General features: G+C 43.0%; 1 protein-coding gene across 3 annotated transcripts; it reads right to left on the reverse strand.

Annotated features, from left to right (window-relative positions):
• Positions 1-16,432: 16,432 nt before the first annotated feature.
• On the reverse strand, positions 16,433-82,808 carry ripk2 (receptor-interacting serine-threonine kinase 2). 3 transcript variants are annotated; one of them, XM_072570285.1, is made up of 11 exons: positions 82,108-82,808; positions 46,340-46,493; positions 44,855-45,010; positions 39,437-39,594; positions 36,329-36,378; positions 33,936-34,097; positions 30,015-30,100; positions 28,413-28,493; positions 26,323-26,470; positions 22,475-22,678; positions 16,433-19,002 (listed from the first exon to the last, which is right to left on the reverse strand). In XM_072570285.1, exons 1-11 carry the CDS (start codon positions 82,296-82,298, stop codon positions 18,644-18,646), a joined length of 1,749 nt encoding a protein of 582 aa, XP_072426386.1. In that variant the 5' UTR covers positions 82,299-82,808; the 3' UTR covers positions 16,433-18,643. The 3 variants fall into 3 exon arrangements, with proteins under 3 accessions (XP_072426386.1, XP_072426387.1, XP_072426389.1); XM_072570286.1 differs by having other exon boundaries at positions 82,119-82,258; XM_072570288.1 differs by lacking the exon at positions 82,108-82,808 and adding an exon at positions 72,739-72,757.
• Positions 82,809-144,179: the final 61,371 nt, after the last annotated feature.

Genomic DNA, 144,179 nt, shown 5'->3' on the forward strand with positions numbered 1-144,179 from the left:
GTCCACATTGATGCCATAGGGTTGAAGGATCACGAGGCCGAAGATGAGGTGTTCTTCCTCCAGGCATCGGATGGTAAGGGAATGGTGATGGAGGAAGCCCAGGACCTGCATGTCCTCGGCAGAGTGGGAGGGAGAGTGGGGTTTATTGGTGTGGGTGTCCCAGAGATGTTCTCTGAACCACTCTGCGAGTAGATGTCCAATCTCCCCAATGTAGAGGAGACCACATTGGGTGCAATAGATAAAGTAAATGACGTGTGGAAGTGCAGGTGAAACTTTGATGGAGGTGGAAGGCTCCTTTACGCTCTTGGATGGAGGTGAGGGTGGAGGTGTGGGCACAGGTTTTGCAATCCCTGCGGTGGCAGGGGAAGGTACCAGAAGGGGAGGGTGGGTTGCTAGGGAGCGTGGACCTGACTAGGTAGTCACAGAGGGAATGGTCTTTACAGAAAGTGGATGGGGAAGGGGTGGTGGGGTCCGATTGTAGGTGGCAGAAATGGCGGAGGATGATGCGATGTATGCGGAGGTTGGTGGGGTGGAAGGTGAGGGCCGGGGTGAGGTTCTGCCCTTGTTGCGGTTGGAAGGATGGGGTTCGAGGGCAGAGGTGCTGGAAGTGGATGAGATGCGCTGGAGGGTATCTTCAATCACGTGGCGGGGAAATTGCAGTTTTTAAAGGATATACAAATTAAAAAGCACACAACACCAGGTTATAGTCCAACAGGTTTATATGGAAGCACTAGCTTTCAGAGCTCTGCTCCTTCATCAGGTGATCGTGGAGATTATAAGACACAGAATTTAGAGCAAAAGTTTACAGTGTGATGTAACTGAAATTATATATTGAAAATGACCTGGTTTGTTTGATAAGTCTCTCACCTTTTAGAATTATCATGTTGGTTTCAGTTCTTTCATACGTAAACCACAAGACTTTTTTTTAAAAGTTACATTCTCAAGTGGACTTTAACAATTGGTGTCATGTCAGCCCAGATAAGGTATTGAAGGTGTTAGCTCCGTTTTCTTGATTAGAATTAGTCTGACCATTGTGGCATAGGCAGCCTCACAGGGTACACACACCCACACGCACACACTGTCATGCACATTCAATCTTTTGTTCCAACATACACACACATATAAGTTTAAGGGGTGAATTTGTTTTTGCAGAATTACATTTTATTTTGCTCAAAAACTGTATAAATCCATTAGATTAGATTAGATTACTCACAACGTGGAAACAGGCCCTTCAGCCCAACAAGTCCACACAGACCCTCCAAAGAGCAACCCACCCAGACCCATTCCCCTATATTTACCCCTTCACCTAATACTATGGGCAATTTAGCATGGCCAATTCACCTAACCTCACATTTTTGGACTGTGGGAGGAAACCAGAGCACCTGGAGGAAACCCACACAGACACGGGGAGAATGTGCAAACTCCACACAGACAGTTGCCTGAGGCGGGAATTGAATCCAGGTCTCTGGCGCTGTGAGGCAGCAGTGCTAACCACTGTGCCACTGTGCCACCATATAAAACTATACAGAGGTTTGTCAATCTGACATAGCATTGGGATACAGACGGACTTCACACGTACTGTTAAAAACTTGAGAATGTAATTGAAAAGAAGTTCAGGGATTTACGTCAAAGAACGGAAACCAGCATATGCCATTGTACACAGAATGCACACAATGCTATTAGGAATTTCTAGAATTGACACTGAAGAAACAGTGATATATTTCCAAGTCTTGATGGTGAACGGTTTGGAGGGTAAACTTATAGGTGGTGATTTTCTCTCTGCAGCCTTTGACCTTCTAGACGATATTGGTTCTGTGTCTAGAAAGTGCTAAGTATCTTTGTTGAATTTCTCAAGTGCATTTTGTAGATGGTACATACTGCTGCTACTGTGAGTCGGTGGTGGAGGAACTGAATGTTTGTGGTTGTGCTGCCAAATAAGTGGGCTGCTTTGCTCTGGATAGTGTCAAATTTCTTGAGTGTTGTAGGAGGTGCACTCATCAGGCAAATACAGGGTACTGGCACATCACACTGATTTGTATATTGTTGATGATGGATAGGCTTTGGCGAGTCAGGAGGTGAGATACTTGCTTAAGATTCCTAGCTCTGACCAAGTCTTCGAGCCACAACATCTAGACAACAATCCATTTCAGTTTCTGGTCAATGGTAATTCCCAGGATGTGGGTAGTAGGTGATTCAATGATGGCAATGCATTGAACGTCAAAGGGCAATGGTTAGATCCACTTTTGTTGGAGATGGTTAATGCTTGGCAATTCTGTTGTGCAAATATTACTTTCCAATTGTCAGCGCAAGTCTGGATAATAACCAGGTCTTACTGCACTAGAGCATGGAGTGTTTCAGTACCTGAGAAATCATGAATGGTGCTGAATATTGTGCAGTCATCAGCAAACATCCCCACTTCTCACCTTACGATGAAGGGAAGGTCACTGGAGAAGCAACTGAAGTTGGTTGGTTCCACCATATAGTCATTCTTGGGATATGGACATTATTAACCTGCCCAACACACTGAATGCCCATCCCTGGCTGCCATAATGATTTACTACAATTACATGGTTTGCAAGCTGATGTCAGAAGTCAACCTCATTGGTCTGGAACTACAGTCACATATGAGGCAAAGATGGAAGGCTCCCTTCTCTAACAGTCATTGATTAATCAACTATATTTTTGCAACAATCCCATAGCTTCATGCTCACATTTATGGATAGCCTCCTTCTACACTGCAGCAATTCTCTAATTCTGGATTTCTATGACATGAATATCCATTAACTGACGAAATCACTGTTCCAATACCATTCCCAGTATCATATACTCATTTAGAATGGTAAGGTAATATATTTTATTTTAAAAGTTTATAAGAAAACACACTGAGTGTAATTGTTTAATAGCTCTTTAAAGAAAGATGTTGTGAAACTTGAAAGGGTTCAGAAAAGATTTACAAGGATGTTGCCAGGATTGGAGGATTTGAGCTATAGGGAGATGCTGAACAGGCTGGGGCTGTTTTCCCTGGAGCATTGGAGGCTGAGGGGTAACCTTATGGAGGTTTACAAAATCATGAGGGACATGGATAGGATAAATAGACAAAGTCTTTTCCCTGGGGTCGGGGAGTCCAGAACTAGAGGGCATAGGTTTAGAGTGAGAGAGGAAAGAGATAAAAGAGACCTAAGGGGCAACGTTTTCACGCAGAGGGTGGTATGTGTATGGAATGAGCTGCCAGAGGAAGTGGTGGAGGCTGGTACAATTGTAACATTTAAGAGGCATTTGGATGGGTATATGAATAGGAAGGGTTTGGAGGGATATGGGCCGGGTGCTGGTAGGTGGGACTAGGTTGGGTTGGGATATCTGGTCGGCATGGACGGGTTGGACCGAAGGGTCTGTTTCCATGCTATACATCTCTATGACTCTATAATTTACGAATGCTCAATTTATTACTGGAAACAATCCTGTCATGTGATTACTTTACAGTGAAAGTTTCAACATGTGGCGTCTTAATGTTCTTGTATGTGTGTGTGTGCTTTAATTCACTTGGAATAACCATTAACCTCTTTCAAAAGGCTTTTGACAAGTTCGCCCCCACCACCCCGCCACCCACCCACCTTCCCGCCCCCCCACACACACACACACACACACACACACACACACACACACACAAGAGATTAGTAAACAACATTGAAGGTATTCATGGTATTGAAGGTAATGTATTAACACAGATAGAGAACTAGTTGGAAGACAGGTTGCTATTCAGAGTGGCAGGAGGTGTCGAGTGGTGTGCCTCAGTGTGAAAGTTCACTCAGAAAATTGTGAACCTGTGGAATTCTCTTCCACAAAAAGTTTTGCAGCCGGTTTGCTCAATGTATTCAAGACGGAGCTGGATGTGGCCCTCATGACTAAAGGGATCAAGGGATATATGGAGGGAAAGTGGGAGTGGGATAGTGAATGATTCCTGATGAAGGGCTTATGCCCATAATCTCAATTTTCCTGTTCATCAGATGCTGCCTGACCTGCTGTGCTTTTCCACAACCACACTCTCGACTTTGTTCCATGACACTCAAGTGTTAAACTTTTCAAGATGCTGTGGAAGTCAGGTTTTTTTGCATGTGCTAAATATTGCTGAATTTTATACTTCACTTCACATCCTGGTTTCACTTCCTTTGGCTCACCAAACTGATCTTTAGCATAGTAAGCAGACCCACTGAAATAAGGTACATTTGTGCACACCCTGCATATAGCTTTACCTTTAATCTTCCTTCATACTACATTGAAGAAGATAATTCTGCACTGGTTTCCTAACAGAATTTCCCAAACTAAATAAATTAGTGAAGGGTATTTATTCATTTATTTATTTCAAGGATAACAGGTACACCAAAATATCAGTATTTTCAAGTTCTCCTCCTGTTTGCCAAGCGGTAGACTCATTCAAAGCTACAGGAATTGCATTGGAAGTTTACAAGATACCAAACCTTCACAAATTCTTTAGGGAAAAGGCTAACGAGACACTTATAGGGCAGTATGTTTCATGATAGCAGTAGGGAAATACTCAAATCCATCAGCAGCTAGGTTAAACAGTTTTGGTAAACAGTTTGGTTGAGAGAGTACTAACAGTGACCGCAGTAAGAGGACGATGGCAATATGTTGTTTCACATGCAATAGATAGAAGATAGAACATAGAACATTACAGCGCAGTACAGGCACTTCAGCCTTCAATGTTGTGCCAACCTATGGAACCAATCTGAAGCCCATCTAACCTACACTATTCCATTCTTGTTCATATGCCTATCCAATGACCATTTAAATGCCCTTAAAGTTGGCGATTCTGGATTAGTGGTGCTGGAAGAGCACAGCTGTTCAGGCAGCATCCAACGAGCAGCGAAATCGATGTTTCAGGCAAAAGCCCTTCATCAGGAATAAAGGCAGTGAGCCTGAAGCGTGGAGAGATAAGCTAGAGGAGGGTTGGGGGTGGGGAGAAAGTAGCATAGAGTACAATGGGTGAGTGGGGGAGGGGATGAAGGTGATAGGTCAGGGAGTAGAGGGTGGAGTGGTTAGGTGGAAAAGGAGATAGGCAGGTAGGACAAGTCCGGACAAGTCATGGGGACAGTGCTGAGCTGGAAGTTTGGAACTAGGGTGAGGTGGGAGAAGGGGAAATGAAGAAACTGTTGAAATCCACATTGATGCCCTGGGGTTGAAATGTTCCAAGGTGGAAAATGAGGCATTCTTCCTCCAGGCGTCTGGTGGTGTTGGGAGCGGCGGTGAAGGAGGCCCAGGACTTCCATGTCCTCGGCAGAGTGGGAGGGGGAGTTGAAATGTTGGGCCATGGGGCGGTGTGGTTGATTGGTGCGGGTGTCCTGGAGATGTTCCCTAAAGCGCTCTGCTAGGAGGCGCCCAGTCTCCCCAATGTAGAGGAGACCGCATCGGGAGCAACGGATACAATAAATGATATTAGTGGATGTGCAAGTAAAACTTTGATGGAGGTGGAAGGCACCTTTAGGACCTTGGATAGAGGTGAGGGAGGAGGTGTGGGCGCAGGTTTTACAGTTCCTGCAGTGGCAGGGGAAAGTGCCAGGATGGGAGGGTGGGTTGTAGGGGGGTTTGGACCTGACCAGGTAGTCACAGAGGGAATGGTCTTTGCAGAAGGCGGAAAGGGGTGGGGAGGGAAATATATCCCTGGTGGTGGGGTCTTTTTGGAGGTGGCAGAAATGTCGGCGGATGATTTGGTTTATGCGAAGGTTGGTAGAGTGGAAGGTGAGCACCAGGGGCGTTCTGTCCTTGTTACGGTTGGAGGGGTGAGGTCTGAGGGCGGAGGTGTGGAATGTGGACGAGATGCGTTGGAGGGCATCTTTAACCACGTGGGAAGGGAAATTGCGGTCTCTAAAGAAGGAGGTCATCTGGTGTGTTCTGTGGTGGAACTGCTTCTCCTGAGAGCAGATACGGCGGAGGCGGAGGAATTGGGAATACGGGGTGGCATGTTTGCAGGAGGTAGGGTGGGAAGAGGTGTAATCCAGGTAGCTGTGGGAGTCGGTGGGTGTGTAAAAAATGTCAGTGTCAAGTTGGTCGTCATTACTGGAGATGGAGAGGTACAGGAAGGGGAGGGAGGTGTCAGAGAGGGTCCAGGTAAATTTAAGGTCAGGGTGGAATGTGTTGGTGAAGTTGATGAATTGCTCAACCTCCTCGTGGGAGCACGAGGTGGCGCCAATGCAGTCATCAATATAGCAGAGGAAGAAGTGGGGAGTGGTGTCGGTGTAATTACGGAAGATCAACTGCTCTACGTAGCCAACAAAGAGACAGGCATGGCTGGGGCCCATACGTGTGCCCATGGTCTGGAGGAAGTGGGAGGATTCGAAGGAGAAATTGTTAAGGGTGAGGACCAATTCGGCCAAATGAAAGAGAGTGTCGGTGGAAGGGTACTGTTGGGAACATCTGGAGACGAAAAAACGGAGGGCTTGGAGGCCCTGGTCATGGCAGATGGAGGTGTAGAGGGATTGGATATCCATGGTGAAGATGAGGTGTTGGGGCCATCTCCGGGACACCCGCACCAATCAACCACACCGCCCCATGGCCCAACATTTCAACTCCCCCTCCCACTCTGCCAAGGACATGGAGGTCCTGGGCCTCCTTCACTGCCGCTCCCTCACCACCAGATGCCTGGAGGAAGAACGCCTCATCTTCTACCTCGGAACACTTCAACCCCAGGGCATCAATGTGGACTTCAACAGTTTCCTCATTTCCCCTTCCCCCACCTCACCCTAATTCCAAACTTCCAGCTCAGCACTGTCCCCATGACTTGTCCGGACTTGTCCTACCTGCCTATCTCCTTTTCCACCTAACCACTCCACCCTCTCCTCTCTGACCTATCACCTTCATCCCCTTCCCCACTCACCCATTGTACTCTATGCTACTTTCTCCCCACCCCCAACCCTCCTCTAGCTTATCTCTCCACACTTCAGGCTCACTGCCTTTATTCCTGATGAAGGGCTTTTGCCCGAAACGTCGATTTCGCTGCTCCTTGGATGCTGCCTGAACTGCTGTGCTCATCCAGCACCACTAATCCAGAATCTGGTTTCCAGCATCTGCCGTCATTGTTTTTACCTCATTAAAGTTGGCGAGTGTACTACTGTTGCAGGCAATGCGTTCCATGCCCCTACTACTCTCTGAGGAAAGAAACTACCTCTGACATCTGTCCTATATCTATCACCCCACAATTTAAAGCTATGTCCCCTCATGCTAGCCATCGCCATCCAAGGAAAAAGGCTCTCACTGTCCACCCTATCTAACCTGCTGATTATCTTATGTCTCAATTAAGTCATTTCTCAACCTTCGTCTCTTTAATGAAAACAGCCTCAAGTCCCTCAGCCTTTCCTCATAAGACCTTCCCTCAATACCAGGCAACATCCTACTAAATCTCCTCTGAACTCTTTCCAAAGCTTTCACATCCTTCCTATAATGCAGTGACCAGAACTGTACGCAATATTCCAAATGTGGCCACACCAGAGTTTTGTTCAGCTGCAGCATGATCTCATCATTCCAAAACTCAATCCCTCTAAAAGCTAACATGCTGTATGCCGTCTTAACAACCCTATCAACCTGGCTGGCACCTTTCAGAGATCTATGTAACTGGCCATCTCTGTTCATCTACACTACCAAGAATCTTACTATTAGCCCAGTACTCTGCATTCCTGTTACTCCTTCCAAAGTGAATCACCTCACGCTTTTCCACATTAACCTCTATTTGCCACCTCTCAGTCCAGCTCTGTGGCTTATCTATGTCTGTCTGTAACCTATAACATTCTTTGTCACTATCAACAACTCTACCGATCTTAGTGTCATCCGCAAATTTACTAACCCACCCTTCTATGCCCTCATCCAGGTCATTCATAAAAATGACAAACAGCAGTGGACCCAAAACAGATCCTTGAAGTACCGCACTAATAACTGAACTCCAGAATAAAGATTTCCCATCAATCACCACCCTCTGTCTTCTTTCAGCTAGCCAATTTCTGATCCAAACCCCTAAATCAAACTCAATACTATGCCTCCATATTTTGTGCAATAGCCTACCATGGGGAACCTTATCAAACGCCTTACTGAAATCCATATACACCACATCATCCACCTCAATAAGGTTTGTGAGGCACGACCTATCCTTCACAAAACCGTGTTGACTATCCCTAATCAACTTGTTCCTTTCTAGATCATTATAAATCCTATCTCTTACAATCCTTTCCAACACTTTACCCACAACTGAAGTAAGGCTCACAGGGCTATAATTTCCAGGGTTGTCTCTACTCCCCTTCTTGAAGAAGGGAACAACATTTGCCATCCTTCGGTCTTCTGGCACTATTCCTGTGGACACTGACAACAGAAAGACCAAAGACAAAGGCTCAGCAATCTCCTCCCTGGCTTCCCAGAGAATCCTAGGATAAATCCCATCTAGCCCAGGGGACTTATCTATTTTTACACTTTCCACAATTGCTAACACCTCCTCCTTATGAATTTCAATCTAGTCTAATAGCCTGTATCTCAGTATTCTCCTTGACCACATTGTCTTTTTCTTGTGTGAATACTGACGAAAAGTATTAATTTAGCACTTCCCCATTGCCTCTGATTCCACGCATAACTTCCCACTACTATGTTTGATCGGCTCTAATCGTACTCTGGGTATACCAGGAATAAAAGAATGACTACACTAAGCCTTAGGGTTTTTCTTGATCCTATCCACCAATGACTTGTCATGTCCCTTTCTGGCTCTCCTTAGCTCTCTCTTTAGGTCTTTCCTGGCTAATTTGTAACTCTCAAGCACCCTAACTGAGCCATCACATCTCACCCTAACATAAGCCTTTTTCTTCCTCTTGACAAGAGATTCAACTTCCTTAGTAAGCCACAGCTCCCGCGTTCAACCACTTCCTCCCTGCCTGACCAGGACCCACATTAGCTGGTCTTTGAATAAGCATCACATTTCAACTATGCCCATCCCCTGCAGATTCCTTCCCAATCCTATGCATCCTAAATCTTTCCTAATTGCATCGTAATTGCCTTTCCCCCAGCTATAACTTCTGCCCTGCGGTATATACCTATCCCTTTCCATCGCTGAAGTGACCATCGAATTATGGTCACTATGGCCAGGAGATGTGATCTCCTTGGTCACTTTTCTGAAATCTCGATCAGGATCACCTTCTCTGATCAGCCAGACAAAAGACAGCAATACTTCTAATGCAGCTTTCTACTCTTTGTGCTTGTGGAAGCTGGTATAGCAGATTCGGCAGGGAGCTTTCAAATCTTCATGCTGTCTCAGCAACAGCCACAAACCATCTTCTCAGAAAACAGAGATCAAGAAATCAACTTCAATTCTGGTTTCATTCTGATAGACTAACAATCTTTTCCAGAGGCTTAAACTACCACTCAATAACTGCCAGCTGCTTGAACATAGGGTCTCTTCCAGACTCACCACAACTAATTTCTTGATATCAGCAAACACCTGCTTTCTGTTTAAACAAAATGCTCTTACTGGGGTCATTGTGTCTGTTAGAAATCCTTTAACCAAGATTTAGCCTGCAATTAGCCTTCAGGCCTGACCTCACAAACAAAGAAAGCTTGCTTGGCCTGTTCTTTTGTAAGGCAGGTAAAAACAATGACTGCAGATGCTGGAAACCAGATTCTGGATTAGAGTGGTGCTGGAAAAGCACAGCAGTTCAGGCAGCATCTGAGGATCAGGAAAATCGACGTTTCAGGCAAAAGTCCTTCAGTTGTTCGTGGAAGGTCACCATGCCTCTAGCAAGGAGAGAGGTTGAGACAGTAAAACCTCCATAGTGACCTCAGCCAGTATGGAAGTAAATCTGTGCTTTTGTCAATACTCTGCCTCACCAGCCTACTTTCCACTCAATTGAGCTAACTGAACAACTAATTTCTACTTTGATATCCTCCAATCCACAAATTGAGTATCTGATCCAAAAAACTTGAACTTTAAATTCAAAGGTTTAAAAAATATATTACGCATTGTTCTAATGTTACAACAAAAAACAATTTTCCATATACCCTGTATACAGTTAAATTCTTCTTCCTGTAGTCTCTTGACATGAGGAGCACACTTGCTACAAATTACAGCCTGTGGCAAGAACCTATGCACGGAGTTTCCTTAACTTGTGCACTGGCCAGAATTGAGTGGTGGCTACAGTCAGAAAACTCTCCCACTCTTTCTGTCTATCACAATTGCGCCCCACCTCCATCTATCTATCGCATCCCCAGCTACCAGGTGTGTTGGAATGATTTAAACACAGTGTGACAATGTCATGAAGACAGCTTTTATGACTACCTGGTGCTGGAATGGGACATCAACCCAGCTTTTCTGAATCTCCATTATGTTTGAATGAACTGTAATAAAACAGGATACATGTTACTATGCATCAGTTGGTCATTCTTTTCTGTGGCAGTAGTATAGAGTTCAGACTTCCCTCTGAACATCAAAAATTCCCTATTGCACAATGGTCTATAATGAAAATTGTTTTCTCATGTGTCATGTCTAATGTTTTCTAGCAATTGAATTTGTTGAAATGAAACATTGGATAGGTTAGTTCAGAAATTGTTCTCAATCCCTTATTTCACAGCTGTCAATTTTAAGGACAGTAGTTAAAAACAGAATTTAAAACCAATTTGGAAATTCTGAGTCAAAAAGTGTGGTGCTGGAAAAGCACAGCTGGTCAGACAGCACCCTAGGAGCAGGAGAGTTGAAGTTTCTAGCATAAGCCCTTCATCAGGAATGTGGGGGAGGTCCAAGGCCTGAGAGAGAATTTGGAGAGGGGTGGGGTTGGGGGGGTAGGTATCTGGGAATGCGATAGATAGATGGAGGTGGGGCGCGATTGTGATAGGATGGATGGAGGGTGGAGCAGATAGGTGGGAAAGAAGATGGACAGGTAGGACAGATCAAGAGGGCAGTGCTGAGTTGGAGGCTTGGATCTGGGATAAGGTGGGGGGAAGGGGAGGGAAGGAAACTGGTGAAATCAACATTGGTCCTGTGCGGTTGGAGGTTCCCAAGGTGGAAGATGAGGCATTCTTCTTCCAGGTGTTGGGTCACCAGAATCTGGCAGTGGAGGAGGCCCAGGACTTGCATTTTCTTGGCAGAGTGGGAGGAGGAGTTGAAGTGTTCAGTCACAGGGCGATGGGGTTGTTTGGTGCTTGTGTCCCAGAGATGTTCTCTGAAATGTTCCACAAGTTGGCATCCTGTCTCCCCAATGTAAAGGAGACTACATCGTGACCAACAGACACAGTAGGTGAAGTATGTGGAGGTGCATGAAAATCTCTGCTGGATGTGGAAGAATGCTTTGTTGCCTTGGATGGAGGGTAGGGGGGGCAAAGTGTGGGCGCAGGGTTGGCACTTCCTGCAGTGGCAAAGGAAGGTGCCGGGAGTGAAGGGTGAGTTGGTTGGGGGCATGGACCCAACAAGGGAGACGCAGAAGGAATGATCTCTACGGAACGCAGATAGGGGTGGGGAGGAAAAATATATCTCTGGTGGTGGGGCCTGTTTGTCGCTAGCGGAAATGCTTCTCTCGTAGTGGGGTCTCACCAATCTGCGGACTGGTCCTCACCCTCCACCCCATTAACCTCCGGATACAACGCATCATTCTCTGCCATTTCCACCACCTACAAACAGACACCATCACCCTTACCTGCATTCCGCAGATACCACTCCCTCCGCAACTTCCTTCTTAGGTCCACACTTCCCGTGCCCCCCCCCCACCCCGCCCCCCCGCCCCACCAACCTACCCTGCACTCCTGGCACCTTCCTTTGCCACTGCAAGAGGTGTAAAACCTACGCCCACATCCCCCTCCCCCCCCACCCCCTCCCATCCAAGGCCCCAAAGTATCCTTCCACACCCGACAGAGATTTTCCTGCACATACACACACATCATCTACTGTGTCCATTGCTCTTGACGTGGTCTCCTCTACATTGGGGAGACAGGACGCCAACTTGCAGAACATTTAAGAGAACATCGCTAGGACACACAGATAAACAACCCTACCGGCCTGTAGCCGAACACTTCAACTCCTTCTCCCATTCCACCAAGGATATTCCACTCCTGGGCCTCCTCCATCGCCAGATTCTAGCCACCCAACGCCTGGAGGAAGACCGCCTTATCTTCCACCTTGGGACCCTCCAACCACACGGGATCAATGTTGATTTCACCAGTTTCCTCATGTCCACTCCCCCCCCCCCCCACCTTATCCCAGATCCAACCCTTCAACTGAGCACCACCCTCTTGAACTGTCCATCTTTCTTCCCATCTATCCACTCCACCCTCCACTCTGACCAATCATAATGTCACTCCACCACCACCTATCACATGCCCAGCTACCTTCCCCTCAGCCCCACCCTCCCCTCCTATTTACCTCTCAGCCCCCTGGGCCTCCCCCATATTCCTGAAGAGCTTATGCTGGAAATGTCAACTCTCCTGCTCCTCAGAAGCTGCCTGACCTACAGTGCTTTTCCAGTGCCACACCTTTTGACTCTGATCTCCAGCATTTGCAATCCTCACTTTCTCCTAGTTCAATTTGGAAAATGAAGGTATGAGAACTGGTCAAATTGAGGCAGCCAAGTTGGCAATTATTCCCATTTATTTTACTTTAATACCCAGTGGGAACAAATAAAGCTTTCGTAAAAGGCATGCTTGAATACAAATTGCAGAGGGCTCACTTGCAAGTTAGATATTTAGAAGATTGCATTGAATGTTCCATAAATCGTATTGATCAGTAATTTTGGTGAAGGGTCCTAATTTGCTTTAATATCAAAATATTCTTCTCCATCAATTGCTGACAGACCCATTGTGAACTTACAGACATTGAAAGCCAACAATTCAGTATTTATCTTTCAGGTGCCAAACAGTTTTCCAACATTCCTGTAGAGTTAGCATAAAGCATATTGTAAGCAAGAAATGTGCTGCCTGCTATATGGTAGGAAACCAAAAAAACGAGGTAAGCCATGCTTCTTGCACTTAGGAAAATGAGGCTTTCAGGCAGCCTAATCTTCTTCAGAATACCTTGCTGTTTTACACAACCAAGGCTAAGTTTTTAAAATATACTGAGCGGAATATGTAACTACAAGCCTCCTTATCAAAAGGGTGTGAATCTCTGCCCATCTCCTGATCCCTCCAGCCACCAATTAATTATCTTGACTCCTGTTATATGTTGACCTGATCACAGTCCTCCAGTCTTTTCTCGTAACTCTGCTAGCATCACAATAGCTGCAACTTAAGATATGTATTGCTGGGAAAGTTTACTGTCTACAGATAATGCACTCAAGAACCCTCAATGGTCTGCAACACACCACCAGAGGTGCCATGGGCCTCACCATTCTGGTGGATGAGTCTCTGTTCTGTACCCATCATGTGCCAAATGTCCTGGTCATTCTGTTTTGCTTGATAAATTATTTTGCTTTTGGAATCAATTGGAAGTACAGCAGCTTCACAAATGTCAAGAGAGTTGAGGAGAAGAAGAGTAAGGAATTAAGTTTCTCAATAACGTTTTATTGTACCATTAAATTTAGATAATGCTTTGAAGCTTTTAAAAAAAGTAATTACATATGAAATACTTATTTTTTTAAATTAAAATTATTACAACAGCACTTACCCTCAGAGTATTGTTGATATCAAAGTCAGAAAATCTAAGATTTTTTTGGGTGATTCTTGTGTGTGAATCAAACAGAATGAGATCCTTAAAAGAAGTCCAACTATCCTCTCTCTGTAATGTGATTTATTAGTAAGTCTTTCTTTACTGATATTACAGCAGTTTGCAGATCATGCCAGCATGGATTAACTAACTAATAATTACACCACCATGAAATAAAAGGTCAAACAAACAATTTATGGAATTCATGTTCTAGGTTTATGTGAATCAGTAGAACCAAGATGTGGACAAGTGTAAAATTAAATATCTGACAGTTTTTTAAAAAACAAATTCCAAAGCAGAAAGGAACATAGTTTATAAAATCATAAAAACCGGCTATGACAAAGAGGGCATTCAAATCACGGGGCTTGAGATGGTACATCAAATCAAAACTGGATGTCTGTTCGGTGGCTACAGTTAACACAGTTTACAATGCAAAATTCCAGAGAATCAATACAGCTTTGTAATATTGTTTGTTTTTAGCTTGGTTGAATTGCCTTCCTAGATTAGAGCAACCCAAGAGATTAGAACAGAAACTTTGGTGATAAGAACTGTATAAAAAAGCCATCTGTTCAGAAATTCTTAGCTTAGGGACAAGAAATCTGTCCCACCTATAGTGAGGAACCCCACTCTAATCCTTCGTTTAATAAAAACAGTGTAGCATATTGAGCTATAATTCTCTTAAAGCATCACCCTTTTAATTACTTTACTAAATTAATAAATAAAATGTAATCTACAAGCATTTTTAAACAGTGTAAACTACAAATCTCTTTCAGATTCATGAAGGGAATAGCAGCTCTCGACCCTACAGAAAAACATTGAAATAAATTTCACACCATAATACAAACTCTTCAGGACTTAATTAAGAGATGAGTCCAGTGTCAATCATGAAGCTGCTCAACCTCCAGCCAAAAGGAAGCTGAATGGAGGAAGATACTTAAATGTAGCCAAATGAATACTTATAGTTGACTGATTTTCTGTACTTTACTAATCAAGTTTCAACTACCTTCTCCTCTCTACAAGATTACATTTTTACAGGGTTATTAAGTGTCTAATTAGCATGTGTTCTAAGTTTTTTTTAGTCCCAGCACAATTAATATTGCACTTTCCAATTAGAATTGCCTTGTGATGGGGCTTGGAGAAAAGATAGATACTAAGTTTTAAAAGAGATGGTTTGTTCCCATCTAAAGCTGAAAATGTGTTGCTGGAAAAGCGCAGCAGGTCAGGCAGCATCCAAGGAGCAGGAGAATCGACGTTTCTGGCATGACCCTTTCTTCAGGAATCCTGAACAAGGGCTCATGCCCGAAACGTCAATTCTCCTGTTCCTTGGATGCTGCCAGACCTGCTGTGCTTTTCCAGCAACACATTTTCAGCTCTGATCTCCAGCATCTGCAGTCCTCACTTTCTCCTTTGTTCCCATTTACCCACCCAATTCTGCAAGCAGCATCTTACTCTGACAGGTCATTAATGTAGGTGGCGATCTTGGGATCTGGAACCATGGATCCAACGTCACCACTAAGTTACATTAATGCCGGTGTAACATAACGTAGGATACTTTTGGCGGAACACCCAATGACAAAAACAAACTCTTTCTCTGCTCTCTTGCAGATAGGTTTGCATCACTATGCTTAGGATGCAGGAAGTTAAAATGGAATTATACATAGAAACAAAAACAAGACAAAATATCAGTTCCACTTGAACTAAATGAAACATCCTTCATAAATAGAGGTTTATTAGAAGTGTCAACCTGCCAGTTTTGCTACATTCCATGAGAAGCATTTCTGTTATTGTCTGAGATTGTCGACAGTCAATATTAATTAATGTTGAACAAAAACAGAAATAGGTTTTTTAAATTAATTAATTAATGATTGTTGTTTATTCTAATGAAAATAATGCATTGTCAGACCACAGATCTATACGTGAATACGAGTTTCCAAATCTGACTGATAACTGTGTTTGAGGATTCAAACAGGTGAATAGGATCATTGATTGTCTGAAGTCTTCTGGGTCAAACAGTCAAGGAGAATCGTCACGTCTTACAGAACTACAATCTGGTTACAGTAGTGAACGGGTGCCAAGGGTAGAGTGAGGCTTCACAGAATATCCACCCTGGGCTACGACACTGTGCAAAATTTAAACATTTTGAAACATTAAACACCCCTCTACCCCAACCCTATTGTAGTTCCTCTTGCACCATGTCCATCTGTTCCGCATCATGTCCTGTAACCATACCTGGCCATTCAGGGTCTCCATGTCAATCTATGACTCCCTTCCCTACTTCCATATCCCTCATGTCAACGTACGATCTTGCACCCACTCCATAATCCCTTATAACCTTCATGTCAACCAACTCCCTGGCCTCACCCATTATGCCCACTATTCCAATTTACTGCCAACTCATGACTTCACATGCCCCTCACTCACTAGATTTTAATCATATATCTGTACCAACTCCCCCTTGAGCCATCATGGGCACAGCTCAGGATCTATATACAGATAAGATAAAATAATAATTAATGAAATTAAAATTTGTGAGAAGATTTGTAGCTCGGGTGCTCGTTGTGGTTCTGTTCGCCGAGCTGGGAATTTGTGTTGTAGAGGTTTCGTCCCCTGTCTAGGTGACATCCTCAGTGCTTGGGAGCCTCCTGTGAAGCGCTTCTGTGATGTTTCCACCGGCATTTATAGTGGTTTGAATCTGCCACTTCTGGAAGCTGGAACTGACAACCGGAAGCGGCAGATTCAAACCACTATAAATGCCGGAGGAAACATCACAGAAGTGCTTCACAGGAGGCTCTCAAGCACCGAGGATGTCACCTAGACAGGGGACGAAACGTCTGCAACACAAATTCCCAGCTCGGTGAACAGAACCACAACATTAATGAAATTAATTTAAGTATTTATTGCAGACTTTACACTATATTTAAATCATAAAAACTCATTCGCTGCATTTACCTTCCTTCAATGATAAGATACGTTACAATTGCACTCAACTGCTCTATCTCTTAAAACAAGCTTTGGAATTCATAGTCCCATTTCAAATCATCTAGAATAACTTGCAGTGGTCAAACTGTGAAATAGCACGTGATATTGTGATAATGAACAGTTGTGAAATCAATCATGCTGATTAATCCAGTAATAGATGTTCTCAGGTGTTTGGCACCAAATGTGAAACAGAATAATGAGTTTTTTTTAAAACAGTGCATACTTTTCTTCAAATATATGAAAGGTAGCGCTTTTAAATGCCAAACAGCTCCCTTTGACAGTTGTTTCCGATAGGTCCTAACAAGACCTCCAAATATGCCTTAAGAGTTTTGATCAATGACTTTGACAAGTTTTCTGATAGTTCCTGAGTTTATGCACTTTATACACATATTTAAAGCCTGTTTTGGTTGATTAGAGAGGGCAGCCAAAAACTATGTTATTTCCCCAAAAGGTGCCTGGGGACCATATCAGTGCAGGTCAACAAAGGGACACCATGGCTACTCAAAGAAATGCACAAGGTCTTACAGATCTACTGCGAACACTTCATGCTTTACAATCCTGGGCTCCAGAAGCTGACTCAAGTTCCTCTGGGAACTATGACCATGAAGATAGGCAGGACTGGGAATTTTCAGCCCATCTGCCATTTCTACCATGATAGACATTTTGTTGGCAAAAATCCGAGGACTGCAGTCTGTTTGTGAGATTGAGCAGTGAGTCTTTATCAGAGATTGTTCTAATATAGTAGACTAATGCTATGGCACAATCCAGTCACAGGATGCCATGTTTTGAGCAGGCAGTTTGGTATAGCTGGTCACACTTGTAACAACATGCCCAACTATTTGTGCCATCTCTACCAAACCACCATGGGGATGTGTCTTCATTATGTGCAAGATTAGAATGCCAAATGTAGAGCAGGTGCCATTTGACAGAAGGACATGTGCAACAACCATTCAGGGCTGAACTGACAAATTGGAATATGTTCAAGTTCTTGAAGGGCATTCTACAACACTGATGTGAATGGCACCATGAGGTAACAAAGACGACTATCCCATCTCACCACTGTCACTTCAGCAACCAAGTTGGAGGTCGAGTACCCAGCAAAACCTCTCATCTGCAAACTCCCCTTCCATTTTGTTTTCCTCCCTTCAGTTTGTCTCTCCTCTTCTGACTCCCCTTTATCCTCGACAAACATTTTTAAAAGGATTAACTTGGCAATTAAGTCTTGCTGAAAGCCTTCTGACTGCTACGGTTTTATATATGCCCATTCCATCTTAATGCATGCACAGGCAATTTTTCCCCTCAAACCGCTACAGTGTTCTCCCAGTTAACCCAAATTTATAAGTTTCTGTACAAGTGATAATAAGGATCTAACTTTTGGAAACACATATAAAGCAGCATGTTCCTGCCAGAGACCATCTAAAATCTATTTCTAAACATTCAGGTGTAAGGTAACATATTCATTCATCAAGGTTGTGGGGTCATCTTATTGGGATCGCCATTAAATCAATGGAGTTCAGTGAGGAAATAATAAGAATAAAAGCCTCTATTCCCTTTAAGATGAGATATTCTATATTGTGGTAACATTCAATGGAACAGTTTGGTAAAAGTACATTAACAAACTCAAAAAGAAGAAGTCTAGACAATCATAAGCATAGACAACAATGAGGAGCAGTCACGTGACTACATGAATGCTGTTATGAACTCTTGGGTCAAAGGAAAACCATACCAACTTCTACAACATCGTACTTTCAATTGGTACAGCTTCAGTACAGTACAAGTACACTGATGATAAATCCACATTGCTTAAATGACCCAGAACAAAAAAAAATTGAGGAAAAAAACCTGAATAACACTCTCAGAGAATACTGAACAGCGGTCATTGACCTGAAAACATTAGGTGGGATCTACGTACACAGTTAATCTGCTGAATATTTCCAGCATTCTCCTTTTTATTTCAGATTTCCAGGATCTGCAGCATTTTGCTTTGTCTGAATAACATCATTTGATTTTGAGTTGAGTTGACATCAGGCTCAAGTAAGAGGATGGACTAGATATTGAAGACAGTTCTGGATAAGGTTGAAGCCCCATCTGTTTATTGTCTTTTAACTTCTGAACAATAACTCTGGAAAAGTCTTCTCCATGGTTGTCACTAGTGTCCAAAAGTTGTCGGACTTTTGCTGTTCTTGTGGGTTTGGTGCTGATGAGCTCATAATCCTCTTTCATTACTAAGTCACGGGAAATTAGGGCATCCAAGGCTTGATTCAGACATGCCTCTGTCATCTGATTGATAATATCCTCCCTTTTGCTTTGAATCCACTGGTGAGCCAAACCGTGAGACACACTCTCTGTGATGAAACCTGCAGGCAAGGCATATATCAATAAATGGGTCATAATATAAACATAACAAAGGTGCAAGGATTGAGATACCTGCATTGTAGTTGTTTGCTCAAGAGTCAGCCAATGGTAGTGTTTTATACATTTTTAGGGTCTGCACTTTTTGAGGCAGAAACCAACGTTCAAATATCTCAGTGTAGACTTGACCAGCATCCAAAGTGTAGAGAATTCGAGTCGATGATGGAAGAGCTCACTGAATTCTAGTGGCTCCTCAGTTTCTGGCCAATTTATCCTGTCCCTACCCTTCTTGCATTTAAATGTTTCTGTGGATTTGGAATTATGCATCCCCATTGGTGATTTTCTGACTCATTACCATGAAGGTTAGACAAAATGTTATAAACATCAAGGATGTCTGAATGTTCTTGCAACCACTATGTTTAAGCCCATGGAAGGTTTATTTTCAAAGGCGCTAGCGTTTCAAAAACAAGAAAGCACAGTGTTTCAATATTTAATCATATTGGTTTTATTTTTCTCAGTGGGAGGTGGATGTTACTGGCTGGTCAGCATTTATTACCTGTACCTAATTGCCTTTCATGTTTCCTTGGTGTTGGTGCACTGCTTTCTTGAACTGCTGCAATCCATGTGCTGTAAGGAGACTCACAGTGCTATTAGGCAGGTAATGGCAGGAGTTTTGACCCAGCGACAGTGAAGGAATGACAAGATATTTCAGGTCAGGATAGTAACTGACTTTGATGGGAATTTGCGGGTGGTGCTGTTCCCATATATTTGTTGCTCTTGTCCTTCTAGGTGGAAGTGGTCATAGGTTTGGAATGTGCTGTCTCCAGATCCTTGGTGAATTTCTGCAATGCACCTTGCAGATAGTACACACTGCTGCTACTGAGTACCACAAGTTGATGGAGTGGATTCTAGAAATTGTGTTCTGAATACTATCAAGCTTGAGTGTATTTGGAACTGCATCCATGCAGGCAAGTAGGGGACTATTCCATCACACTGCTAACACATACTGTGTCAACAATGGACTGGCTATGACAAGTCAGGAAGTGAGTCATTTGCCACATTCCTAGCTTCTGACCTGCTCCTGTATTTATATGGTGGGTCCAGCTGTATTTCTGATCAATGGTAACCCCGGGATGGTGAAAAGGGGATTCAGTGATAGTAACACCATTGAATGTCAGGAGGCCATAGATAGAATGTCTTTTAGACTGCGTGTTATTGTAAATGGTCATTGTCTGGCATTTGTGTGGCGTGAATATTACTTGCCACTTTTCAACTCAAGCGTGGATATTGTCTAGATCTCATTGCATTTGAACACTGACTACTTCAGTAGCTGAGTCATCATGAATGGTGCTGAACACAGTGCTATCATTGGCAGACATACCTATTTCTGATCTTATGATGGAGGGAAAACCATTGATGAATCGATTTACGATGGTTGGGTCTAGGACATCCAGCGGAGTTCCTGGAGAGATGCTCTGGAGCTGAGATAACTGACCTCCAACAAGCACAACCACTTTCCTATGGGATAGGTCTGACTCCCAACTTATGTAGAGTTTTCCCCTGGATTCCTGTTAACTCCAGCCATCCATTTACATTGCAGCCGGGTTTACTGCCAAATCCCATTGCTAAATAAGTGGGTGACCCAAATGTGGTACTTTATTGTTGAAATGTGCTAGCCCCCAGGATTTAAGATGTTACAAGTGGAAGCTCCACTCTAGTCCAGATGTGATCTGAAGAGCTCTCTAGAGGCATTTTAAGGCAAATTTGTTTAACTCATGCAAGTCTACAGATTATGAATTTGAGGGCAAGCTTAATCAAAATTGGGAACCATTTTCATTTGCTTGATGAAAAGTGGCTGACTTAGGATTTTCAGTGGAAACTAAAGAAGTGCAACTTCTACAAGTCCAAGATCGCATATTTGCAGACGTTTAAAAAATATATTTGCAAATGCTTGCCGATATCCGTAAGCTCTAAAGCCATCTGAAAAGTGCATTTTTGGAGCTCAAAACAACAAAAATCACTCGGATAGGCAAATATTCCTATCCTGACCTGCCATTTTAAAGGTATCATAAATTCAAGTTTCAATTTTGAAAAAACTTTTCATTTGTATGAGTGTGATCAGATGATAATTTACAAGACAACATTGAATCAGAACACCATAAATATCTAATGATTTAAATGAAGTGGTAATGTATCCTGGAATTAATTCATAAGGCAATGTTCACATGAAGTAATGAGTATAGTTACCCTAATCAAACATTTTTATCCAGGAATTTACACATATATGAACATGCAGAATAAGACCAGGAGTAGACCATCTGGCAGTTTGAGCCTGCCTTCCCATTCACTATTATCATTGCTGATCTCAGATTTCTGAATTGCACATTCCCATTTACCTCTAATAATCTTTGATTCCTCTGCATAACAAGAATATTTCAACTTCTGCTTAAAAATAAATTAATCACCTCCCCCCCACCAACTCTAATGCCTTCTGGAGTTCCAAAGTCACACAACCCTAAGAGTGGAAAAAAAGAAACCTTATCACTCTATCCTGAAAGGATGACATCAGATGTTAAAAATAATGCTCTTCCTAGTTCTGGACTCACCCACAACCGGAAACATTCTTTTCATATCCACCTTATCAAGACTATTTGGATCTTATACACCTCAGTCAAATCACCTCTTACTTTTCTCAACTCCAGCCTGTTCATCATATTCACAAAAGACAGCCCACTCATTTCAGGAATCGATCGAGGAATGCATCCCTCAACCATCTCCAAATGATTTACATCCTTCCACAAACATGGAGACTAAAATTGAATAAAGTGTTCGAGATGTAGTGTCACCAATATCCCACATGATTTAAACATAACTTTTTACTTATATGTTCAATACCTCTCAATCAAATATTACATTATATCTATCTTCTTAATTTTCATGTTGTAACTACATACTAGTCTTTTATGACTCATGCACTAGAACACCTAAATTCCCCAGCTACAACTTCCACGGTTGTCTTCATTTAAGTAATACTCTGCTTTTACATTTTTTCCAGCTAACAAGTGAACAACATGCCATTTTTACACCAGCCCATAAATATTTTATGACATATTGTGACTTGGAAAAAATTGAGAACTACAGTAGCCCTTTAGAAGGTCATCATTTCTATAAAAGTAATTGTAAAATGCAAGGTGGGAAATCCCTCATAAACTGACCTTCTCGCAATCCATTCCATTTCACAGCTCAGCCATTTCTAACAATGTCTCTGCTTTCACACTATTCCAATTAATCATGTTACTTGTATACTATGAAGTGAAATCATAGCTTCTAGCAATATAAACTTTTGAAGATCAGCATAAAACACAAATGCATTTTACATTTAGCTGCAATTTTCTAGCAATACAAAAATTCAGTTTCTTCAATCATAATTACACAGATTAAGTTCTACATGTTTAACTACAGTACATCTGTACTCACTAGAGCAAGGTTGGAACGTTATCGATCCTGATCCACTGTCTGGTTCACTTTCAGGAAATACCTTTTTAGGTATAAATGTGTCATCAGGTTGGCATATCATCGTCTGAGGCAAACTGCCTTCTTCACTGGGTGTGACTAAAGATGGTGTGTACAGTTCTTCATGTTGACATTTTAAACTAGACAAAACATTTTCATCTGTGCTTCCTATGAGGAGATATCCAGAAGAAGCAGGAAAAGATTATGTACACAGGTTAAAATGCTTTCCTCCTTATTTTGTATGTTTTTTTTGAAAATTAATAGAAGTTTCTAGAAATATAGACCACATCCTTTTGGAAGTCTGCAGAAGTAAATGGCATAAGCATAGAAACGGCATTAAGATAACATTTAAAATGTGAACTAATTTTGAACCATACCTGGTGTTACTTAGACTGAAACATGAAGAAAACCTACATTTGAAAGGCCTGTATTTAAATGATAATGGTGCACTAACACATAGTAGCTTACATCAGTTACACCGCCTCAGCTGACTTGGAACTATCTTGCCATTCCTTCACTGTTGCTAGATCCAAATTCTGGAATTCTGTTTAGCATTGCAGGAGCATCCACATTAGATGCACTACATAGTGTTTCAAGAAGGTAACTCACCATCACTTTTCAACAACAACTAGGAATAGATAAATATTAACCTTCCCTGTGATGGATTCCATGCAAGAGTAAAAGTAATAAGATTCATTATTTTGCTCCAGTGCCCTGAAATGCAATGCAAAGGAGTTTTATACACGGCGCTGAGAATACACAAGCAGCAAGAAATTTATTTGTGCACAATTGATGATGCACAGATGCTGCCCATGATGCTGTGTGGGGAGATCAGCTCTGTATTGATAACTTTCTCACTTAAAATGACTCATCCTGAGCTATTTGCTGCTAGTAACCACAATGATTGGTCTCTTCTTGCTACACCAGTTGGGGAGACTAAAGATTGATATTATTAACCTCTTCTCAGGTAAACACAACAGTTCTCAATTGAAGACATGCACCCAAAGCCTAATTTTTTTTTCCATCATATCACTTGACTTTAAATTATCATTTTCTACATCTGAACCATTCATGTATTCATCACTCCCAGACTCTCCTTGACAACATCTCATCTCCTTTCCTTGACAAAATGTAGCATATATCCTAATTAGCACTGACTTCAATGCTCTGATACCTATTATTTGCTTCCTGTCCATTAAATAATCCTCTATCTTTGGTAATACATTACAACTAACTCCATGAATCTCTATTTTGCCTTTCAACTTTGTTTTGCCACCTTAACAAATGCTTTCTTAGAAATCCAAGAGTACTGGCATCCATGGGATTCCTTTATTCCACTTGCTACATCCTCAAACAAAATTTCACTTTGATTTGCCTTATTCTAATCATACTATGCTTTTCTAAATGCATTGTTAAGACTTCCTTAATAATAGATTCCAAGGGACTTCTAATGACTGATATCAGACTATGTGGCCTGTAGTTTTCAGTTAACTCCTAATTTCTTGAAAAGTAACTTTATATTTGTCAACTTCCAATTTTATTTCCAGTCAAATTTGGACTGATCCCAAACATAAAGAAGATTTGGAAAATCACATGCAATTCATCCATTAACTTACAACTGTTCCTTTCATACCTATTATGTAGACCATCAGTTCCCAAGCTTTGACTACATCCAAGAGCTGAAAACCATTATTATAGTTTATACCCAAGGTCATAGTTGAATTGTTTCAGAGGCATAGCATTTAAAGTCCAATTGCTAAAACTAAAACCGCAAGTTCATAGAGGAAAAAAAAACAAGCTTTGGTAAACATCCAAAGGCTGAAAAATAAATCATTAAAATAATACAAAATGTTATTTCAGATAATTACAACTCAAAAGGTAACTATTACGTTTTTTTTGTAACTAGGTCTCTATAATGGCAATTAAATCTAAACCATTTACCTTTCTAAGATTAGATTTGATTAGAATCTCTACACAGTGTGGAAACAGGCCCTTTGGCCCAACAAGTCCACACTGCCCCTCCGAAGAGAAACCCACCCAAACCCATTCCCCTACCCTATATTTACCCCTGACTAACATGGTGGGCAATTTAGCATGGCCAATTCACCTGACCTGCACATCTTTGGATTGTCGGAGGAACCCCACACAGACACAGAGAGAATGTGCAAACTCCACACAGACAGGACCCTGGTGCTGTAAGGCAGGAGTGCCAACCTTTATTTGTGATAAAAATGTATCTATCTTATCGGGCATCATTCAGGTAGAGACTCTAATTTCATTTCATACAACTATTCCCTGCATGAATCTTACTCAGTAATTTCCAACCACCGTTAAACTTGTTCTCCATCTCGGTTTGTCTTTACCCATATTGCTACATTATTCTACATATGTGTGGCTCTCTCAACAGCACACTGGCAAACTGCAAATAATTAATAGACAATTAATTGTACTGTTCAGTATTTCAGTTTGAACACTAACTCAAAACTTTTCAGCTAAGCATTACTTCTGATTCAGTTTATGATGTAGGTTCATACGTGGACCACAACAACTGAAATCTCACCCCCCTCCATTCCAAAGGTCATTGCCTCTTCAGAGAAGATTCTTGGCCCTGGCAATGGAGAAGGGTCATGGCTACAGGGAACAGCATCTGTCTGCTGATACTTCTATCCCATATCACTACCACACTCCCTTCCGTTCATCATTACTGGGATATTGCCTGCACCTTATTTTGTGATCAAAACTTCAGACCTTCCCTTTTTCCACACAGGTCACATGTGTTATTGGAAGTACCATTAGGTAAGATGACTATGGAGCCTTTTTTTTGTTGGCGGCTTTTATTTTACAATTTTGACAAAGAGAAAGCTCTGAAAGAATATAGCAGATGGATTGAAAAGTAAGAACTGCACATTCAGCTCAAGTGATTTTGTTACAGTGTTAATTAGATCATTCTTGTCCAAATGGCAGAATGAGTACCACATAGCATTAGTGGCTGTTTAATGTCACAACCTGCCAACACCAGAATTAACTGACAAATTCTCAGTTCAGTAGAATCTACAACAGTAATTTTTACAGCCTCCATTATTGGATCTGAAAACTATTAAACATACGGTCAGTAACATGGCTTTATATTTTCTTATCAACCTGTTCAGAGATGTTATTACACAACTCTGGAGCAGTTGGGACTTGAACCCAGGTCTCCTGACTCAAAAGGTAGGAACACTACAGCATGAGTGAAGTGAGAGAGAGTGAGAGAGAGAGAGAGAGAGAGAGACCATGAGGAGTTACATAACTGATATGAAACTAACTATCTTACCTGTTGATCAGCAAATGAGCTGAATTCAGGATTAGACTGCAAGATTGTAGCGTCAGTCATGGGATCATGGTGACAGACCCTTTGAAAGTGCTTTGCAAGCCCTCTGCTTGGGAATCACCACTCTAAATTGCTACTCCACTTGCAAACATTCACTCAGAAATTCCTGACTTTTAAAAGTGACTGATGAAATAATAAACTTTAGATTCATTCCTTGTGTTTCCAATTTTCCTTCAAGTGTCGCCATCTTTTCGCTCACTTCATTCCTTTCAGTAACACCACAAATTAATCTTGTAGATGATACATGTTCTAAAATCCCCGAATTATCTCACTACACTATTGCACCTGCATCCCTCACCATTTCTTAAAGCGATCCACTTACGGCCTCTTCCTTCCTTATCAATTCTTCCTCAGGCAGCTCATGCCTGGTCACCTCTGTATTGGTTTTAATGATTCATTCTACTCCCATCTGCACAGCAAGCAATACATCAGCTCTACTTACTGATATCACTGTTTTCTGATACTGAAGGCATAATGTTGTACGTTGGAAGTGAGGGAGCTGTAGGAAACTGATGGAGAACTCCAGCTGACTGCCGAAAGGAGACATCTTCCTGATGGGAGGACAAGGAATGTGGTTCTGGATTCATAGCCTGGCATACAACGGAAACAAATTAAATCGGGAAACAAAACGACAGAAAACATGATTTAAACAGATACCAAATCACTTTAATATTAGTAAAGTGTGAAAGGTCTGATGTGCAAAAACATTATCTACCAATTCAAGTAATGTTACATAACAAAAAATCTGTCTTTGGTAACAACAGATACCTCTTTAAATCGGACTGGTGACAGGTTAGTGATCTGGCAGCCAGAAAGGCCATTACATGTGTGGCTATTTCTCTGCTGATCAGTAGGAAAGAATCACTCACACATCATGCTACAGGTGCTTTCCACAGCACAGGAAGCTAATGCTCACTGAACACTTTATTTACAGCAGCTCTGTAACCTAAAAGAACTGTAATGCTCACAAAGCAAACAAGGTCAACAAACCTGAAATACTTGCTGCTTGGATAGAACACAATAAGCAGAAACATAAAAAGTTAAGAAAACTGATCTTGGGACCAGCATCAGCCTAGAAAAGGGACAAACCGAAAAATGAAGAGGGGAGTATGATAAGGCTGTGTACTGTTAACAATGTTATTCAACCAGTACACAGAAAAAACTCTGACAAAATATTATACAGCAAGCAAAAGCTAAATGATTAGACTATGGGTTGAGTATGAACTCCAAAAATAAATGCTGATGTGAAAGGATGTATAAGAAACTAAAATTAAGATTTCAGTGGATGGTATCACACTGGAACAAGTCGATATGTTTGTCTACTTAGGACAAATAATAAGAGAAGATGGCAGATATGATGTAGAACTTAGGAGGAAGACAGAGATAGCCAGATGTTATTTTGTGAAGATGAAGAATCGGTGACCAACAAGGAAACTTGAGTTCGTAACAAAGAAACAAAACTAATAAGATGCTACATTCTTTTATCTTTCTGTATGCATTAGAAACCTCATGGACAAATTAAGAGGTATTTCAAATTGCAAGAACAAATAAAAACTCTAAAAAATTATATTTGGATAAGAAAACACCAGTACTTTGGCCATTTGATCAGAGGTGAAAAGCTATAGATCTTTTCTGGAAGACAAAGAGGACGGCAGCAGAAAGAATTAGGAATAATTGGATGATAGGTGTTATAAGTAGTTGCAGATAAGCTAAGGTGAATGTGTGAGGATTCCCCCTCTCCCCATCCCAATTAGTTTACTAAGAACATGTTCCTCACTGGTTTGCCCTCCCCAGTGGTGCCCTTCAGAGCTGACAATGACTTGATTCTCACCTGTATCAACTGTATCCTTAACTAATTAGAATTAACAGCAACTTAGGGATATTTCTACATTTCCTTCAGTCTTGAAAGCAGCACCACATTATTTTCTCATGTGGGTTTTTTGGGTCTTGCTACGAGGTCAGGCCAGATGACTTGATTGTTAAACTATGTTTATTGCTTCATCAGACATGATTGTAAGTTACAGAGCAAGATTCTCTGTGTCATATAGGATCCAATTTCACAACAACATGAACACTTAACTAGTGAAGTCACATGACATTACAGCTTATCTTATTGCTTCATTATTCATGAAACGATAACACTACAGCATCTTCACTCATAAGAACTCCCTTGAACTGCACTGATAAATTTGAGAAATTAATTAGGCATAATTCATTCCTGGTGTAAAGCCATAAGGTATTTTAGTTTCAATACTAACTTCTCTAGTTACATTTTCAAGTAGTTTTCATTGTAGCTTTTATAATATGTTGCAACTGGGCAAACTGTTTCCTCAATTTTAAATCCTCCTTTAATTTGTACAAAACAAGGCACACAATAATATGCCCCATTCCCCTCCAATTTCTGCTTTATGATGACATGTACATAACAGTAACTATTCTTATCAAGAGTCTAATGTCAAAGTACTTTAAAAAATACTTCAGATTCACTACACCTTTAAAAAAGATACCAGAAGTAAAATAAATGTTTATTACCTGTACTGGTATATTAAGTGACTTCAAATCTCCATTGACTTTTTCATATGATGCTGAAAACGTGTTTGAATTAAAATTTCCCTATAATTGCAAAAGAAAAATAAAAAACTAAATTTAGTTTCAATCATAATTAAAATGTCCTACTGGTTTTACCAGAATACTCAACAATAAATGGGAAGGCAATGGCCCAGTGGTATTAATCACTGTTAATCCACAGACCCATGTAAAGTTTTGGAGACCCAGATATGAATCCTGCCACAGCAGATGGAGGAATCAGAATTCAATAAAAATCTGGAAAGAAGGGTCTCATAACGACTATTGTTGACCGTTGGGAAAAATCCATCTGGTTCAGGAATTGTCTTTAGGGAAGGAAACTACCATCCTCACCTGGTCTGGCCTATATGTGACTTCAGACCAACAGCAATGTGGCTGACTCTTAACTGCCCTTTGGGCAATTTGGGATTGACAATAAATGCAGGCCTAGCCAGTGATGCTCTCAACCCATGAAATGAATAAAACAAAACATTTAACCATACGGACAGTAAGTTAGTGATCCATGTTGGCATCAGCAACTGAGTTCTGTTTCTGCAGCCCATATGGATTGCAAAGTAAAATAATTTTAATGTACACTCAATTGGGATTAAATCCTTATACTGATGCTGTACCCAACTTTCATCCAAGGTACTGGACATGTAACCTGCAACTAACCTTTACTTTGCTTTAAAAATGCATCAAGCAGCATAACTCTATTGACAAGATATTCACAAGACTGCACCAGGTTACAAGATAATTGTAAATGAGTAAAGCCATTCAGTCCATCTTACTTACACAACTTCGAAATAACAATGTTTCCTATCGACTGTATTGAACTGTTTCTTAAAAGCACTTGTTTTTTTCTTGCCTCCACTGTTCTAATTGGATTCTCTTTTGACGTATCACCCATTTATTGGAATGAAGGAGAATGTCCTGATAAGTTGCAAAGTTAGCTTTTATCATGTTAATCTGTGTATCCTTTAGCTCCATTCCTCTCATTCAGTAAAAGGTGAGCAAGTATTCAGATTTCTTTTTCTTTTACTTTTCTCCCAAAAAACCTCTCAGGTACCTCCTATTCAGGTTGCAATGTCATATCTCACTATGGTCTCTATCTGCCACCTCTCCCCTGTACATCAATTGTTCTAATACCTCAGTGCATTGAGAAATATAAAACAAGCTGCTGATTCAAGTGAATACAGCACTAATTACACGTTATGTATAACTGTCAACATGAAACCTAATTTTAATCCAGGGATCTTGTGACACTGTGATAATGTCCCAACTTTGGACCTGATGGTCTGGGATTCAATCAAACCTGGCATGAAGGTGTGTGATAAAACATTCAGACAGGCTCATTTCAAACCCTAAAACTTAACTGCGGCAGAAGATAGCATCCCTACACTGGGTGTCAAGATCCAAGTTCAAGTTCACCTTAGAATCTGATGGCCACAGGGGTAAATTAGTAGGAATTCCAGGGGCTAATTTAAAAAAAAACTGACTGTTACATACTAACTGTGCAATTAGCAGAAAAGCCCAACCCACTTTGAAAAAAAATTAAAATCTACTTACTTTTACTCTTTTAAGTGATAAAACATCTTCAAGTACAGTCAGTTCATTAAATGCTCGAACCACTGGTTCCAGTTCCATGAGACATTCTTTATAAACAGAAAGAGGTTTTAAATTAATGGTTTCTCATATTATCTTTAAATTTTGAAACCTAATATTTAATCTAAATCTTGTTTACTGGACACTAGAGAAATTTTTCTGTACACGATTACAGAGATTATGTGGCAGGGCAAGATTGCACGAGTTTAATTCAGTGCAATTCATCTGAAATCATCTACGCCAGTGTAAAAGTGAAAGGAATTCCACATATAAATTACATTTGAGCAATGACACTTCATCTTTCGCTAGTTTAAAAACCTTACATTAAAAGCCAGACCAAACTGTCCATGACCCAGATTGAATTGACTTTCATTGCAACAACTCACCTACCCGGTGTCCAGTCCTTTGATTCTTCACCAGTATCTGTGTCTGACTCTTAAGTGACCAGTTGAGGGCATGTTACCTTCCAGGCTGCATTCCACCCAAAATTTCAATTTTGCAGGTGGAGTGAAAAGATTGAGCTTCAGCCTTCCTGCTCAGAACTTAATTCCATGGAGGTAGGTAGGTAGGTGTCATGGTCTGGGATGCCACCACTCTGCATAATGAAATTGCCTTCCCACCTCCAGATCCTCCACTTTTGGGACTGAAGGTGGGGATCTCCAGACCTTGGGGATGGATAGGCAGCCAGAAGCAGAGCCAGCAGTGCAGTGAAAATGACCAAATGAGACTTAGCTGAGTGAAGCTTTCTTGGGGAGTTATGGAGTTCAGAGATATTGCAGAAATATGAAGGACCAAGTCATGGAGGGAACTGAAAATTGGGATGTGGACTTAAGACATTGCTTGATGGGGTCAGTAAGTACAGGGGTGATGGAATGAGACATACAGCAGAATTTAATGCCATCTTAGAGGTGGTGAGGTCTCTGGGTGATTGGGTGGAAGAGTGCTGAATGGAGATTCCATTAGCGTCTTGCTCTCCTCTAACTAGTTTCGGGTGCGAAAATTATAGTCAAACCTTTCCATCCCAAGAACAACTGGGGGAAGGGGACTTCAACCCCTGTAGGTGCTCAATTCAGAAAGATGTCTAATGCTGGCCATTTAGGTTCCTAGTTACCTTGGAATAACATCAAGTTTCCAATGGAAAGGCAAACCAGGTTACCCACCAGTTAAACCAAAGTCATCCCATTGTATAAGGAGGGGCACAAGCAGAGTCTTGGATGACCTCCACTCAATGGAGAGCAGGCTTTAGGAACCCAGCCAGGAGTGTATTGAATTGGCTGGAGATAGCAATTGATTAAATGAAGGATTCAGCAGATGGGCTGAGGCAGGAATGAAGTCAGGGAATGCTATACAGCTTGAAATAGGTCATCTTACTGATAAAGCAGATAGTGGGAATCTCTCTTTTAGTGAATATACCAGAGTCAGAAATAGATGTCCAAATATTTCATTTCCCAAGGCTTTGGCACACCATAAGGTTGGAAACACGTATTTTAAAAAATAAACAACTTCGTAAAAGTGCTTCTAAATAGTATTAAAAAAATGGGAAGGTCTGCAAGTATTCTTCCAATAGAATTCTCTATTGTTGTAAGCAACAGTACAGGCCATGCTGACCAGATAACCACAAGTTCTGTAAAGTCTGTGATTCAACAGTTCCTCAATATAGAGGAGAGTAAAGTTTTTCCATGTGAAAAAAATTGACATTTTAATCACAATGCGAATGAAAAAAAAAGCAGCATATAATTAAATAATATTTTCCACAGATCTTGTTTAAGTGCTGGTGCATAAATGATTTCATTTTCAAGCCAGTTTAGTGATAGAGTGCTCAGGAATGTTTGTTTTGGCTGATCTATTCACCAGTAGAAATACAGATATTCAAAAAGACTCTGTTTTTCAAAGATGCAGCAAAATGTATGGCAAGGATGTCATGACTTTAATAAGGTCAAATGTGGCTACACCAACGTTTTCAAACAACTTCAAATCATCACATTGATTTAATGCAATGTGTTTTGGAATCATAGCTTGATGACTCAGTTTACAGGAAATTGTAGATATTAAATTGGTCTGACAAGGAGGGAGTAATAAGTCAGTGATTTGATTGGATTTAAGAGAGACCAACTCCAGGAGGAAGTGGCTTTTCTGTCTCAGAGGATGACAGAAATATGCTGGGCAAATAAATTTAAAAGCAACTGAAATCAGGAAGATATTCATTGTTACTTTGAAGTTTGTAAAACCTCACAGAATTGCAAGATTGAACACAGCCTGAGTTAGCATCGAGGGTGAAGTTCAGTGGCTACTAGAGATACCAAACAGGTGACAGTGAAGGGCAATTTAACTGAATCTTGAAATGTGAAAATGGTTCACAAGTTGTTTTAAAACATCATGGAGGGGGAACAATGAGAAATTACCTTTGATTTAAGAGTTGGATGCAAAATGAAGACTTTATGGTGATTAGCTGGATGCAGAAATCTTGGAAAAGGAAAAAAGAGATCATAGGCACAGCATCAGTGTCAATCTAGTGATGGAGTAATGCCACTTTATTGGTATGTAGTGGAACTATACAACAGGAAGGGTACTTCATACTTCATCAAGACTTGAGCCAGTTTGTTCAGGCTCTGGATGCAATAGGGTCAGCTGGGTTATATTCATGGATGGGAAAGCTCTTGCTTGCGAGACCCACATTCTGGAGAACGATATGATGAGTGAGAGTGATTGAAGGTTGGCTATAGGGTGTCCATTAGACCATGAGAAATAGGAACAGGAATGGGCCATTCAGCACCTCAAGCCTGCTTCAATATGATCATGGCTGATCGAACATTCTTCACTTTGTTTAATTTTCTGCCCTTTCCCATAAACTGTGATTACAATTATTGATCAAGAATATATCAATCTATTTCAGCTTTAAATATACCCAAGGAATCTTCCCCCACAGCTCTCTGTGGCAAGGAGGTCCAAAGACTCTCAGCCCTCAGGAAGGAAATGCCTCCTTATCTCAGTCTTAAATTGGCACCCCTTTATTCTGAGACTATGCCCTCTGGTCTGAGAAGCGCCCATGAGGGGAACATGCTCTCAGCTTTTACCATATCAAGCATCTTAAGAATCTTATATTTTACTGAGATCACCTCTCATTCTTCTAAACTCTAACGAGTAAGTCCCAATCTGTTTGCTCATAAGACAATCCTTCCATACCAAGAATCATCTTAGTGAACTTTCTTTGAACTGCCTCTAATGAAATGCTATACTTCCTTAAATAAGAGGACCAAAACTGCATTCCAGATGTGGTCTCACCAACACCTTTTACAGTTTTAACAAAGACTTCCTTATTCTTATACTTCAACTCCTTTGAAATAAGGGCCAACATGCCATTATCCTTCCTGATTACCTGCTGCATCAGCTGAGCAATAATGACCCCCTGGTTAGAACACCACCAAATCTCTCTTCCTAATGAGAAAACAGTTCTCTGGGACTATGGTAACTTCACCATATTTTATCAGTGAAAAAGCTAACAAAATTAATTATATAAAAAGAATATTCACCGTGAAAAGGAGGGAAGGTATTTTGGATTCTGATCCAAGAGAATCAATTACCAATTCCATATTTGGAATTTTGTCTTGGTATGAAAGTCAGTTTTATTGAAACACATGCAGTTGGGTTTAACCAGGAATCAGATAAAGAGTCTAGAATTTACTAGCAGAAATGGAATGTTGATTAAACTAAGACAATAACAATTGCACTGAACTAATAATGTGAACCAAGCCATGACTGAATCAGGTAAGAGTTGAAGAATGGCAGTTGATAGTGATTTAATGACCCTATGCTCGTACCATGTTGGGTGGATGCAGATAACAATGTTTTATTCTCCTCACAAACTGCACATTTGCAACAACTTACTAATAAAGGAAGGCCGTTCATTAGGGTTTTGAGACCAGCCACTAATCATCAGCCCAAGTAGTGTTTCCCGGTTGGGGATGTCCAGTGGTAAACTCTCCTCACTGGTGTCAGGTCGGGAACCCTGCAGTACACTGAACATGACCTGCACTGGGTTTGTAGCATCTAGGAAAGAGAGAATTACAAAGGAGAAACTTGACTGACAGTGCAAGCTAACACTTTTTCATATCAATTGAAATTTTCAGGATCTTAACATTAGCCAAAGGAAAATATTTTACATTCAAAATATGAAAAAGTTAGAAAATGGAGTAAAAGACTATAGAGGTAAGAAACGTGGCTGCAAAATTACATTTCACTTAAAGTATTCCATATTTTACATCGCTGATGCCAAGTTAACTGAATAGAAGTTGTCTTATGCAGACATTTTGTTTAAAGTATCAACAATATGATTTCGCGAACAAAATATTCGTTGTTATCAAAACACATAATACAGCATTAAATACTCATCACTGTGGTTGGACAAAAGTTGCGAATGCCGTAATTATGCAATTTTTCAAATTACCTTTAATAACAAGGATGAAGTTAACGACAAGCGCAATTGTACTTTCCACAAATTTCCAAAGCACTCACAGCTGATGAGGCTGTTTAGAAGCATTTAAAAATTCACTGACGTAATGCAGCAGTCAATTTGCATATAGTGAAATCTCTCAAATGGGGGGAAAGAAAGAGATTGCACAATTTTGTTTTTGGTGACGTTGGCTCAGGGACAAATGTTAGCCTGAATACTGATAGAATATATCTTTGAATAGTGTGATAAGCATTTGAGGGCATAGACTAGGTCTTAGCTTGACACCTCATCTGAAAGACAGCACTTGCTGCACTCCCTTCAATACTTTGCTGCAGAGTTGGTCTAGATTATTCACTCAAATCTCCAGCAACAGGGGTCAGCTTTTCAGCATCAACCCAGTCAAAACACCCAGAATCAAATGTTTAAAATAAGATTGTGTCTCATTCTCATAAAATCCAGAATATAGAAAAATCATATTCCATATCTCCTTACAGGACAGCTGTCTTATCTCTAGAAAAAGAAGAGTGATTTTTTTTCCTTGCATCTCCGCAAAAAGTAAATATATCTTTCCTTGTGTAGAGAGGCCAAAGCTGTACATTGTAGTTCAGGTGAGGACACACCAAAGTCTTATATAATTGTAGCAAGACTTCATTAGCTTTGCATTCGAAACCCTAGTAATGACAGTCAAAAATTGTCTTGCTCATTACTTTCTGTACCTTGATATTAATTGTATTTTGAGATCCAAAACCTTCTGAATAACATTTCATGAATTTCTTTCATAATTCACAAAATATTCTATTTTTCTAGCCTATCAAAATGAGTGACTTCATATCTTCCCACAAAATATTCCATCTCAATTTCTTATTCATTCATGTAGTTTTTCAATAACCCTTTTCAAATTGCAATCTCATGTTATTTTCACAGCTTGCCTTACGACAGCAAACTTGAACACATTCCACTTCATCCTTTCATCAAAGTCATTAATAGATTGTAAATGACCAACTCTCTGCTCTGATGCTAGCAGCACCACAATCGCCTGAAACATGAAGGTAAGGGGTTTGTTGCTGCTGTGTTTGCAACCTTTAAATCAATCCTCCAGCAAACAAAGAACTCAAATTCATGGGCACTTATCTTGTGCAACAGCTTTTGTACGGCACACATCCTCCGAGTGCTCCAGTTTCCTCCCACAATCCAAAGATGCACAGGTCAGGTGAATTGGCCATGCTAAATTGCCCAGAGTGTTAGGTGCATTAGTCAGAGGGAGATGAGTCTGGGTGGGTTACTCTTCGGAGGGTCAGTGTGGACTGGTTGGGCCGAAGGGCCTGTTTCCGCAATGTAGGGAATCTTAAAACAAAATTACTGAATTTCTAAAGAAAATTTAAAAATACTCCTTCCTTCCTAACCTGCCAGTAACTTCCTCAAAAAACTCTCAACGGATACGGTAATCATGATTTCCTTTTCATAGAGCAATACTAACTATGCACATACACATTTGGATTTTTTAAATTGTCCGATTAAGAAACTTTCTAATCATCTTGCGCAGAGACGCTGGCATATACCTCTGGAGGCAGTGGGATTAAACCCAGTTCTCCTGGCTCAGATGCAGGGACACTACCACTGTGCCACAACAGCCATCTAAAATGTTGTGTTGCCATTCCTTACTGATTCTTCTAGCTTTCTCTCACTCAGGCTGACTGACCTGTGGTTCCTATTGTTCTGATAATTAAATATGTTGATGATTAGAAATTGATGGATTCAAATGTATCAATTTCATTTTTAGAGGATAAAGTCAGCAGAAGGTCTGAAATGAAAACTGAATGGAACCAACCTTCAAATGGCTGTTTTCTTGAAAGGACTTCCCACATTATTATTGAATAGCTACAAAAAGGGAACAAAGCATATTTAAGCACAGACTTTACGAGCTAACAAAGCATAAACGTTATTTCCCTTTGTTACTTGTGTAACAATCACTCTGCATATGCTCTTCCTGAAGCAACTTAAAAATGTAGAAATGCAGCAGAATATTTTTAATAAATTTTTTCAGAAACACTATGATTGGAAAATGTTAAAACAGTTTAGCATATTTGAAATATTTAAACCACATATTTCCAGTTAAGGTCAGTTACAAGAATAGAAATTGAATATTGCACAAAAAGATATATTGCAAAATCTTTTCATCCTACACTTATCTAGCAATTTTCCTGATGAGTTTTAGACAACATATTTCCGCAACATCTCCCTCTTTTCAGCAATATCTAAAATTTAAAGATACTCTGCTTATTAGCTGCTTGATAAGAATTGAGCTGATGTGGCTTTGTGGACTTGCTTGGTAGCCCTGGGATGTTATCAGACTTTACCCTCCCACGTCTTTTTGCCCTGTTGACAAAGGGATTGTGGAGATAGGTTTTTGAGGCTGCATTATATCTGGATGAGATGAGCTCAATAGGACTAAGTGACTCTTCTCTTGCCCCTTCTCATGGAATGTGTGATCTTGAAATATAAATAAAAAGGAGGGAGGCCTGGTCAAACTTGGTCACAAGATATAGCATTTTGTTCAATTGCCTCCGGTTCCACTGATGGAAAATATTACGCGCAGGGAAGGTTAGCTGGTTGTAGGAAGGGATCAATTACAGTTGGAGAGCAACCTGATGTCAGACTCAGAGGGAAGGATTCCTGTACCCCTCTTGGCCCATGAGCAATGTTGGAAAAACACTCTTTTGGAACACTGCTCCAAAAGCTTGGTGATTTTAAAGAAACCTTTTGACCATAACCTGGTGTCGTTTGACTTCTGACTTTGTCCACCCCAGTTCAACACTGGCACCTCCACATCACGGAAAAGCACTCACCTACTGGATTGGCCTGCTTCTACTTTCCTTTAGTTGCTGGGGTTCCTGAGCCTTGGGAACCCCATATTGTAGCCTTTAAATTTCAAATAAATCCTAAAATTTGAGGTAGAGAGCCTCATTAAAATTAGGGTACATCCAGATTTGTCAGTCTAGAACAGGTTACTCACTCAGATTTCTCTAAACCTGCCCTGGTTCAATATGATCTGGCATTTTTCTGAGAGGTCAGAAACAGGTTTTGTATATTTACTGAATTGAGTTGACACTGGAAGGCAATGGCATAGTGGTAATGTCACTGGGCTAGTAACAGAACCCCAGACTAATATTTTGGCCCTAAGGGTTCAAATCCCACCATGGCAGATGATTGAAGTGTAAATTCAGTAAATATCGGGAATAAAATGCTAGTCTAACGATGGTCATGCGTCAACTGTAAACACCTATCTAGTTCGCTAATGCCCTAGAAGGGATGTTAGACCCACAGCTATGTGGCTGCCTCTTGATTGCCCTCCGCGGAATTAGGGATGGGTCCAACATCCTATGAATGTGTTTTTTTAAAAATCCCCTTCCTAGTGTTAAAAGGACACATCACTACATTGATTCACAGTGAGCCTTTAGCTAATAGTTGCATTCCTATCTCTTTGCAATAGATACATTGTTTGAATCCTGCTCTGACTATTTCCAGTGACTGGCAATCCGAAATCTGGATCTTAATTTGAGGCAATCTCTTCTGGGATCCTCCTGATCAACAAATGTAATTGGTCTCTTCTCATCACATATGTCATGGCAGTCCACAAATTGTCCTAAAAGTCCTACCATCACCCTACCATTGGTACATTAAAAAAAAGTTATGATCATGGAAAATGTGTTCGTGTCATGGCCAGCCTGCAAATATGTTTTCCTATTCAAAAACACCACTTTATACTTTTAAAGATTAGACTATTGCCTAATTTACAGATTCATAGATAGATGTTTTTACTTCCACTGAAAACACACCAACAGCTAAAACAAGTCAGAAAGTCTCAGTACAGTCAATGCGGCTGAAATGATAAAAAAATGTAAAGATTCATTTCTGAAAGCATAACTGTGGCTACATATATCTCAGCTTGTCAAATATAGCAAACTACAGGAACTTTTCCAAAATGTATAGAACTGTAAACACTAAATGAGGAACTTAAAATTATGATGGCATTAAATCTTGCCAATTACATGAAATATTTCTAACTGGGAAATTGCACTACTGCGGAACTCTGATCTGACATGACTCAGAAATTCAAACTTCAGGTTTTTTTCCTACTTTGTTTTGCCTGTCCCAGGAGGTTGTATGGCTATGTGGGAGTGAAAGGAGATACTTTCCATGTCGGGATGCAAGTCTCAGTAGAATGGTTGATTTTTCCCTGTCCTTATTTCTAGGTTCACTCGTGCAAGTGATCAAGATGGTTAGAATCTAGAAAATTGTCAGAGAAGCCAAGAAAGAATCCCAGGTGAGTGAAACCATGGGTTAAAAAGGAATTGGATAAACACTGAAGAAGTAAATCATTGTGGTTTGACTGCCACGCAGTGAACAATGTGGACCTCCTTCTATCTTAACATCAATATTACAGTCTGGTGCTGGAGAATTCAGTAAGTCATGGTTTTTGCATTGGTACATTCTGCATGGTTTTACCAAGAGCCTCAATGGCTTGGATCATGCTTACAGTATGTTGACAGCAAGATTCAATTTAACATTTTAACCAAATCTTTCTTGCCAGTGCAGAATAAGAGAGGGGTGACTTAGTCAAATCCATGCATCATATTACAAACATAAAATGTCAGAAGGCATGAACAATAACTTAGTTGCCTCAAATGGCAAACTATCTGTGAGCAAATTCTTTCCAAGAAAATAAATGCCTCACACCAGAATGTGGTGATATTAAAATGTTAATTCAATACTATCCAAAACTGACCTAATATTAGGAGGATATGAACTAGAACAAAATGAACCACACACCAAATTCTGAAATCTTCTAGTCTTATGCAGGTAACAATAATGAGTGAACCATTCAAAACAAATATTTTATTCAGTTCCCATGTTTTAAAAAATCATTTCACCGTACCTGTACATGTCATGTTTCACATCTGCACGTTTTGCTTTGTTCGGCTCATACTGCTCTGGAGCCATGTAGATAACAGTTCCTCCCGCTGTGGGAGATTTAAGGCCTGAAGATTTACTCATGGTTAAACGTCGCCATTTTGACATCCCAAAGTCTGCAATCTAAACAAAGAACACACATTCATCTCTGAACTCAGCTAACCAAACATGCTGCAATTTTAAATCACGAAAGTCAAATCATTGTTTAAATGGAAGAAAACCACAAGGTGAACTTGTGACATGATTTAAGAGCATGGGGACATCAGAGCACTGTAAAAGGGATATGAAGGTAACTAAAAAGCCATTTCAGTGAACAATTATTTTTTAACGTCCATTCATTAATGGGACGGTGAAAGCTTGCCTTATCAGCAGTACCAACAACCAATCTTAAATGTTTTTGAGAGTATGCACTGTTTTCTTGAACGGCTGCAGTCCATGTGCTAAAGACTCCCTCAGAGTTGTTACAGGAGTCTTGAATTATTATTAAACAATGACAAAGGAATAGTGATACATTTCCAAATAAAAGACTGTGTGTGACTTAGAGGGGAAGCATGGAGTTAATGCTTCTCCTGCAGCTGAAAGGTGTAGTCCTTCTAGGAGTAAAGCTGTGATTGGCAAGGTGTTGTCGCAAGTTGCTGCACAACACCTTGTGGATGGCATACTGTTCAAGCAAGTTACATCAATAGTAAAATGGGTGAATGTTGAAGGTAGTGGATGAGTGCCAATTAAGTGGACTATTTTATCCTGTCCGGTGGTGAGCATCTGGACCCATTTTTGAGTCACATTCATACAGGCAAATAGACAGCATCACCTCACAGTCCTGACTTATGCCTTGTAGATGGTGGACAGGACTTGGCAAGTTGGGAGCAAATATATTTGCCACAGGATTCTACGTCTGTGACCTGTGCCTTTAACCACACAGTGTTTTATGTAACTGGTCCACTTCAGGTTATCGAATTTTTTAAGTTATAGAATTCCTACAGTATGGAAACAGGCCCTTTGACCCAACAAGTCCACACTGACCCTCCGAAGAGTACCGGACCCAAATCTACCCCTAGCTAACCCCTAGATCATAACATACCGCCGAACACTATGAGCAATTTAACATGGCCAGTTCACTTAACCTCCACATCTTTGGATTGTAGGAGGAAACCCACACAGAATGTGCAAACTCCACACAGACAGTTGCCAGAGGCTGGAATCGAACCCGGGTCCCTGGCACTGTGAGGCTGCAGTGCTAACCACTGAGGCATTATGTCGCCCAACCGTTTCTGATCAATGGTTGGGGTTTTAATGTTGGTAATGACCTTGAATATTATGCATGTATGACTTCAGCTAATGGAGCAGTTTCCTCTGGTTCCCAATGACCGCAAACCTACCAGTTTCTTACACAGTCAAATGCTGCCATGAAGGTAACCATGTCATTCTATGCACAGAATTTTGAAACTCAATAGAGACAAAGAAGATACTGCTGTGATAAAGCGGAAGAGGACTGATTTGTGTTAACAACCAAGTTGGATGCTAGTGAGAATTCGCTTTCTGTTCAAAAGGAAGGAAGGAAGGAAAAGACCATACCATGGAAATTCTTGAAGATTTAAAAGAGCAGGGAGTCACCAACGTGGGCCTTACTAGTGAAAGCTGGATCTAGAAAACATGGGCTGGGTACAGCAATGCATGCAAATAGCCCTCACCCACGAGCAAACATCATGTCTCGCCATCCAACACCTGAGTGGAAAATGGGCCCTTAAGATCTCGACTTCAGTAAGGTCCTCACTGGACAACACTGCACTCTTCCAAAGTTAAGGCCATACCATGTTGTTTGGTTGAGGGGGCAGTGGGGGAGGGGTGTGGGTGTGTGGAATTTCCCACTATTATGTTGATTAGTTAAAAACTAAATTAGAATGTTCAAGTTAAATTCATCACAAGAAATAACAACATCAGGCAGAAACAAGAATAAATTCACAAATGAGATCATAACATAAAACTTAACCTCATCTTTGCAGACCATTAACCCAAATTACTCATGTTTGCACAGCACCCATTACACCATGATATGTGGCTCATCGCAGTGATGTTGGGCAATAGGTGAATCATTGAAAAATGAAAATGATCAAAAGAGCAAAAGGTAACAGCATTTTCACAACGGAGGCGGGAAATGGGAAAATGTTTTATTTTCAGGTCAGAAAGTCACTTTGGATAAGAAATTGCTTAAAAGTTCCAAGTCTCATGTAGTCTGGACCTTACTAGATATAGAGACAAGTTCCATGACCAAATAGACCAGTTGGGTGAAAAATAGAGCCAGGAGAGAAAAAGTGTAGGACTGATGTATCATGCCCACTGCAATGAAGAAGGCTGCTTGCTGTCATGATTACACTGATGTTTTCCACTGCACTAGGGCAATGTTTGACATCACAGAAGAGTCAGAGACCTAGAATGTGGGACAAAGCTATCCAACACTTCATTGATAACAACCTGGATCTGATATTGAAATCCACAAGGAAGAGAAAACAAATTATTCCTGCAGCTGGTAGGATAATGTCAACAGGTCATATTAGTGTGTGTTCTTGCCATCTCTACATACTGTAAAGAAAAAGAGGAAAACAATAGACATTGACTCCAAGCCAGATGTCTGAGATAGTGACAGTAAAGCTGGAGCAATGTGGTGAAATGGGTAAAGGGGAGGGCTAAACCTCTGGGCAGATGCGCTTCCTTCATTGGAAAGGTGACCCAGCTTGTGTCATCCTTGCATCTGGAAGCACAGGTTTCTCAAATCCTTTCCAATCCATGCCACACAACCTGTGTCAGAGGTTTCAGCCGAGCCTTGACTGAATCAGGCAACACAAAATTCATGACAGCCTCGTGAGACCTTCATGCCTTGTGCCATGCTTGGCCATGTTATCATGAAACCAAGGCTCCTCATTGACTCTCCACTTCCTCCCACTCTTGTCCAGAGTGTTCAGGACCTTAAAGTGTGTACACGCCTCTGTATGACAATGTTGTGAAGAACTTAACACCTAGCAGCACAATGAACAAGATCCTTGCAGGAAGGCATCACTGGGCACCATCCAATCAGAAACACATCTTGAGAAGCCCAGTGGCCTTTTCAACCATTACACTAATGAGTAGTCCATTCTTTTTTTGGGTCACCTCAGTGTCTCTGTCTGGTGCTCCGGTAAAAGGGTAAGCAATCCCTTGTCCTCTAGGGTCCATCCACTTGGAATAAAGATCTAAAGGCAGCTAATACTGGTGGAAGATAAATGGCTCATGGCACTTCCAGGTGGGCGAACAGAAACGTAGAGCAAGTTCTTGTTGTGTTGTAGCCCAGTTATGCATTGGCAGAGTGGGGTGCCTTACTGTCGATGACACTGATGCAATTGACGATTGCCCTGCATCTGGTGGAAGTCAACAATAGTTTCAAACCCAATGTCCTCTGTCCCTGTGAGGCTACTTTTGTTGTGACCTTGATGCACTGTCCAGCTCTGGCAAAGAACGTATCGGTGACCAGCAAAAAAAATGTGTATGTATTGACGAGATGCCACTGAAGCCCACAGCTGATTGTTGGAAGGAATCTGAGGCAGAGACATTAAAGGCCACTTCTGATGGTCACTGGCAGGGTATGGTGACCAACTTGGAGAGATGAGAGGCCTGTGGATGACAGCACCTGCTTGGAGTGATGCAGGTTCCTGCAGCACTGGATCTCAGTCTATTCAGTTTCATACAGTGAAGGTCTACTGTTTGTTGTGTCTATCTCTTCTCCCATATCCTCCTGCTGCTCAGACATCTGCCCTTCCTATTGACGATATAGTTCCTCATTGCTGCAAACTAGAAGTCCAAGTTGTGCTTCCAGCATCTGTTGCTTTGTCCCTTTTAGGCTGGTGGATACCATTTTATTGCCAGCCTTAGATCTACTCCAATGCCCCCATGAAAACAGGGGATGCCAAACCCATGCAATACCCAAACATTGTCCACACTGCACATTACCTGTTCAATGCTTCAGTAACTAGTAACCCTTCCTTTTGTTCCTCTGGCCATCTTAGGGAGTCAGGGAAATTTCTCAGGGCAGCCATACTCACTCTCCAATCTGCACCCGCTACCCTTCAGCCAATCAGCAGCAGACAGTGTGTCCCTTCAAAGTTTCACACTCCATCTTTAATCAGCCCTTACTGAGCATTTCAGTTGGCCTCCATTTGGAAGGCACAAAGGATCACTGTCCCAACCTCCCCCAAACTGGTGCGAGGATCAACATCTCTCCACTGACAACAACACAGTGGTAATTGTGAACCCTTGTCCTAGCTTTGAGTGGGGTTAGTCCAACAATTCATCCCTCAAGAGTACCCTTCGGGGAAAAGCAAATGTGGCAGGACCCACCCTCCCATCCTGGCACCTTTCCCTGCCACCGCAGGAACTGCAAAACCTGTGCCCACACCTCCTCCCTCACCTCCATCCAAGGCCCTAAAGGAGCCTTCCACATCCAAAGTTTTACTTGCACATCCACTAATATCATTTATTGCATCCGTTGCTCCCGATGCGGTCTCCTCTACACTGGGGAGACTGGACGCCTCCTCGCAGAGCGCTTTAGGGAACATCTCCGGGACACCCGCACCAATCAACCACACCGCCCCGTGGCCCAACATTTCAACTCCCCCTCCAACTCTGCCGAGGACATGGAGGTCTTGGGCTTCCTTCACCGCCGCTCCCTCACCACCTGGAGGAAGAACACCTCATCTTCCGCCTCGGAACACTTCAACCCCAGGGCATCAATGTGGACTTCAACAGTTTCCTCATTTCCCCTTCCCGCACTTCACCCTAATTCCAAACTTCCAGCTCAGCACTGTCCCCATGACTTGTCCTACCTGCCTATCTCCTTTTCCACCTATCCACTCCACCCTACTCCCTGACCTATCACGTTCATCCCCTCCCCCACACACCTATTGTACTCTATGCTACTTTCTCCCCACCCCCACCCTCCTCTAGCTCATCTCTCCACACTTCAGGCTCTCTGCCTTTATTCCTGATGAAGGGCTTTTGCCCAAAACGTAGATTTCGCTGCTCCTCGGATGCTGCCTGAACTGCTGTGCTCTTCCAGCACCACTAATCCAAATTGTGATTTTAGTCAACCAGCCCAATTGGAAAGTGCAGGATGTTGCAAGCTTGGTTAATCTAGTGACTCTGGACCAAATGAGTACATGCTGCTACCCAGAAACAAACTAATGATCAAAAATGGATATATGAGGATCAGTAAATGACTACCACCATTGGTAAAAATAAACAAATCTAATATTTGAAGGTTACTAAAATACCTTCATCATTTGGTAAGAAATCACAGTGAAGTAGTAATTATTCCTGCACAGTACTAAATTTCAATTAAATAGTAATTTCTTACCTTTACATGAAATTCACCATCCAGCAGAATATTTTGTGCCTTCAGATCATGATGCAGTAATGGTGGGTTCATGTTGTGAAGAAAATTCACTCCCAGTGCAATTTCATACAATATGCGAAGTCTCAGTGACCAAGGAAGTGTTGGATATATATCTTTCTGCATCAGGAAATGTACAAGTCTGTATTAGACCAGAACTAATCTGCAAAACTAATTTATTATTCACTTGACTGTACAGAATCTAACACCAAGAAGTTTAAACAGGGAAGCCTGTTAATAGTTAGCTCACCCTCACAGCATCTAAGTACTAAAATGTTTGATCTTAAAAATACAGTTGAAAGATTATTCAATATTGATTAACATAGGTATGTATTGCACCTCCAAGATTCATTGTTGCTGGTACACAGGAGTTTTTCCAAGTACTTTTCAGGCTTGCGGGATTGAATGGCTGACTCTGTTCTTTGTTTGTATTTCTCATTTCTGCATTTGTCAAAAAGGGCTGATATACAATTTGTTCCCAAATTCCAGCCAATAAAGGAGGAGTATAGAAGTGTATTTCCTCTACAAGTTATCCAGCATACACTTGAACACTCACCATAATAAATTGAACAGTGTGGTATAGAGGAGGAGGATACTCAATCCTCTGCTAACAGTTGCTCAGTCTGTTGTAACATCTAGATTTTCATAGCCCCTATGTTTTAAATTTAGGTGCTCTATTAAAACAAAATTTTGGTAGCTTTTTTTGTTGTTATGAAAAGATTTTATGGTAGTCAATCAATCAAAAGATTACACAAGTTATTTAGAATCCAGAGGAATTCTAAAAAAAGATTAAAGCAGATAGTCTAAAGAGAAAGATTACCTAACGAACTGTCTAATTAACTTGGCCATTCATTTAAGTTAACAGCAAGTGATAATCCAGTCACAAGATTAAATAAATTAGATATAAACATTCAATAGCCAATATTTAAATTCAATAGCCAATATTTAAATTCACTTCTGATTAAAAAGATTAAATGCCAAATTTCTCATAAATTAACAGATTATGTTGTACAGATTTAATAAATTTTCACACTTCTAAATTTGCATGACTGCATTTTAAAAGTTTAAAATTGGCTGTAAATTGCTTTGTGGCTTCCTGAGGTCATGAAGGGAGTTAGTGTGCAAATCTTTTAAAATTATTCCTTTCTGGTGTTTGTTCACTAAATTCCTTGTAACAATTGTGAAGAGTAACGAGGATAGCAAAATATAAAAAGAATGCTGGAGAAACTCAGAAGGTCTGGTAGTAACTGTAGAGTGAGAAAAACAGTAAAGAGAGAGTGAGTTTGGCGTCATACCAGACTCGAAACATTAACTCTGTTTCTCTCTCCACAGATACTGCCAGACCTGTTGAGTTTCTCGAGCATTCTGCGTATTTGTTTCAGATTTTAAGCATTCACAGTATTTTGGCTTTAAACAAGGATAGCAACATCTATAAATCAATCACAATACCTGATAAAGAAGTTGGTCCAAAGACCCATTGCTCATGTATTCCGTGACAATCCCCATAAATTCAGGTTCATTGCAAATACCATAAATTTGGATTATATGGGAAAATCTGGCTCTGTGCAAAACCTCTGCTTCCTTCATCAGACTATTCCTTTCCCTTTGGGGTTTAAAAAAAAGAAAACAAAATATTCAAATGATTTATATGAAGCATTTTTGGCACTTTTAAGACAGAAAGAGGGGAGGGGAAAGTCAGGAATGACGGATCATTGCTGCATGGAGATTTGCCTAGGCACAAAGTAATGTTTGTAGTGCAATGAGTTGTTTCACTGACAATTATGCGGCCATATTGAAAATATTTTTAAAGACTGACTGATTACAGTGATGCTTAAAGCACAAAGTACCCCATAAATGTTGAAGATGGATGACTACTTTTTTCAAAAGGTGAGATTTTTAATAATTCAAATAATCATGGTAACAGAAATGACTTGCCCACTTGTATTACCATGTGATTACAGCACACTTTGTAAATCTATAGACAAGATACAAGAAGCAGAAATCTAAAAGCATCACTACACAAATGTCTGCATTATTGATGGTAATTGTACAGGATAGGTTGACTTGCAAAATATCTTGGAAGTATTCCAATATTTCAATCTGGAATGGAAATAGTTCTACAGAATGTACTACCAACAAATAGAATTAATTTGATATTCCTCAGAAAGGCTTGGGCCAAATGGAAGTTGTTTGGCAATACAGCAAAATTTATTCAGCACATGTAATCATCTCCCTCCAAATCAGAAAGTATTTGTTCAAGCAACATTCTGAGCAGATAATCTAGTATCACTGTTTTCAAATGATTGTATAGCCGCCTCAAACAATAGATTTTAGTGTGACTTGATCACGTACAGTTTATTATATTATAATCACTGCAGTAGACTCTCAGGGGCAGGATGCCATTTCATACTAATATTTATATGCAGAAACCATTGCACACTTTGCACCTTGTAATCATGTATAAAAAAAACCTGCATGCATTATTTAAGGGTCAACATATAAATAGTAATTAGCCAGACAATTCACCAAATAGTGCACATCAAGTTGTAATTAACCAAGTAATTACTTATGATTAAGGCTGGATTTCAAAGGATAAGTTCACAATAGCAATTTGCTGCAGCCAAATCCCTGTTTTGCATGATCATCAAACAAGATATTCTGCAGTGAACTCAGCAACACCTCTAACTTTCTGACATCACAAAAGATCACGACAAACAATAGATAATTGTACAAAGTCAGAGAAGAAACTGCACCGCAAAAGAAACATTGTTCCTTTGACTACCCGAGGACACTATCCACACAGAATCCAGTACGAACAACCCAGCAAATAAATTAACAAATGAAGGTTCTGTGGAAGGGTCACTAGACCCAAAACATTAAATCTGACTTCTCTCCACAGATACTGCCAGTCCTGTTGAGGTTTTCCATCAATTTCTGTTTTTGTTCCTGATTTCTAACATCTGCAGTTCTTTTAGCTTTTTTAAGATAAGTTGACTAATTCAGAAATTAGACAGACATGGTCAGAGAGACATATTTGCAGGCCAGTCACACACTGCGTGCTCCCAAGGCAGAAGGTGAATCAATCCTTGTCAAAGGATCTGAAGGACTGCAACTTTGTATTGGCCTGATCACCTGACTGAAGTTAGGAAAGTCTGTCGGGAAAGTCTGTCTGGTATCATTAATTTTAAGAAAAAAAAGGGGGAAAAAAAAGTACATTTATCTATATCCTTTGCCTTATGATTATGCCTCTGTGTTGATTGAACTACAGGGCAACCTCAATTATCCAGACGACACAGGCGGGGAGTATTTCGTTTGGATAATCGAATGTTCAGATAACACTGTTTACCCTGTTTACCCAAGCACCGTGACCTAGAAATATTGTTTTGATGATCCAAAATTTGGATAATCGACATTCAGGTAACTGAGGTTGTACTGTATTTACAATCTATATGAACAAATTAGATGAAAGGACTGAATATATGTATTTCAAATCAACTTGTTCAGATATATTGAAACACGTTGAACCCAAACCTTCTGGTCCAGAGGCAAGGACAATACCACTGTGCCACAAGACCTTCAGGGACCGAATGCGTGTGTAGTGATTTTAACGAGGTCAGTCAGGTGGACCCCATAGAGTAAAGGTTCCTGACTGGACCAAATTAACAGCCCCAATTAGGAAGCCCTGACAAACAGATATAAACAAGAGTGTCTCCAACTCTACTTTGATTTAGTCCCTACCCTCCCCTCCACTGTTTTGCTCACACAGCATTGCCCTGTGGTTTGAAGGGCAGTGCTTGTCACTGGCCACGCGGGTGTTTTTCCTATCTTCCTGGTGGTGGAAATTGAATAAAGATTCGTACACTTTGTGTCTTTCACTGTGTCTCACACCTGCACACACACACCATGGGTGCTGGGGAAAAAATAAGCACTACCGCACTTAGGCGGTAGTGTGGGGGTTAATTTTAAAAAAAAAAAAAAAAAGAAAAAAAAAAAAAAAATAAACAAGAGTGTCTCCAACTCTACTTTGATTTAGTCCCTACCCTCCCCTCCACTGTTTTGCTCACACAGCATTGCCCTTTGGTTTGAAGGGCAGTGCTTGTCACTGGCCACTCGGGTATTTTTCATATCTTCCTGGTGGTGGAAATTGAATAAAGATTTGTGCACTTTGTGTCCTTTCACTGTGTCTCACACCTGCGCACACACACCAAAAAAAAAGAAAAAAAAAATTTAAGCAGGACCCCGGGGTAAAAAAAAAATAAACAGGGGATTTAGAATTTCCTGACTTCTGGGGACTGACTCCGAGCTGGCTGGCCACAGCCAGAACAAAAAAAAAAAAAAAAAAAAAATAAACAAGAGTGTCTCCAACTCTATTTTGATTTAGTCCCTACCCTCCCCTCCACTGTTTTGCTCACACAGCATTGCCCTGTGGTTTGAAGGGCAGTGCTTGTCACTGGCCACTCGGGTGTTTTCCCTATCTTCCTGGTGGTGGAAATTGAATAAAGATTCGTACACTTTGTGTATTTCACTGTGTCTCACACCTGCACACACACACACCATGGGTGCTGGGGAAAAAATAAGCACTACCGCAGTTAGGCGGTAGTGTGGGGGTTAAATTTAAGAAAAAAAAAGCAAAATGAGTGCTTGGAAAGAAAAAAAAAAGAAACAGGAGAAAAAAAAATAAAATAAACAAGAGTGTCTCCAACTCTATTTTGATTTAGTCCCTACCCTCCCCTTCACTGTTTTGCTCACACAGCATTGCCCTTTGATGTGAAGGGCAGTGCTTGTCACTGGCCACTCGGGTGTTTTTCCCCCCATTGTGTGGAGATATCGGATCAGTGTGGGACTGTGACTCTCTGTGTGCGCACACGTGCAAGGACTCTCCCTGGTGCTGCTTGGGGCCTGCCTCCCTGCTGCTGCCTGGGGCTTGCCTTGGGGCCCCTCCCCAGGACCTCCACCACTGCTGTTACCTGAGGAGAGGCCTGCCTCTACTGCTGCTGCCGCCCGAGGCCTGCCTCCGCCTCTGCTGCCTGGGACTCGCCTTGGGGCCCCTCCCCAAGACCTCCACCTCTGCTGCTGCTGTTGTCTGAGGCCTGCCTTCCACCACCGCTGCCTGGGACTCGATTTTGGGGGCTGCCTGGGACTTGCCTTGGGGGCCTTCCCCAACAGGCCTGCCCCCCACCACTACGACCGAGGGACTGCCCAGGAATTGCTAGAGGCCTGCCTCCACTGCTGCTGCTGCCTGAGGCCTGCCTTCCACATCCGCTGCCTGGGACTCGATTTTGGGGCTGCCTGGGACTTGCCTTGGGGACCCTCCCCAACAGGTCTGCCCCACACCACAGCGACCGAGGGCCTACCTGGGACTTGCCTGAGGCCTGCCTCCACCGCTGTTGTCACCTGAGGCAGGTCTCCACCTTCGCTGCCTGGGACTCGCCCTGGGGCCACTCCCCAGGACCTCCACCACTGCTGCTGCTGTTGTCTGAGGCCTGCCTTCCACCACCGCTGCCTAGGACTCGCCTTGGGGGCCTTCCCCAACAGGTCTGCCTCCACCACAGCTGCAACCGAGGAACTGCCCAGGACTTGCCAGAGGCCTGCCTCTACATCTGCTGCCTGGGACTCAATTTTGGGGCTACCTGGGACTTGCCTTGGGGACCCTCCCCAACAGGTCTGCCCCACATCACAGCGACCGAGGGCCTACCTGGGACTCGCCTGAGGCCTGCCTCCACCGCTGTTGTCACCTGAGGCAGGTCTCCGCCGTCGCTGCTTGGGGCTCTCCCAGCGATCTCCACCACTGCTGCTGCCAGAGGCCCGACACCACCACCAGCAGCTGAGGATGGCGAGCCCGAAGGTCGCGGGGCCCAGCCGCACCTACGCCGGGGTAGCCGCTGCCTTAGGCTCGGCTGGCCCAGCCCCGGCTGCAAACCACACCCCCTTCAGGCACCTCACAAAACGCCTGGGGGTCAAGGCCTATCCCCACCCGAATATGAGCATCGAGGCCTGCAGCAAGGCCATGGCTAGTGTGGTCGGCCCACTGGCCATCGTCGCTGCGGCCCGGATGTACGGGAAGGCCGTATTTTTCCTAAAGACCGAGCAGGCGGTCCACCTGGCCGTGGAGAGGGGGCTCACTGTGGGCGGGACACATTTCCCCGTCGACCCTCTGGAGGTCACGGCCCTTTATTGCCAGCGAGCTCCTTCTCCCCCACCCCACCACCTTGGGGGAGATCCGGTCAGGGATCCAGCCGCTCCTGCTCGGTCTGAAGGACCCCGCCCTCCGGCACATCTACTCCTTCCGACGCCAGGTGTTTATTTGCCTGGCCCGGGAGGAGGTCACGGAGGGCTCCTTTACCCTCCTCCACGGGGGCGCGGCCTACCGCGCCTTCTGGACGGCGTGCGGTGCCACCTGTGCCGTGAGGTGGGGCACATCAGGAAAAACTGCCCCACCCAGAAGGCCGCCCAGCCCTCACCCACGGCTGCCGGTGGTGCCGCCGTGCCCACTCCCCCTCCCCCTCCCCCACAGGCAACACCACAGGCCCCGGCACCGGAGCCTGAGCCGGAGGCTTCCGATCCTCCAGCCTCCGGCAGGGAGGGGGGTGAGCGTCCAGCCGGCCGGAAGGCGCGACGCGTCAGGCCCGCCCACGGGGAGACCACCCTATCCCCATCCCCGACACCCAGCCCACGACCTGCCCCGCCCCGGCACGACAATGCCCTTGCGGCCGTGCCATCGTCGCCCCGGCGCAGGAACCCTGACCCCCAGACCCCCAAACCCGTACCCGACCCTGACCCCACTGACCCCACATCTACCCCCCGCCCCGATGGAGAAACCCCTGGGGCTGCGACGCCCGCCCCGGGCACTGCAACACCCGGCCCGGGGGACCCTGAGCCCGAGCCCTGCCCCGCCCAGCCACACCCTGGCACTAACCTGGGGGGGACCACCGCTGCCCAATCTCCCGCAGCGACCGTGTCTCCGGGCCCCGGAGAGGGAACTGGGCCCCTGCCCCGCCCGCCATCACCTGATAAACCAGGGGCGGGGCAGGAAGTGACACGGCTGACCCTCCCCACCCTGGCCACGCCCCCTGCCTTCCCCCAGCCAATCGTATTCCGGGAAAGGCTGGGGGGAGGGGCTTCAGGCCCCATGACCAACAAGGCGGGCGGGGAGGAAAAGGCCCATAAATCCCCCCCTGTCTCTCTGGGGAAGAGGGGCTGGCCCTTGGAGGGGAGAGACAGTCCTGCAGCGCGCCGGCGGCGCTGCCCCTCTCCGGGGGACGGGCCCACGGGACCCCCCGACGATCCCGCACCGCGGCCTGACCTGCCCAATAACAACAACAACAACAACGAGGGCCGCGGTGGGGGCGTCGACAAAGGACCCTTTACTGGGTCGCCGAGCGGCGGAGGGGAGGTAGGTGTTATCCCCGCTCCTCCCTCCCAGACTGTTTTTCCGGGAGCCTTGGCCCTGGGGGATGACCTTTTCCTGAGGGATGACCTTTTCCCCGAGGAGCCAGGCGTCCCGGTGTCGGGAGGAGAGCGGGTCCCCGAGCCTCCGCCGCCCGACGACCCGAACTCGGGGCGTTCCGGGACGGGGTGCGCCGAGGAAGGTACCGCCGGTGACCCTGGGGGTGGGGTCGCCGGGGGTTCGAGGCCTGTTGGCGGCGCCGGACCAGCCCCCATCCTCTCGGTGGGGGAGGGGTGGGGGAGGGGTCGGCGACCGAGGGCGACCTCCCGGAGGAGGGTTCGGGATCGGTGGCGGACACTGGGGATGACGCGGACTCCGTCTGCAGTGACGTTTTTGAGTCCCAGGTGCCCCCCGCCGATCTCCCCCTCATCCCCCTCGAGGAACTCCGGGAATTTGTCGAGGAAACTCGAGGTCGCCGGGATAGAGCCCAACTGGCTCTCGACCGCTGGAGCTCTTTTGAGAAAGTTTATTGGTCAGCCCACGCTGCTCGCCAGGCGCCTGGGCTCAATTCCAATGAGCGAAAGCGAGTCAGGAACTTCCTGGGGGCACTCCTGGTGAGGGCGAGGGACTCCTGTGCCCCTCCCTCGTCCTCCCAGTAATTGTATTTGTTTTTAAACTGTACTGGTGGTGGTAGCACAACGCTTCCGACATGGAGACGACTATAGCCAGCCTCAACATCAACGGCAGCAGGGAGTCACAGCGCAGATTCCAGACCCTCTCGGTCCTTCGGGACGGGAGGTATGCGGTGTGCTTCCTGCAAGAAACCCACACTACCCCGGGAGACGAAGCCACCTGGCTCCTGGAGTGGCGAGGGGGGGTCTACATGAGTCACCTCACCCGCAGATCTGGCGGGGTGGCTATCCTGTTGGCCCCGCATTTTCAGCCGGAGATCTTGGGGGTCAGGGAGCCAGTGCCAGGCCGTTTGCTTCACCTGACGGTTCGGCTGGGGGGCGCGGTGCTTCACTTGGTGAACGTATACGCTCCCCTGGCCGGGCCGAGGCAAGCGAGCTTCTTTCAAGAACTGTCCGCTCATCTGGCTTCCATCGACGAGAACCAGTGCGTCGTCCTCGGGGGAGATTTTAACTGCGTCCTCGAGGGCAGGGACCACGGCGGTACCCGCACTGGCTGTGCGTCGGGGAAGAGGTTGGGGGACTTGGTCAAGTCCTTCGACCTGGTGGACGTCTGGCGGAATCTCCATCCCGACTCCATCTCCTTCACCTTCGTGAGGCCTGGGGTCGGAGCATCCAGAATCGACCGCCTGTACGTTTCGCGGGCGTACGCCTCCTGTTTTCCGAAGACCTCCACGCGGCAGGTGTCATGCACGGACCATCACCTGGTGTGGGCGGAACTCCTTCCGTTCGGCGCCAGGCTCGGCTCCGCGTACTGGCACTTTAACAACCTGCTGCTGGAGGACGAGCGGTTCCGGGACTCGTTTCGTCGTTTCTGGGCCGGCTGGAGAAGGAAGCGGGGAAGCTTCCCCTCCCTGAGGCTATGGTGGGACGTGGGCAAGGCTCACGTCCGCGTCTTCTGTCAGGAGTACGCGAGGGGGTCGACCAAGAGGCGGAAATCCAGGATCGTGGAGTTGGAGAGGGAGATGCTCGACCTGGAGTCACGCCTCGGTCAGCCCGACGCGGACCCGGCCCTGCGCGGGGTGTACGAAGAGAAGAAGGCCGCGCTCCGGGACCTGCAGCTCGTCGGGGCTCGGGGCGCGTACGTGAGGTCGCGGATCCAGCTCCTGCAGGACCTGGACCGCGGCTCCCCCTTCTTCTACTCGCTGGAAAAAAGGCGCGGCACCCGTCAGCAGCTCCTTGTGCTGCTGGCCGACGACGGGTCCCTCGTCTCGGATCCGGAGGGCGTCAGGGCCCACGTCCGAAACTATTACACGGCTCTGTTCTCTCCGGATCCGTCCAGCGAGGACGCTCGCAGAGTTCTGTGGGAGGACCTGCCGCAGCTCAGCCCGGAGGACGCCGGAAGGCTCGACGCTCCCGTCACTTTAGAGGAGCTGACCGGCGCCCTCGACCGGCTCTCGAGGGGCAAAACCCCGGGGCTGGACGGGCTGACTGTGGAGTTCTTCAGGGCGTTCTGGGACGTCCTGGGGAACGACTACGCACAGGTCCTGGGGGAGTGTCTAAATGCCGGACAGCTGCCCCTTTCTTGGCGCAGGGCGGTCATCGTCCTGCTGCCGAAGAAGGGGGACCTTCGTTCTTTGAAGAACTGGCGTCCGGTCTCCCTCCTCAGCACGGATTACAAAATCTTCGCCAGGGTGTTGTCTTCTCGCCTGGCTTCCGTGCTGGCCCACATGATTCACCCGGACCAGTCCAACACGGTCCCGGGCCGGAGGATACACGACAACGTCCACCTGGTCCGGGACCTGATCCATTTCTGTCGACGGGCTGGTCTGCCGAGCGCCTTCCTGTCTCTCGACCAGGAGAAGGCGTTCGACAGGGTCGATCACGAGTACCTGCTCGGGACTCTGCGGGCGTTCGGGTTCGGGACGCGGTTCGTCGCCCGGATCCGACTTTTGTACGCCGCCGCAGAGTGTCTGGTTAAAGTTAACGGGTCCCTGACGGCGCCCCTTCGCTTTGGGAGAGGAGTGCGTCAAGGCTGCCCCCTGTCCGGCCAGCTGTATTCCCTGTGCGTGGAGCCTTTCCTGCGCCTCTTGCGGAGGAGGTTGTCGGGGCTGGTTCTGCGCGGCACGGGCACGGGGGTGGTCCTCTCGGCCTACGCCGACGACGTGCTCCTCACTTTCACCGACCCGGCTGACCTGGGGAGGATGCGCGAGTGCCAGGCCGTGTACTCTGCGGCGTCCTCCGCCAGGATCAACTGGGCCAAGTGTTCCGGACTAGTGGTCGGTCCGTGGCGGGTGGACTCTCTGCCGGAGGAGTTACGGGGGTTCAGCTGGAGGACCACCCATCTCCTCTACCTGGGGGTCTACCTCAGCCCGGCTGAGGAATCCTGGCCGGCCAACTGGCAGGAGCTGGAGGCCAAAGTCTCGGCTCGCCTAGGCCGCTGGACAGGACTGCTCCGAGTGCTATCTTACAGGAGTCGAGTGCTGGTCATAAACCAGCTGGTGGCCGCCATGCTGTAGTACCGGCTGGTCACTTTGGTCCCTCCTCCTGGCTTTGTCGCTGACATCCAGAGAACGTTGGTCGACTTCTTCTGGGACAAAAAGATGCACTGGGTCGCTGCGCAGGTTCTGAGTCTCCCTATCGAGGAGGGCGGTCAGTCGCTGGTGTGCGTCCGCACCCAGGTCGCGACGTTCCGCCTTCAGACCTTGCGGCGATACCTTTACGTCGAGCCTCCTCCTAGGTGGTGCGCCCTGGCGACGTATTTTTTCCGCCAGGTGCGTAACCTCAACTATGACACGCAGCTCCTGTTCGTCGACCGTGACGGTTTGGAGGTCGCCCTCAAGGTGCTGCCTGTCTTTTACCAGGACCTGATCACTGTCTGGAACATGGTCGAATCGCGTCGCGCCTACCCTCCGGCTGGAGTAGCGGCTGTCGTCAGGGAGCCGTTGCTCAGGAATCCGCACCTCCGTACTCGCGGGTTCGAGTGGCTGTCGGAGGGGAGGGCCGTGGCAGCGAGGGCGACCAGGATCGGGGACGTGCTGGGTGCCGGGGGCCTGGGCTGGACGCTGCCGCAGGACATAGCTAGCAGGGCAGCGGTAGACATCCGGTATGTGGCCACCGCCATCCGACGCCTTAAAACGGCGGTGCTCGGACCCGACGTAGTGCACCGATTGGAGGACGCTCAGGTGTGCGGTGGGATCCTGTCTGCGCTCACCCCGGCCCGGACGGAATTTCACATTGGCCCCAAGGTCCCGTACTTCCCGCGGGAGCCTGTGCCCCACAACCTGAGCCGCCTCCGGAATTTTAATTTTGTGTCTTTTAAGGATATAAAAAGGAAGGCCCTGTATCGACTGCTGCTGCACACCGTCCACCTCTTCTCCCTCATCCACCGTCCGGACACGCCTTGGCGTGCCCATTTGCCACTGGGCGGTGGAGATCCCCAGTGGAGGGCTCTCTATGCGGGAGTCCTCCCCCTTTCTCTCGGGGATCTGGGGTGGAGGGTGCTGCACGCAGCAGTCCCCTGCAACCGCAGATTGCGGTGGTTCACGGACTCCCAGCCCAACTGCTTGTTCTGTGGCACTGTGGAGTCCGTGGACCATGTATATATTGGGTGTGGGCGTTTGCACTCCCTTTTTGATTTTCTCAAAAACCTTCTCCTCTGTTTCTGGCTGCACTTCAGTCCCACGCTCCTGATCTTCGGGCACCCGGTACGGAGGAGGGAGGGCAGGTCCGAGGACCTCCTCGTGGGTCTGCTCCTGGGCCTGGCCAAACTGGCCATCAACAGGTCCAGGCAGCGGGCCGTGGAGGGGGTCGTTAGGGCCGACTGCCTGCCCCTCTTCCGGGGTTACATTCGAGCCCGGGTGTCCTTGGAGACGGAGCACGCGGTGTCCACCAACACCCTGGAGTCATTCAGGGAGAGGTGGGCGCCGCAGGGAGTGGAGTGCATTATTTCCCCGTCCAACTCTATTTTGATTTAGTCCCTACCCTCCCCTTCACTGTTTTGATCACACAGCATTGCCCTTTGGTTTGAAGGGCAGTGCTTGTCACTGGCCACTCGGGTGTTTTCCTATCTTTCTGGTGGTGGAAATTGAATAAAGATTTGTACACCTTGTGTCTCTCACTGTGTCTCACACATGCACAAAAAAAAATAAACAAGAGTGTAACTGGGCCCCTGCCCCCCCCACCATCACCTGATAAACCAGGGGCAGGTCAGGAAGTGACACGACTGACCCTTCCCACCTTGGCGATGCCCCCTGTCTTCCCCCAGCCAATCGTATTCCGGGAAAGGCTAGGAGGGGGGGGAACCTCAGGCCCCATGACCACCAAGATGGGCGGGGAGGGGAAGGCCCATAAATTCCCCCTTGTCTCTTTGGGGAAGTGGTGCTGGCCCTTGGAGGGGAGAAACACTCCAGCAGCGCGCCGGTGGCGCTGCCCCTCTCCAGGGGACGAGCCAACGGTGCCTCTCAACTGTCCCGCACCGCGGCCTGACCTACCCAAACCCCCAGGGGTTACAGCAGGGCCTCCTGCTGCCTCGACTCCTCCAGCCCCTGGGGAGGACTTTAATAACCGCATGGGCTGTGGTGCGGGCGACGACGGAGGATCCTCTGCTGGGTCGTTGAACGGTGGAGGGGAGGAAGGTATTTTCATCACTCCTCGCTCCTCCCTCTCAGACTGTTTTTCCAAGGGCCCTGGCCCTGGGGGAGGACCTTTTCCCCGAGGAGCCGGGCGTCCCGCTGTCGGGAGAGGAACGGGGCCCCGAGCCTCTGCCGCCCAACGACCCGAACTCGGGGCGTTCCGGGAAGGGGTGCGCCGAGGAAGGTACCGCCGGTGACCCTGGGGGTGCGGTCGCCGGGGATTTGAGGCCAGGTGGCGGCGCCGGACCAGCCCTCATCCTCTCGGTGGGGGTGGGATCAGTGACCGAGGGCGACCTCCCAGAGGAGGGTTCGGGATTGGTGGCAGACACCGGGGATGACACGGACTCTGTCTGCAGTGACATTTTCGAGTCCCAGGTGCCCCCCACCGATCTCTCCCTCATCCCCCTCGAGGAACTCCGGGAATTTGTCGAGGAAACTTGGGGTCGCCATATAGAGCCCAACTGGCACTCGACCGCTGGAGCTCTTTTGAAAGAGTTTACTGGTCAGCCCATGCTGCTCGCCAGGCACCTGGGCTCGACATCAACGAGCGAAAGCGAGTCAGGAACTTCCTGGGGGCACTCCTGGTGAGGGCGAGGGAATTCTGTGCCCCTCCCCCGTCCTCCCAGTAAATGTATATATCGGTTTTTAGCTGTACTGGTGGTGGTTGCACAACGCTTCCGACATGGAGACAACTATAGCCAGCCTCAACATCAACGGCAGCAGGGAGTCGCAGCAGGGAGTCACAGCGCAGATTCCAGACCCTATCGGTCCTCCGGGAGGGGAGGTATGTGGTGTGCTTCCTGCAAAAAACCCACACTACCCCAGGAGACGAAGCCACCTGGCTCCTGGAGTGGCGAGGGGGGGGGGGTCTACATGAGTCACCTCACCCGCAGATCTGTCAGGGTGGCTATCTTGTTGGCCCCGCATTTTCAAACAGGGATCTTGGGGGTCAGGGAGCCCATGTCAGGCCGTTTGCTTCACCTGACGGTTCGGCTGGGGGGCGCGGTGCTTCACTTGGTGAACGTCTACGCTCCCCGGGCCGGGCCGAGGCAAGCGAGCTTCTTCGGAGAAGTGTCCACTCATCTCGCTTCCATCGATGAGAACCAGTCCGTCGTCCTCGGGGGAGATTTTAACTGCATCCTCGAGGGCAGGGACCACGGCGGTGCCCGCACTGGCTGGGCGTCGGGGAAGAGGTTGGGGGACTTGGTCAAGTCCTTTGAGCTGGTGGACATCTGGCGGAATCTCCATTCCGAAACCATCGCCTTCACCTTCGTGAGGCCTGGGGTCGGAGCGTCCAGAATTGACCGCCTGTACGTTTCGCGGGCGTACGCCTCCTGTTTTCCGAAGACCTCCACGCGGCAGGTGTCATGCACGGACCATCACCTGGTGTGGGCGGAACTCCTTCCGTTCGGCGCCAGGCTCGGCTCCGCATACTGGCCCTTTAACAACCTGCTGCTGGAGGACGAGCGGTTTCGGGACTCGTTTCGTCGTTTCTGGGCCGGCTGGAGAAGGAAGCAGGGAAGCTTCCCCTCCCTGAGGCTATGGTGGGACGTGGGCAAGGCTCATGTCCACGTCTTCTGTCGGGAGTACGCGAGGGGGTCGACCAAGAGGCGGAAATCCAGGATCGGGGAGTTGGAGAGGGAGATGCTCGACCTGGAGTCACGCCTCTGTCAGCCCGACGCGGACCCGGCCCTGCGCAGGGTGTACGAAGAGAAGAAGGCCGCGCTCCGGGACCTGCAGCTCGTCGGGGCTCGGGGTGCGTACGTGAGGTCATGGATCCAGCTCCTCCAGGAGCTGGACCGCGGCTCCCCCTTCTTCTACTCACTGGAGAAAAGGCGTGGCACCTGTCAGCAACTCCTGGTGCTGCTGGCCGACGACGGATCCCTCGTCTCGGATCCGGAGAGGATCAGGGCCCATGTCCAAAACTATTACACGGCTCTGTTCTCTCCGGATCCGTCCAGCGAGGATGCTCGCAGAGTTCTGTGGGAGGACCTGCCGCAGCTCAGCCCGGAGGACGCCGGAAGGCTCGACGCTCCCGTCACTTTAGAGGAGCTGACCGGCGCCCTCGACCGGCTCTCGAGGGGCAAGACCCCGGGGCGGGACGGGCTGACTGTGGAGTTCTTCAGGGCGTTCTGGGACGTCCTGGGGAATAACTACGCACAGGTCCTGGGGAGTGTCTAAATGCTGGACAGCTGCCCCTTTCTTGGCACAGGGCGGTCATCGTCCTGCTGCCAAAGGGGAACCTTCGTTCTTTGAAGAACTGGCGTCCGGTCTCCCTCCTCAGCACGGACTACAAAATCTTCGCCAGGGTGTTGACTTCTTGCCTGGCCTCCGAGCTGGCCCACATGATTCACCTGGACCAGTCCAACACGGTCCCGGGCCGGAGGATACACTACAACGTCCACCTGGTCTGGGACCTGATCCAATTGTCGATGGGCTGGTCTGCCAGGCGCCTTCCTGTCTCTCGACCAGGAAAAGACGTTCGACAGGGTCGATCATGAGTACCGGCTCGGGACTCTGCGGGCATTTGGGTTCGGGACGCAGTTTGCTGCCCGGATCCGACTTTTGTACGCTGCCGCAGAGTGTCTGGTTAAAGTTAACGGGTCCCTGACGGCGCCCCTTCGCTTCGGGAGAGGAGTGCATCAAGGCTGCCCCCTGTCCGGCCAGCTATATTCCCTGTGCGTGGAGCCTTTCCTGCGCCTCTTGCGGAGGAGGTTGTCGGGGCTGGTTCTGCGCGGCACGGGCACGGGAGTGGTCCTCTCGGTCTACGCCGACGTGCTCCTCACTTTCACCGACCCAGCTGACCTGGGGAGAATGCGCAAGTGCCAGGCCGTGTACTCGGTGGCGTCTTCCGCCAGGATCAACTGAGCCAAATGTTCCGGACTACTGGTCAGTCTGTGGCGGGTGGACTCTCTGCCGGAGGAATTACGGGGGTTCAGCTGGAGTACCACCCATCTCCTCTACCTGGGGGTCTACCGCAGCCCGGCTGAGGAATCCTGGCCAGCCAACTGGCAGGAGCTGGAGGCCAAAGTCTCGGCTCACCTAGGCCGCTGGACAGGACTGCTCCGAGTGCTATCTTACAGGAGTCGAGTGCTGGTCATAAACCAGCTGGTGGCTGTCTTGCTGTGGTACCGGCTGGTCACTTTGGTCCCTCCTCCTGGCTTTGTCACTGACATCCGGAGAACGTTGGTTGACTTCTTCTGGGACAAAAAGATACACTGGGTCGTCGCGCAGGTTCTGAGTCTCCCTATCGAGGAGGGCGGTCAGTCGCTGGTGTGCGTCGGCATCCAGGTCGCGACGTTCCGCCTTCAGACCTTGCGGCGATACCTTTACGTCGAGCCTCCTCCTAGGTGGTGCGCCCTGGCGACGTATTTTTTCCGCCAGGTGCGTAACCTCAACTACGACACGCAGCTCCTGTTCGTCGACCGTGACGGCTTGGAGGTCTCCCTCAAGGTGCTGCCTGTCTTTTACCAGGACCTGATCACTGTCTGGAACATGGTCGAATCGCGTCGCGCCTACCCTCCGGCTGGAGTAGCGGCTGTCGTCAGGGAGCCGTTGCTCAGGAATCCGCACCTCCGTACTCGCGGGTTCGAGTGGCTGTCGGAGGGGAGGGCCGTGGCGGCGAGGGTGACCAGGGTCGGGGACGTGCTGGGTGCCGGGGGCCTGGGCTGGACGCTGCCGCAGGACATAGCTAGCAGGGCAGCGGTAGACGTCCGGTACGTGGCCACCGCCATCCGGCGCCTTAAAACGGCGGTGCTCGGACCCGACGTAGTGCACCGATTGGAGGACGCTCAGGTGTGCGGTGGGATCCCGTCCGCGCTCACCCCGGCCCGGACGGAATTTCACATTGGCCCCAAGGTCCCGTACTTCCCGCGGGAGCCTGTGCCCCACAACCTGAGCTGCCTCCGGAATTTTAATTTTGTTGCTTTTAGGGACATAAAAAGGAGGGCCCTGTATCGACTGCTGCTGCACACCGTCCACCTCTTCTCCCTCATCCACCGTCCGGACACGCCTTGGCATGCCCATTTGCCACCGGGCGGCGGAGATCCCCAGTGGAGGGCTCTCTACGCGGGAGTCCTCCCCCTTTCTCTCGGGGATCTGGGGTGGAGGGTGCTGCACGCAGCAGTCCCCTGCAACTGCAGATTGTGGTGGTTCACGGACTCCCAGCCCAACTGCTTGTTCTGTGGCGCTGGGGAGTCCGTGGACCATGTATATATTGGGTGTGGGCGTTTGCACTCCCTTTTTGATTTTCTCAAAAACCTTCTCCTCTGCTTTTGGTTACACTTCAGTCCCACGCTCCTGATCTTCGGGCACCCGGTACGGAGGAAGGAGGGCAGGTCCGAAGACCTCTTCGTGGGTCTGCTCCTGGGCCTGGCCAAACTGGCCATCAACAGGTCCAGGCAGCGGGCCGTGGAGGGGGTTGATAGGGCCGACTGCCTGCCCCTCTTCCGGGGTTACGTTAGAGCCCAGGTGTCCTTGGAGAAGGAGCACGTGGTGTCCACCAACACCCTGGAGTCGTTCAGGGAGAGGAGTGCATCATTTCTCCCTCCGCCTCTATTTTGATTTAGTCCCTACCCTCCCCTTCACTGTTTGAACACACAGCATTGCCCTTTGATGTGAAGGCCACTGCTTGTCACTGGCCACTCGGGTGTGTTTTCCTATCTTCCTGGTGGTGGCAATTGAATAAAGATCCATACACCTTGTGTCTCTCATACCTGCACACACACGCAATAGGTGCTGGGGAAAAATAAGCACTACCGCAGGTGTGTCAGAGGCTCTGCTCACTGTTTTAAAAAAAGTGAAACAAGAGAGTGTAGGCGGTAGTGTGGGGGTAATTAAGCGAGGGGGGAAAAAAAATAAACCAGAATGTCAAATACTCTGTTCACTCTGAAAGCTGGCTCTGAGGGAGTGTCAGTCTGAAGGACTTTCCACAAAGGGTGACTTGGTGAGGGATACCAGTTTCTGTGGAGTTATTTCAGTGGTGTTGAGAGAGAGAAGTACACTCCTGAAGAAAACGAAAAAGAAATAAGAAAAGAAAAAAAAAATAAACAGGAGTGTCAGAGGATCTGTTCACTCAGAGCCGGTTCTGAGGAAGCCAGACTAGTGTCAAGTACTAGGCATGTGTAAATAAAGTGTGACTGGGAAATGGGATACTGGCCTTTGGAGTTATTTCAGTATGTTTAATACATTTGCTGATGACACAAAGATACATAGGAAAGTAGTTTATGAAGTGTTCATAAGATGATTGCAAAAGGATATAGGCAGTTTAAGGTGGTTAGTGGACAAAAAAAAAAATTGGCAGGTAGACTATGATATGGGAAAATATGAACTTATCCACTACGGATGTTGCCTAGTATGAAGGGAAGGTCCTTTGAGGAAAAGCTGAGGGACTTGAGGCTGTTTTCATTACAGACAAGGTTGAGAGGTGACTTAATTGAGACATAAGATAATTAGAGGGTTGGATAGGATGGACAGCGAGAGCCTTTTTCTTTAGATGGTGATGGTTAGCACAGGGGGACAGAGCATTAAATTGAGAGGTGATTGATATATGGACAGATGTCAGAGGTAGTTTCTTTACTCAGAGTAGGAGGGGCACAGAATGCACTGCCTGCAACAGTAGTAGACTTGCCAACTTTAAGGGCATTTAAATGGCCATTAGATAAACATATGGATGGAAATGAAATAGTGTAGGATAGATGGCCTTCAGATTGCGCCAACCTGTGGAACCAACATCAAGGGCTGAAGGGTCTGTACTGCGCTGTAATATTCTATGTTCTATGGTTGAAGAATGAAAAAGCAGTATACTATTTAAATATAACTCAGATGTACAGAGGGATCAGTGTCCTGGTACGTGAATCATAATATTTTCTTCTTTATTTTTTTCCATGGATGCATGCATTGCTGGCCAGGCCAGCATTTATCACCCTTAACTGCTCTTGAATTGAATGACTTGATGGGCCATTTCAGAGTCAACCACATTACTGAGGATCTGAAGACACATGTAGGCCACATCAGATTAGTATGACAGATTTCTTTCCCCACAGGATTGTAGGGAACTCTAGGTCACCTTCTACACTGGGGAAATGAAGTGCAGACTGGGTGACTGCTTCTCAGAACAGCTGTATTGTGTACATATAAAATACCCCAGCTTTCACACACCACCAAATTCCCTCATTAACATTGCTGTTCCATCCTCTTTGGGCATACTCATTTATTTAATTATTACACTGTTTCTCATCGTAGTGTAGGAAAGTAATTCTAACCTTACAGTGGTGCTAATAAAGGGGGTTGAAACATCTCAGTTCAGGGAGTAGTCCTGGGGTTTTAATGAACTGTGTAGCTTGGATCCACCCAGATCATTTGCTTAATAACTGAGCAATCAACCACAAAAAAACATTTCTACATTTAACCAAATGAGTTCTCCCAACAAACCTAGGAATTTCCCCACAACTCATCTCAGCTGGAAACATCACCATGAATATAAAGAAAAAGGGAAATGATGGGGATTTCTCTTTGGTTTCTGTATAATCTATCCACAGCTAATAATACGGATTCAGCTCATCTCAAAACTTTGGTGAAAGGCATTGCAGTGTGTGTTGTGAAAATGAAATGAATCAAAATAGCTACAAACTAGGATCAATAATTTGCATTTTTTACAGAAGTGATTCTTTTTCTAATAATGACAAGTGAAATGGAATGAAGCAAATGTGAAAACTAGTTGAGTGCTCCACAGGGTCACAGAATGCTTACAGTAAATAGGAGGACAATCAGACCATTATATTTGCTGGCTGTCTAATTTACTTGGTGCCAATCCTCCACGATTTCCCATAATCCTGCACGCTTTTCCTTTTCAGGTAATAATATAATTCCCTTTTAATTACCTCAGTCAACATATTCCAGATTGTAATCACTATTGTCAATGTTTGGTGAAAATCAATTTCTTTAAATTTGTGCCCTCTTATTCTCAATTCTTCCAACTGAAGTTTTCTTCCTCATCAACTCTGCCCACATCTCTTATGATTTTACATACATCTATTCCATCTCTTTTCAATGAGCAGCTGTAGGATAAATCTTTTTAGGAAGAGTGAACAGCCAGAGGTCACTGCTCGGAGTGACATAGCTGAAAAGGGACGATGAGGTGACTGAATAAAGAGTTTAGGGAGTAACCAAGTACTGAAAAGCAAGACCTCTAATGCAATAACTTCAGGGTTAGATCAAGGACCAGGTGCTGAGTACAGAAAAAGGAAGATAGAACAAATAAACAAATGGCTGGAGAAATGATGTAGGCCAAATGTTTTAGATTTCTTAGGCAGTTGAAAAATGTGTAATGAGTTATGCATTAGCAGGACTGGGACTAAATATGCTCAAGGGGAGATTTACTAGTGTTTTTGGGGAGCATTTAAACCAGGAGAATGGAATTCAGTTATGAGAATTGAAAAGGCTGTAGAGGAAAGTGAAAGACACAAGAAACAAAACACCAATACGCAAGCAAGTGTCACAGGACAGAATGATTCTGTATTAAGATTTGGAATAGGCGGGTTGTCTTCTGAAGGAATGTTGGACAGGCCCAGTTTGCATTGTGAGGTTTGGAAAGGTAAGAGACAACTTGATTGAAACTCAAGATCCGGAGGGTGCTTGATAGGGAGACAGACCATAGAAATGATACAGCACTGAAAGGGGCCATTTGGCCATCTTGTCCATGCTGACCCAGATATGGAGAAGACATTTACACTTTTTAGGTGAATTTGGAGCTAGGATGTCACTTTAAAAATAAGAAACCACTTGAGGGGGAGTATTTTCTCAGACCATGGCCTTTATCAGAACAGCACTGGAGTACAGAAGTGAAGATAAGTGCTTCAATTGCATAGAGAGAGAGAAAGAGAGAGAGAGAGAAAGAGAGAGAGAGAAAGAGAGAGAGAGAGGCAAAAAAATTTTTAGGATACACTGTCCTAATAGAAGAGGATGAAAACACTGGGTTTATATTCTCTAGAGATTAGAAGGATGAGAGGTGATTTCAATGAAACATATGAAATTCCTAAAAAAAGGACAGACAAAGGAGATGCAAGAAGGGTATTTCCATCCGCAGGGAGGAAGCTACTTAGAGCTGCAATGAGGATGAATTTCTTTACTTGGGGAGGTAATGGCTTACTGGTATTATTGGTGGACTATTGAGCCAGAGACTCAAATAACGTTCTGGGGACCCGGGTTCGAATGCCGCCAAGGCAGTCGGTAGAATTTGAATTTAATTAAAAAGAAATCTGGAATTAAGAGGCTAATGACCATGAATCCATTGTCGATGGTTGGAAAAACCCAGCTGGGTCACCAATGCCCTCTAGGGAAGGAAACTGCCATTCTTACCTGGCCTGGCCTAATGCGACTCCAGACCCACAGCAATGCAGTTGACTTCTCAGGCAATTAGGTTTGGGTAATAAATGCTGCTGAGCCAGGGACACCTTCACTTCATGAAAGATTTTTTAAAATCCTTAGTAGCCACACACGCAGATGACAAGTAACATGAATTCAACTGGGACAAAACTACCATTATAGGGCAAGCCAAACAGAGAACAGCCAGGGAATTCCTAGAGGCATGGCACTCATCCACAGACTCTAATCAACAAACACATCGACCTGGACCCAATATACTGGCCACTACAGCGGACAGCTGGAACTGACAACCGGAAGCGGCAGAGACAGGCCACTATAAATGCCGGAGGAAACATCACAGAAGCGCTTCACAGGAGGCTCCCAAGCACTGAGGATGTCACCTAGACAGGGGACGAAACGTTCGCAAGACAAATTCCCAGCTCGGCGAACAGAACCACAACAATGAGCACCCGAGCGACAAATCTTCTCACAAACTTTGAAGATTTTTTAAAAACTCAATAAAGTACTGATTCTTTGGAATTATCCACATCAGATGGCCACTGGAGTTTCATCATTGAGTATATTCAAGATAGCATCTAGAAATCTGGTGATCAATAATGACACCAAGGGGATTTCATGGCAAATTTATGAGCGGTTGATAATTAGCCTAGATCTATAATGGCTGAGGCAGCTTGAAAGGACTGAAAGGCTTATTCCTGCTCCTTTGTTCTTCCTTCTTTTCTCTAACAGAAACAGTTCCAATCTTTCCACATAAGTCAAATTCATCATCCCTGCAACTATTCGAAAGAACTGTATTCTAAATAAGCTTGGCCTCAGTAAAAGGTGTTCACCCCAACACCTTTAACACTGGCATCCAACAAATACTAAAAATTGCCCAGATATGTTTTGCCCACTTACACAAGCACAAAAAGGCACAGAGGTGCCTATTTCACACCTATGATCAACAAAGTGACACTGTATTTGTATGGTTCTTATGTCAACAATCTGCTTGCCAATGCTCAGTTTGGGTTCCACCAAGTTCATTCTGATCTTGGCCCAAACATGGACCAAAGAGCTGAACTCAAGAGGAGAGAGCGATTGCCCTTGACATCAAAAGCAGCATTTGGATGTGTATGACATTCAGGAACTTGAACAAAATTCCACTTGCTGGAGTCATATCCAACACAAAGGAGATGGTTGTTCTTAATGGAGGCCAGCAATCTTAGCAGAAATTCCTCAGATTAGTGGCCCACTTATCTAAGTTGCATCATTAATGACCTTCCCTTCATCATAAAAGGTCAGAAAGTGGAGAGTGTTTTTGACCGATTATCTTGTATACTGTACCAGATGCATCTCCTCAGCTACTGAAGTAGTCTGTATCCATTGGCAGCAAAGCCTGCACAACATTTTGACTTAGGCTGACAAGTGGCAAGTAACATTTGTTCTAAATAAGTGCTATGCAATGACCATCTCCAAAAAAAGAAGAGAATTTGCCTTTGATTTTCAAAGGCATTTCCTTTGTTGATTCTCCAATTATCAACATTCTAGGGATTACTATTGACCAGAAACTGGACCAATTATATTAATACTGTGGCAGCAAGAGCAGGCCAGAGGCCAGGAATTCTGCAGTGAGTAACTCACCACCAATGAATAACCCCTGCCCCAAATGTTGTGGCCATCACGGAAACATGGATAGATGAGGGACAGGAATAGCTGTTGGAGGTTCCTGGTTACAGATGTTTCAGTAAGATTAGGGAGGGTGGTAAAAAAGGAGGGGGGGGGTGGCATTGCTAATTAGAAATGGTATAACGGCTGCAGAAAGGAAATTTGAGGGGGATCTGCCTCTGGAGGTAGTATGGGCTGAAGTCAGAAATAGGAAAGGTGCAGTCACCTTGTTGGGTGTTTACTATAGGCCCCCCAATAGCAGCAGAGATGTGGAGAAACAGATTGGGAAACAGATTTTGGAAAGGTGCAGAAGCCACAGGGTCGTAGTCATGGGCGACTTCAACTTCCCAAATATTGATTGGAAGCTCTTTAGATCAAGTAGATTGGATGGGGCGGTGTTTGTGCAGTGTGTCCAGGAAGCTTTTCTAACGCAGTATGTAGACTGTCCAACCAGAGGGGAGGCCATATTGGATTTGGTACTCGGAAATGAACCGGGACAAGTGGTGGGCTTGTTAGTGGGTGAACATTTTGGTGATGGTGACCACAATTCTGTGACTTTCACCTTGGTTATGGAGAGAAATAGGTGCGCACAACAAGGTAGATTTTACAATTGGGGGGAAGGGAAATTACGATGCTGTAAGACAGGATTTGAGGAGCATACGTTGGGAGCATAGGCTGTCAGGGAAGGATGTGGTGGAAATGTGGAACTTTTTCAAAGAGCAGATACGAAATGTCCATGATATGTATGTACCTATCAGGCAGGAAAGAAATGGTCGTGTGAGGGAGCCTTGGTTGATGAGGGAGGTTGAATGTCTAGTAAAGAGGAAGAAGGAGGCTTACAGAAGGTTGAGGAAACAGGGTTCAGACAGAGCAGTGGAGGGATACAGGATAGCCAGAAGGGACCTGAAGAAAGGGATTAGGAGAGCTAAGAGAGGGCATGAAAAATCCTTGGCGGATAGGATCAAGGATAACCCCAAGGCATTTTATGCGTATGTGAGAAACCTGAGAATGACGAGAACGAGGGTAGGTCCGATCAAGGACAGTAGTGGGAGACTGTGTATTGAGTCGGAAGAGATAGGAGAGGTCTTGAACAAGTACTTCTCTTCAGTATTTACGAACGAGAGGGACCGTATTGTTGAAGAGGAGAGTGTGAAGCGGACTGTTAAGCTAGAAGAGATATCTGTTAGGAAGGAAGATGTGTTGGACATTTTGAACAACTTGAGGATAGACAAGTCCCCCGGGCCTGACGGGATATATCCTAGGATTATGTGGGAAGCAAGAGAGGAAATTGCAGTACCGTTGGCAATGATCTTCTCGTCTTCACTGGCAACGGGGGTGGTACCAGGGGACTGGAGAGTAGCGAATGTTGTGCCCCTGTTCAAAAAAGGGAATAGGGATAACCCCAGGAATTACAGGCCAGTTAGTCTTACTTCTGTGGTAGGCAAAGTAATGGAAAGGGTACTGAGGGATAGGATTTACGAGTATCTGGAAAGACACTGCTTGATTAGGGACAGCCAGCACGGATTTGTGAAGGGCAGGTCTTGCCTTACAAGTCTTATTGAATTCTTCGAGGAGGTGACCAAGCATGTGGATGAGGGTAGAGCAGTGGATGTAGTGTACATGGATTTTAGTAAGGCATTTGATAAGGTTCCCCATGGTAGGCTTATGCGGAAAGTCAGGAGGCATGGGATAGAGGGAAATTTGGCCAATTGGATAGAAAACTGGCTAACCGGTCGAAGGCAGAGAGTGGTGGTAGATGGTAAATATTCAGCCTGGAGCCCAGTTACAAGTGGAGTTCCACAGGGATCAGTTCTGGGTCCTCTGCTGTTTGTAATTTTTATTAATGACTTAGATGAGGGAGTCGAAGGGTGGGTCAGTAAATTTGCAGATGATACGAAGATAGGTGGAGTTGTGGACAGTGAGGAGGGCTGTTGTCGGCTGCAGAGGGACTTAGATATGATGCAGAGCTGGGCTGAGGAGTGGCAGATGGAGTTCAACCCTGCCAAGTGTGAGGTTGTCCATTTTGGAAGAACAAATAAGAATGCGGAATACAGGGTTAATGGTAGGGTTCTTAGTCAGGTGGAGGAACAGAGGGATCTTGGGGTCTATGTACATAGATCTTTGAAGGTTGCCACTCAGGTGGATAGAGTTTGTAAGAAGGCCTATGGAGTATTATCGTTCATTAGCAGAGGGATTGAATTCAAGAGTCGTGAAGTGATGTTGCAGCTGTACAGGACTTTGGTTAGGCCACAGTTGGAGTACTGTGTGCAGTTCTGGTCGCCTCACTTTAGGAAAGATGTGGAAGCTTTGGAGAGGGTGCAGAGAAGATTTACCAGGATGTTGCCTGGAATGGAGAGTAGGTCGTACGAGGATAGGTTGAGAGTTCTTGGCCTTTTCTCGTTGGAACGGCGAAGGATGAGGGGTGACTTGATAGAGGTTTATAAGATGATCAGAGGAATAGATAGAGTAGACAGTCAGAAACTTTTTCCCCGGGTACAACAGAGTGTTACAAGGGGACATAAATTTAAGGTGAAGGGTGGAAGGTATAGGGGAGATGTCAGGGGTGGGTTCTTTACCCAGAGAGTGGTGGGGGCAAGGAATGCGCTGCCTGTGGGAGTGGTAGAGTCAGAATCATTGGCGACCTTTAAGTGGCATTTGGATAGGTACATGGATGGGTGCTTAATCTAGGTTTGAAGTTCGGCACAACATCGTGGGCCGAAGGGCCTGTTCTGTGCTGTATTGTTCTATGTTCTATGTTCTATGTTCTAAATCCCACAACGTCTGTTCACCACCTACAGGTACAATTCAGGATTGTGATGGAATATTTTCCATTTGCTTGATGGCTGCAGCACCTATCCGCTCCACCTGATCACCTTCACCCCTACCTTCATTTACCTAACACATTCTCAGCTACTTTCCCCCTCCAGCCCTCCTCCCATTTAACTGTCAGCCCCCTTGCGTCACCCCTTCATTTCTGATGAAGAGCTTTTGCTTGAAACATTGACTCTCCTGCTCCTTGGATGCCATCTGACTGGCTGTGCTTTTCCAGCACAACATTCTTGACGGCTGCAGCTCCAACTCAAGAAGCTTAACATATTCCACGACAAATTGACTGACATCCTGTGCATCACCTTCAACATTCACTCCCTTCACCACTGACATACACTGGCAGTAGTATGTACCACATACAAGATGCACTACTGTGCCTCACCAATGCTCCATGAACAGCCCCTTCGAAATTCATAACTTCTATTACATACAAAGAGTAGGGCAGCAGATGCATAAGAACACCACACATCTATAAGTTCTCTTTCAAGCCACACACACCATCCTGACCTGGAAATACATTTCTAAGAGTTGCTGAATCAAAATCCTGGTACTTCCAAATAGTATTATGGGTTTACCTACACCCCAAGGACTGAATTCATTCAAGAAGTGGAGGTGACAGCGTTGGACTGCAGTAGACAAAAAGTTTTTAAAAAATTATAACACATCACAGCTTGTACTTCCAAATAAACCTGTTGGACTATAAACCAGGTGCTGTGTGATTTTTAATATCAAAGGCAGCTCACCACTTTCACGATGTTAAGGATGAACAACAAATGATCGTCATGCCAACCACAGGCACACACCCGAAGAAAAAAAGTTTGTTAGAACAAGTCTTGGTGGCAAATTTTGCCTTAGGATGTCCCTATGAAGTGACTTGGAATCTTTTGTATTTATTTCACACCCTAAAACAATAAAGTTTTATTATTGACTGAAAGAAAGGACACGAGATTTATAGAAACCACCTAAACAGACAGATGATATTTCAGATTAAAATGACACTAGAATGCAAGGACTCATTATTTGTGAACACTAAATACATCTCTCAATACTGCATTCACTTGTGACCTTAGTTGATGTGCTAATGCTAGACCAAGCTGATCATCTTCAATGCAAAGTGTTGCCAACCACTTAGAAACTAAAACCTTTAAAGCTCTGGTCGTAAATCCTAGAAAGACCATACTCTATGCAAGTCTTACAGGCACATAGGCAATTTCAGTTAATTTTCACAGCAGGAAATTCACCTCATCTAGAAAAAAACAAGATAATCTATAATGGAACATACCAATTATATTCTTCTTATTGTAAACAGAAGGTAAAATGTCAGGTGTGAGCCAAGAGAACCACATACAGTGGAACCTCGATTATCCGAATACCGATTATCCGAAAATTGGATTATCCAAAGATCTCGAAGTCATGATAGAAATTTTACATCAAATACGTGTTTCCAACAGTGATCACATCTTTTGTTTACAGCGATTAAACAGGCACCTTCTCCAAATGACTGACTGCCCACCCTCCCTCTCTCCCCACACTTTCCCTGGAGTTCGACACAGAGGTGACCCTAAAACCCCCATCCCCAGATAATCTCTCCAACATTGTCCTGCACAGGGCAAAGTTCTAACCTGTCAAAAAGTTGTAGTAAAAAGATATGTGTGAGCGGTAGCTGTGTGTGCGTGCGCACGTGTGTGCACGCACGCTGTATTTGCAGACTCACCCCACAAAAGGCAGCAGCAGCAGTCTTGATATTGGTGAACAGCCCAGCATCCCCGGAGACCGTTCTGGGGGCGGGGCCTCGCACGCTGTGCTGCCTTGTCTCCTGAACGAGGAGCAGCCTTTAAAAACTCCGAGCCCCAGACAAAAGGCATTTAAAATCGATTAACCGAATAATCGATTATCCGAACGAAATAGTGCCCGCCCATCATGTTTGGATAATCGAGGTTCTCCTGTATTTACAATTCGGTGCCCAGACAGACAGATAGACTTATTTAATGTTAAAGCATGTCAATAATGTAAGAGAATAAAAGACATAGCCACTTTTCAAAACATTCAAATGTCAAATATTTTCAACTTCTCACATTGACCCCAATTACAGATTTGAAGGTTGCAATCTCAGCTGATGCTGTAAAACATTATCGTTAGAATGATACACACTTGGAGGTGCCACCTTGCAGACAAACTTCTTAATTAAACTCACAGGGCTTAGAAAAACATCCAACCACAATCGTATTAGCAGGATCTAGTATTATTGCTGAACGAACATTCCTCTCAACCACTGTCAACACTTTTGTTTGATAAGTACAGTTGCCAGTTTCCAATGTAACACTAGTGGCTACAACTCACCCAAGAATGCAGCAAGATCCTTTCTTTAATATTTGTTAAGCTGAGAAAAGCAAATGGAAAGTTTCTTTTAAAAAAACTGCTACATAAACATCTACACAACCACCAAGACAAATAATGATCATTTACACAAAAACACTTTTCCCAGAAGTATGCATCTTTACTTATTTTTTGGCAAGGTGTGGTTGGGAGGAAGAAATATAAAGGGTAGAAACTATGATGAGTTTTTGTTTGATAGTGACTGTTGGAGCTATAAGGTTAACTTCGATCTCTGCATTTGACTACTTGCCACCCAAACTACACAAAAACAAAATTCATGGTGCTTCTTTTTTTTAAAATAAAAAGATTAAAGACCTTCAGTTAATCACGATTTGACATTCCCAGTGGTTTTAAATAACAGGTTAACAAAGTGGGATTAGAGGACTTGTCTGAAGTGCAGAAACTGGGAGAGAAGGATCTTTCAACTTAATATTCCTGCTTAATAACATCAAAAGATAAACAATATAACAATCAATGTATAATAATATCAAACAAGTTCCCATAAAACCACAGAAAACATCTCTGTTAAATACACCCATCATGACATGACTCTCCATTTAAAACACATTGTTTCTTTAACTTGAAGAATTATTGATGCAGAAATTTTACCATTCCTTGGCATTTATCCAATAACAAAATTAGCAGTAGTTGAGTTTAAGTTTGCTTACGGAATACTGATAAGCCCATATTTGACAGAACGTAAATAGATTCTTGTCTGCAGGTCAAAATCATTACACACGATTTCCATTGAAATTCTAAACAATTTCCTTTGTGATCCACCTCTAATCATTGACACCAGCTTTTCTGATATCTATCCTTGTCACTTTGTCTAATCCATCCATCCACTTTGCCATGTACCATGACATACATGTCCTCAGTCCCTCTCTCAGCAGCAACAACTTTAGTCCAGGACTCAGCATTCAGATCTACACCTTGCAATCAATGCATAACAAAAAACTGTTCTTTTTGCCTGCAGCCAAAAAGTACTCTTAGCTTAAACAACAGCCAACCTCCTAATCATACTTTCCCCGCACTTGCTGTAATTTCCTCCACCCAATCTCAAGTTTGCAGCATTTTTATAAATCTTTATCTGATCTTTCCTTTCCTGACCCCGAATAAAACAATGATCCATTCAATCCTTAATTCTGCCTCCGTGAACAGTCTTACACTTCGTTCACACTTTTGCACCTATTTGTTTTTAAACAGGCTGCTTCCCCTACCTACTGGGGTAATTGTTCTTGACTCTGCTTTGAATTCTTGCCTCAGCCCTCCTCCCCTCTTAAATATTTCTTTGAATCATTTCAGTTTCTCCAATAATACACTCTGATTTCTCTCCAGACTTAAGCTTTTTTCCTCCAAGTCTAATCTCAGCACTGTCAACAAATCTAAGAGATTTATGCTCGGTGTTAGAAATTACTTAGTAATTTCCTCTAAAGGTCTTCCCTCCACCATTGCAACTGCCCCAAGCTTATAATCTCCTACCTGTACACACCCTGCTTCCACATAAACCAATGGAAGAGTGATGAAAAGGGTCAGTTAAAAGTTAAAACAAACATAACTGGCAAAACAAAGCAACTTAAGGAGGGAATTCCTCAAGAGGAAAGCTGAGGTGAAGCAAGGCATGGTTGTCAATGGTGGAACTGGGAGATCAATAGGATAGAGTTAAAATATTTGCCTGCAGTTCAGTAGACCTACAGAAAAGATACAGCATGGAAAGAAGCCATTCAGGACACCACCTCTCTTCTGGTTTAACAAACTGGAACACCCCCTCCATCTCCCCAACATTCTAAATGCACGTTGCAGCACTTGGTCCACAGCCTTGTAGGTTCAGGTACAGGACCCAAGGTTTCTCTTCAATGAGCGAGGGTTTCCTCCTCAAGCACCGTTTGGGCAGAAAATGCCAGACACCCACCACCCACTAGGTGGAAATGATTTCCCTTATGCCCCCTCTAATCCTTCTACCATTCAACTGACCTCTCCGCTACACCGCAATTAAGTCACCTCTTGGACTCCTCTGTTCCATGCTTCTCAATACCCAACTGCTTATTATGTATTCTCATTTTGTTTGCCCTGCCCAAATGAATAACCTCATATTTCTCCAGGTTGAATTCCATTTGCCACCTTTCCACTCTAATCAAACCATTGATGTCATCCTGCAGTGGACAGCCATCCTTCTTTACCATCAACGATCCAGCTGGATTGTGTATGGTCTGAAAGCTTCCAATCATGTCTTTCCATATTTAAGTCATTAATGAAAACCACAAACAGGAAGGAACCCAAAGCAGAGTCCTGTGAAACATCGTTGGAAACAAGGTAGTCTGAAACAGTAGCAAAGAAATGGAGATGACGACAAGGACAGAAAACACTGCACTCCTTGCTACTGGATTAGTGGTGCTGGAAGAGCACAGCAGTTCAGGCAGCATCCAACGAGCAGCTCGTTGGATGCTGCCTGAACTGCTGTGCTCTTCCAGCACCACTAATCCAGTATTTGGTTTTCAGCATCTGCAGTCATTGTTTTTACTCCTTGCTACTGGCTGACCCTGCTTTTTCAAATGCTTGCTGAGAAAGTTGTGTCAGAGGAAGGTTAGACTATTTGAATGTGGATTTTTTTTTCTCTGTCAGCCAGTAGATGAACTTCACTGATTTGAACACCAACTGAGAATCCCGCTGCAAGAGACCTGTTTAAATCTGAAGGCTGCACCTTGGGAGTGCTATTGCTGCACAATGGAAATTAATCATAGAGTCTGACAAGTTCATGCAAACGAATGGTGCTAGTGGAACCAAAGTGCAACTCAACATAGAAAAGATCAAGCTTCAAAAAAAAAAATTCTGCACAATGCATGTGTATCAGAAGATGCTGCAAAGTACCCCAAGTCTTGCCTCTCCTCTCCCTTCCTGTGTCCTCACGCTTAACAGTCCATGTAATGCCAGTTGAGCACTTTGGATGCATTCCCAAATTGCAGATTTGCAAATACAAGGCACTGACACAAAAAAAATGAGACTCTACCTTTTAGTCACAAGTTACTATTTACATTTTCACTTATTGTATTATTTGCTACTTCTGGATGTTCTACACTCAGAGGAGATATTAAAATGTGAGACACTTTCCAATTCTATTACCAAGGTTCAGAGCTTAAATGCATCCTTCCAAAAGCTTCTATGATTTATATTTGGGGAGAAACTAAAGAGACTTCAGATGACAAAACAAAAAGGACAGCTATTGAGCTGTCATTGTTCAGATAGATGTTGGAAGCATAAAACTTCACCCTTGTATCCTATACTATTAAATCATTTCTGATGGTTCTTGCTGAATTGTTGCACTGCACTATTCAGTCACGGCAGTGAAAACACTCATTAAGCATATCAATTCTGGTATGTTACAAGTAAACAAACATGACCAAATGCATGTTAACAGCTGTAAATATCCCTGCTGTAAAAGGAGTTAATTTGCAGTAATGGAAGCAGAGTTTACCCATAATCACAGAGAATGAATGAAAATGCTCTGTAAAATGTAATCATTAAATTGGAGTTTCATTCTGAGTAAGGACAACCTCCTCATCATTGACATGAAATTGATGGTCACTTTTGTGTTGTTAATAAAACTTCGGGTCTTTCGCACACCCCCCACCCCCGAAAAAAAAAGACAGCTTGAATCATTAGACAAATATTATCCTCTTTGGGACTCAAAAATGAACAGCATGATATAGTCTGACAACTATCCAAGATTTAGGAATATATCTTTTTTCCTCCATGTACTTCTAATGTCTTACACAAGAAAATAATACAATCATCAGGATTTGTTGCAATTGTTTCTTCATTCTTCATTCTTCCAGTGAACAACCTCCTTTAACATAAAGAAGCAAATATAAACAGTTTGCTACTCCAGACTGCTCAAAAAAACTAACGAAAAGTTAGTTTGATTTCTAACAGTCAAGGAAAAAGTACATTTTCCTAATTTTTGTTTTGTCACCTGAAGCTTTTTTTTAGTTTAAGAGAAATCTGAAAAAGCATTCCAATTAACATTGAATTAAGATTCAGGAAGAACCATCAGAAACAATTAATAACACAGGATTCAAGGTTGAAGTTTTATGCTTCCAACTTCCATCTGAACAAATATAGCTCAATAGCTGTCCTTTTTGTTTTGACACCTGAAGACTCTTCAGTTTCAGAGAAATCTGAAAAAAACATTCCAATTAACTTTGAATTATGGCACAAACCAACTGGTTAATGCATTGTCCTGTGCAAAGGAAATCGTGAACTCCAAATACTGATCATGATACCTTTGGATCCAACTTTGAATCGATTGATTTTCCAAACTCTGACCTCATTCGCTACTGAGGGAGCAAAGTATTGAATGAATAAAGTAATAACTTCAATGGTTAGTTTAGAATGACTCAAGGAAATGTGGGTTAGCAATTCAGAGACTCAGGCTTGAAATCCTGCAATGGCAGCTGATGAAATTTAAAATTCAATTCATAAATTTGAAACATGCAAAGACAGTAATGGTGACCTTGAGGACGATCAACAATTGTTTTAAAATCCAATTGGCTCACCAACCTCGTTGTGGGAAAAAAAGCTACCATTTTTACCTGGTCTTTCTTATATGTGAATCCCAACTATCCTATCTACCTGCGACTTCACTTTCAAGGAGCTATGAACCTGCACACCAAGGTCTTTTTGTTCAGCAACACTCCCTCGGACCTTACCATTAAGTGTATAAGTCCTGCTAAGATTTGCTTTCCCAAAATGCAGCACATCGCATTTATCTAAATTAAATTCCATCTGTCACTTCTCAGCCCATTGGCTCATCTGATCAAGATCCTGTTGTAATCAGAGGTAACCTTCTTCACTGTTCACTACATCTCCAATTTTGGTGTCATCTACAAACTTACGAACTGCACCTCTTATGCTCACATCCAAATCATTTATATAAATGATGAAAAGTAGTGGACCCAGCACCAGTGGCACTCCACTGGTCACAGGCCGCCAGTCTGAAAACCAACCCTCTAACACTACCCTCCGTCTTCTACCTTTGAGCCAGTTCTGTATCCAAATGGCTAGTTCTCCCTGTATTCCATGAGCTCTAACCTTGCTTACCGGTCTCCTGGTGAGCAAGGTTAGAGCTCATGGAATACAGGGTATTCCATGAGCTCTTTGTTACTTCAAAAAAAAAACTCAATCAAGTTTGAGAGACATAAATTTCCTCATGCACAAAGCCATGTTGACTATCCCTAATCAGTCCTTGCTTTTCCATATACATGTACATCCTGTCCCTCAGAATTCCCTCCAACAACTTGCCCACCACCGACGTCAAGCTGATTGGTCTATAGTTCCCTAGCTTGTCCTTACCACCCTTCTTAAACAGTGGTACCATGTTAGCCAATCTCCAGCCTTCCAGCACCTCACTTGTGATTATCGATGATACAAATATCTCAGTAAGAGGCCCAGCAATCAATTCCCTGGCTTCCTACAGAGTTCGAGGGTACACCTGATCAGGTTCTGGGGAATTATCCACTTATGCGTTTCAAGACATCCAGCACTTTTTCCTCTCTAATATGGACATTTTTCAAGATGTCACCATCTATTTCCCTACATTCTATGTCTTCCATATCTTTTTCCACAGTAAATACTGATGCAAAATACTTGTTTAGTATTTCCCCCATCTCCTGCGGCTCCACACAAAGGTCTCCTTGCTGATCTTTGAGGGGCCCTATTCTCTCCCTTGTTACCCTTTTGTCCTTAAATGTATTTGTAAAAACCCTTTGGATTCTCCTTAATTCTATTTGCCAAAGCTATCTCATGTCCCCTTTTTGCCCTCCTGATTTCCCTCTTAATAATACTCCTACTGTCTTTATATTCTAAGGATTCACTCGATCTATCCTGTCTATACCTGACATTTGCTTTCTCCTTTTTCTTGAACAAACCTTCAATTTTTTTAGTCATCCAGCATTCCCTATACCTAGCAGCCTTTCCTTTCACCCGAGCAGGAATACACTGTCTCTGAACTCTCGTTCTCATTTCTGAAGGCTTCCAATTTTCCAGCCGTCCCTTTACCAGTGAACATCTGCCCCAATCAGCTTTTGAAAGTTCTTGCCTAATACTGTCAAAATTGGCCTTTCTCCAATCTGGAACTTCAACTTTTAGATCTGGTCCATCCTTTTCCATCACTATTTTAAAACTAGTAGAATTATAGTCACTGGCCCCAAAGTGCTTCCTCATTGACACCTCATTCACCTCCCCTGCCTTATTTTCCAAGGGTAGGTCAAGTTCAAGTTCTGCACCTTCTCTTGTTGGTACATCCACATACTGAATCAGAAACTTTTCTTGTACACACCTAACAAATTCCTCTCCATCTAAACCCCTTAACACTATGGCACACCCAGTTGTGATTTCACATGAAATTTACGTGGCATCTTACAAATCGCAACTTTTAAATTCTTGACCATCTCATTCTATAGTGGCTCATGCATCACAAACCATGCACTGGAAAATTAAGGTTTGCATAAATTGACTTCCTATTTCAAACAATTCACAGAATCACAGTGCAGAAGGAAGGAATTCGGCTCATTGTGCCCGTACCAACTATTACCAGCTCCTGCCTTCTTCCCATATTCCTGCACACCATTACTTTCCAAAAGTTCCATCCAATGCCCCCTCAAATGGCCCAATTGAACCTGCCTGCAGCACACTTCCAAGCAATATATTCCAAACCATAACATGTTCAAATGTTGAGTAGTTCTTTTCACAAATCACTTTTGAATCATTTACACATCACTTTAAGCTTATGTTCTCTCTCATTCTTGTTTCTCTTACAGGTAGAAATGGCTTCAACCTATCTACTGTGTCTAGCTCACCAATGATTTTGAAACTCTCAACCAGATCTTTTCTCAGCCGTCTCTCAAGGGAGAACAGTTCCAATATCTTCAATCCAACATCATGGCTGATATTTTTCATTCCTGGAACCATTCTAGTCTCATCGCGTTTGCTCTCTCTCCAGTTCATAAACATCGTCCCTATAATGTGAAACCCACAATACTTTGGCTGAAGTCTAACAAGTGTCTTGTACAAGTTCAACGTCACCTCTCTGCTCTTGTATTCTATGTAAATCTTCCAGAAAACCTGGAACCCTAGTTTGTTTTATTGAAAAAATATACTTGATTTCTAAAAAAATCATCTAGAATTATAGACATAGGGTCTTTTAACAGTTCTGTACAGTCGTTGCAAAAAAAAAAGCAAACATCATATTGGAATTTGACATTCCTCAGAGCTTCCCTCCAGTTGCATAACAAAGACCTATTCTATTCACACATTAATTTTGAGGTAACAAGAGGGTCTTTCTGGCAACTGAACAGACAGTCATTATACTTTAGCAAAAAGGCCTTAGATGGTGGACTTCCTGCACTGCTGGGGCAAGTAGGTGCCCCAAGTTTCAGTGCACCCCTCAGCATATAGTCTTGGACCTTGGCACATGCCAGTCTGTAACACTGTTAAGGTCAACTCTACACTGGAAGACCAACTAGTTTTGGGCAGAGCAAAGAGTATATTTCACGGAGTTGATGGCCCTCCATGCACAGTCAGTATTTGTCCCAATGTGCATTCTGGAGAATAGCTCATAGAACAGAGTCGTGCGTCACAGAGCTGCTTGGGATGAATCTCGACAAAAACCAAAAACTCTCTCCAGACCTTCATTGCATAGATACATTTGAGAAGAAAATGTGTGACATTCGCTGTCCTTCTGTCCACCCCTTTACCCATCACCTGGGGTGATGTACAATGGCTCAGAGTCAGGGTACACATGACAGATCTCACAGGTAGTGCCCTTCTTACCACCAGCCATCTTGGTGCTTGTTGGAAAGTTCTGACGTAGCATTCTGTCAAGTGACTTTGACAGTCTGTTCAGGGAACCATGTGACAGAATCAACTTTCTCCTTTTCCTGCAATGTGCTGACCATTTTCTGATAGACTTATGGTCAAAGGTGTTTTCCTTTGCAAATTTTTCCATGGGATACAGATGATGCAAAACAGTCCAACTACTTGGAACATTCCATGGCAACGAGACCAGGGCCTAGTCCATATCTTTAGGGACAATTCAAACATCAGTAGGCAGTGACATTTGGTATTTGCATACCGTGGGTCTATATACAGCTTGATGCAGCTATGCACACACATGGGTTATCAGGATGAGGGCAGCGTTGGCTACATCCATTCCCTCTCCTTTATCCAGAGCTTTGTACATGGTGTCCCTGTGGACATGATCTATCTTTGGCTTCCAGACAAAATGGAGGATTGCTGGGGTGACTGCTAAGGCACACATTCTGTGAATGGGCCAGATGTGTAATACATACTACAGTACCAAAAGTACCTCACCTGATGAAATGGATAGGGAGTGGTGCTCCAATCTGTCCAGTTCCTATCTCACCTTAGTGCTACACTTCCCCCAAGTTTTTGTGCACACCCCGGCCCCTCCAAACCACATTCCCAGCACCTTCAGGTAATCTGCCCTGGCAGGGGATAAAGGATTAGTTGGCCCAGTTCAAAAAGGAAATAGCCTCAATCTTGCCCCGATTCACCTTGGCTCCCAAGGCCAGTTCAAACTGGTTGCAGATGCTCATGAGTCTGCGTGCTGACAACAGATCTGAGCAGAAAATGGTGCCGTCATCCATGTGCAGGCAGGATTTGATCTGCAACTTACTGCTGCCTGGGGTAGTCACCTCTCTCAGGCTCACATCCTTCCTAATGGATTCGGCAAAGGTCCCATACAACATACAAATAAGGCAGGACACACTGGGCAATCCTGCCTGACTCCTGATCTGGTGGGAAGCTTTCTGGTTCCCACCTGTTGATTGAGACGATTCTACTGATGTTGGTGTAGAGCAGTTGGATCCAACTGTGGATTCCTTCCCCAAAGCTCATTTTGGCCAGCGCATCCCACATGCAGTTGCGCAATATACTGTCAAAGCCTTCACCTAGCTCAGGCTGATACGGGAGGTGGCCTGGACATAGTCAATCTTATCTCTGAGGAGCACAATGCTCTCAGAGATCTTCCTGCCCAGTACAGCACATGATTTGGTTGGTTGAATCACTGATCCCCAGAGCAGAGAGCCTAGAACACGATGTGTTATTCACTGCTCTCACATCCTTCAATGTACATAGAAATCCAAATCTCTCAGTTCCTGGGCCCTTTTAGAAACATAAACCCTATGTTATGTCCATCTGACCAAGCTGCATCACCACACGCTTCTCTGCTTCCTTATCAACACGTGATGAGTAAAGATATTACACAAAACCTTTCAAGACTCGTGCCCTCTCTCTCAAGTATCATCAATAGCATACCCTTCACCCACTGGAGAGTCGAATTGTAGACACTTGACTGCCACGGTCATCCTCCAGTCGCTGTGCTGTGCTCTAAATACGACGCCATAGCTTCCTTTGCTGATATAATGCAGGTCCACCAACTTCTGATAGGGAACCACATCTAGGATGGACGAGATACTGGAGAAACTGCTCCCCCTGGAACACTCCATAACTGTAAAAATACTGTTTACTGCTCTCTCTCTCTGATTCCGTCTCAGTGCAGATTCTGATATTTGTCCATTGCTGGAGGACGAGGGGTCAGCTACAGAAGAAACACGACATTTTCACAGGAGAACGCCCCCTCCCGCATAAATCAATCTGGAACAGACGCGGCCAGTTCGGTGTCTCAGCGAGAAGCTGTGAACGCCTCGGCAGAGAGAGACAGAGAGCTGTTTTCTCAGTCACTTCCTCACAGGAATTCCCCAAAATTACGGCTCTTCCGCTCTTCAGGATCTGTCACTGCGCAACCTTAACCCGGTCAGAAACCACGCCTTTTATGGGAAATAGAAAAATCTAGTTAATGTCGCTTCTCGTCTTTTTTTTTCTGAAAGAGTCCCCCAAGAATTGTCTTTTACGCAGTGTTAGTACTAATTATGGAAGCGCCCTTGAGATTCCGACAGTCATAGAAAGACTTATTCTGCTCTAGATGTATATCTAGAGGCACAAGCTCTTCTGGGTAAGGTAGTTTTCAATTCGAAGCTGCGAAAGTTATGCGAATGAGTGATGAATACCAGCTGCAGTATGTAGATCCGCGGTGCCATTTCATTGAAAGTGATTCCGACGCATTTATCAGTACTTCCCTAGTTCCGCGCGAAAACAATCTTTACTCGGAAGAAAGCAAATTGCAATGGCAGCAGTACTCCTCAACAACAAAATGCATTTGTATCCCGTTTTGCACTGCCGCCTGGTGTCCTGCAACTTTCTAAAGCCAATGAAGTGTCCATTTGTTTTTGGAAGTTTGCTTACTATTGTAATTTAGGGAACGAACAGACCTGGCCAAAGAGAGTTGGGGCCAGGTCAATTAACTGGTTGATTAATCAGCCAGTTTGGTTAACTGGTAATAATTTGCAAACCAAAATATTCCAATAAATTGCAGAGGTCCACAAATTGGCAGGTTATGTTTGAAATATGCCAGCTACGGATCCCTTTCTTGTAGCAGATAGTGGCAATAATTATTTGGTGTGAATTGAGGGCAATACTGAGGAGAGGGGTCTGTGAGAAACAAAGCCCACTCACTTCAATAGTTTCAGTCCGAGACAAGATCTGAATCAGTAGTGCCATTTATTTTACACTTGCAAGTGGGTGTGATGTCCACTGTCTACAAGGCAAGGGACATACACACACCAAATTCAATTCATACACAACATTTATATGATTTGATGTCTATTGTTTTACACTGCTCCCTCCCCTGTTTACATCGTCCACTTCCCTAAAACCGGCCCCCATTACCCCTGTTTATCTCTTGCCTTATCTGGCCTTGTCTGTGACAAAATGCTTATTCCTGGCCTCACAAGGCTGTTTGACCTCATCCTGCTGTAGGTCATTGTTAGGCATATTCTTTCTTCATCATTATCTACCCCCTTCACTTGTGCCTTTCCCGAGGCCGTTCTGATCCCTATGACCCTTTTAATTGGGGTTTGTTCCTGTGTTTTTGTAAAAGTGGGAAGCACATGTTTATATCTACTGTTTGTACAGGCGTATCAAGCTTAACTTCATCCCCTCACAACATCTTATCTACTTGCCCATAATGTCTACCTTCTGACATACAGTTTTAGCTAATACAAAAACAATTATATATTTCCTCCACATCGTTTCCATTCTTGTTGACTCAGCTCTTGGCTAAAACAATTACACACTGGTGTGAGTTCATTTTACTTTGTAAGATGGAATTGCAGAAATGCAGAAGTAACATTAATTTACCGATATCCCACAGGTCTAAACTTTTAATTGAAGTTGATGTTAAGATAAAGTTAAAAATCACACAATACCACGTTGTAGAGCAGCGCTCCAAAAGCTAGTGCTTCCAAATAAAGCAGCTGGACTATAACCTGGTTTTGTTTGATTTTTAACTTTGGCCACCCCAGTCTAACACTGGCACCTCCAAGTCATGATATTAAGAAAGGATACATCTATATCCATAAAAGCAGTGTCAGTATGCCTATTCATTTGTTAGCAAACTGCTCCAAGTTGCTTATGCCAAACTCAACCAGACCTGGTGGGACAATAATTGAAAATCAAAGGGCATGTTGTAGCGGAGTTGGCAACTAATCACCATGTTCTTTGATCTAACATGGGATGCTCCAGCCTTGTCTATGCTGTGTCCCCACTGACGTTGTAATTGAGATTTGCTTTACAACCTTAATCTCCAAACACACCAAGAAGGAGTGCAGCAGATTGACCATTGTAAATGTTGAATAATTTTCTGTTTTTTTCATACTTTTCTTTTATGTAAGTTATCTTCTGAGACAGTACATGTCATGATACGTAATGGAAAGTAACAGGTGGCACACACAGCCGGGGAAGAATAGAGGTTAGAGAAAAATGTACTTGTGAGGCGGCAGTGCAAAACGGGATAAAAATGCATTTTGTTGTTGAGGAGTACTGCTGCCATTGCAATTTGCTTTCTTCCGAGTAAAGATTGTTTTCGCGCGGAACTAGGGGAGTACTGATAAATGCGTCGGAATCACTTTAAATGAAATGGCACCGCGGATCTACATACTGCAGCTGGTATTCATCACTCATTCTTCGCATAACTTGATGGAGTGACAAAAATCAAGAAGTACCAGTGTTTCAAGGAAAAGACAAAGACCTTTTAAGGAAGCTCTAACTATAATTAAGAACAGCATCTTCCCTGCTGTTATCAGACTTAATGATGTAGTTGATGTTTTTCTGTACCCTCTCTGTAGCTATAACACTACATCCTACATACTGTTGTATTAGAATCAAAAAGTGTGGTGCTGAAAAAGCACAGCTGGCCAGGCAGCATCCAAGGAGCAGGAGAGTCGACATTTCAAGTATAAGCTCTTCATCAGGAGTCAGAACTGTTCTATTATCCTGATGCACTTACGTAAGGTATGATTTGTTTGGTTAACATGCAAAGCAATATTTTTCACAGAATCTTGGTACATGACAATAAAACTATATCAAATCGAATGATCCTCCTCACAATTGTAGATCAGAGTTATATGAATATAATAGGTGGAATCAAGAGCTAGTGTCTTGGGTACAGTAAGTTTAGATTGACATCCTTGTGAACCATCTGACCCACTGAATACTCTGATAGGAATATCAGAATAAAAACACTTCTTGCAAAACAACAGAAAACATAACAGTTGAGTAGAGTCACTGAGGGTGCTCCGTATTTTGGCTCAAGAAGGAAGAAATACTAATGTGATCTACCTTGAAATACTCAATGTTTTAACAAATACTGAAAATGCAGTCAGTGATGTTGAGAATGTGATACTTCATATGTGGCCTTTGACACAGAGGATGAAATATTCAGAGTATTAATTAAACATTGACAACATAGGTGCTGATGTAGTTCTTGACTATCAGGTTTTTGAAGTCATACTGAGAATGTAAACAGTGGTTAGTTGTTATCATCTGATTAGAAAATCTTGCTGTTTAAAGAAAACATCTGATCAGCCAGCAGTTAACCAACAGACAAGATAGAGTCATAGAGATGTACAGCATGGAAATAGTGAATGTAACAAGTAAAGCTGAAAGAAGGGGAAGAAATGGGAGTTGGTTCACAATTTGAACTCAATATTAAGTCCGAAGTGTGTAAAGTGTCGAGTTTGAAGTTGGGGTGTTGTTCCCCAGCTTGCGCTGTGATTCACTGGAGTATTGCAGCATGCTGAGGACAGACAAGTGGGCATGTGAGCAGGACGCTGTGTTAAAATGACTGGCTACGGGAGGGTCAGGGTCATGTTCGCCCACAGACCGATAGTGTTCTGCAAAATGGTTACCCAGTCTGTGTTTAGTTTCTCCAATGTTGAGTAGGCCACATTGGGTGCAATAAATGCAATATTCAAGGTTGGAGGAGTTATGGGTAAAATGCTTCACCTGGAAAGACTGTTAAGGCCCTTGGATGGTGAGCAGGGAGGAGGTGAAGGAGCAGGTGTTATACCTTCTGCAGTTACGTGGGAAGATGCCATGGGAAGGGGGATGGTTTCACTGGTCGCTGAATGGATTAAGGCATCTAGCAGTATCTCTGAAGAGAGATCAGAGTTAATGTTTCGCGTCCAATAACCCTTGCTCTTTTGGTTTTTATTAAGCAAACATTTGATTTCGGCTCTAACACAACAAACCAAAGGGATTCTCTTACACATCTATGATTATACTTACGTACGCTGAGATACTAGGACGGTCTGATAAATGAACAAGCTCCTAAATAACTTTAGCAGAAGGACCTCAGACAGTGGTCTTGTCCCACTGCACCTTGGCAGCAGCTGCACCAAGCGCTAGTGCATCCCTCAGCACGTAGCCCACTTGCTGCTCTGGTCAGGTTTGTTGGCATCAGCCAATGTGGCTAGTTTGCTTAGGCAGACTACTTGGTCCAGACTGGCTTCATCTCTTACTGTGAGCATTTTCAAAAAGTTACATCTTGTTTATAAGGATCTATGTTTCTGAAGAAATTTGTGCTCACTAGAGTTTGGAGGAGGAAGTCTACCTTAAATAAATATAAATGAGCATATTTTCCACTTGTGGCTCACAAGACCGTGACTTTAAATGTAATTCCAGTTGACTGGGGAGATAATGAATATTCCTGGCTGCTAAAGAGGTTTCTGAGTACAGATGTATCAGAGAACTTGATACCAGAACTTTAATCTGCCAAAGGAAACAGAATTTTTGTCATCTGCTCAATACAGTTCCCTTCCTTGCCCTCCTGACAGCTCCTGGCAAGTTTGGAGGATTCACCCTTGGTTCAGCAGTTACTTCAGATAAAGGTCTGCTTTTAGTTTTCAAATTTCAGGTAGCAATATAAAAGCCAAAGCTGAGACAGTTTCTGAACTGCTTTTCTGAACCAATCTTTCCTTCTGATTAAGTCCTGAGGTAACTCAAAGCAAAGAATTTCACTAAGCTCCATCCATTTTTGAAACACAGACAGCCTCTTTCAAGTTGGAAATGGTCAGTAAATACCTTTTCAATTCCAACGATTTCCTCAATTTTGGAAAATAGCACATGTGATGGAATAACTGAAGATATCATGTCTCTGGTATTTTCACTACGTGCGCTTACCCATTTTTATTATGACTTTCACTTCTTTAATTGTGATTGTATCCAGTAAACATAAGTTATCTTTCGAATTGTAATTCTGTTAAGTGTTGTGGCCTTCTAGCCTCTCGATATTTAGCAGGGTTTCCCCATGAAATTTACATTTAAAATTTAATTACTAAAACTAAAACTAAAAAGCCACACCTCTGAAACATGTGATTATGACCATATGCAACATGTAACGTAATAGAATTATATTGTAAAAGTTGTAAACTATTGAACTAAAACAAAACAATATACAAATGAAAGAAAATTCATTAAAACTATTTTTTGTCAAAAAATCTTTTAGAGTTTAACTATTTTGTTTCATATTTGTGTGTGCAAAATGGTTAGTTAGAATAATTGTTTGAGAGAAGGTAATTATGAGAACTGTTGAATGAATTCTCTTGAATGTAAAAAATGTTTTAAATAAATATCTTCTATAAAAAACATTTGTGGTCTGATTTTCAGTTTTAATCCCCATCTCATTTAGTCCATAAAACCATAGGAACAAAATCTCACTTTATTTCATCATACAAGAATTTGTTTCTTTTATTTGTCAAATAATTTATAAACTTCCATCCAGATGTAGGATGTGTAGCCCAAGTTGGAAATCGTTTTGAGGATCAAGGAAAGTTACAAAGATATATGGGATAAGGTAGTGGAATTGGCAAAAAAGTATGTCAGTGTGTAAGAGCGTGCATTTAAAATACTTACAGACGTAACGGTGAATTTATTAATGATTTTGATGAGATCACTGTTAACGTACTGTGTAATGTTGGATTCCCCCACAGTTAGTGAAGGATGTCAAGGAAATGGAGAGATTTAACATGGAGTCATGCTTTTGCATGGAAAGTTGAGAAGCTGTGGAATGTATAACTGAAGTTAATGATTCAAGTGGAGACTGAGAAGCAGTTAAATAAGTGATTGTAGAAAAAGAAGAATAAAGATAATGCAACTAGGTAACCACATGTGATTAAGGTTATTAAATAGGGTAGAATTTTCTGATCTTTCTCATGGCTGTTTGGAGGTGGGAAGGATATGTAGTTTAGACAAGTTGGCAAACCTCCAAAATGTTATATTGAAATCTGAGTTTTTAATCTTATTTCTGTTTTTACATGTCTGTGTAATTGTTCAGTTGAAAGCACACACCTACATACAGTAATGTATAAAAATCAGAGATTATTTTCTTTATGCAAAAGGGGGATGTTGTGTTTCACAGTAGATGTGCAACATGCCCTTAAGAGATATGCTGATGATATCATTTTGTGTCATAGCATTTGATTTAACAGTATAAAGCTCATGAAAACTGAAAGAACTGCATATGCTGGAAATCAGAAACAAAAACAGAAGTTGCTGGAAAAGCTCAGCAGGACTGGCAGCATCTATGGAGATAAGTCAGAGATAATGTTTCGGGTCTAATGACCCTTCCTTCGAATGTTCTAAGGAGTGATCACTGAACCTGAAACGTTGACTCTTATTTCTCTCCACAGATGCTGAGCCTTTCCATCAATTTCTGTTTCTGAGCTCGATTCTCTTGCAGCATGACATGTTGAGGAAAGTGTGCTATAATACATCCAAATTACTTTAACCCCAGACACCAAGTGCCTGTCACTATAATGTAGGAGATAATAGATGCTGTTAGAAAGATTAATCATTTTCTCCAATATTATGTGCCTTGTGTCTCTTCTTCATGTTCGAGCTGTTAACTGTGTGATAGCTGCAGATCATTAATGCATCACACCATATCATGGTATTGTCACACTGGGAAGTGCTTGAAATTTTCGCTGGAGATTAAATAAAGTGCCATTTCCAGAGACCTCGCTAGCTAGCCTTATCCAAACATGAAAGAAGCCTATGTGATATAAGTACTTTTACACCTCATTTTGGGTTATCTTAAAATTAATCCAGTGGAGAAAAGAGATAGTAAATTAATCTAGCTACATACTTAGCATACTAAAGTGAAAAGGTTTAATTGTATAAATTAACTTTGTACTATGATATCAAAATTCTCTTTCAATTTATATTTGAGTCTTACTTCAAACTTGAGAATTAAAATTAATTTTTGGGCAACTGAATTAATTAAGTGTGGAAACTTCATCTCCGAAGACCAACAGACCACCTGAAATTGATTTAAGCATCAGATTCAGATATTACAAATGTAGTAACTTCCCTGTTTCAACTGAAAAGTCTTTACTAATATCTGGGAACTTATCTCAAAATTAGGAAAACTATTTCCCAGATCAGTCAAACAACAGCACGATATAGTCATACTCACTGAATCATAGTTTACAGCCAGCTTCCAAGGCTCATTCACATCCATAACTTTGTACGTCCTGTTCCTCCTTTAGCACACACACACACAATCACAAAGGTGTGGCATGAGAGTCCTCAATGTTAATCCTAGTAATTGCATCTATTCAGTTCTATTCACAAAGCAGGAGTTCCTGGCAATGATCAACAACTGTTTGTTCTCGACATTCAATAGAATAGCCATTTCTGAGACTCACATCATCAACATTCCATTTCTATTGACTAGAAGCATAACTGGGTAAATTACTGAAATACTGTGCCTACGAGAACAAATCAGTAATTTTGCAACAGGTATCTCACTTTCTGAATCCCCAGTGCATTTCCATTACTAATCAGGCACAAGTCCGGAACATGACAGAAACTCACCGCTTACCTTAATTATGCAGCTGTAACAATACCCAAGAATCTCAACAGCACCTCAGCTAAAGCAGCCCATTCCTGGTCTTAAACAATCATTCCCCTAACCACCTGAGCTGTAGTGTGTAGCATCGATACGATGCACTGCAGTCAAGACTTCTTCAACAGCACCTCCCAATCAGACAACAACTGCTACATTTTTGTAATCTGCAGTAAATTCTAATTCATCTGTTGTGTGAGTAACATATTTGTGTCAACTTGTCCCCTCATTTCTTTTATAAATTTTGTTTAGCTTGTTATTTTTTTTCCCAATTCTGTTAAGGGGTAGTGTATGAATTATTAATTTTTCTGTTTCTTCACAGATATAGCCCAACCTACTGAGCACTTCCAGCATTTCTTGTTTATGTTCCAAAATGCTAATACTTTCCTAGGCGTGGTGTAACGTCTTTGAAATTGACCATCTCTCAGTCAGAAGCTGACATCTGCACAGTTAAAGTATTGGCATTTGGAAAAGAATGAGGGTATATATCACTTGAGGAGAGATGGTAAATATTGTGTTGACATTTCTTACAGCTGCCACTTGTAATGGATGTGTGATGCTTAATGCATGTAGAATGCAGAGACTCAATACAGGTTTCACCAACAAGTGGAGAGGAGTTATGTGTCACTTCTTTATCTCTGTTGTTCTAAAGAGGTATTAACTTTTCATCCAATACTGGATTGGAATCCTGTATATAACTCATGTTAGGTCACTAACAATAATACCGACTGTTAAAATGAACAATTATTAGAAATTAACATCTAATTTTATTGGGCACTTATCATAATGAAATGGGAAAACTTAGAAATAGGGCACTGCACAGGAATATTGCCAAGGTAGAGGGATTCTAAGAGATTATTCTTTCCTTTAAATAGCCTATGATATGAAAAGCTGAGAATATGAAAGTTGTCCATGAAAATTTCTTGTCCATGGGAAAACACAGGTTAGGAATGTCCAGACTTCTTAGAGATAAAACCCAAAAGCCTTTAACATTAGAGACAATCAAATGAAGAAAGCTGTTAAGAATATCATCTAATGATGTGATGCTGATATGAAAGATACATGAAATGTTTGCTGAGGTTGTGGTTACCATAGATCTAGAGAAGTTTGAGGAGGAAGAGGGATAAACTCTTAGCACTCTGGCAACCTCATGAGCTCTTAGCATTTGCCTGTACCTGTGTTTTTGTTTTGCCACTGTGTACCTATTATTTACTTATCTATGCTATTTAACTCTGTGATCTGGCTGTATTGCTTGGAAGACAAAGCTTTTCACTTTGTCTCGGTACACATGACAATAAATTCAAGTCAATTCAAATTGTGTGAGCCAGGAGAAAGGAGACCTTTCCTCAGCCTTCTGTGATACTGAGAAATCTAGAAATGGGAAACAACATGAGAGACAAGGAAGAGGGAGAGAAGCATGAAAAACAAAGCTGGAAGAGGAGAAATCATGTGGACTCCTGGCTCTGTCATTATATGGCAAGTTCACTGCCACATGAGACTGTAAATCACTATCACAGTTTATAACTATAGTTTACCTGAAAACTTAAAAAACCTGACTTTATTTCATTAAAATTGCCTCACGATTGAACTTTTGTGGCCAGTTGATTGTCATACCAATTAGGAGCTAGAAAGCACCATAAGCAATGAGCACCAGTTGATGTTGGCATCTTTGTCTTGTAACTGAATTCCTGTTTTCCAACCTCAAATAATCCATTCAGCCTTTTCCAGCAAAGGATTAAGTTTAGGGTTCCTGAAATTGAAAGTTCCCTGCTATGGTGGTTGCTCCTAAAACCAGATAACTCAGGGCCTGAATGGCTAGGCCTGAAACCAGAAAGGGTAACCTTTGAGCAGTGCGGTCTGATGGGACTTTCAGGACAGGTCAAGCACAAAACATCTGCACTAGACAAGACAGGCAAGGACAAGCCTGAACGTGCTCTGGAAAATGAGAATGGTTTGTGAATTAGCATTTGGCGACCAGACACACTGGGGGTGCCCTGTGTTCCTGCCATGACCATGTCAGGAGAGGGGGACGTGCCTTTGACATATTGGAGAATGGATGCCGAAGGCAGATCTAGCATCTTCCCTATATGGCATTAAGGATCCCATTGGATGCCATGACTGTGACCTAGAAATCGATTGGCTGAGAGCCAGAGAGAACACTCTGGAAGAATGCAGAAGAGATGGATAAGAAGGGACATCTGGCAAACATTTCCTCAGTGAAAACTCACCCTGGCTCGGCAGTGGAGCTCCGACCATGAGAAAGAGGGTAACCACATGTGAGATCAACCTTAGCCAAGTTCATCAGAGCTGGCTACACAGCCTGACCATATTAAACCGCATTGGTAGTACCTGGTCCTAGTGTGGTGGTAACGAGTAACTAAGGATGTAGACTTACCATTGTGATTAGCAAAGTAATTAGTGTAAGAATTGGGGGTCTATCAGGAAAAAGAAGGGCTTTAAATTAAAGGAGCAATATGGCCCCTTTTGTACCTTTAAGTCATGAATAAAATTGCATTGAATTGCAGATTGAGGTTAGATCTCAAGGAATACAGGGAGAACTAGCCATTTGGATACAGAACTGGCTCAAAGGTGGTGGTGGAGTGTTGCTTTTCAGACTGGAGGCCTGTGACCAGTGGAGTGCCTCGAGGATTGATGCTGGGTCCACTACTTTTCATCATTTGAATAAATGATTTGAATGTGAGCATAAGAGGTATAGTTAGTAAGTTTGCATATAACACCAAAATTGGAAGTGTAGTGGACAGTGAAGAAGGTTACCTCAGAGTACAACAGAATCTTGATCAGATGAGCCAATGGGCTGAGAAGTGGCAGATGGAGTTTAATTTAGATAAATGTGAAGTGCTGCATTTTGGGACAGCAAATCTTAGCAGGACTTATAGACTTAATGGCAAGGTCCTGGGAAGTGTTGCTGAACAAAGAGACCTTGGAGTACAGGTTCATCGCTCCTTGAAAGTGGAGTCGCAGGTAGATAGGATAGTGAAGAAGATGTTTGGCATGCTTTCCCTTATTGATCAGAGTATTGAGTACAGGAATTAGGAGGTCAAGTTGTGGCTGTACATGACATTGGTTAGGCCTCTTTTGGAGTATTGCATGCAATTCTGATCTCCTTCCTTCTGAAATGGTTCAGAAAAGATTTACAAGGATGTTGCCAGGGTTGGATGGTTTGAGCTATATAGAGTGGTTGAATAGGCTAGGGCTGTTTTCCCTGGAGCATCAGAGACTGAGGAGTGACCTTATAGAGGTCTATAAAATCATGAAGGGAATGGTTAGGATAAATAGACACAAAGTCTTTTCCCTGGGGTGGGGGAGTCCAGAAATAGAGGGCTTAGGTTTAGGGTGAGAGGGGAAAGATATAAAAGACCTAAGGGGCAACTTTTTCATGCAGAGGATGATACGTGTATAGAATGAGCTGCCAGAGGAAGGGGTGGGGGCTAGTATGATTGCAACATTTAAAAGGCATCTGGATGGGTATATGAAAAGGAAAGGTTTGGAGGGAAATGGACCGGGTGCTGGCAGGTGGGACTAGATTGGGTTGGGATATCTAATTGGCATGAACGAGTTGGACCGAAGGGTCTGTTTCCATCCTATACATCTCTATGACTAACAAGTACTGTCCCCAAGTAAAATGAGTTTATGTAAAAACAGATTGAAGTATCCAAAGCATGGACAACATTGGTGTCCCTGGGTGGTCTTCGATGAGAAGATTCACAGTGGATACTGTGAAATTGAACCCTACCAGTCTTGTATTTTTGAACAACCAACCTGAACTTGGTTTACAAGAGCAGCTATCCCATGCAACAGCCAGGATTCAAGTGGGTGAATGAGCTTAGGGAGAACTGACCAGTAAGTGGATGACATGTCGGGTCTGTGCAGTGTAACAAATGAAACAGCAAGACTGTGAAGCTGGGCTGGTGAAGGAGGAAAGATAAACTCTCCACGATAGCAATGAGCCAGGGGAGAGGGTGTCACTTACCTCTCGCATGTTGGACACAGAGGGACTGGGCACCAGTTTAGCATAAGCATGACCCATTCTCTGGTTGCTTCCCAACCCTTTGGATGAACCCTAAGGGATCAGGAGAGCAAAACATGCAGACTACTTAAAGTGGGAGGAATCCTGAAGGAAATATCTGAATAGGAAGTGATCCAAGTGGGCTGAGTACAGTGCTACGTTAGTATCTGGTCTTGGATTTGAAGGTCAAAATTATTAGGAAGGATGGGATAAAGAATTAGGTAAGTATGCCCCCAAATTAGGTAAGGCTATAGCAATAAACAGCCGTATGGGACAAGTGAAAAGGAGAAAGGTTGAACATGTAAAGCTTAAAAGTAGAACTAGCAAATGCAAAGACAGAATTGAGCAAATGCAGGTCAAAATTTAAGGGCAGGGTCAGAGAAGCTAGACAAAGTGGCTGCACATAGGGCAGTTCCAGGCTCAGAGAATAGGCCTACCAAGGGGAACAGTTATCAGGATCAGGGTGCAACCCATGAGCCATGACTGAGCTAACCGAGTGGTAGTCTGCAGGTGGCGGTAATGGCTCTACACCAAGTAAAACAAGAGAGTAAGGCCCACACTGCAAAGTGCCAGCATGAGATTGATAAAGTAAAGTCCCAAGTTGTGGTCCAGAAAAGTATGATATGTGCCTTTAGGGTCACAGGAGCAGAAGAGGAAAAGAGCCATGATGTGGACTTTGGAGGAGCATACAGAAGGAAGCACATTGGTATGCTGTGAATTATGTGTGGCACCTCCTTCCTGGAGGAATCCCTACCCTGGTACTCCCAACACCCTTAGCAACCCCAGCCCAGCATCCCCTCCCTAAAGAACCCGAACCCCAGACAACAATGGAGCCATTACGGGCACAATGAACCCACTAACCACCAATACCCAAGACAGGCAAAGGGCAGCCAATATCACTGATACCATTCACGCTGGCACAACTGACAGAGATAGCCAAAAGAAAGCCATGCCTTTGAACCCATCTTTCTGAATTCTTTGACAACACACACCAAGAAAAAAATTTACATGGGTTGGACAGCCCTGAGGAACTCACGTTGATGTGAATGTATTTCAGCGTCCTGTCCTCTCTGCTTGACGTTCTGAAGAAGGGTCACTGGATCTGAAACATTAATTCTGATTTCCTTCCACAGATACTGCCAGATGTACTGAGTTTTTCAAGCAATTTCTTTTTTGTTTCTGACTTCCAGCATCCGCAATTAAAGTCATAGAGCCATAGGGATGTACAGCACTGAAACAGACCCTTTAGCCCAACTCGTCCATGCTGACCAGATATCCTAACCTAATCCAGTCTCATTTGCCAGCACCCAACCATTCCTATTCATATACCCATCTAGAGGTCTTTTAAATTGCAATTGTACCAGCCTCCACCACTTTCTCTGGCAGCTCATTCCATACACATACCACCCTCTGCGTAAAAGAGTTGACCCTTGGGTCTCTTTTGTAGCTTTTCCCTCTCACCGTCAACCTATGCCCTCTAGTTCTGGACACCCCCATCCCAGGGAAAATACTTTGTCTATTTATCCTATCCATGCCCTTCATGATTTTATAAACCTCTATAAGCTCACCCCTCAGCCTCCGCCGCTCCAGGGAAAACATCCCTAGCCTATTCAACTTCTCCCTACAGCTTAAGTCCTCCAACCCTGGCAACATCTTTGTAAATCTTTTCTGAACCCTTTCAAGTTTCACAACATCTTTCTGATAGAAAGGAGACCAGAATTGCATGCAATATTCCAACTGTGGCCTAACCAATGTCCTGTACAGCCACAACATGACCTCTCAACTCCTGTACTCAATACTCTGACCAATAAAGAAAAGCATTCCAAACGCTGCTTTCACTATCCTATCTACCTGCGACTCCACTTTCAAGAAGCTATGAATCTGCACTCCAAGGTCTCTTTGTTCAGCAACACTCTAGGACCTTACCATTAAGTGTATAAGTCCTGCTAATATTTGCTTTCCCAAAATGCAGCACCTCACATTTATCTGAATTAACTCCATCTGCCACTCCTCATCCCATTGGCCCATCTGATAAAGATCCTGTTGTAATCTGAGGTAACCTTCTTTGCTGTCCACTCCACCTCCAATTTTGGTGTCATCTGCAAACTTACTAACTAATCCTCCTATGTTCACATCCAAATCATTTATATAAATGATGAAAAGTAGTGGGTCCAGCACTGATCCTTGTTGCACTCCACTGGTCACTGGCCTCCAGTCTGAAAAGCAACACTCCACCACCACCCTCTGTCTTCTACCTTTGAGCCAGTTCTGTATCCAAATGGCTAGTTCTCCCTGTATTCCATGAGAACTAACCTCAATCTGCAATTCAATGCAATTTTATTCCAGTCTGCCAGCTATTTCTAGATTAATCTCATCCTCCCCACTGACAGAGGTAACTGAAATTTCAGCTGGTGATACATGGCTGACACTCTATTGGATATTGAACTTAGATGACCCTGTAATTTTAAGCAAGGTTAAAACTTTTACAAAATATAGTTGGAAATCTAGCTCCACACACTGTGTTCCCCTGGAAATTTAAAGTTAGCCAGCTATCAAAGATGCTAAAATGCGGTGGGCAGCAACCTTGACGGTTATTCCAGACTAATTAGCCAGGGTCCTGCCTCAGCCAAGACTTACAAGCTCATCAGGAGGTCCCTTCATGAATCTCAGAATCCCTACAGTGTGGAAAAAGGTCATTTTGCCCATCAAGCCTGTGAAGTGCATCCCATCAAGACTCACCCCCTATCCTGTTCCTGCATTTTCCATGTCTAATTCAACTAACTTACTCATTCCTGGACACTATGGGCAATTTAGCATGGCCAATTCACCTTTGCTGCACATAGAGCCATAGAGTCATAGAGATGTACAGCATGGAAACAGACCCTTTGGTCCAACCATCCATGCCGACCAGATATCCCAACCCAATCTAGTCCCACCTGCCAGCACCTGGCCCATATACCTCCAAACCCTTCCTATTCATATACCCATCCAAATGCATCTTAAATGTTGCAATTGTACCAGCCTCCACCACTTCATCTGGCAGCTCATTCCATACACGTGCTACCCTCTGTGTGAAAACGTTGCCCCTTAGGTCTCTTTTATATATTTCCCCTCTCACCCTAAACCCTCACTCTAGTTCTGGACTCCCCAACCCCAGGGAAAAGACTTTGCCTATTTATCCTATCCATGCCCCTCATTATGTTGTAAACCTCTATAAGGTCACCCCTAAGCCTCCGACACTCCAGGAAAAACAACCCCAGCCTGTTCAGCCTCTCCCTGTAGCTCAAATCCTCCAACCCTGGCAACATCCTTGTAAATCTTTTCTGAACCCTTTCAAGTTTTACAACATCTTTCCGATAGGAAGGAGACCAGAATTGCATACAATATTCCAACAGTGGCCTAACCAATGTCCTGTACAGCCGCAACTTGACCTCCTAACTCCTGTACTCAATACTCTGACCAATAAAGGAAAGCATACCAAATGCCTTCTTCACTATCCTATCTACCTGCAACTCCACTTTCAAGGAGCTATAAACCTGCACTCCAAGGTCTCTTTGTTCAGCAACACTCCCTAGGACCTTACCATTAAGTGTATAAGTCCTGCTAAGATTTGCTTTCCCAAAATGCAGCACCTCGCATTTATCTGAATTAAACTCCAACTGCCACTTCTCAGCCCATTGGCCCATCTGGTCAAGATCCTGTTGTAATCTGAGGTAACCCTCTTCACTGTCCACTACATCTCCAATTTTGGTGTCATCTGCAAACTTACTAACTGTACCTCTAATGCTCGCATCCAAATCATTTATGTAAATGTCAAAAAGTAGAGGGCCCAGCAACGATCCTTGAGGCACTCCACTGGTCACAGGCCTCCAGTCTGAAAAACAACCCTCTGTCTTCTACCTTTGAGCCAGTTCTGTATCCAAATGGCTAGTTCTCCCTGTATTCCATGAGATCTAACCTTGCTAATCAGTCTCCCATGGGGAACCTTGTCGAACACCTTACTGAAGTCAACGTCTTTGAGAGGAAACTGGAGCAGCCAGAGGAAATTCATGCAGACACCGGGAGAATGTGCAAACTCTACACAGATAGTTGACTGAGGGTGGAATTGAACCCATATCCCTGGCACTGTGAGGTAGGAGTGTTAACCACTGAGCCACCACTGAGCAAGTGCCTGTACCACACAAAAGGACATTTAGGCACTTTCTGAAGAGGTCAGAAAATTGGCACTTTCCCTGGAAAAAAATAACAGAGTACCTTGTTCCCAATTATACCAAGTGTCAACATTTTTTGACATGCATTTTCTTAATGAGTCAAATCTAGAACTCCAATCCCAAATGGGCACTATGAAGGTTCCAGACATCTCTTTTAATTCTGTCAAATAATTGCTGGGCCTTTAAGAAGCAGACCACACAAGTACAATTTTTCTGTTGGAACTGATTAATTCAAACCCTTATCAGATGAGCCGCCACTTCAGACATTCCAAAAATAAAATATACTTCACTTGCCAAATGTTGCTTATCTCTCACAAACAGCCAACTCTCAGCCTCAGCCTTGAACCATGATGTCAAGGACTGCAACCAAAGCTGTTTCAGCTTAATGTGAGAAACACAAACAGTATACTAGGCCCTGCACACATCGTTTCACACTTACACACAACTTTTTGGGATCGAACACAGAAATAGTGATGATTCCACACATTTCTGTCATGAAAGGTTCATTCTACTTTCATGGCTTTTCAAGGGAGTGCACTGCCTTTCAGAGTTGGCAGATGTATCATGAGCAACTCGCACATTTATTCTCCCTTACAGGACAGTGGTCTGCTCCCTAAAGCTGCAGAAACATTTGCTTCTTACAAATTCAGTGCTGTTCTGGAAGATGCTGAAACATTTCAGGACGACTTTGCAGTTTTTACACACTCTGAAGGTTTGCAGCTGATGCAAGATTCAAAAAGAGATTTCTCAATATTATAAAGCAAAGAACTACTGGAGATCTGAAACAAATAAAAACAGAAATTGTGTGAGAGATTCAATAAATGACAGCATCTATGAAGAGAAAACAGTGTTAATGTTTTCAGTCCAGCAACCCTTCTTCAGAACTCAAGTTCACTTGTATAAGAATTTGGTGAGACCCCCATCTGGAGTGTTGTGTGCAGTTTTGCTTTCCTTACCTCAGAGGAACTTTTATTGCTATAGAGGGAGTGCAACAAAGGTTCACAAGATTTATTCACTGATTCAGATTGGATGCATTGAGAATTGATAAGACAGTTCATGAAGAGGCAAAGTGATCGCCTAGTGGTATTATTGCTGTTAATTCAGAGGTCTAGGTAATATTCAAGGAACCTAGAATTGAATCCTGACACAGTAGATGGTGGAACTTGAGTTCAATAAAAACAAATCTGGAATTAAGAGTCTCATGATGTCCATGAATCCATTGTTGATTGTCAGAAAAAGCCCATCTGGTTCATTAACATCCTTTAGGGAGGGAAGCTGCCATCCTTATCCAGTTTGGCCTACATGTGACTCCAGACCCACAACAACATGGTTGACTCTTAACTGCTCTCTGGGCAATTAAGGATGGGCAATAAATGTTGCCTAGCCAGTGATGCCCTCATCCCCTGAATGAATAAATTTTTTAAAAGTAAGAAGAAAGCCTTAATGTCACAAATGCAAGCCATAACCCAGACCTTGGAAATGCAATAGATTCAGCAGCATCAATACGCTTTGAAAATCAGTTGAGCCATCAATTTCTGTGCCAAAAATTTAGTTGAACAAAGAGGAAAAGTATAGGCTTATAAAAAATGCTGTTTGTTTATTAAGAATCAAATATAGTCCACTAGAAGGAGACATAAATTAATTCAACATCAGACTGACTGCTTTGAAGCTACAACAAGTCAGAGGATTTAAAAATAAATTCAAAAGCTTTATTAAAAATATAAACAGTATTTCTTTAATCTGCTGACAATAATAAATGGGAACATATTTATTAATTTTTAAATCTCAAATCCTTTGTGCAAACAATCCCTCGAATTTACTGAAAACAGTAGTAATACTTTAATTACTACATTACTTATTTGGCATCTGTGACATGTTAATCATTTTTTGATGGACATATTAGGAAGGGCATGCAGAACTATAGAAAGGACTGAAATAACAAAACTAATATTTCAGGTTTTTTTTCTTGTGATTTCTCCTCTTATTAGTTTTACTAAAGAAAATAACTTTGATGAATGTAGTACATTTCACAACTTCAGGACACTCTAAAGAGCTACAGCCAATTAGCTGTTTAGGTGTGGTGTTCATTAGAGGAAACATAACAGCTGATTTGCATGCTACAAGGCCTGATGATCAACAATGAGATCATGACTAGATAATCTGTCATGTGATAAATAGATACATTTTTGGAAATAGCCTGCAGGTCTTTCAGTATCTATTGAGAGAGAAAAAAACCAGAATTAATGTTTTGGGTCATGACCCTGCATTTCGAGACTCTATTTCTTTCTCTCTAGCTGCTGCCTGATCTGCATTTCCAAACGTTTCTGTCTTTCCCATTTCAGGTTTATGTTATCTTTACTATTTTGCTTTTGTATCTTTTTTTTTAATGTGGTTTGATGGTTAAATGTTTTTGGCCAGGAAATGAGGGAACATTCTTTGCCTTTCATCAGGTAGTGTGATGGAATTTGTACACATACCTAAGGAGAACAGTTTTTTCAGAAGTGTCTTTAACCCAAATTACAGTCTGCAGTTTTGGAGTGACGCTTAAAGTCACAACCTTTTGCCTTAGAACTAAGACTGCTATTGACAAGTATGAGTCAAGTTTGACAATTTCAACCCTGCTTTGCTGCTTCCCCAACCCTCCCCTAAGATCCCACTCACCCTCATCATAGGAAACAGAGTATCCAAACCAAAACACTATTCTTGTTAAGAATTGGTGCCACTCAACAGCTTAACTTTATTCATTTATGTTTAGTCCAACACTCTTATGTCTTATTGTGGCCTCTGGGTTCCACAATCTCAAAATCTGTCCAAAATCTTTTCATGTAGAGTGGAGGGCTCCAAATCCTGATAAAAAAGAATTGCCCTATTATCCCTTCATATCACTTAGAGGCAAAGACTATTTTCTCTATGGGGAAAGGCTTTGGAGACCTGAAATGCAAAAGGGACTTGGGAGTCCTAGTTCAGGATTCTTTTAAGGTTAACATGCAGGTTTGGTTGGTGGCTAGCAAGGTAAATGAAGGAAGATTAGCCTTCATTTCAAGTAAGCTACAATAGAAGAGTAGAAATATATTGCTGAGGCCATATAACGCTTTGGTCAGACTGTATTTAAAATATTGTCAGCAGATTTGGTCCTATATCTAAGGAACGATATGCTGGCATTGGACAGAGTCTAGAGGAGGTTTACGAGATGATCGCAGCCATGAAGGGCTTATCATATGAGGAGCAGTTGAGGACTCTAGGTCTGTACTCAATGGAGTTTAGAAGAATCATAGGGGATCTAATTGAAGCTTACAGAATGCTGAGAAGCCTGGATAAAGTGGACATGGAGAAGATGTTCCCACTAGCAGAAGAGACTAGGACCCAAAGGCACAGCCTCAGGGTTAAGAAATGACCCTTTAGAACTGAAATGAGGAGGAATTTCTTCAGCCAGAGAGTAGTTAATCTTTGGAACTCATTGCCAAAGAGGGGTGTGGAGACTAAATCGTTGAGTGCATTTACGACAGTGATAGATAGGGGGGGATTAAGGGTTACAGGAGAAGGCAGGAGAATGGGATTGAGAAACATATGAAATGGCAGAGCAGATGTAATGAGCTGAGTGGCTTAATTCTACTCCAGTATCTTATGGACTTATGGTCTAATGGTCCAATTCTAATTATTTAGAAATATAGAAACTGAGAACATAGAAAATAAGAGTAGGAGTAGGCTATTTGGCCCTTCATGTCATGAACCCCATTCGTTATATTCTTGGCTCATTATCCACCTCAAAATTGTTTTTCTGATTTTCCCTTCCATATCCTTTAAGCCCTTTAGCCCCAAATGCTATATCTAACTCCTGCTTGAAAGTGTACATGCTTTGGCCTTGATTGCTTTCTGTGGTAGCAAATTTCACAGACTCACCCTCTCTGGGTGAGTCTTCCCATTAGGTGGCAAATCACCTCTAGCAATTGGAGGTGCCAGCCACAATGGACTTTTCAAGATGGCAGCGCTAGCAAGGTGACATCTTGGAGGAAGGTGGCTGGAGCAGGACTCTTGGCAAGGCAACGGCAGCAGCCTGGCCTGCCAGAGGACCCAGAGACTCCTGGTTAGGGTAGGCCCAGAGGTGGAGATTCCTGGTTATTGGTGAGGTGACGATGGCAGCTCCTGGTTGTGATAAGCTCAGAGCCAAGGACTTTTAGTTATCGACAAGGTGATGGCAGCAGTTTCTGGTTGTGGTAAGCTCAGAACCGGGGACTCTTGGTTATTGATGAGGTGATGGCAGAAGCTCCTGGCTGTGGTAGGCCTGGAGCCAGAAGATCCTGGTTATTAGTAAAGCGACAGCAGTGGCAGCAAAGCTGAGGACTCTTAGTTGCAGCGTGAGTGTAGGTTCAACACAGTGGTGGCATCTGTGAGATGGGCACAGTGGTAAGCAGACAGTGCCTTAAGAGTGGCAACTCCTGCATTGATGGGACTTATACAGGCAGGGGCGAGGCGGTGAAGGTGCAGGTAATGTTGGTGATGGCTCAGAATATAGATACAGGTCCTCCTGTTATAATGCGAGTTTCGTCAGCACAAATTTGTTGTAATGTGATTGATAAATAAGGGACACTGTTTCCAAAGCACAAATTTTTAAAATGCGTGTAACACAATTACATTGCCAGCACTTTAAGCAATGTTTCTAAAGCACAATGTTTCTATAATGCAGGGTTGCACAAGAATGCAACAATCACGTTATAGAAGAACTGGCTGTCGACTCTGTCAGTTATGTCTTATTTTATTCTTTTCATTCCTAAGCCCTTCAAAATGGTGACAGAGTGTGGTGACAGTTGATGCTTTCCACTGTCTTGTACTGTATTATTCACCACTGTCTTTTACTGTATTATTCGCTGACAATATATCATTCAATCAATGCTCTCGCTCATATCTTTGGAAATTGAAATCAATTACCTCTAGCTATTGAACCTGTCATCAGAAGAAATAATTTTTCTCTATGCACACTATAAAAATTTCTCACCATTTTAATATTTCAGGAGACTAGTCCTATCTTTTCCAATTTGTCCTCATAATGAAGTGGTGGGAGTTGTGTTAGTGGAGAAGAGGAAGCTATGTGGAATTTGCGTATTGTCTTTCAAGAACATCAAACAAATGAAAAGCAGTTTCAAAGTGTATATAACAGTACATTTTGTTTTTCATTAAAGTTGCATCACTGAAGAAGTTGCATTTTTAAAGCTAAAAGTTGTAAGTGAATTACTTAAATATAATTGATCATATGTTCTTTATAGATAGTTTCTAACCATGTGATGTACTATAGTGCCACTATGTGGTGAAGAAAGGAACTATGGCTTTTCATTGTGGCTTTTTCACCATCTTCTTCCTGTTAACTGAGTCTTTAAATATAAAGTTAACAATCTAAATTCTTTAATTCTATCCAACTACTTACATTCTACATTTTAACAAACATTTGTGGTTTATGATCCTATTGTATCCAGTCTCTGGTTAGTAATATAAAATAATATAGATGGAATAGTTACCATAAATACAATGGAAGAGCAGGTAACTGATGTGATAAAGTACATTAAGTACTGCTTCCCTGTAACATTGGAACTGTGTGGTTCGTTGTTAATAGACATATCCAGACCATATTGTGCTTTGGGAAATTTTATGCAAAATTCTTGGCCAAATCATGCTATTCCTGACAATTAGAAAGCCTCCTTATCTCCATGTAGTGTCTTTGAGTGACAATTTTCGGAAAAACCCCTGAGGCATTGGGTGGGGTGAGGATGGGACAGGAAGGGGTGGGGTGCGAAGCTTGGTAGCAGAGTTGTTTCTTCTTGTTAGTCCATCCTGCAAATGCTGTCTAGCTGTCTCTATTTTTGACATCCTGACTGGCTCAATGTAGTAAAAGTAGTTAAGAATAAAATATCTGAAGGTAAAACGATAACTTAAAGCAACATTTATGGTCAGCCTTTACGTGACCACAAACAGCCAACTTTCAAGCCCTGATTCTCTTAGAGTTCCTGGGATATCATAGAAAATAGGAAGAAGAGTAGTTATTCAGCCCATCCAGCATGTGCTACCATCCAATATGATCATGGCTGATCATTTCACTCAGTATTCTGTTCCAGATTTTATTCCCCATGTGGTTTGATCCTTTAGCACTAAGAACCATTTTTCCTTCTTGAAAACATTCAATGTTTTGGCCTTTTTGGGTTGCACAGAATTCCACAGGCTCAATATCCTCTCGGTGAAGACATTTCTCCTTACCTCAGTGTATATCATGCACAAGACCCTGTGAACATGATTGCAGAGCCTGGATTAGCCAGTCTTGAAGGACTAGTTCATTTCAGCATAGGTAGGATCAACAAGTCAACCCACCAAAATATTTTGCTGTTTCCATACTACCCTATTCAACAGGAAGCATCATAATTTATCTTTCCGCACATTTTTAGTTTTTTGTAAAGAAATATTTTTCTAACCATTTGCCTGAAAGCATTGATAACTCCCACACATACCATTCCACCAATGCAGGGCAGCTATGGAAAATTGTTCTTGTTTTGTTGCTCTGTGAGTTGACCCTCAGTTGATTTTGTATAATTATGGGAAAGGACAAAGGCAGACGAGCAGTAAATGTTTTCATTTAGGAAAAGGGCAATTTTATTAAACTGCCGTATGATTTAGCAAGAGTAGACTGGGAACAGCTACTTGATGGTAAATCAGTATCGGACCAGTGGGAGGAATTCAAGAAAGAAGTAATGAGAGCTCAGCTATGTTCCCTCAAAGAAGAAAGGCAGCACTCCTATATCAAGAGGCCCTAGGATGTTGAAAAGCAGTCAAATAGAATAAGGGAAAGGTATACTTTTTTATGGTATTGAATTCTCAGTTGTAGTGATTTTAACAAAGTCAGTCAGGTGGGCCTCCTGAAGTATGAGTTCCCTGATTGGGGCTGTTAATCTGATCCAGTCAGGGAGCTCTGGCTGACAGATAAAACAGGAGTGTCAGACATCCTGTTCACTCTGAGGGCTGGCTCTGAAAGAGCTGGATCAGTGTCAAGTATTGTGCATAAGTAAATAAGGATTAACTTGATAATGGGATTTTGGCCTCTGTGGAGTTATTTTGGAGGTGATGTGAGAAAATGAAAGGATCCTGAAGAAATTCACTCGCAACAGTTGTCTTTGAGTTGGGGGTAAACATTTCTGGCATCATGCTGTTATTTGGAAAGCTTGACTCGTTCAAACCTGCCGTCGAAGACTGGGCCCAGTATGGGGAAAGGATGCGTTGCTTTCTTCCTGAGCAAATAACAATGGGGCAGCTGAAAAGCAACAAGTAATTCTCCTGGCAGGATCCGTAGCTGTCTCAGTTATTAGGAACCTGATGTTTCATGAGGCAACCCATATGAGAACATTTCAAGAGTTGATGGATTTAGTTAAGGAACATAATGACCCCAAACCTCCCCTAATTTTGAGACACGATCAGTTTTACTTGGCAGTTTGAGAACAAGGGGAATTCATATCGAGATTGTTGGCGAGGTTAATGTGACCGGCAGAGGCATATAACTTTGGTTTTACCCTTAATGAGATGTTGAGAGACCATTTGGTATGTGGGGCTTTTGATTGTATTCGTGCAAAAACATCGATTAGCTGAAACCTGACTGGACTTCAAACAGACACGAAAACTGGCTTGATCATTGGATAATGTAGTAAGTGGAGCATGTGAGTTACAGGATGGAAGTGGACACCCTCGTCAGGCTGACAAGTTTGAGCGACACCACTTGAGTGAAGGCAATTGCATAGCCTCAGTCGGGGCACATCTTGAATGGAGGTACTCTAGGTCAGCTCACAAAATGACAAAACAAATGAAGTTTCAGCCAAAAGTTTAACATTTTCTTCAGGATCCAAGCCATTGTTGCTGCCGGTATGCAGACTTGAGACAGTAAAAGATTTCCACTAGGCCTGAATTGAGTAATCGAGTTCACAGGTCGGTATCCAAGTAAGTGCAAACCCTGGAAAGCCCATGTACATTTAGTTAGGAACAGTTAATCTGCTTATCAACGTCCAAAGCAGAACCAATCAAAATAAAAGTCTAAATAATTACCCCATTCTAATGGAGGTTGATACCAGCGCAGCTGCATCAGTGATGTCAGTACCAGCCTTTAACAAAATTTGCTCTGGACTCCAACCCTTAAATTTGTGTAAAACCACAGCTAGATTGAGAACCCATACAAGGGAACCTTTGCAGATTAAGTGTATACCTTTGATTCCAGCTCTGTATGAGAAGCAGCTGGTTCAGTTACCACTGATTGTATTAAAAGCCACGGGCCCAAGCTTGGTGGGGCTAAATTAGTTGAGAAAGATCCAATTTGATTGGCTCAACACTTTTCGATTAGAAAATGATTGCCTGAATTAAGTCCTAATTAAATACCCAGATGTTTTTCAGGAACATCTGGGGAGAGCCAATCTTTCAGCAGATGATGCAGAACATTTTAAAAAGCCTACCCCAGGTTGCCATATATCTGGATGATGCACTAATAACAGGGAAGACCAATAAAGGGTGTTTAGAGAACTTGTATATAGTCCTTAGATTTTCTCAAAGGCAGGCATATGCCTTAAAAGGTAAAACTGTGTGTTCGAGGCACCCCAAGCGATATACTTTGGAAACAAAGTCGACAGGACCGGATTACACCCATTGGAAGATAAAGTGAGGGCGATCAAAGGTGGCTTGGCTCCCGTGTCAGTACTGGGGCTGAGATATTTCTTTGGTTTGGTGAATTATTATGGAAATTTCTTACATAACCCGGCCTCCATCCTGGCACTCTTACACTCTTACATTGGAAAACGGTCAGCCTTGGAAATGTTTTCGTAGCTAAGATGTAGACTTTAGGGAAACAGAAAAGTAGCTAAAGTTTTGGCACACTATGATCTCAATTGAGATCTGGTGTTGACATGCGATGCAATGGGCGGCACGGTGGCACAGTGGTTAGCACTGCTGCCTCACAGCGCCACAGACCCGGGTTTAATTCCCGCCTCAGGCGACTGTCTGCGTGGCTTTCCTCCGGGTGCTCCGGTTTCCTCCCACAGTCCAAAAATGTGCAGGTTAGGTGAATTGGCCATGCTAAATTGCCCGTAGTATGAGTTTAAGGGGTAAATGTAGGGGAATGGGTCTGGTGGATTGCACTTCGGTGGGTCGGTGTGGACTTGTTGGGACAAAGGGCCTGTTTCCACACTGTAGGGAATCTAATCTAATATAGCATCGGGGTAATGTTGGCTCACAGATGGTCCAATGGAGAGGATACCTGACAGCGTATACTTCCTACACTTTGGCTGATGCCAAATGCAAATATGGCCAGATGGAGAAGGAAAGTTTGGTGGTCATCCTCATTGAGAAAAAGTTCCATCAATACCTTTACTAACTTAAATTTTTCAGAGTAACAGATCATAAATCCCTGAAGATGGATTGGCTAGGCTAGTTTTCTTTGGAACAGAGAAGAGTTAGTGGAGATTTAACTCTATGAAATTTTGGAGGTGGCTGAATACAGTGGATGGGAAACACTTACTTTTTCTTTGCACAGAGATCAGTAATCAAAGGCCATTAAGGTGATGTAACCAGTAGATCAATTAGAGAGAAGCTGAGGAGTCATTTTTGTCCAGACGGTTGTGCAGTTCTGGAACTAACCACCTGAATGGATGCTAAAAGCAGAAACCCTTCTCACATGTAAAAATTACTTGGTTATGTTTGAAATACAGTTTACAATGTTACAAGTGAGAGCTGAAATTTAGGATTAGGTTGCATAGTTCTTGTTTGACTGGCATAGATCAGATGAGAGATGATCCCTCCATATGTTTTGAAAGTGTCAGTTTCTACATCATTTTTTTCTTCCAAAATCAACTGCAGTAGCTCCCCCCCCTACCCCGCCCCCGTTCCCGCAGGGGATATTTTCCAAGACCGAAGCCCGAAACCGCGAATAGGAATGAACCCATTCATTTAAATGGGAAACCTACTATCCCGGCAGCCTCCCGATCCCTGTTCCAGAATGTTCCCTGTAATATGTTCGGGCTGTGGCAAACCACGGGTAACTGAAACTGCCGAAAACGATTCCGTGGATATGAGGGTCGCCCTGTATTGCAAAGCTTTGCTATCTAACTACAAAGAAGTTTTATTTTCTGTTACAGTAGTCAATTCTGTAATCCACTTGCTTTTGCATCTGCATTAGTTGCCATACCTTCACCCAATGTTTCAACCCAATGCCCTCAAATTTGCAGCTTAAATTCCTTTATCATTTTCACCTCCTTTGACCCTTGTTAAAAAGCTATCTCTTTGATCAAGATGTTGATTGCCGCCACCCTCCCACTAATTTTCCTTTCTGCGTCGCAGTTGTTTCTATCATCTGTCAGCATCATGGCATAAATCTAGATAAACACTTTGTAATAAGTTAGCATCCACCTAGTCTGCACATCCCTGGACACTATGGAGCAATTTCGCACGGCCAATCCATCTAACCTGCACGTCTTTGGACTGTAAATAAGTTGTTACCTATATGTTCTTCAGTGAGCAATTATTGTGAAGGACGTAACAGCATTCAACTTTGCATTGCCTCAAGTATATTTACTGCTAAAAACATGATGCTTATTAAGCCTGTCCCAATTTTGCAAATTAGGTTTCTTTAAATTCTTCAAGGCCTCCATCCGTCAGCCCTGAGCAGATGAGTAGACAAGCTGCTCCTTCACCTTTGTAGTTGCTTTTCCTTTATTGGCCATTTGGAGCCGCAGAAGCGTTGACTGGTCCTTCCATATTCCACTTCCCCCTGTGGGGAATTGCCTCCTTTCTACAGAACATCTTTCCAGATGGTCTGGCTGAGATTGGCAACTTGCCTTATAAATAGGAACAGCGAAATTACAGATATCTACGTCATCCAGCTTTATTTGGTGCAGGCACTTAATGCTCTGACACCATGCAACTAGCATTCTTTTTTGTCACCTGCTTGCTTTGCAGCTTGAGTCCTTCTCCATGACCACTGATTGCTGACTAAAATATCAAAACTTACACGCAGGTTTCACATGAAATTGCATGCGATCATTGCAGAAAGCAACTGTACTAATAGCTTTAGGCAGATGGCAAAGGGACAATTATCGTTAATGGCATTGTAATGTAGGGAAACAGCAGCATGTATCAGCCTGGAAATAGTCATCTGAAGCAATGATCCAAGCTGTGAATGCTCACAGCAGGCCCTAGGCTGTTTACTGGCAACTGCCTGACAGCCTTCAGTGAAACAGCATAAGCTCAGCAATGGCACCAGTGCTGATCTGGCAAAATCAATGCATCTCAAACTGGTTTTCTATTAGCTTGAATGACTGTCAAAGTTCAGTGAGACTCAGCAGGCTTCAGTCAGTTATTTTATTTAATAACATGATTCTGGGAATTACAAACTGGCTGCTGGAATTGATATGTAAGAGAAAGACATTTGACATGGATGGTCTGAGGAGCACAGATCTGATCTTTAAGATCCCGAGAAATGTTGTCTAAATATCAACTCAATCTGACCATCAGTTTGGTCAATTAGAGACTCATATCATATGAAAATAATTGTGCATCAGTTTGCTGGCTTTATCATAGCCTCCCTAGAGTGCAGAAAGTGGCTATTCAACCCATCAGATCTACACCAACTCTCTGAGGAGCATCCCACCAGATCCAACTGCACCCACCCTATCCCATAACCCTGCATTTCCCATGGCTAATCTACCTAGTCTGCACATCTCTGGACACTATGGGGCAATTTAGCATGCCCAATCCATCTAACCTGGACATCTTTGGACTGTAGGAGGAGCATCTGACAGAAACCCACACAGACATGGGGTGTGCAAACTCCACACGGACAGTCACCCAAGGCTGGAATTGAACCCAGGTCCCAGGCACTGTGAGGCAGCAATACGCCACCTGCTGCCCACAAATGTTATAGGTTAAAGGAAACTGTAGGATTTATCAGAAATGCACAGTAAGACATTTTTCATGTGCTGCCATGAGCAGTGAAATCTCTACCACATTGATCATACAGCCTAAGCCATTACTTTCTTGATGTTATTGGATCAGAGCACATAAAAGAAATAATAAACATTTGTACCTTGATGGTACCTTCATAGAACAAAATTCCAAAAGTTCCATACAAAGGAAGAGAGCGATAAAGATGAAAATAAATTGGAATTATTATAATAGAACAGTGAAAGTTGGCAAGGATATGGTGATGGTTGACTAGGATTTAATAAAAGATAGGATGCAAGCTGCAAAGGTTCAGAGGAACTGGAGTTTGTGTGGGGTACTGATGGGAAGGTGAAATAAGGAGGCTATCAGAAAACCTGGCAATGGAGACAATGAACCACAAGTAAGTGTTTCTTCAATGCTGAGATTGAAGTATAGTCAAAAGTATTGGAGAGATGGGCACCTTCACAATAATTCATTGAGGAATTTGAAGATGAGGTCAAAAAGGTCATGAAGACTGAGTGTAATTGTGGTCAGTCTAACAGCTAGCAAGAGTAATAAATATAAAGGCAAAGAACTGAAACAAATGCTTTCTCACACGTATCAAGTGAACATTTATTTTCACTGGCGTGAAATGTTAATGTTGGCAACTATGAAATATAAAAAATGTAAATCACAAACATAGCTGTTAAATTGTGGTCTGTAAGGAATGGCATACTGATGTATCGTAACAACAGAAAGGAGAAACACCTTCTATTTATACATCTCAAAATTGCTTCAGAGAGCCATTATAAAACAAAATATGACACTGAGGCACATATTAGAGCAGGTGAGTTAAAAACTTGATCAAAGATGTATATTTAATAAGTGCCAGAAAGGAAGAACAGCTGGAAATGGCTCAATAAGGGATAGGTTGTAATTTAAGCATAGAAAATAAGAGCAGGAATAGGCCATCTGGCCCTTCAAGCCTGTTCTGACATTCATTCTGATCATGGTTGATCACCTAACTTAATACCATGTTCCATGTTTTTCCCATATTCTTTGATCCCTTTAGGCCTAAGACCAATATCTTCATTCGTATTGAAAACATTCAATGTTTTGCCCTCAACCCTTTTCTGTGGCAGGGAGCTCCACTGGCTCACTCCTCTCTGGATGAAGATATCTCTTTTTATCTCAGTCCTAAATAAACTACCTTGTCTCCTACATCAGCAGATCAGTTCTTACTGCGGCTTACATAGCAGAGGCAAGAATGCACCCGTTCCTCTCTGTTTATGCAATTTCTCACTTCCCCACCTATCTGTCTCTGTCACTCACCATCACCATTAAAATAGGGGGCTCATAGAGTCATCGAGATCTACAGCAGAGAAAAAGGCCCTTGGGTCCATTGCATCCATGTCGGTCAAACCCAACCACCTAATTCTTCTATTCCCAATTTTCAGCACAGGGATCGATTAGTCTAGTTGGCTGGACGGTTGGCTTGTGATCCTGGATGATGCCAACAGTTTGGGTTCAGTTCTTGCACTAGCTGAGGTGACCATGAGGTACTCTTTGTCTCAGTTTCTCCACTTGCCTGAAGTGATGTGACCCTCTGGTTAAACCTAATAAAAGAGCGAGAGTAGACCTAGGATACAGTAGGGCTGTATTGACTTTACCTTTTTATGCAATATTTGTCTCCAGATCCTCCTTGCAGAGGAAGAGAGATCATAAAGCAAGGGGAGGCAGAGAACCAAAGGTTCCAGCATTTCACAGCTAGCTAGTTCAGAAGAAGAGGTGATGAAAATGTCAACAGCCTGTGAAAAGTGATCATATTCATGACATCTTCAAATGCTTTTGCCTTAACAGGACACTTGTCAGAACAAATATAGACTGACCATGTTGTATACAATTTTGGAAACTGACAAAAACAAATATACTATTTCCCTTGGTGCTGACAAAATGAGATAGCCAACCATTCAAACAGCAAAAATTATTTATTTCCAAAACAACATATCAAACATATTTCTTCTGAAGGACAATCCTAAAATGGAACTAGGAAATTGTCACAAAAACCTTGAACTGAATTCAAATTCCACTTCTTGGAGGAATCACCGATGGTGACAAAGGTGCAGTAAGAACTCTGGATGAGTAATTTCCATTATCAAGAGTGGCTCAGCAACACTACTTATTGAATTGGTCAATTTCTAAGTGACATAGCTGTGAGTACAGGAGAGTGGAAGGTAGTGAAAGAGCCAACAAGAGGGAAAAACGTACTTGACCTCATCCTCACCAGGTTGCATCCTACATCTGTATCAATCCATGACAGTATCTTTAAGAGTAACTGCCACAATCTTGTGGAGATGAAGTCCTGCCTTCACATTGAGAATGCATTTTAAAAGAAACATTAATTGGATGTGCGTGTTGCTGGCTAGCTAACATTTATTGCCCATCCTAATTGGTGAAAGGGCAGTTAAGAGTCAACCAATTGCAGTGGGTCTCAAGTCACCACTAGGCATCGCCTCTTCTACATCATATTGTGGAAATCTATCATTATGCAAAATGGGATAGACTTGTCATAGATTTAACAATTCAAGATTGGGCATCCATGAGGTGTGGGCTGATCAAAATCTATAGAATTTTACTCCAACTTAATCTACAACTCATGGCTTGGCACATCTCTCACTCCATGCTTATCATCAAATGAAGAGATCAACCCTGGTTCAATGAAGAGCACAGGAGGACATGCCAGGAATAGCACCAGATTGCAAGTGGTAGACAGAGCTGAGCAATTCCACATCCAAATGTTCAGATCCAAGTTCTACTACATCTAAGTATGATTGGCAGTAGACTATTAAACAACTCTCTGGTGGAAGAGACTCTGCAGATGTCCCCATTATCAATATGGGGGAATCCAGCCAATTAGTTTTGCAAGGATGCAGTTGAAGCATCCCCAATAATCTACAGCCAGAAGCGTCAAGTGAATGGTCCACTTGGCCTCTCCGAGAGGTCCTGAGCATTACAAATGTTAACCTTCATCCAGTTCAATTCACTCCACGTGATATCAAGAAATGACTGGAGGCATTAGATACTGCAAATGCTGTGGGCCCTGACAATATTCGAGCAATGAAGCTGAAAGCATGTGCTCCAGAACTTGCCACATCCCTTTGTAATCTGTTTCAGAACAAATACAACGCTGATATCAGCCCAACAATCTGGAAAAGGGGCCAGGTGTGACTTTTGCACAAAAGGCAAGATGAATCTAATCCAGCCAATTACCACCCATCAATTTCTTTTGATTATCAACAAAGTGATGAACAAGATTATTAGCAGTGTTATCAGCAGCAATTACTTAGCAATAACATTGATGCTCAGTTTGTCTTCCGTCAGGGCCACTCGGCACCTGGTCTTATTACAGCCTTAGTTCAAACATGGGCAAACAGTTTAATTCAAAAGGTGGGGTGAGGTTGGCTGCCCTTAACATCAAGGTCACATTTGACCAAGAATGGCATCAAGGAGATCTACCAAAACTAGGGTCAATGAGAAACGGCAGGAAAACTTGGCATATTACAAGATGAATGTGAAAGAGGTCAGTCATCTCAGCTCCAGGACATCTCTGCAAGGGTCCCTCAGGGTATTGTCGTAGGCCCAACCAACTTGAGCTGCTTCATCATAACTGTCCCTCCATCTTACAATCAGTGCTCAGGATATTTGCTGATGACTGCACAATGTTCAGCACCATTCACAAACTCCTCAGATACTGAAACAGTCCATGTTCAGATACAGTAAGACCTGGTGTAGGCTTGGACTGATGAGTGGCAAAAAATATTTGTGCCACACATTTGCCAGAAAATAAATATCATGAACAAGAAAGAATGTCACTATCATCCCTTAATATTCAGCGGCATTATTATCACTGAATCATCCAAAATCCACATCCTGGATGTTACCATTGACTACAAACTGAACTGGACCAGTGATGTAAGTACTATGGCTAAAAGAACAGATCAGAGTCTAGGAATCCCACAGTGAGTAACTCACTTCCTGACTCCCCAAAACCTGCCCACCATCCACAAAGCACAAGACAGGAACGTGATAGAATACTCCCCTCTTGCCTGGGTGCAGGCAGCTTCAACAACACTCAAGAACCTCGACATCATCCAGGACCACATTGGCATCGCATCAACAAACATCCACTCCCTCCACCAACGACACTCAGTAGCAGCAGTGTGTACTATCTACAAGACATGCCACAGAAATTCACCAAGGATCCTTGGACAACACTTTCCAAACCCACAACAACTTTCACCTGGAAGGAAAAAGGCAGCAGATATATGGGAACACTTCGTACAGATTTGCCAGAAAGAAAAGTAAAAATTTCTGGTTACTTCAGGGTATGCGTAACATAATGTTATAATTCTATTCTTTTTCCTAATTTTTAAGCCACATTGATATTATTTGCTTCCACAGTGTGGGTTTCCTCCAGGTGCTCCGGTTTCCTCCCACAGTCCAAAAATGTGCAGGTGAGGTGAATTAGCCATGCTAAATTGCCTGTAGTATTAGGTGAAGGGGTAAATGTAGGGGAATGGGTCTGGGTGGTTTGCTGTTCAGAGGGTCAGTGTGGACTTGCTGGGCCAAAGGGCCTGTTTCCACACTGTAAGTAATCTAATCTAAGTAAACACAAAAGCTATTGTGCCAGGTATAACCTCACATGTGCCACATGTTTCTGATGATGTCTTCATTCCTGTGGAACTTCAGTCAATGAGTTTCAGGTTGTTACTGGTGCAGGTCCTGCTGTTCCTGCTGCTCCTGTTACTAGTTATCTTTGTCCACATCTAAGTTACAAAGGACCAGTGTAATTCGCAGCTATGCTGGCCATTAGGTAAGAGTTGCAACTTGGCATGTAAAGTGAGCTCTTTGCATGAGTACTGTGAACACACTTTTTGTACAATCAAGTAAAAAAAGCAGTTGTGTGTACAGAGCATTTATTGCATGTTTCTCCTCCATAGCTTCAATTTGCGAAGCAGCATGTTCCAAACTAGTGACCTCTACCACCAGGAAGGGCAAGAGCACTGACTGGGAACACCACTACTTGCACATTTTATTCTAAGATACACGCCATCTTGACTTGGAACTACATCGACGCAAAATTCTGTAATGCCATTCCTCACAGTATTTAGCTATACTCCATCAATTGCAGCAGCTCAAGAGGCAATTCGTCACCACCTTCTCAAGGACAATTGAATATAGGCAAGAAATATTGGACTTGCCAATGCTGATCCCATTACAGAATGAAAGAAAGCCTCCTCAATTGCTATCATCCTTTTAGCTTGTTTCTACTGTCTGGTTCCAGGCAAACTGGAAAATGGTGTGTCCAAAGTGACATCGCAAAACCCATGTATTATTTTCCTCTAAACAAGCAATTAATGAAAGCCCACCTCTCCTGAGAAGGTAATGTACAGACAACCCAGAGTGAAATGCAGAAGTTGGTGGCTCAGACTTGACTTCTGTATTCACTTCTATTTTTGATGGTTTTCGCCCTCTGCTGGCTCCCACTGACCCTGCGATCACACTGTTAAAATTCCTCTCAATATGTCTGATTTGATTTCAAAAAACAGAGTCTTAGAGTAATAAAGATGTACAGCATGGAATCATACACTTCAGTCCAACTGATCCATGCCAACCAGATAGCCTAAAATATCTAGGCCCATTTGCCAGCATTTGGCCCATATCTCTTTAAACTCTTCCTAACCACTTACCCATCCAGATATCTTTTTAAATGTTGCAATTGCACCACCCTCTATGTGAAAATGTTAACCCTTAGGTCCCATTTAAATATTTCCGCTCTCACCTTAAACCTTTGCCCTCTAGTATTGGACTCCCTCACCCCGGGGGAAAGACCTTGGCTATTCCCCTTATCCAGCTTTGTTGTATGAAAAAAATATCTGTTCAACAAAGACTAAAGCTGGTCAAATCAATCTTTTGTTGATAGTCCTGAAGCCAGCAGAGAGCAGTCATGATTTTCAATTGTAAGTAAAGTAACCAAGAGCTGATATCCCTGTGCTCTGTGCTTTAGCAATGGGCATTTCCAGAGTGCAATACATTTTAAACATTGCAGCACTCTTGTTGAGTCCAATCCATACTTGTCATGGTATTTCTCTATTTTAATGGTCATTATGTAAGTGAATCTCATGTTCATTCATTAGAATGAAAATAATTTGCACTGCTTGGTCTCATCACAACAGCCTTCACTTCTGCTGGTTGCAGGTCAAGTGTTATAATCTTCCATGTAAGATTGTCATTTTATTCACTGCAGCAATTTCATTGCTTTTCCACAGGACAGAAAATTTACTTCTTCATGAGATCGACCATTACTCAAATTTATAGATTATTTATGATTTATATTCATGACTTGGAAGTAAATACACTGTTGCCAAGTTTGTGGATGCTACAAAAAATAACTAGAACACAAGTAGTGAGGATGATACAAGGAGTCTACAGACACAGATAGACAGGTCAAGCAAATGAGCAGAAGTTTGGCAGATGGAGTATAATGTGCGAAAATATGAGGTTATGCACTTTGACAGAAAGAATAAAAGAGCTGAATAGTATTAAACTAGGAAAGATGGTAGAACGTTGCAGCACAGAGGGTTTTAGGAGTCTCAGTGCATGAATCATAAAAAGCGAGCATCTAAATCCAGGTAATAGAACAACCTAATGAAATGTGAACCTTTATTTCAAAGGGAATGGATTATGAAAATACGGAGATCTTGCTAAAATGATGTAAAGCACTAGTCAGACTATGGCTGGAATAATGTGAACTATTCTGGTTCTCTTATCTAAGGAAAGATGTACTGATATCAGAAGCAGTCCAGAAAATGTTCACTGGATTGATTCTGGGTACCGGAGGGATTTTCTAATGAGAAGGGATTGAGCAGGTTGAGCTTGTACTCTTTGGTCTTTAGTGGAATGAGAGGAGACCTCATTGAAATATATGAAAGTCTTAGGGGACTTGACAGGGTAGATGCGGAGTGATTGCTTCCACTTAGAGGAGATTCTCAGATCAGATGTCATAACCTCAGCGAAAGAATTCATTCATTTAATACACAGGTGAGGTGATTTTACTTTCTTATAGAGACTGGTGAACCTGTGAAAGTCATTATGGCAGAAGATTGTTGATGCTTAAATTGACAGATTTTAAAGAGTGAGACAATGAAGGGTTATGGTAGGAAAGTGAAGTTAAGAATATCAGAAATGATCTCTGAATAATGGAGCAGACTTGATGGGCCGCTCCTAACATGCATTACTTTCTTCTGGTCTATGTGACAAGAGTTGTTCTCAAAACTCAATAGGCTTTCAGGTTGAAGACATTGAAAAGGAAAATAGCGCAGGATATAGGAATAGGTTTACAACCTGTTTCCAACTGACCAAGAACACTAAAAATCAATCCCAGTTACACTTTTTCTTGAAAGATAGAGGGAATGATTTTCCATTGAGAGTAATGTTGAGCATGATGGGTAAGCTGGGTGAGTATCCAAAAATCAAGGTTCTCACCGTGGAAATAAACTTTTAAAACTAAGTCCTCCCTCCTTCCTTGGAGAGGTATATTTCTCACCATCAGTCAGCAAGAAATCTATATTCTTGCATTATCATCTCATCAGTTGCATAACTCACTGGAATTAACTTTTTTTTCAATTAACTTCTGCTCAGTAGAGATCGTTCATATTTCAGAAACTTGACTGCATAATTCAAAAATGCATCTGCTATTTTGCTGTTTGGCCTCTGGTCTGGATGAGGAAGTGACTTAGTTGCTTCGAGCAAAACCTTCTCAATGATCCTTATCTTCGGTTTTGCTGTAACCTCCACAAATTCAATTGGCATATCCATGGGGACTAAGGATGATATATCCCTTGAACATTACTCCACACAGTTAGCGAACAGCAACACACCATCCTCAGCTTCAAATGTGGCACTTCCATGGACAGGGTCAGGCAGCAGTTTTTGTTTCAACTGAATTTTAACTCAATTGATTTCACATTTGAAGAATAACCCTCTCAGTGATGCACAGTTTGGGTTCTGCCAGGGCCACTGAGTTCCTGATATCACTCCAGCCTTGGTTCAAAAATGGACAAAGAAGCTGAATTAAACAGATGAAGTGACAGTAACAGCCCTTGACATCAAGGCTGCATTTGACCAAGTGTGGCGTCAAGGAGTCCTAGCAAAACTGGAATCAACTGCTATTGAGGGCAAACTCTCTGGTGGCTGGAAGTCGTACCTGGTGCATGAGACAATGTTCATAGTTGTTGGAGGTCAGTCATCTCAGCACCAGGACATCTCTACACGGGTTCATCAGGGTAGTGTGCTAGGCCCAACCATCTTCAATTGTTTCATCAATGTTTCATCCCTTCATCTAAGTTCAGAAAGAAGGGATGTTTGACAATTATTGCACAACACCTCAGATACTGAAGAAGTCCATGTTCAAGTACAACGGGATCTGGTCAATATCCAGGCTTAGGCTGACAAGTGGTACACAAGTGCCAATGTACGACCATCACCAATTAGACAATCTAACTATTTGTCCCTTGACAGTCAATGATGTTATGATTCCTGAATTCTCCACTATCAACATCCTGGGGGTTATCATTACGAGTGTCGCAGAATGTGGTGCTGGAAAAGCACAGCCAGTCAGGCCACATCCAAGGAGCAGATGAATCAACCCTGATGAAGGGCTTATGCCTGAAATATCAATTCTGCAGATGATGCAGAATGATGCTGAGGCTTGTAGGCTGTGACCACTTGGGAGTTATATTGAGTCATGGCCCTGTGGGTGTGATGTAGCAAACAGATAAAGATACAACTTGCCATTGCAGAGCACAGATTATTCATGTTTTACAGCATTGCTTGCTGTCTCTTTTGTGTGGGTCACTGCCACACTTCAGTGCAGCACGGTAGCTCAGTGGTTAGCACTGCTGCCTCACAACACTAGGCAACCAGGTTTGATTCTAACCTCAGGCGGCTGTCTGTGTGGAGTTTGCACATTCTCCCTGTGTCTGCGTGGGTTTCCTGTGTAGGTTAGGTGCATTAGTCAGGGGAAATGTAGAGTAATAGGGTAGAGAAATAGTCTGGCTGGGATACTCTTCAGAGGGTTGGTGTGGACTTGATGGGCCAAAGGGCTTGTAAGGATTCCAACAAAACAAAACTTATTGGCAGGTATTTTCTGGGCTTCTGTAAGGTTCCTGACTTGCTGCATGCGAAGTAATGTCCAACACATCTTTAGCCATGGCACTCAACCCTTTGACTTCAAGAAGACTCCACCAGTGGTGAGGCCTTCTAACTTGTTTATTACATGTGATTTGTTGAAGAGCTCATGCAACATTCTGCTTGTGTTGATAATGCACTGAGGACCATGCAATTGTTTGAGATAGTTCACCCTGAGCATTGGCAAGGTGCAACATTTTTTATTCACTTGTGAGATACAAACATCATGTGCAGGGCCAACATTTATTACCCATCCCTAGATGCCTTTGAGAAGGTGTTGGTGAGCTGCTTTCTTGAACCACTGCAGTCCACCTGCTGTAGGTTGACCCACAATGCCCTGAGAGAGGGAATTCCAGGATTTTGACCCAGTAACAGTGAAAGAACAGTAATATATCTCCAAGTCAAGATAATGAGTGGCTTGGAGGGGAAGTTGTAGGTGGTGGTGTTCCCATGTATCTGCTGCCCTTGTCCTTCTAGATGGAAGTGTTCATTGGTTTGGAACGTGCTGTTTGAAGATCTTTGGACTCACTGGCGTACCTTTAATTCAAAATGGAATATCTTTATCATACTGTTTGTTTTTGTTGGATGTAAAAGTCTAAAATTGATGTTGAATTACCATTTTCTTAAAAAAAACAAATCAATTCAGCCTGTCCAATTCTTTTTGCAATGTTGATTTGGCTATCTCCCCATTTTTCAACTTTTCAGCATCGTGTAGAAATTCCAGGTCCAGGGGATAATGCTTATTGTTTTCTGCAAAGATCTCAGCTCCTTTTTGCTATTACTGATATACAACTGATAACCTTGGGGATTGGTTGAACCATTGCCAAAATATGCATGACTATAAAACTGACCTCACTGTAAGTGAGAAATGCCTCACTTTGTTGCGTAAGAATTACTTAAGATCAAAAAATTGACAGGACACAGGACAGCCATAGATAAAAAGATTGTAATGTTTTCATAATGAATTGGTGAGAGTTGCAGGTTCAGCCACAGCCCTATGAAAAGCTAAATGCTGTTCTTTAAAAGCATATCCAAGGCATTTCCGTCAATGGCAGGTACAACATATTTGAGGAAATTAAACATCTACTGATGCTACAACAAAGAAACTAATCAGACCAAGTCTGTTCTGATCTCTCTGAGTCTGTTTAACTTGATTATTTGCAAAAATTAAACATTGGTGAAGGATAAGTAGGAGACGATTAAACAGCTATAATGTGTTTGCATTGAAAATGCTTTTGTTAAGTTAGAAAACCCTGTAAAAGCTAAAACCTCAGCTTTCAGTCATCAAGCCAATCCTCATCTCAGCGCATCTAGAGTTCCAAGCCTCAGTGCTTCAAACTTTAAGCATTAGTGTAGTTCTGCAGAACATTGAAAAGATTAACAGTGAGGATGTGTCCGGAGATGATTTACAATGATCAGAGCAGCTTTGAAAAAAGGTATCAGTGGCTTTTTATTAAAGAGGAAGAATGGCTTTCAGAGATGAAAGAGCCAGTTTCTGAGAAGACCTCTTGATTTATGTAGAGCCACTGTATTAGCAGTGGAAGAACTTTCCTTTTTAATTTGATTTTGCTGATCAATACCAATTAAAATAACTTGAAGATTGATTGACTGTTTTAGAATCAACTAAAAGCAGGTCAGCAAAAGTAATGCAAATAAATAGATTGCTTGGCATTGAGACAACTTATTAAAATGTTACTTACAAACATACAATCAAGGAACAAGAATAAGCCACTTGGCCCATTTGAATCTGCTCCACCTATTCATTGGGATCATGTCTGATCAGAATTTAACTTGAACTCTACATTCCTGCATGCAAACAACAAACAACAAAGAACAAATTGCCTTACAGCACAGGAACAGGCCCTTCAGCACTGATCCAGATCCTCTATCTAAACCTGTCATCTATTTTCCAAGGATCTGTATCCCTCTGCTCCCTGTCCATTCATGTATCTGTCTAGATACATCTTAAATGATGGTATCGTGCCTGCCTTTGCCACCTCCACTGGCAACGCATTCCAGGTACCCACCACCCTCTGTGTAAAGATATTTCCACACATACTTCTCTTAAACTTTTCCCGTCTCCTAACACATGATCCCTAGTAACTGAGTCCCCCACTGTGGGACAAAGTTTCTTGCTATCCACCCTGTCTATACCTCTCATGATTTTGTAGACCTCAATCAGAATCTCCCTCAACCTCCATCTTTCTAATGAAAATAATCCAAATCTACTCAACCTCTCTTCATAGCGAGCACCCTCCATACCAGGCAACATCCTGGTGAACCTCCTCTGCACCCTCTCCAAAGCATCCACATCCTTTTGGTAATGTGGCAACCAGAACTGTATGCAGTATTCCAAATGTAACCAAACCAAAGCCCTATACAACTGTAACATGACCTGCCAACTCTTGTACTCAATATCCCGTCCGATGAAGGAAAGCATGTCATATGTCTTCTTGACTACTCTACTGACAATGTACCTGAACACCCAGATCTCTCTGTACATCAATTTTCCCCAGTGGTTTTCCATTTACTGTATCGTTTGGATCTTCCAAAATGCATCACCTTGCATTTGCCTGGATTGAACTCCATCTGCCACTTCTCTACCCAACTCTCCAATCTATTTATATTCTACTGTATTCTCTGACAGTTCCCTTCGCTATCTGCTACTCCAGCAATCTTGGTGTCATCTGCAAACTTGCTAATCAGACCACCCATACCCTAATCCAGATCATACCCTTGATAATCTTTCAGCATCTCTGTAATCAAGAATCTATGTACCTCCTCTTTAAATTATTTACTGAATCTGCAACAGGAGCAGGCAGGTGGGAATGGTTTGATTTGGGTTTATGCTCGGCATGGATTGGTTGGACCAAAGGGTCTGTTTCCTTGCTGTAAGATTTTCTGACTCTATCTGACTATGACTTCCTTTTGAGGAAGGGAATTCCAAAGACTCAACCCACTGAGAGAAAAATGTTCCCTCAAACTTTTAAATCATGTTTCCTAGTTCTAGATTCTCCCACAAAAGGAAACATCCTTTCAACATTGAGCCTGCCTTATCCCCTCAGGATCTAATATGTTTTAATTAAGTCACCTTTGAAACTCCAAAGGCTGCCTGTCTAGCCTGGCTAGCTTTTCCTGAGAAGGCAATTTGGCCATTCCAGGCATTAGTCTGGTTATCCTTATTCAAATGGCCTCCAGCTCATTAACATCTTTCAGTAAGTGCAGGGACCGGTACTATACATAGTAGTAGGCAATGCCTTGTATTACTGAAGCATAACCTCCCTACTCTTGCATTCAATCCCCCTCACAATTAAACATAACATTCTGTTAGCTCTCCTGATAAATTGCTCCAACTGCATACAAACCTTCTGAGATTCATGCAGTAGGATACTCAGATCTCTTTGTATCTTAGATCACTGCAACCTCTCACACTTTCAATTGCATGCTTCTTTTTTATCCTTTTTGATCCCTTTTGATTATAATTATTTGCATAAACTATTGCAGTTTTGAGGTTGCAGCATTGACCCCTGACACACCACTCTTAACATCCTCCCAGCCTGAAATAGACCCACTAATTCCAATTCTCTGCATAATGTTGGCCACTCAATCTTTTATTCATGCTAACATGCTACTCCTTACACCACAAACTTTTATTTTCAGCAATCACCTTGGATGTGTCACCTTATCAAATGCTTCTGGAAATCTAAGTACAGTATATCCACTGGCTTCCTCAATTGGCAATGCAATTTCAAAGAACTATTTTCACCAGGGTAGGGGAGTCAAAAACTAGAGTACACAGGTTTACGGTGAAAGGGGAAATATTTAAAAGGCACCTAAGGGGATCTTTTTCATGCAAATTATGATGCGTGCATGGATGGACTGCCAGAGGAAGTGGTGGAGGCTGGTACAATTACAACATTTAAAAAGTGTCTGAGTGGACACATGAACAGGAAGGGTTTTGAAGGAAAAGGGCCAATTGCTGACAAAGGGAACTCGATTAGGTTAAGATATTTGGTCAGTATAGATGAGTTGAAATAAACGGTCTGTTTCCATGTTGTACATCTCAATGATTCTATGACTCTAACTCCAATAAATCATTTCAACATGATTTGCCTTTTACAGAAGATGTATTTGCTCTGCCTGATTGTCCTGAACTTATCCAAGTGCCTTGTTACAATTTTGTTAGCTCTCCTGAAAAATATCTCAAACTGCATGCTAACCTTCTGAGATTCATGCAGGAGATACCCAGGTCTCTTTGTATCTTAGATTTCTGCAACCTCTCACATTTAGATAATATGCTTCTTTTTTATTCTTTCTGTATATACTTTTGATTCCTTCATCCAAATTATTTATATAAATTATAAAGGTTTGTGGCTGCAGCACTGACCCCTGACACACCACTCCTGACATTCTGCCAGCCTGAAAATGGCTGTAATAATACCTTTCATAATGGTTTCTAACATTTTCCCTATGACCGATGTTAAGCAAACTACCCTGTAGTTTTCTGCTTTCTGCCTCACTTCCTTTTGGAATAAAGGAGTTACATTAGCTGTTTTCCAATCGAAAACAGCCTTCCCTGAATCTAATTTTCGAAATTTAAACTAATGCATCAAGTATTTCACTAGCTACTTCATTTTAAGGTCCTTGGATGAAAACCTGGGGACTTGTCAACTCACAGTTTCAACCATTTACTCAGTATTACTTCCCTAGTAATCATAATTTTCTTGAGCTCCACCTTCTGATCAGTTCCTGATTTACAGCAATTTCCAGGGTGTAACTTGTATCTTGTCTAGTGAAGACCAACACAGAATATCTGCTCAGTTTGTCTGCCATCTCTTTATCCTCCATTCTAATTCCCCAGACTCATGTTCTGTAAGATCAACACTTAATTTGTTACCCCATTGCTTTTTTCGTATAGTCTAGTACTATCGTTTTAGTATTGGACTCAAATCAGAGACTGATTCTTATCGTGACTGATGTCTAATCTCAGACTACCCCAGGGTACAATCCTTATGTAGGAAGATCAAACAAAGATTGATTGAGAGAATTTTGACCAGAAAGTGGGAATAGCTCTTTTGTTTATCTTCAAATGGAATCCTATTGAACCCAATAGCGGCCATTGATTTTTTTATATCCAAAGGAGAGGGAGAAGATGTGGCTTTGGATTAACAGCTCATCTGAAGAATGCTCTTCTGTCCCTGCAGTACTCCCCCTTGCTCCATTGAGATGCTAACCTGCATGACATGCTTAAGTCTTGGAGTCAGACTTGACCATGGAATGAGAGGTAAATGTGCAGTCAACCCCCGATTCCTGAAAGGAAGATATAAAGATGAGCTAGTACCGGTCTGGGTCACTAAAGGGCTGCAAATTTAGAGTAACAAATTAAACTCGAGACTTTGCTGTGAGATAGTTTAATGGGGAGGGCTAAAGATGTATGTGAAGCCAGTTTATTACTTCACCTTGTCCTCCTGAAATCTCCACCAATACAAATGCCAAATCAATTTATTTGATGTGAATACAGTAAATGGCGAGCACACTGAATAAAGAAAAGCTTATAAGCCCAGCAACATCTAGCTGTTGTACTGAATACCTGTGCTTCAGAACTAACAGCATCATGAATCAACTTGTTCCAGTATGGTTATAGCATCGCTATCAACCTGACAATCTGGAAAATTGCTCAGGTATATACGGTCAACAACAAAAAAAATGCAGGCCAAATCCAATCCAGCCAGTTACTGCCTCATCAATAATGGATAGGTGTCATCGCGTGTTTTAAATTTGATCACCACTAATCAGCATATTAATACTCAGGGTTCCATGAAGACCACATGACTCCATTACATCCTTAGTCCGAAGAGGAATGAAATGGCTGAATTCCAGGGATCAGATGACAATTACTGCACATAACAACAACATTTGACGGAATGAATCATTAGGAAACCCTGGCAAAATTTAAGTCAAGAATCAGGGGAAATTCGTTACTGATTGGAGTCATACCAAGCACAAAGATGATAGCTGTGGTTATTGGTGACTGGTCATTTCAGTCCTGGATATCACTACAAGAGATGTTCAGGATAGGATCCTCGACCAGTAGTTCTGGTTGTTTCATCAATGACCTATCCTTCAGTACAAGGTCGGAAATGGGGACTTTCACTACTGATTACACAAAATTTAGTTCTTTACACAACTCCTCAAATAATGAAGCAGTCAGTGATTGCATGCAGCAAGATCTGGACAATAGTCAGTTTGAGCTATGAAGTGGATTGAGTCATTTATACCAGACAAGTGTTAGGGAGGGACCATCTCCAACAAGAGAGAATTCAATCACTTCTCCTTGATATTTTATAGGCTTGCCATCACTGAATTATCCCATCATCAACATCCTGAGGATACCATTCCCCAGAAGATTAAATAGAAATGCTACATAAATAGCGTGGTTACAAGAGCAGGTCAGAGGCTGGGAATAATGTGTTGAATAACTTGCCATCTGGTTTACCATCTACAAGGCACAAGTCAAGATTAAGAGGAATACTCTTCATTTCCTGGGAAGGGCAGCATCCAGGAAGTGAAGCATCATGCAGGACAAAGTAATGTGCTCAATTGGTACCCACCTTAATCGTTTACATCCTTCACTTCCAACACAGAGTTCTGAATCTGACTCTTCCTGGCTACGTCTAAGTCATGTGGAGTTTTGTGGAGGGTTTTCCAATATAAGGCCAAAGGACTTACCTTACCAGAGCTTGTCAAACTCCCCTCCCCAGTTGCCTATTGCGTCTCTCATGTCCAATTTCCAGTCCAGTGAACCAGGTGTCCTTTCCATAACAACTGGCCACTCAGTACCAAAGACTGGCATCTTTTGCACCTGGGCCATTTCTGAAAAGTTGCCATGTACCTGGACAAGCACTGGCAATGTGGCACAGGCCGTTGCCAGCAATGGCAATGACACAGCAGCCAGAAAGCTATGCTGCTCACAGCAAATGGCCAAATGGTTGACACTATCTCACGGACACAATCACAAACTCTCACCTAAGTCGCTGTCTAACCAACATGTCACATACTTTGGTGATTCCTCCAGCTACATTCTGCCTAAGTACCTGCTAGCTCAGCAATACCCTGTCCCCAATGCTTACTGTAAGCTGTAGGCTTGTCATTGTCGACTAAGGGAACATCAAACGGGGACATACATGCACAAATATTTCCAGAACACAGAGAAGAAAAACATAGCTAACAGACACTGAATGTCACCAGTATAATGGCAATCAAATTTTGGCTCTATGACCCAAATATGTAATAGTCTGATTGTCTATTATACTCAGCTCTCTTCTGTTGGAGTTGGTGTCAGTGATGTCCTGTCTGGCTTGTAGCACCCATTGCAGCTGAGCTCTGTCATGGACAAAATCAGCTTCCTCCATCCAGAAATCCTCATCCTCCACCTTGTAAGATTGTTCCTATTGCTCCAGTTCTTCAGCGTTCAGAGCATTGTCTCATTGCCTGCACCATCTGTGCAGAGACAGCCCAGCAGTACGATGCAGCACACTCTGTTTGGACTATTCTGCTCCCCAACCCTTCCCCAGAATGGGCTGAACAGCAGAACTGCATCTCAGTTTGTCTGCTCCCACTACAGTCCAGGTTGAGGTATGGACAGGATTTAAACAATGGGGGTTCCACAATGGTATCATCAGTCAATTCAGAATGGTTAGCCCTTGTTCCTATTAACTAGCCTTGAAAGGCAACTGGGCTGTCAAACACCCAGCATTCTAGAGTGTAGGGGGCCTGGCAGTTGCCAGGATAGAGGGCACACTCCTCTTGAACGGTGATCCCAGATAAATGAAATGGAAGCCCTTCCCATTGATGAATTGTGCAGTGTGTGTTACAACCATCCTGCTATAATCCCAATCCTTCTACTTGGTCTGCAGCACTGGGCTGAGGAACAAAATTAACCAGTGTGATCTTTCACTGTCCTGAAGCATTTGTAGGTGCATTTGTGACAGGGCCCAGCAGGAACCAATCGCTCACTGGGAGCACCAATCACATAGACATTTAGTGCTGCAGGGAGTTCATAACGAGAGAGAGAGAGAGAGAGATGATCTCCCACTGGTGCAGCCCTCACGCCCTATACCAGCCTCTGGCGCAGTTCCATCACTGCATCCCAGGACACACAGAGCCTGCATTTGCACTGTGTCTCATTCAGAGATAGGAAATAATGCTGGAAGACTTGGGACCTCATGAGGAATACTGTCACTGTGATCCCACTCTGAGCTGGGTGCTCCTTGCTCTTCCCCATGGGCCTGCTGCCCCTAGTCTTCCTGCTCAGTCAGTCCGGCTCATTCTGAATCCATTTTCACCTTCTTAGGAAGGCAGCCATAGCAACCAACATGGCACCAGTAGCAGGGCCCATCACTCTTGGCTAAAAGAACCTAAATTAGGAACAGAAGGAGTGAAAGAATTTCCTACATCTCAAATCAATCATGGGTGGCGCATCCTGCAGTTGAGGGCTGAACACAGTTTACCACACAATGATACATTCTGGATGAGGGTAACAGGAAACATATCTGCATTGGCCATCCACCTTCCATCTCAGCTCATGCGGTAACCTGCTGAAGGTGCCGCACTGGCTGAGTGTGTCCACCAGGTGGCAGTGAGAACACCACCCTCCAAACCTGCACCCACATCAATGGCTGAACCTGACACTGCATTCAGTACACTCACCCATGATACTTAATCCTTACATTTGATAAATAAATTTAAAAACAGTAAAAGTTGTGTTACAGGCTCCACTTTCCAACCATCACCAATAGGCAGCGAAGAGAGCTGGCATATGTATAAGAAGTCTATCTTGTAAGAGTAGAGGAAGGTCTTCAGATCAGCTATTATCACTTATATTAGGTCTGTCTACTTTTTATCAATAAACTGTAGTGAGCAATGATAATAGCGTTTTGTTGTGAGTCTAAATTGGTTACAAATAAATGAATATTTGTGTTTCTTTTGTATTTAATAAATTGGATTCAAAAATAAATAATGTAACTTAGTCTAACTGCTTATGGAATACGATTTGTAATCCACCCCCAAAAAACTCTCAGGAACTAGAATCATCTTTCCACATGGTAAGAACCCTCAAAATATATGTTGTGTATGTAAAACTATCAAATCACCAACATTTTTGTTTGCTTTGATACATAGCCAATCCATCATGTAGAAAATATCTTCCTGTTTGAAGTGGTAGTTGAATATTTTTAAATGGTTTGCAAATCTATTGGCTCACACGATAGCACAAGTGTATTCTGTACTTTTCTTAGCAGAAAAGCTAAGCCACTGTCTAGCTCCCTATCTACTGTGTTTTTGAATGGTCATTGTTAACATGCCAGCATGAATTATGCTGTATTAAGTGATGTCTATTTGATTTAATCATGAGCTATACTTTATATTTTAATTGGTTTTCTGTCCAGTGTTTCAGTATTAAACAATTTCAGTGATTCAGCTAAATTATATTAACATTTTTGAATACATTTGAGAATCTTGATTTACCAGATAGTAGTTAATTTTGTTGAATTTTTTTTATTGAAAAGCTAATTCTGAGTGAGTCGGCATAATAGAATAGAATTTTTTTTTAAAAGCTTCCTGAAAGTACACTTACAATTCTGCTGTTGTCAGAAGTAAAAAATGATGAAACAATATGCAAAAAGCAAACCTCTCATCTCAGTCTTTAAGTAGTTCTTTAGTTCTCATTATAACATCAGACCTGTTGAATCATTATGGAGTAATAGATATTTGAGTATGCACTTCATACTACAGATGTTCAAAGGATAATAAAACCCAAAACCCAAGAGGCTGTCACTAACTCAAATACATTTATTATTTATGATTGTTTCTTATATTTCTAGTCTTTTTTTTGCTAGTTTGCTTGCTCCGTTTCAAAATTAGAGTACAGTGCCAGCTGAGAAAAGCACAGTTTGGGAATCCAGGTTTGCTGATGGATGGACACATTGTGAAGGGCATCCATTTCAACTGTCCAAAGAGCGGCAAAACTATGGATACAGGAGGCTATTCAGCCCATTTCTCCCTGATTGGTTAACTAGAATGTTATCGTCCTGGAGGCAAAAGATGTCTTCGAGGGATAAGGACTGAATATGTTTTAAGATTAAGAAGCAATAGAGGTGCTATTATACTACTTTATATATACAATAGGCCATCACTAATAGGAAAAATACAAGGGACCAAAATTGCATGGATTTTCTTCTTATTCATTCGAGGGATATGGGTGTCATTGGCTGGGCCAGCATTTATTGCTCATGCCTAGCTGCCCTTGAGAAGGTGACAATGAGTTGCCTTCTTGAACCACTGCAGTCCACGTGCTGTAGGTAGAACCACAATGGGGAGGAAATTTCACGATTTTGGCCCAGTGAGTCTGAGGAATGGTGATATGTTTTCAAGTCAAAGTTGCTGAGTAGCTCGGAGGGGAATTTGCAGTTGGTGGTGTTTCCATGTATCTGTGGTCCTTATCCTTTTATATGGGAGTGGTCATAGATTTGGAAGTTGCTGTCTAATGATCTGTGATGAATTTCTGCCATGTGTTTTGTAGATAGTGCACACTGCTAATGCCTGACATTGGTGGTGGAGGGAGTGAATACTTGTGAATCTGGTGCCAAACAAGTGGGCTGCTTTGCCTTGGATTGTGTCAAGCTTTTTGACTGTTGTTGGAGCTGTACTCATTCAGGTATATGAGGAATATACTATCATACTCCTGATTTGTGTCTTGTACATGGTGGACAGGCTTTGGAGAGTCAGGAGGTGAGTTACTCATCGCAGTTTCCTAGCCTGTATATGTTCTTGTAGCCTCTGTGTTTATGTGGCAAGCCCAGTTGAGCTTCTGGTCAATGGTAACCCTAAGGGAGTTGACCATGGGTGGTAGCGATAGTGATGATAATACCACTGAATGTCAAGGGCAGTAGTTAGATTGTCTCTTATCAGAGTTGGTCATTGCCTGTCATTTGTATAGCTTGTCATTACTTGCCACTTGTCAATCCAAGTTGGCATAGTCCATCCCTTGTTCCATTTGAACATGGACTACTTCAGCAGCTGAAGAGTTGCTAATGGTATTGAACATTGCATAATTATTGGTGAACATGCCCAATTCTGACCTTATGATGGAGGGAGGGTCTTTGATCAAGCAGCTGAAGATAGTTAGGCCTATGACACCACCCTTAGGAACTCCTGCAGAGATGTCCTGGAGTTGAGTTGACTGGCCTCCAACAACCACAGCCATCTTCCTATGTGTCAGGTATGACTCTAATCAGCAGAGAGTTTACCCCCTGATACACATTGATTCCATTTTGCTAAGGTGTCTTGATGCCACACTCTGCCAAGGGCTGTCACTCTTATCTGCCCTCTGGAATTCAACTCTTTTATCCATATTTGAACCAAGGCTGTAATGAAGTCAGGAATTGAGTGGCCCTAGCGGAACCCAAACTAGGCGTCACTGACCAGGTTTGATAGCACTGTAGATGACACATTCCATCACTTTATTCATAACCGAGAGTAGACTATTAAGTCAATAATTGGCCGTGCTGGATTTGTGCAGCCTTTTGGGCAATTTTCCGCATTGTTGGGTAGATGCCAGTGTTGTAACTGTACTGGAGCAGCTTGGCTAGGGGAGCAGCAAGTTCTGGAGGACAGGTTTTCAGTATTAATGCCAGAAAGCTGTCAGGATCCATAACCTCAGCAATCCGGTGAACTCTGAGTGTTTCTTGATGTCAAGTATAGTGAAGCGAATTGTCTGAAGAATTGTATCTGCAATCCTGGGGACCACTGCAGGAGGATGAGATGCATCTTCCATGTGGCACTTCCAGCTGAAGGTTGCAGTGAATGCATCAGCTTTGTACCTTAAACCTGAAAGCATGAAGGTCTCACACTCCATCTTATCGAGGATCACTTGAAGCATGGCATGCTACTGGAAGCATACTATTTACTGCTGTTCTTTTGTAATCTGATAGATTAGTGAAACCTAGACACTTGTGTGCCTGAGTGATGTAATATTTGTACTTAACAGTAAACTGCAATAAAAATCTGTTAGATTCTTCAATATCAAGTATCCTAGTTTCTTATTGTGAAGGGATAATATAAGCATTGCTGGATCAGGTAACATACAAAATCATATCTCTGTGCTTTTTAAAAAATGCAAAAAATACATAACAGATGTTTCCAATGGGAATTTCAGATTGCTGCAGTTCAGATTTTCTTCAGTGATGATATGACTATTTTGCCTGGAACCCCATTAATGGAAGATTATTCTTCAAAAGCAAAATCTCCTTCTTTGTTTTAATAGCAGAAGTGTTTAAGTTCAGGCAAGGTTTAAACATAATAATATTAGGAGCTTAATATTTTCTATAACTCATTACTTATTACATAAACAAGGAAGGCACTCTTCGTTAAACAAAAACTTACAACTACCAATGATACTTTTCAGTGAACTTCTGTCCCAATGAAGAGAGTTCAAATACCAATTGTTGAAAACAGAATGACTTCTAAGCAACCATTTCCTGACAAGAGCAATTTGTTTTTCATGTTCAGCAAAGTGATTCTAACAGCAATGGTTGAAAATACAATGGTCCATTGTGGAGGTGAGCTGGGTAAAATGCTGTACTGAATAAATATTTGAAAAGCTGTTATTTTACCTTCTGTTCTGAACTGTACTCAGTTCTGGGACTCAGTTATCCGTGGTACAAAGTAAATGTTAGCTAAGCAATTATTCAGCATTAGCAAAGTCCGTTTCCTGCAGGTTCACATTTTATTGCTGCAAAAATGTCATTTGAATTGCCAGGTGTGCTCCATTTGTGTAGCTCAGAGGCACATAAGTGGGACTCCATTGAACTATAAGTGACATCTTTGACATCACTTCCCATCAACACAATTTCTTGCAACATCATAAATACTTTTCTTTGGCACTTTTTCCATGCCAGTTAGAAACAAAAGTCATTCTATGAATTGCAAAAACAAAGCCAAAATTTGGAATACCTCAATAAAATAGGCTGGGATTTTGTGATTAGTAATTCAGTATTTGGATGAAAGTTGCTATTTTAAGCACTAATCTTTCTTGTTCTGATACTGATCAGGCTATTGGGTATTTCCAGCATTTGCTGCTTATCCATGATAGTTTAGAGAATGAGTTAATTTAATTTCCATATCCTCATGGTTCTGTAAAATTACAACATTACACCTGACAATCAAGATGAATTTGTTGATAAATGGTTTCTTATTGTAATTCTGAAAATAATAGACAGTACTGACATAAGAGCCGGGAAAGGTTGATGTTAATAAAAACTATTTGATTCCTTATTTAAAGTAACTTATCGAGGAAAACAAAAATTGTCGCTCTTGCTGTTCGGAGCTGTCATGTTTTCTGCCATCATTTTCCCTCGCTTTTAATATACCTGCTGCACGTTCCTACATATCTCTGCTGCTCCTTCCCTCTCTTCAGGCTGGCTGTCAATTTCCCTTGAATAGCTAGAGTGCTGTGTGCACCTCTGGTTGCCACACTATAGGAAGGACGTGGTTCTATTTGAGGGTGTGCAGAGGAGATTCACCAGGGCGACTGTGGGCTGGAGCAGTGTAGCTATGAAGGGAGGTTGAATCTACTTGGTTGTTTTGGTTAGAGCACAGAAGGTTGGGGGAGGGGGGGAGTGGGGAGTTGGTGGGGGCGGGGACGGAGGTTCCTGACTGATGTGTATCAGATTAAGAGAGTCATGGACAGAATGAACAGAAAGCAGCTGTTCCCCTTAGTTGAAGGGGACTTAGCATACAGCTGCTACAGTGCATCAGTGGTGGAGGAAGTGAATGTGGATGGGATTGTAGTCAAGCAGTTTGTTTTGGCTTGGATGGCGCTGAGTTTCTTGGGTTTTGCTGGTACTGCATTAATTCAGACAACTAGTGAATATTCCATCACGCCCCTGATTTATGATTTGTGGCAAGCAGAAGGTGAATAGCTTTCTTTATTCATTCATGGGATGAGGGCATTGCTGGATAGGCAAGCATTTATTGCCCATCCCAGAGGCAGTTAAGAGTCAACCATATTGTTGTGGGTTTGAAGTCACATGTAGTCCAGACTAGGTAAAGATGGCAGTTTCATTCCCTCAAGGGCATAAGTAAATCTGCCATGGGGGATTCAAACCTGGCTTCCAAGAACATTACCTGGGTCTCTGAATTAACAGGCTAGTGATAATACCAAGGCCATTGCTTCCCCAAAATCCCTAATCTTGCTGCAAAATCCTCAGCATCTCACTTGCAATTGCAGTCATAGTATTTATGTGTCTCTTCTAGTTCAGTTTCCAGTCAGTGGCAAATGCTATTGAATGTTAAGGAGGTCATTCTGTCTTGTTTGAGACATTCATTGGTTGTGTGTCATGAATATTACTTGGCACTTATTGGTATAAGCCTCTGTTGTCCAGGCACATGGACAGCATTTCAGCATTTGAGATGTCAGGATGATGCTGAACATTGTGTAAACACCAGCAAACACCCCACTTGTGACTTATGACAGAGGGAAGTTCACTTTTGAAGCAACTGAAACTGGGGTAGGATCAGACACTATTCTGAAAAACACCTGCAGTCATATCGTGTGACTGAGCTCATTGACTTCAAAGACCCATAACCATCTACCTTTGTGCCAGGTATGACTCCCAACCAATGGACAGTTTTCCCTTTTCATAAGGATTCCCACTGAATCAGATTGGTTAGGCTTCTTTATGTTATACACAGTCAAATGCTGACTTGTTATCAAAGGCAGCATTTTCACTGTACCTCTGGAATTCAGTCCTCTTGCTCATGTTTGGTCCAAGCCATAAAAGGTCAGCGGCTGAGTGGACCTGGTGCAAGTCAAATTGAGAATCAGTGAGCAGGGTTGTTGCTGAGCGTGTGCTGCTTGATAGCACTGTCAACAACCTCATCCATCACTTTGCTTGATGATTGGGAGCAGATTGATGGGGTAACAGTTAATTACTTACAGTGTGGAAACAGGCCCTTTGGCCCAACAAGTCCACACCAACCTGCCGAAGCGCAACCCACCCATACATTTACCCCTTCACCTAACACTACAGGCAATTTAGCATGGCCAATTCACCTGACCTGCACGTTTTTGAATTGTGGGAGGAAACTGGAGCACCCAGAGGAAACCCACGGGGAGAACGTGCAAACTCCACACAGTCAGTCGCCTGAGGTGGGAATTGAACCCGGGTCTCTGGCGCTGTGAGGCAGCAGTGCTAACCACTGTGCCACCATGCCACCCATTTGTGAATAGGATATAACTGGGCAATTGTCCATACGATAGATAGTTGCAGCTGTAATGGAACATCTTCACAAGGGGTGTGGCAAATTTTAGAGCACAATTCTTCAATACTATTGCAGGAACCTTGTCAGGACCTGTCGCCTTTGCAATATCCAGTGCCTCCAATTATTTCTTGATATCATGTGGAATGAATCAAATTTGTTGAAGACTGACATTTGAAAGTCTGGGGATCTCAGGAAGGGCTGAGATGAGACATCTATTTGCAACTTCTAGCTGAAGATAGATGCAAATTGCTTAGCTTTATCATCTGCTCTGATATACTAGGCTCCTCAATTATTGACGATGTGGTTAATTGTAAAGCCTCCACTTCTGTGAGTTGTTTAATTGGCCACCATCATTTGTGGATCTTGCAGGATTACCAATCTTAGATCGCATCTCATATTTGTCAGCTCACTTCGCCTTACCTATTACATGTGCTTCCACCGTTTGTCATGCAAGTCATTCTGTGAGGTAGCTTTACCAGGCTGCATTCCATGTCCTACTGAATTATTTCTTAAAACAGATTTGTTCCCCTGGTTTGATGGTAATGGTAGAGTGGGGGATATGCCAGACCATAAGATTACAGATTTAAATACATTCTGTTTCTACTGATGGCCCACAGCATCTCATGCATGCCTAGTTTTGAGTTGCTAGATCTGTACAAAGTGTGTTTCATTTAATATGTTGTTAGGGCAACACGACAGATTGTATCCTCAATGTAATGATAGTGCTATGTTTTCACAACTGTATGATGAATACTCCTATCAATACTGCCATGGCAGATGCTTCTGTGAAAGTTAGATTGGTGAGGGCAAGGTCAAGTAGGCTTACTTCTCTTGTTGATCCCGTCATCATCTACTTCAGAGCTGCCTCTAAATCCTTGAGGACTCTGTCAGCTCATGTTTGACCTGAGACCATGAGGTTCCATGTGGTTCCGTATTAAAATTGGAGAATCCCAGTGCAGCTCCTTCCAGACCGTATAGTACTCTCTGTCACCATCTGTAAGGCATTTGTTCTGCTGATGGGTCAGGGCATAACCTGGGTTGGTGATTGTAGCATCTGGGACATGCTACATTGGGCTGATGCTTGAGTAGTCTGTAGGACATCTTTCCCAATTTTGTTACACCCCAGACTTTTGAGGACTTTTCAGAGTTGTTAGGGTTGGGTATGCTACTGTTGTTTCTGGTAAATGGTGTGGTCCACATAGTTTCATTCCTTGTCAATATTGTTTATTGGCTTTGCTACAACAGAATGACTTGCTGGGTCATATCAGAGGGCAGTTAATCGTCAATCACATTACTGTGGGTCTGAAGTCAAATGCAGGAGAAAGTGAGGACTAGAGATGCTGGAAAGTCAGAGTCAAAACGTGTGGCACTGGAAAAAAACACAGCAGGTCAGGCAGCATCCGAGGAACAGGAGAGTCAACATTTCAAGCATAAGCCCATCATCGACCCTGGAGTCAGATGTAGGTCAGACAAGATAAAGATGGCAGATTTCCTTCCCTAAAATGAACTAAATAAGTGGTTACATTGTCATATTTGGCTGGAATTTACTTATAATTCCAGATATTATGAAATCCAAATTTCACTGGCTGCTTTAGTTGGATTCAATCCAACTAGGACAGTCTACCATTTGTCCAGCAGCAATGCAACTATGTCACTCCTTATAATCAACTGTGTTGAAGCTATCGGAAAAATTATAGTGCACACATGGACAGGGAAGACAAGTCTGAAGACACTGTGAGAGCCCAGTGGATGAAAATAAAATGAATAAAATATTGGAAAGTTTGAGGCATGGGAATACTTTTGGGGTGAAGTCTCAGCAAGCTGAGCACTGACTTAATTACCAGAACAGAAATAGTTTGTGAGAAGTTTAAGGTGAGAGTTGGGAGAATTTAGTAAATTTGGGGCTAGCATTTGTTGAGTTTAGGGTTTGAGAACATCCATGGGGTGGGCCCTGGTATGGATAAGGAAACCAAGCATTTGACAGTACTTGATGGAAATTGTGATTGCTAGGGGTTGTGGCTCAGACTAAGATCTGTGTGTATTCTGTTAGCTGGAGTTTGGGAGCACGTTTGATCTGGTGTCCGAGGTAACTTGGCAGGGAGAGCAGCCTGTGAGATATTTGTGCTTGGGTTTTGAAATGGGTGGTGAGGAGCCAGCCTTTAGAACTGAACATATTTCAGAAGCATGGGATCAGCTTGGAGTACTTTGTAAGTAATTGGCTGAAACTCACCAGGGACAGGCTCGGAGAAGGAAAATGGTTGTTTTGGGAGATCAGAAAGTTGATTGAGCTGGCAGAAGAGAAAGCAGCAATGGCAAAAAGCCAACATAATATAGAAAGTAATAATATGCACAGAAATCACATACTCAGGTGGATGCATAAGACAGGTGGTAGACTCCCTGCATCTAGTCGGAATTGTTCCCAGTGTATGTTCGGTGATGAAGTCTGACATTAGAGCAAAGATAAACACTGAACGACTTCAACCTCCACGTGTACTATTGTGGAATATAAACTTTTAAATTAATTCATTTAGAATTTATTATTTTAATGGGCCAGATCCATTTACCAAATTACAAACTTCATTTGGTATTTAAGAAACATATTTGGCACAGTTCATTCCTTAGTACTAATGCTCTGTGTGTCCGAGGTGACCTAGAAGTTTAGTTTATATTTCATGGAAAATCATTTTGAAGGTTTTTAAGTCTTACATATAAAGACTACAAAGTTTGACATTTTGAATCTAATATTATACAAAATAACATGCCTAATGCTTGGTTAAATGTTTGCTCCCAATACCATCCATCCTGCAAATTTCTGTGTTTTTTGGGCCCCTTTCCCCTAAAGCACTGCAACCTCCTGAAATTAATTTCCATTGGTGTTGGTCACTCTTTGGTACCTCATTCATTTCTTCAAAGGACAAAACACTGATCGTTGACCTACTATTCAACAACAGGTACCATCACAGCTAGGCCTGATGCTGTACATTATATATGTATCATCTAGCAGGAAATGATATTTAATAGTCAATTTTGAATCCTGGCTAATATTACCATTCCCCTTGCAATTGTTCTGAGACAAATTATAAGGTGTCTATTGGTACCTTCACTAAGATTGCTAATTTTGTGTTGACTAAGATCAAAGCTGAATTTTGTGGTTGGTATAGTTTAGTACCAAATTGCTCACAGTACATAACCTTAGGGTCACAAAGGAACTATTTTTCAGAACACAAAATATTTGGAACATCCAACAGTACAGCACAGGGACACACCCTTTGGTGCATCATGTCTGTTCCGTTCTAAACCATATCCATCTGTCTGAATGTGATCCATCCCTGCTTCCTCATGTGTGTTGAAATTCTTCTTAAATGTTGCTATCGTATCTGCTTCTACCTGGCAGTGTGTTCCAGGCACCTACCACCCACTGTGTAAAGAAATTGCCTCATATAGCTCCTTTAAACTTTCTGCCTTTCACCTTAAGCCCATGTGCCCTAGTATTTAATATTTCCACCGTGGGGGAAGAAGATTCTGACTATCCACCCTATCCATGCCTCTCATAATCTTACAGATTTCTATCAGGTCACTCCTCAGTCTCTGATGGTCTAGCGAAAACGATCCATGCTTGTCTAACTTCCTCCTTTAGCTAATACACTCCAATCCAGGCAACATGCTGGTGAACCTCTTTTGCACCCTCTCCAAAACCTCCACATCCTTTCTAAAGCGTAGTGTCTAGAATTGCACACAACCAAATGCAATAAACTTGGTAACGTGCCTCATTGTCCCTGTCCTTGATGAACTGAGTTAACCAAACATCAAGATGATGACCTAACCATGTTACAAGAGGTGCTATTTTGTATACTGCTCATTTCCAAATTAGGTTTGCATTTTGGATACAGAATCACTTTCAAGTATGGTAACAGTTTGACTCTGAGTTTCATTGTCTGGTGAGGTATGTGCCTCCAAAACACCCTTTCCAAGAACGACATTCTCTCATTTACGTGTGACATCATTACAACTCGATTTCTGCATACCCTTCTGATCTTCTTCATTGCCTGTTGATAAAGAAAACTCATGTTCAGAAAAGATTTAAATTGTAAAGTGTTTATATATTTAAGTAGAAAAATAAACCCCAAAAATCAAATAAATAAAAACACAAAAAGTTAAATAGATTTACTTTAATTTGAAGTTAATTTCTACATAAAGAAATGTAGTTGGTTTTGAACATTGTGGACTGTGGTGAGATTTATGACAGAATCAGATGAGAAGTCTGCCAAGGCTGGTCTTGATGTGGTGAGCATGTTGCTGGATTGTTTTATGCATTTGGGAAGCGATGTGGTAGGTTTCTCATGAGACTGCTACGAGATACCAATTGAGGGGGATTATTGTTTGTTTTGGGAATGACGCGGAAATCAGAGTGGGTGCCTGATAAATGCTCCAAAACAGCCATGTTAGACACCAGACACTGACATCTCAGGGCACTGGGTGCAACTCTATGGACATTGGCATTGACATTTGCCAATGAGAACCCTCATGGCACATGTCTGATCCATGTGTTTTCCTCTTCATTGCCGCACCTCAGGCTACACTTGCTGTTATGTTTGTAATTTTGCAGCGAGGACATTATGCATTCACGGGCATCCACCCAATTCATGATTGCAACATTGGCATTGCCAACTCTTCACTCACTGTCATAGCAATCAATCAGTCAATGGTGGACACCCTCCCCATAAGAAATGAGGAGCTGAATGCTGGAGAACCCATCATCTGTCTTGAGTCTTTCTTTCCTATTAGCTGCTTTTTTCATCCTGGAGTGAGAGATGACAAGTATTAAGGGAAATGGAAGTGGGAGACACAACAATCACTTTTAGAGCCAATTGGGTTTTGTCCCGAGTGAGCGAGGGGGTGGTGCCGAGAGCATGCTGGGAGTCATGCTACTGGATGTTGGGGAGCTGAGAGTGACTGAGGGAAGATGTTGCAGGCAGAATTGAGAATGAAAGACTACTAACCTTGGTGTGAGGTAGCTAAAGTAGCAGAGAGAGAGGGAAAGTGAGAATGAGCTATCAGAGAGATAGTGGTGGAGCAGAGAAGATAATTGCCCTCGTTCCTACAGTGCTTGACTTTCCTTCAGACAGGTGAGACTGTTTTAGCCCTAGTGTTACTCTCGGACCACGCTGTCACGATCTTTTGTCCAGACTTCCAGTGCTGGTCCTTGGTGGGGAGAGGAAGCCTTCCCTCTGCAACGTTCTGTTCAGCATGAACTGCAGGTTCCTGCAAGCAAAGCCAGCCACAACTCCCACCTTGATGGCAGACAATGTGAAGAACCATACAGAGCAGCTCAGGACTGACAGGATAGGTCTGGATGCACAACCTGTTTTAAAGTTGGCACGGATACTAGGTATGCCACTTAATTCCAGGTTAGCCTCTTAATTTGTGACAGCAAATGGTAAGATTGGCCTGAATTGGACACGACGAATGCCCTCGAGATAGCTTTAGTGGTTAATGAAGAGGGTTTGGTAAGAATTCTAGTGAGAACTCTTACTAAGCAGTATTTCTTCCAAAGAAACTTAATACAATTAGGACTCGGCCAAAAAAATGTTAAGGTTCAGGCTTACAAAATCTTCAGTATTCCTGTACCAACTGTGCGGCTTTTGGTGCCATGTTGCTATAGAGAAGTTAACAAATATATAGATATAGTGCTGAAAGTAATTACAACATCCCCACACTTGTATTGTTGCAGACTAATAAATTTACAATTAAATGATTCTCCTCACGTAAAACAATCAGAACCCAACTGCTCAGCGATGCGATTAACGTTGTTCAGGCATCACTTAGCTCACTTGGGTTACAAGGAGTTGACAGTTTCTGATTTACACCTTGTCTCCTGTATGGACATAATGGACACCTGTCTAAAGATAATGGAATCTTTTTAAAAAATAGGCAAAGGAGAAATCCTGCCAGGCCAAACCCACAGTGGAAAGGCTTGAAAACCAAAGATGGCCAGAAAAGTAAACTTTCATTTATTGGGTTCAGCTTCCTTTTGGGACCAGCAGCAGCAGGTGGACCAGACAAAACAAAAATATGGACATCAGGGAAGAAACTGAGTTTAAGTATTCGGCAAAATTATACATACTGAACAGATATGCTTTAGGAAACAGTTTGAATCTGTGCAGATAAGCATTTACCACTGCTGTTTGGGTGGAGATTCTGGTGGAGCAGCTTGGCTGTCAAATATAGGGCCTGTCTGATTTGGTCTACTCTACAAAATGTTGAGGCAATGTTTGGTAACATTCTGGTTTTCAGGTAGAAGTGGAATCCCTACAGTGGGAAAAGTGGCCATTCAGTCCATCGAGCCTGCACTGACTGTCCAAAGAGCATCCCACCCAGACCCAGTACCCCCTACCCTATCCCCATAACCCGACATTTTACAATGGCTATCACCCCTAGCCTGCACATCCCTGGACACAAGGACAATTTAGCATGGCCAATCCACCTCACTTGTACATCTTTCAGTCTGTGGGAGGAAACTGGAGCACCCAGTGTAAATACACAGACACAGGGAGAATGTACAAACTCCACACATACTGCCACCCAAGGCTGGAATCAAATCCAGGTCCTTGACACTGTGAGGCAGCAGTGCTAACCACTGTGCCAAAGTGCTGCCCAAAGCACACTGACTATTTCCCTGACAATTAATTTAACAAAATGACTCCAGATTGAAGGTAAAGTTACCATAGGCCTACTGGAGCAATTGGACTGCTCTCTCATTAAAGGGCGATGATTGATAGCAGTTTAAACTGAAGGTCATGACACCTCAGCAAAGGGGAGAGGTTGAGAAGGAGAGTCCTTCATGGTAACTTTGAACCTGATGGATTGAAGGCCTCCATCTGTGATGTAACTACTCTTCGATTCCATTTTATGACAGTTGTAACTGTAACTGATATATTATATCCTCCATTTTTGCCACTTAGTGCAAAGTATTACCCATTATGAGTATTACCCATTTGAGATGGAGGCTTTAAACTGTAAGAGAGTTACTGTAAGAACAATGATAGAACAGCCTCAGTTGCAAATTAACTCACAAATGGTGCCCTGATTGTGATAAAACTGGAGCACAAATCCTTCAGTACAGTTATGCTCTTGACTGAAATTTTCAAGTTCTTCCAGAATTGAAGATATTAAAATATGTGTTTATGATACACTTGATAAACTGTGAAGCTCTGTGGCATTTTGTCTTGGAAAAGTTATGAAGTAAATGAGAATGATATACAAATGTAATTTCTCTTCCAACATGGTCTATATTGCTCTGAATGATTTGAATCAGCATTGGGCAGTTCATGCTGAACATCTCAAAGTGCAAAGAACTTTTCTGCACCTTCCAGTTTCATTGCATCTGGCCGTCCAGTTTCTCCACTTCAGCTAAATACATAGCTTAAGCGAACATGGAGCTATAATGGGGAAACACAAAATAAAGTACACAAAGAGGGAAGGTAATTTAGCATTACAATCTACAATTTTCTTTTCTGAGCAGATCAGCAAAAATTTACATTTGTATGCTCCATTTGATGTAAAAAAGATTGTTTTCAAGATTGTGTGAAAGGGAAAAGTGACAATCAATAAATGGGCCAAACAAATGGTTGTCAAACTATGATGGGAAACTGAAAATAGATCATTGAAAGTTGGTCTGAAAATGAATCTACACATAATATTACAGTCAGAGTTCTGCTAGGAGCACTCAGTTCGAGACCTTTGGAGCCGCGGTCCAAAAATGCTCCAAAGATCTAATTTCAGAGGTGAGTGTGAGAGTGGCCTCTATGACGTTTGGCAGATCTGGGCACCACACCTTAGGAAGAATATATTTGTCTTGGAGGGCATATGGCATTGTTTTGCAAGCTTTGAGGAGACATTATAAAAAATAGGCCCATTTATTCTAGACTTTAGAAGGTTAAGGGATAATCTGATCAAAATCTTCAAGCTATGAACAGGAAAAGACAGAGCAGATAAAGATAAACTATTTCCACTGGTTGGGGATGGTAGAACTAGGGGACAGTCTGAGAATTCTGGCCGTCCAGCTATAGGAAGGATATTATCAAGCTGGAGAGGCTTCAGATGAGATTCATCAGGATGTTGCCAGTTATGGAATGTTTGAGTTATAGAGAAAGGCTGGATAGGCTAGGCCTTCTTCACTGGAGTGGAGGAGGTTGAGTGGTAACCTGGTAGAATTTTATAAAATAATTAGAGGTCTAGATAGAGTTGATGGCAATTGTCTTTTCCTTAAGATGGGGCATTTCAAGACTAGTGGGCACATTTTTAAGGTGAGAGGAGCAAGATTTTAAAAAAGCATAAGATGCAAATATTTTACACAGAGGCTGCTTTGCATGTGGAATGAACTTCCTGAGGAAGTGATGGATGCCAAGTATAATTACAATGTTTAAAAGAGGGATGGATACATGAATAGGATAGATTTGGAGGGATATGGGCAAGGAGCAGGCAGGTGGACTAGTTTAGTTTGGGATCATGTTCGGCATGGACTATTTGGACCGAAGGGTCTGATTCTGTGCTGTATGTCTCTATGACTCTCTACTTGGACCAGAACATTCAGGAGAGATGTTCAGAAGCACTTTTACACACAAAGAATGGTAGAGGTTTGGAATTCTCTTCCACATAGAGCAGCTAGACCATTTATTAGTTTTAAATCTAAGGTAGATTTATTTTGTTAAGGAAAGGTATGAAGGAATCTGGGCCAAAAGCAGGTAGATGGAGTTAGGCACAGATCAGCCATCAGCCATTGAATGGTGGGACTGGTTTGAGAGGCTGAAAGGCTGGTCCCATGTTCCTATAGTCAGCATTTGTACAAGTATGGCAAAGTGGAGATTATTGGGAATTAGGGGAAATTCTCCACAGATAGGAGTCATGCCTTGCATAAAGGAAGGTGCTTGTGATTCTTGGAGACCAATTGAATATAAAACTGGAGAAATGTTGCTGCTGTTGTGCTAGGCATCAATGAGATCACATCTGGAGGTTAGTTTTGATCTCCTTACTTAAGAAAGCATTTTGTTAGAAGCAGTGCATGAAGCTTCATTTGGCTAATTCCTGAGATGGAGAGGTTGAGTTATCAGGAAAGACTGGACATATTGCGAGTGTATCTATTGAAGTTTAGAATCATGACTTTGTTGAAACATCCAAGATTCTGAAGGGACCTGACAGGATTGATGCTCAGAGTGGGCTCCATCTTGTGGGAGAAACTAGAATTATTGGACACAATTTAAAAATAAAGTCTCCAAATTAACACTGAGATGAAGATTCATTTTCTCTCTCCGAGGGTAACTAATGTGCAGAATTCTCTACCTTAAAGAGC

The sequence above is a fragment of the Chiloscyllium punctatum genome, chromosome 5 (genome assembly GCF_047496795.1).
Source record: "Chiloscyllium punctatum isolate Juve2018m chromosome 5, sChiPun1.3, whole genome shotgun sequence".
NCBI classification, from domain to species: domain Eukaryota; kingdom Metazoa; phylum Chordata; class Chondrichthyes; order Orectolobiformes; family Hemiscylliidae; genus Chiloscyllium; species Chiloscyllium punctatum.

Coding starts and splice junctions, on each gene's coding strand:
- ripk2 (XM_072570285.1), bottom strand. CDS start 82,298: ATGGAGTGTTCCAGGGGGAGCAGTTTCTCCAGTATCTCGTCCATCCTA. Junction 39,595..44,854: donor ATGGTGAATTTCATGTAAAG/GTAAGAAATTAC, acceptor TTCTTTGTTTAG/ATTGCAGACTTTGGGATGTC. Junction 34,098..36,328: donor AAGAAAACAGCCATTTGAAG/GTTGGTTCCATT, acceptor TCTCTTTCCTAG/ATGCTACAAACCCAGTGCAG.